We start from the raw sequence: 144,179 nt of genomic DNA, 5'->3' as shown, positions 1-144,179 counted from the left end.
AAGCTGGTTGTAATTTTAGGAAACAGTTTTATGGGGCTGGAGAAATGGCTCAGCAGCTAAGAGCAGATACAAGTTAGCCGCTCGTCCAGCTGACCTGGGTTTATTCCCAGCACCCACATGACCGTTCACAACCATCTGGGATCCCAGTTCCAAAGGCTCTCACACCCTCTTCTGAAACTTCCTCAGGCACTAGGTACACAGTCAGTGCACAGACATAGGGGAAAAAAATATTAAGTAATACAAATTTTTAAATATTTTCATTAAAAAGAAATAATCGTTTTACCTCCTCAAAAGAAAAGTGCAGCTAGAAAAATAAGCAATGTATGTCAATGCCTATATATTCTAACTGAATTGTTTTGGTAAGAATTCGTCACCAATTTATGAAGAGAGAAAAAAAACTAGAAAGAGCAATAGGAAAGGTCTTCGGAGAAAATTAAAGTCATTTCTAATCCAAAAGTCACACCGCGTTTGGCTCAGTTGGACCAGATGAATGTTTCGCTGCTAGTCAGTTCCCACATTCCTATTCACTCTGAAACACCGTTACCGCTCACGCAGAAGAGCAGTGAGCTTGCGGGTGAAAATGCAGGGAGTGAAAGGTTATTTTAAATATGTCCTACTGCCTGACAGTGATGACATAATGAATAATGTGTGTGTGTGTGTGTGTGTGTGTGTGTGTGTGTGTGTGTGTGTGTGTGTGTGTGAGCTCTCAGTCTTTGGGTAAGACTTGATTTTACATCCAGTATTTGTTGGGGTTTTGTTGTGGTGGTGGTAGTTCCTTTTTTATTTATTCTCCACTCATACCTTACATCCCTATGGAGGTTTCTCCTCCCTCCTCTCCTCCCAGTCCCTCCCTTTCATGTTCCCTCTACCCCAAATTCACTCCTCCTCCGATTCTCTTCAGGAAAAGAGCAGGCCTCCCAGGGATATCAACCAAACATAGCATTACGATACGACTAGGCAGAGACCCTCACATTAAGGCTGAACAAGGCAACCCAGTATGAGGTTGGGGGTCCCAAAAGCAGGCAAAAGAGTCAAAGACAGCCCCTGCTCCCACCGTTAGTAGTTCCAAAAGAACACCAAGCCACACAACCTTAACATATACGCAGAGGACCTAAGTCAGACCTATCCAAGCTCCCTGATTGTCAGGTCAGTCTCTGTGGGTCCCTATGACCCCCGGTTAGTTGACTCTGTGGGTTTTCTTGTGATGTCCCTGACCCCTCTGACTCCTACAGTCCTTTCTTGCCTTCTTCTGCAGGATTCCCAGAGCTCCGCCTAATGTTTGGTTGTGGGTCTTGGCATTTCTCTAACACCCAGTATTTGTAATTTAGGAATTAACATTGGGGGGGGGGTTGGGAATACGGCTCGGACAGTAGAATGCTTGCCTACCATGCTCAAATCCCTTAGTTCCATCTCCAACACCACATTTATCCAGGGTACATGGCAGCACTCACCTGTAATCCTAGACTCAGGATATAGAGGCAAAAGGATCAGAAGTTCAAGGTAATCTTCAACTACAAGAGGTAGGGACCAGCCTACTGGTTACCCCACTTAAAAAACGAAAATAAAAATGAGAATTAACAGGTTAGTGGTAAATTTGAGACAGAGTACTTTTTCATGAAGAGGTATCACCAGAGCACTTATAAAGTGGCAGAAGCGACTAGTCTCTATAGAAAAAGAAATGGGCAATAGATGTTGGACATCCAGATAAAGTGGAAGTTTCCTGGTGTAATAACAGAAATAACAGACGTTTTCCTAGATGTAATTTCCAGTACACAGGCACTGGTGAAACTTAAGAAATGCTTTCATTTCTGCAATCTATCTCGAGGCAGCAGGAAAGTACAGAACAGTCCCCTGTGTCCCCAAAGTTTAACTCATGTCACTAGTTATTAAGACTGTAACAAACCTGCCCAGGCAGCACCAGATGCACCTGACCAGGGAGTTAACAGTATCGTTCTTCAACACTCCAGGATCTCTCCACTCGTCACAAAATTAATATCTCTAATCTAAAACCAAAAAAAAAAGCCTTCAAACTTTGTCAAGTAAAAATTCAAGGGAAATAGACAAGTAATAAAATATTCTCAAAGCCTGAGGAAATCAGTAACCTTTCCCTATAACATCGCCTGACCACGGCAAGTAATTTGCCTGGCGCTTTAGCTCCACCCAGTGGCAGTTAATGGTTGCGCAGCCCAGCGGACGCCCGAGAAGGAAAAACTACTCTGCACCAACTGGCATTGTTTCAGAGGACTCGAAAATTTTCAGAGGTGCGAACCTGCTTAAGAATAGGAGGGGTTGGGGATTTAGCTCAGTGGTAGAGCGCTTACCTAGGAAGCGCAAGGCCCTGGGTTCGGTCCCCAGCTCCAAAAAAAAAAAAAAAAAGAACCAAAAGAATAGGAAAGGAGAAACGGCGGCAGTTAAGAGATTGACTGCTCTTCCAGAGGTTCTGAGTTCAATTCCCAGCAACCACACGGTAGCTCACAACCACCTGTTAATAGGATCTGATACCCGCTCCTGGTGTGTCTCAGACAGCTGCAGTAAAATCACATAAATAAAATAAATCTTAAAAGAAAAGGAGGGAGAGGTGGAGGACGGGAGGGAGGGGGAGGAGGAGGAAACTAAATCGCTTCTACAGTTACAGCTATGCGTATGTAGTGAAAACCTGGATCCTCACTACATCAAGTAGACCTTGGTACTGGCAGGTCCACTGTACAGATCCACGCTGGTGAGTAAATGCAAGCATTGACCTCTTATTCAGATGTTCAATCTTTTTCCTAAACCATGGCAATTAGACAGAGAGGCTGAGTCTAAGGGTCCTGGTGGCCTCGGCTACATCATGTATCCCAACATTTCCATGCAATCACCTACAAATCAGGGGTCCCAGTTCAATGTCACCTTCCTGCCATTTGTTGGTCTACACCGGGTCTGAGAATTGGGACACATTTTCTTCACACAAAACTCTTCTGTTTCACTTGACTGAAGTAGCAAGACTGAACTCACGCTTGATTCTGCAATGATGACCCAACACCACACCGCGTTTGACTTCTTCCACCTCTGTCCTTTCCTTCCAAAAGACTCACGCACTGGATAACTCTGCAGACAAGGACAACATATCGACACTCTGCTTCAAGGCAAAATGAAAGTCATTTATAAAAATAGAAAAAAGTGTCAGTCTAGGTACTGCAGCATATAAACCCTTCTCCCCCTCTTCCTGTGTTGTTGGTTCTATTTAATTAATTTATTTATTTCATATATATTTATATAGAATATATTTATAGTATTTATATCTAATATATAATAAATATTTATTTATTTGATGTAATGCTCCATTGTGCGTAGGGATATTTTCATGGCTAGTATAGCTCTTCACGGGTGTCCCAGAATATCTCTGTGACTTTTGACATGGGATCTATGTCCCAACAGCCACCCCCAGCTCTGGCCAGAAGAGGAAGAAGGTAAGTTGGCCTTTCCCACAACTCCATTGCCCCCACATTCCAGCCGGTGGCTAATAAGCACCCAAAACCTAGCATGTTATGCTCAGCTCCATTCAGCACCTGGATAGGTGGCCAGTCTCTCTCCTGTTCACTCACCTGACAAGCATATCACGGACTCACCAGCTTAGATCAGAAACAGCTAGCACCTCGTTCTATTCTGGGATATTATGGGTCCCACGTAAACCCTATATATTCTGTTTTTGTGGACTGACCCATAATGGGGACAATGGACTAGAGCAGGATCTGCCTATATTCCCTGCCCCATTGCAGCTTCCTCCCCGCCAATGCAACCTGACTACCTACAGAAAGTAGCAACAGCTGCGGGTGTTTGTGAGTAGGGGAAGGTAAGCAACCATGGCCAGGGCAAAAGAAGTGAGGGCAGGCAACCAGTCTGAAGACGTAGAAAGAAAAGGAGAGGGACCAGAAGTGAGCTGACGCTGCAAACCCTCTGCAGCTGCCACCCTCGCTAGCAGACCTCACCAATAGGTAACAAATTATGAGATTGCAGGACCTTAGGCCTAAGCTGCTCATCCTCCTGATTAGAGGATTCTGCATGACTGCACTGGCCCTGCAACTGCAAAGCCAGTCTGTCAAGCAGAGTGTGAGTGCAAAGGCAAGAATCTTTTGAAGCCACAAATTATTTGACACATTCTCCCTCCAGAACCATGATGCCTATCCACCTTGTGTTTCAAAAACTAGCCAGTCACTGAAGTGATTTTCTGCTGCATTACATTGTCCACCTAGGCACAGGGGTTTCCATAAACTTCCTATTGAGAAGAGAGAAACAAATTCTGAATCACCAAACACATTGTAAGAAAAGCAAAGCTAAGCAAAGCAGTGGTGTCATACACTTTAATCCCAGCATTCGGGAGACAGAGGTAGGCAGATCTCTAAGTTCTAGGCCAGCCTGGTCTACAGAGTGAATTCAACCAGAGCTTCATGGAGAAACTTTCTCTTGAAGACAAAAAAAGGAAGGAAGGAAGGAAAGAAGGGAAGAAGGGAAGAAGGAAAGAAGGAAGGGGAAGGAGAAGGAGAAAGAGAAGAAAATCTAACAAGTACAAACAAGGTCTTATTCTGGACCCTTAAACTCATTCCGTAGCTCAGGCTAGCTTCAGACTCACAGTAATCCACTTACCTCAGACTGATGACTGCTGGGATTATAAACCACCATATACCACTTTGAAATTCAAACTTTTTCAAAGAAAGTAGATAAAAAAACTTAGGAGAATAAAATTACTTTTCTTTTCTTTTTTTTTTTTTTTTTTTTTTTTTTTTGGTTCTTTTTTTTCGGAGCTGGGGACCGAAAAAATTACTTTTCTTAAAGCATGGACTTCTCCACTACTGTCTCAGCTGACAGTTACTACGCTCTGCTTTAAACTGGATCTATCGGAACCCATAAACACATTTTAATGGCTTTCAATGTGAGAAGAAGAATGAGGGGTAAGCACGGTATCAAGGAACACCATGAAATGTATAGGCCATGTTTTCCGAACATCGTCAGGAAACAATATGAAAATGCTCAGCAGATGGCTTAACAAAGAGCTGCTCGTTTGCTCCGCATTCCAGCTGACAAGGAGTCCCCATGGCTGCATCGCTTCCTTCATGACCTCTGCAGATGTTACATTGTGAATGTCCCATCAGTCCAACCACACTCAGCTTTGTCGCATCTGTAATATTATTTTAACATACTTATATTAGGCATATTTGGCCATATTTCTGACTTATGATGGTACCACTTCAACACTGTCTTACAGTCTCTACTCTTGTAATAAAACACTGTGACAAAAAGTAACTGAGGGAAGAAATGATTTGTTTCATCATCAGGACATGCATGTCCTGATCGTAGTCCGCATTGGGAAAGTCAGGAGAGGAAGCTGGAGACAGGAATGCAGCAGAAGCCATGAAGGAGTGGAGGGTGGCCTACTGGCTTGTTCTTCTTGGCTTGCTCAGCTTGCTTTCCTGTCATGCCCAGGACCACCTACCCAGGTCTGGAACAACCAACAGAAAGGTGAGCCCTCCCTCATCGCTCCTCAATGAAGAAAATGCATCACAAGCTTCCAGCCCAATCTGTTGGGTGCGTTTTCTTACTTGAGGATCCCTCTCCCCAGGCGACTCTAGCTTGTGTCAAGTTGACGTAAGACTGGCCAGCACAAACTTAAAGCCTTATTGATGTCAATGTTGATACGATTGTGGTTTATTAAGCATATTTCATGCTGTAATGCATGCTGCCTCAGGCTATTGCAAAGAAAAAAAAAGGATGCTAGAAAAACCTAATTAGTTTTATCCCACATAACCCTCTGTACAAACATTCAACTTTATTTCATGGCATGTTGGTTGTAACACTATTCACTTCTATAATGTTAATAGTTTTAATTCTTTTTTTTTTTTTTTTTTTTGGTTCTTTTTTTCGGAGCTGGGGACCGAACCCAGGGCCTTGCGCTTCCTAGGTAAGCGCTCTACCACTGAGCTAAATCCTCAGCCCCAATAGTTTTAATTCTAATATATTGAAAGACCCCAGCTTAGCAGCAGTAACGCCATTTTGCAAGGCTATATTTAAGATGACTGGTTCAGAGAAAGGTTAGAACACTGAGTACACAGCGGCTGCCAAACAAGATGTGTTTGGTTGAAGGCCTGGCAACAGGAGGACTGCCGTTGAGCACCTGACAATGAGAAAAGCCCCGGGAGAGGTCCCACACCCTGGTGGGGGGCCGAGTCAGCCGTTATGTTCCAAGAAGGTAGCTAAGAAACTTGCCCCCAGGCTGAACCCTTGGGGGGCCGAGTCAGTCCTTATGTTTCAGGAAGGTAGCTAGGAAACTTGCCCCCGGGCTAAACCCTTGCCATATTAGAATCCACCAATTATATCCCTGTAACCATGCATCTGCTTCTGTATGCTTGCTTCTGCTCCCCAAAATCCTATAAAAGCCCATCCTTGGTTCCATGGGGCGCGCCAGTCCCCCGAGTGACTGAAGCGCCCGCAGGTGCCTGTGCCTGTGTATCCCGACAATAAACCAAATCCTCTTGCTGATTGCATCCTGTGGTGTCTCGGTCTGGTCTTTGGAGTTGGAGGGTCTCCATCCTGAGGGAAAGTTCTCCCTGAGAGCTTTTCAATATGAATGCATTATACAACCCACAGATTTCTTTTTGTGACAGCTTTCATAGCAAAAAAATTGAAATTTAATGAAAGTAAAATGGAAATGTACGTCATCTTCCAACTTGAAGGCATGTTTTATGTAATTAGGGCCAGCCCAGTTATATAGCATTTACTCTCTGGATTTATGCCCCAGAACATCAGTATACTTCAATAGCAATGAACTTCTCAATTCTGACAGATTTAATAAATTAATAAACTCCTCCCAAGCCTCCCTTTGAACTTCATTTTATACCCTAACAGTTGATCACAAATGAACCCTGTCTAAAACTCTAACAGTTGACCCAAAATTAGAGCTCTCAGGCCACGGGTTCCTATCTGATACCTCACTTTTGCTCCTCTAACTTCAAACTTGAACTCTACATGGCGACTCCTTCCAACCCATGGTCTCAAGTTCTTCCTTGGCCAAGTTGAACTCATGACTTAGATTCGTATGTCATGACTGTTTAGCATGTTGAACTGCCTAAAGCGTGCGTCCAATTTTGTAGAAACTTAATAGACCTTGTTGCCCTGCTAATTAGGGTCAAAGTCTACCATTGTCATGTGCAATATGGAGGACTCCCTTCATTGGCAGAGCTGCCCTCTTTCTGACCTTGTCTGGGGAGTTCAACCCCTCCTCCCCATCTCTACCTTCAGAATGCCTTGTAGCTTTGGTTAAGACTTCAGGTTCAACTTCCCTTCTCCCTGATAAGAATGGATTCAGCTTGCACTGAGCTTCCTGGAATGCTTTCCCATGCTAAAGAGGCATTTTGGTACCCTAACTTGTTCCTACCCCAGTTCCCAGAATTATATAAGCTTTGAATCACCCCATGCAAAGTTGATCTGCCTCCCTACAGCTGGTCCTGGTGTCTTCCTCACCATATGTATACACAGGACTTCTGAATTCACACACACACACACACACACACACACACACAGAGCCCACACTCCACTCATACCCACACCACACACATGCACGCACAAACACTCTCGCGCACACACACTCCATTGTATCTGCTCCGTTTACCCTCAAGGATTATTCACCAATGATGCCCAAGGGCAGGGAGGGTCACAATCCTGACAACTTTTTATTAAGGTTAGCCCATCTCCCTTGTGTGCTCACATAGCATTCCCCATGTAGCCCTCACCTGAGTGGGTGGTCCTCACAGGAGTTCTCACCTTGGATTTCTCTGCATAAACTCTCCACCCAAAGTCTGCTTTCTCTCTTTGGTAATTTCTCCTGTTTCTCCATCTCTCCTATATGTTCCATTCCACCCACCCCCACCCCACCCCCACCCCCACCCCACCCCCAGCTAGTTCCTTCTTCTCAGACCACAAGCATCCCCACCTTGCACTCACCCTCACCGTTTCAAATAGCAAAGATCCCTTCTGGTCCCACCACAGCCGACTTTTTTTTTTTTTTTTTTTTTTTTTTGGTTCTTTTTTTCGGAGCTGGGGACCGAACCCAGGGCCTTGTGCTTCCTAGGTAAGAGCTCTACCACTGAGCTAAATCCCCAGCCCTCACAGCCGACTTCTTAATTCGAGGGCTTAAGAGAAAGAACTGGAAGAGCTTGAAGGGCTCGAGACCCCATATGTACAACAATGCCAAGCAACCAGAGCTTCCAGGGACTAAGCCACTACCTAAAGACTATACATGGACTGACCCTGGACTCTGACCCCATAGGTAGCAATGAATATCCTAGTAAGAGCACCAGTGGAAGGGGAAGCCCTGGGTCCTGCTAAGACTGAACCCCCAGTGAACTAGACTGTTGGGGGGAGGGCGGCAATGGGGGGAGGGTGGGGAGGGGAACACCCATAAAGAAGGGGAGGGGGAGGGGGATGTTTGCCCGGAAACCGGGAAAGGGAATAACACTCGAAATGTATATAAGAAATACTCAAGTTAATTAAAAAAAAAAAAAAAAAGAGGCCATGCCTTTTTTCTGCCACCTCTCCTGCATCACACCTCTTTCCGCCTAATTAAATCCACCTCAGTCCGTGCATTGTGGGCCAGAGATCGTTTCCTTGATCACAATCCTGATCAAGTTCCTTTAATTCCCTTCCTTCACAGAACTAATCCGAGCTGTGATTATTCACAGTGATTATTCACAGCATGACTCCGTCACCAGTTCTTTCTCCCTCTTATTCTTAAGGCTTCAGGAAAGCAGATGCCCTGATGCTTGTGACCAGCGTTATACCCTGAATGGATTACACAGATCCTAGAATGTATTTGAAATTCAATAAATAATTGTAAATATTTTAATGAACTTGCTCGCTGATTATATCCTTAAATATTTCTTTCAAAACAACATCGTAACTTCTCCTCTCCGTGGCAGTCTGAAAGGTGGCTCCTCTCAAAATGCCTGTTGGATCTTAATCTCCAGTGTGACAGTATTAACAGATGGGCCATTAAGGAGGTAATTAAATCATGGAGGCTCTGTCCTCCTGCATAGGATTAGCACCACTGTGGGAGAGATTGAAGGCAGCTGCCTTGCTCTCACACCACAGACAACAGAACAAGGTGCCACTTACAGAAACCGAATTAATCATGTCTTCACCTTGGACTTTCCAACCTCCTTAGCAGTGACTGATGAACTTCAAATCATATAAAATATTCATCCTAGGACGTTTCGTTACAGCAATAGAACACAGTAAGATGTATTCAAGGGAAAAATGGAGAGATAAGGGTGTTTCAGAAAAAAATGTAACTTTAATTTTTCTTCACAATAAAACGATGCAAGAAGAAGAAGGAGAAGGAGAAGGAGAAGGAGAAGGAGGAGGAGGAGGAGGAGGAGGAGGAGGAGGAGGAGGAGGAGGAAGAAGAAGAAGAAGAAGAAGAAGAAGAAGAAGAAGAAGAAGAAGAAGAAGAAGAAGAAGAAGAAGAAGAAGAAGAAGAAGAAGAAGAAGAAGAAGAAGAAGAAGAAGAAGAAGAAGCAGCAAACGGAAGGAGAGGGGAAAGGAACTGTGACTTTAAGAGCTGAGGGGCCAATTCCTCACCATCTCTCTGCCCTGACTCACCTCCTCTCTGCAATGAAAACTGGACCTAAACTTCCTGAAGGTTCCTTCCTTGTCTAACATCATTTAGTTTTCAAGTCGATGTCCATGGAGGGGATTAGGGGACTGTTTCAGAGGGAAGTCTGCTGTGTATTGTGACAGATATTCTAAGCGCTTTCTACTCTTTGAGCACCTAGTTACCAAAAACTAGTCTGGTCCATTGGCGTCCTCTGAACCACGCAATGGAGTACAGTGGTCACCATATTGGATAACTAACTGCTTTAGCATCCCTCCAAAAAAGTTTGCTTTATCAGAACGAAGCGGGGTCGTCCCCACGCCACTGGCATACGGAAATGCTGGTTAACACGGTTTCATTTCTCTGGTGAAAAGACAGTCTATGTAGCAGAAAATATGGCAGCCAAATGTAATTTTCTAATAGGGACTTTGATTCTCTATTCATAATCAATTTCCCGGGGGGAGGCGGTAAGGGGTGGTGGATGGGGAGGGGAACGCCCTTATAGAAGAAGGGAAGGGGGAGGGGATAGGGGCTTATGGACAGGAAAGGGAATAACATTTGAAATGTAAATAAAGAAAGATCCACTTCCGGTGGCAGATCGGTGGTTTATCCTGTGCGGGGCAAAATGGAGCTCGAGGTCATGGGTACGCATACCAGCCCAGTGAACCCGGCTGTCTTCCCTCACCTGACTGCGGTACTTCTGGCCATCGGCATGTTCTTCACCTCCTGGTTCTTCGTTTACGAGGTCACCTCTACCAAGTACACGCGCGATATTTACAAAGAGCTCCTCATCTCCTTGGTGGCCTCACTCTTCATGGGCTTCGGAGTCCTCTTCCTCCCGCTCTGGGTTAGCGTCTGCGTATGAGTCTCCAAGGCACCCACCAGGCGGCTCACCAAGTCTCTGCTTTTGTAAATTAATTTTTTACCATTGCTACATGTCCCACCTGCTGTTTACAATAACGGCAGATGTGTGAAGAAAGAGAGAGAGAGAGAGAGAGAGAGAGAGAGAGAGAGAGAGAGAGAGAGAGAGAGAGAGACCCAATTAAAAAAAAAGAAAAAATAACCAATTTCCCACGGATTCTCCATTCATCTTCTTCCCAGGAGATGCAGCCATGGCTTTTGCCACAGAGGTTTATATCTTGTCATCCCCAGTCGCCGCCTAACGCTATGGTGTATCTTCCATACATACAACTGACTACCTCGACTTTATCTAAAATAAAGGGTGAGAAAAATAAATCGCCACATATTTAGTTTTTAGTAGAGTTGACCAAGAGGAATAATCTCCCTCTCCTGGTTTCATCTCTCCATTTTTACAAATACTGAGTGGCAAGCTCAGCTTCTCCTTCATCAGGAAAAATGTCACCTATACTTCTGGGGTGGGTTTCCACTGATAACCCCAGGGATTCCTCTCCATGTACAAATGTCCTAAACTGATAACTGATGTTGTAAACCAAAGGAAAACATTTGGCCGAGGATTATGTGACTCTAGTTAGAGCAAGTGCTTAGTTGTATTTTGTGACCGACATCACTAAGCCAAGCAGAAGGCGTTCTTGAATGTCTCAAAAGTTAACACAGCTCATATTTCAGGGACTGCTACTTATCATGGCTCCCTAATGACTCTTTGCTGTGTACGATGCAGACCAGAAAAACGAAGGTGACCTTCAGAGAAACATGAAGGTGTCAAATGCTTCAAGGTTTAAAGAGATTGCAAACAGTTACCAAAAGAAGATACAACACTCGACACTCAGGATAGAGAGTAGGAGTGCCTCAAGGTTTTCACAGTGAGCATAGAAGCCAAAGAATGCAGTTGATGACTATCCTGTTTGTGTGGGTGTGTCTTTGAAGGTAGACTGTAGTGACCATTCAGTGAGCTCTGTCTGCATGTTGGAGCAAACCCAGCCTAGTGGGTGTCACACACAACCAACCTAACAGCAGTACTCGGGATGACCTGTCTTGGGACTCAGTCCACATCACACAAGATTCATTCAAGCGTAAAACTAGACAGAGTTCATCCAGTTCAACAGATGCTTCAAACAAACATCAAATATACTGACTCCTAAAAAAAGTTAAATATTGGAAGCAGGATAGCTCAGTGGGTAAAAGGTCTTGTCTCTCTGCTATGCCTGACAACCTGAGCTTGATCTCCAGAACATATGGTGGAAGAAAAAGACCTGACTCCTACAGGTTGTCCTCTGTCCTCCACATGTACTCAGTAGTGCATGTGTGCGCACACACACACACACGCACACGCACATGCACACACATGCACAATCACACACACACACATACATGCACACTCATACACACACATACATACCCACAGACACACACACACACACACACACACACACACACACACACGGAACAAATAACAAAATAAACATTAAATCGGAATTATCTCATTATCAAACCAGAGAACTGAAGACAAATATTTGTACACCTGTGCCATGGTAGCATTAGCTACATGGTGAAAAGTTGAACTGTTCATTGCCAGGCGAATGATCATAAAAATAAGATATATATGCATATCTATAAATATCTTGTATTCTAAGCATACAGCGGAATATTATTTAGCCTTAAGAGGAAATAAAATTCTGGCACACGCTACAGCATGAATAGGCTTTAAAGACATCATGCCAGTGCAACTGAGCCAGTCACAAAAGGGAGAATGTTGTATGAATACATGTGTAAGATCAGAATCAATAATTGCCGCGATAATTGTCGAAATCAGACATAGGAAGCAGAACTGTAGTTTGCAAAGGCTGAAAGAGAGGAGATGAGGAGCTCATAGCCACTGGGTGTGGAGTCTCTGTTCATAAAGGAAATGGCACTCGGGAGCACAGCCGTTCACCACAATGACTTGCTACTGCGATCGGTGAGCTTTACATAGTTAAAAGGATGCATTTGGCGCTGTGCACTTTTAACCGAGTTCGTAAAATTCCTGTAAATTAAATATATGTAAGTCATATAAAACTTGCAAAATCCAGAGAATCAAGGTGTTTTCATGATTTTCAAATCCCAGTAGGACTATTATTAACATGAGAAGGAAAATACCTCAGTCAAGCACTTCATAAGGCATGTGTGAGTCTAACGTCCTCAGGAAAGAAACAGGGAGTGGAGGTTGCAACAAAATCAGATTAGAAGGGAATCTTAAAATTCCTACCTTTTACATAGAAAAAAAGGCAGAAGCACAATTCCAGAGGAGGAATAAAACAACTTCCAACTTCCCAAAACACACCTTGACCCTTAGCTTGCACTCATTGGTTTTCTAAACATCTCATCGTCCCTAAGGAAAACCTAACTGAGTCCTAAATTTAGACCTATTTACTAAAGCCAATGAAGGTCGCATTTGATGCCCTCTGAAGAGCTAGAAATAGCACAAAGGTCATAGCATGTTAACAGTTGGCACACAGAACAGAGCAGAGAATGTCGAGATGACCTGGGACCTCTATCTATTGAAAGATGCGGAGCTGCAGCAAACACGATTGTCACTGGTTTGTGCTTTGATTTCTTTCCTCCTCATACACATAAGTTATTTACTTCATCGTGGGTTTTTTGTGTATATGTGCGCACACAACATTTGTATGTGTGCCGGTATGTAAGTGTGTAGCATGTGCATGTGGAGGCCTGATGTTATTCCTCTGATCTGATTTATCTTTTTTCTTGGACATGACCTGTTGCTGGCCTGTAGATCCAGAATGGGCTCTGCTAGGTGAATAGGGACCCTAAGAGATCTGCTTTCTTCTCCTCCCCAAGTGCTGAGAGCACAAGTCATCGCTACCACACTCAGAAGTTTACATAGGTTTAGGAATTAAACCCATGCTTGCTTAGCAAGCTCTCTACTGACAGTGAGCTTTCCCACCCTCGATCAAAAACTTAGCCGCTGGAAATTCAACCCGACTTAATGTTACTCATGTGCACGTTTTCTCTGTGTACTGCTCAAAGGCAATGTTCATTAAGAGAGTTTCCATGGTGCACATGATGAGCATAGGATGTCTTCAGTGTATGAATATCAACACTGGTTCCTTTGCAAGCATCCCCAGCCTGTTTGTATCCATGTGGATGGTCTCTTTCACATTTTACATTCCACAGTAAGGTTAACTCCTTGGTTACTCCAAAAACAATAAATAAACAAATAAATAAAAAAGCTCACGGCACTCCATGAAATGGACCCAACTTCATTGATGTGTGAGAAGGACTATAATCACGTAACTAACAAAAGAGAATGTTTTCTTCTCAGGGACCCTTGACTTCATTTCTGTGGGTGTTTCCTCCTTCCCCAAACGGTTATTATCCCCATGATCCTAACAGAGGGGATGAATCATCTGCTCGAAGGCATGCTTTTGGAACATGCATTTGAAATCTGGTGACTCCCGTCTGTTGCTTTTCCTTTGGCTTTTAGTTGACTAAAAGTCTCCTGAGTATGCTCTCCATGCCCCTGACCTGGCCATGCGCTACCTTTGAGGGAAATGCCTTTCCTCAAACACTGCTCTTCTCATAAACAACTATTTGTCTTAAAAGTTCGAACTACTATGTTACCTCCCCAGAAATGCCTCTGGGAACCCCATCTGTCAGTGCTAACCACCCACCCCTGTGTGACAAGTGGGTTTTGACACAGACATTTATGGTTCCTTTTCCACCACATGACAGTTATCCCATACACAGAGAAAATGGAAACATAATCTCCACTGCCTGCCGGTCCTCCTCCCAAGAAGAAGGTGTGTGTGTGTGTGTGTGTGTGTGTTCTATTTCTGTATTGTTGGTTCCTAAATCAGGGCTAGGTGTTAACCTTTTGTCAAGATTCTCCCATTTATTTCTTATCTTTTGCCTACATTCAGAAGATCCAACAGGGCCCCTAACTGAAAAGACCTGGATACCTGAGTCTCCCAGTGGAGAAGATGGAGACACTCGGGTGAAACACTACATAATCGAGAATTGTTTTGTATCGGTGTCAAGCTGCTGAAACTTTAGAACTTTTTTACTCAATAGTCAAGTCTGATAAACACAGTACCCAAGACATAATTTTCACACCATTTTTATGATTCTTAAAAAGTTACATATACAGTGCAGATAATTTAGAAGTAGAAAAGAGAAACTAATCTTTCTTACTGAGAGTTAAAGAGTTGTCATTTGCTGCTGGTTTCCATTACACCGATGGGAGAATGCAGGAGGAATAAACCCATAGCAGAGAGAACAAAGAAATGTTGCCCGAAAGATAAAATAATGAGTTTTCTTGTGGGAGAGGAGTCTTTTGTTCTTAGTGAACTATTTCACTCTAAAGTAGTTGTCCCAGGATAAGCCATGAGCAGCAGAAGAATGACAAGACTGATGCTTACATGTCCCGTGATCAATGTGGTATCATTTGCAGTAGGGTCTTACCATCAAGTTTTGCTGCTCACCAAGACAGTTGCAATACCCTGTATCATGGCAGGAGGTGGGGGCAGAATCTTCATCTCCTGGATAACTCTTACCCACAACTCATGAGGAGGTACCCCACACATAGCACTTGGGTTTTATTTGGCAACCTATGGCTTTTGAGGCAAGCATTATCCCTACATAGGGTAACTCGAATTAAACTCTTTTATATGAAGATAGATAGATGATAGATAGATAGATAGATAGATAGATAGATAGATAGATAGATAGGCAGACAGACAAATAAATCTAAGAAGCCCATACAATAATAGTTTTAGATGTGGATTTTCCAAACATTTTTAGTGTTAGTTATCCCTCCTCCCTACTCCTATGCCTTACCCTCCCATCTCTCTTCCCCTTACACACCCACCCCTCTTCATATCATCTGTGTTATTCAATGATCCTCACTTAAGATCTTTCTTCCCACTCAACCCCCACATGTGGTCCCTTTCTAGTTGCCAACTCTACAAGTACTCCAAATTCAGCATACAAATCTAAAGTTTCGGTGATAAAATTCCTAAGTGACATTTACCTGGGTTACCTCACTCAGTACATTGCTTTCTAGCTCCATCTACTTTCCTGTAAATTTCATGATTTAATATTTTTTACAGCTAAATACATTCCATTATATAGAGATACCACATTTCCAGTACCCATTTATCACCCAATAGATATCTAGGCAAGTCCCATGCTTTAGCTGTTGGGAATAGAGCAACTATGAATATGGATGAACATGTGTCTCTGTAGCAAGAAATAGAGTCCTTGGGAATATGCCCAGGAGTGGTATTGCTTGATTACATGGTAGGTCTATTTCTAGTTTTCCTGAGGAACTATCACACCGATTTCCACAGTGGTTGTACCAATTTGCATTGCCACCAACAGTGTGTGAGGGTTTCCGGTTCCCTTCATTCTCGCCAGCATTTGTTTTCTTATTTTTAGTCATTCTGACTGGGATAAGATAACATTTCAAAATAAGTTTAATTTTCACAGAAATTACAATTTTACAGGAAGATTGCTGGGAATACACATTGTCTCATTGAATATTCTCATTGTCTCATTGTCTCATTGTCTCATTGTCAAAGCATTTGAGTAGATGTGAGGAAATCTTGAACCTTACCTTGTAATGGTAACTAATACAAACTGTCCAGAGGAAATTTGAGATTTCTGCAGTCAGAATCAACTTTTCCCCATCTGCAATGTTGGGCTTTTGAATTTTGTTCTGGCCCAATTCATTCTTGTCATTCTGTGATCTACTGAGAATCATGACTTCAATTATCCTTAGGAGTACACAGTTTCCTCTAATATTAAAATACCCCATCCACAGGAGGCTCCTTAAACAGGAAAGTAAACAAAATGGTTTCAGTAAGTCCCTGAAACTGAACAGATTACTAGACTTCCCTACAGGTCAGAATAAGCAATAAAAGCTGAAAGTCTCCCTCAGATGTATCAAAGCCAAGTTGCAAAAAAGACTCCCAGGCAAGCTTAGCTGCAAAGAATACTCTTGAGACCAGACCAGCTGCCTGGAATAAGCAGAAACCATCTGAGACGCCTGGAAGTGGTTAGACCAACTTAGATAGCTGGAAATGACAGTCTCCAACCTCATGAGCTGCCTGCAAGCTGTGAAGTGTGCTCCAGGTTATTAGCCTTATGATGTCACCCATGCTGGCCTGGGCTTTGGTGGTACAGCTGCCTTTGAGTCATCTTTGCCCCTCTAAGTAACCCCACGCCCACGTTCCTGTAAGTAATTTCAATAAAACTCATTGGTTCACCAAATTTGTACTTTGAGGTTATCTGTACTTTGGTCTGTCATGAGTTTCCGCTCTGTGGCGATTATACATGTATGTTACATATCCCCAAAAGTTTTGTCACAAAACATACAGATGTTATCTGGAGGTGGCCAATTTATCTTCTAATCACAGAGAATGGTTTTGGAGTAGATAATATTTCAGAGGAATAATTCCTTCCTCTCATTTCCTTTATATGTTCATGACCATCCAATGTTATAACTGCCATTCTTTTTTCATTCATCCCAAGAGGAAGTGGGGCTATTTATCTGATTGCTACAATTAAAAAGAAACTACTGAGCACGCTGACCCTATAATAAATGGTGGAATAAAACTGAAGCAGTATTCCTATCAATGATTGAGGAAAAAATAATAATCTAGTAATTCACGAAATGATTTGGATGGCAAACTAACAGAAAACTATTTATTATTCTAGCTGAGCAGCAAAGGGTACTAGTGAGAGGAGGGAAGATTCGAACTTGAGAAGGTCAGAAACAGTCTAGGGATGAATAGAAGAAGAGAAGCTAAACATTCATATTTGTTTCAGGAAGGCATTATAATGGCTTCAACGTAAGTTCCACAAAAAAGTCTTTCCACCTCTTAGAAAAGTGAATATTGTCAATGTGACGTGATATAGAATCACGGAGGAGGCAGGTCTTTGGACATACCTGTAGAGCCTGTCTAGATTCAGTTCACTGAGATGGGAAGAGCAAGCCTAACATTCAGGTCTTGGTCCTGAAATGTTAAAAAGGAGAAAACTAGCTGAGTACCCGTAACCATCATTCTCCACTTCCCAATGGTGGAAGCAACTTTACCAGCCGCCTCAAGCTCCTGCTGCCTGAGCATCCCTACCATGGTGGTCTGGGCCTTCAGACTGTGGACTATCATTCAAGCTTTTCCCTTTTGCTGCATTTGTTAGGTGATTTATCACAGCAACAGAAAAGCAGCTCAGATCCCTCTGCTGCCTGCTTGTGTGTGACTATATTTTCATGAAGACTTTGTAAGTTTCTCTGGGGCAGGCATTATGAGTTCCTGCATCACACACTAGGTATTTAATCATTGGTTCGGACTATAAAACAATTCTTGTCATTTTTTTGCTAATATCGTGTCTTCCAATATGTACCTCTGCTTTCTTGACAGAATTACATTGTTGGCATTGTTATAAGAACCAAAAGGAAGTTGAGTTCGACATGGACCTGGTCTAGGATGAAGAATACATAGTATTTCTGTTACTGTCTACTACAAAACTATAAGAAAATACTTAACACACTTTCCTGCTAATGTTTCTTAAGGAGATAAGTGGAGTACCTTTTATCAAAAGGTCTCCAGACTATCTGGGGAAGAAGGAGGAGGAGGAGGAGGAGGAGGAGGAGGAGGAGGAGGAGGAGGAGGAGGAGGAGGAGGAGGAGGAGAAGGAGAAGGAGAAGAAGAAGAAGAAGAAGAAGAAGAAGAAGAAGAAGAAGAAGAAGAAGAAGAAGAAGAAAGAAGAAGAAGAAGAAGAAGAAAGAAGAAGAAGAAGAAAAGAAGAAGAAGAAGAAGAAGAAGAAAAGAAGAAGAAGAAAAGAAGAAGAAGAAGAAGAAGAAAAGAAGAAGAAGAAGAAGAAGAAGAAGAAGAAGAAGAAGAAGAAGAAGAAGAAGAAGAAGAAGAAGAAGAAAAAGAAGAAGAAGAAACACGAAGACTCAATGAACCAGTGCTTATGTCATTTTGCCGATCCTTCAAATTGTTTGGGAGCAAAATCCACAAGAAAGAAATGGAAGACTATGCTATAACTCATCCTTTTACTCTTCAGAGGCTGGTATAGTCTATGGCCAAAAAATTTAAAGGAGAAGATTATGGTCTAATAAAAGGTTTAATAAGTAAAAGAGTTGCTACTCTCAAGTATATACTTTTACATTTCGGGGCGTGGCCCCAATTGAAAAAAAATTACTGTGCGAAATAGAAATAACTGGCAAGGCCATTAGGGAAGTACTGAATGACACTGACCAACACCCTGGACTCACTTCCCATAAAGGTCTGAGTGCGCAGGGCCAGCATATGTCTTGTCAACCAATGCACTGGATGCAGCCTTCCCCCTTCCACTGGCATCTTGAATATCTACAGCTGGAAAACAGCGGCTCTGAAGAGCTAATGGACAGAAGGCTCACTAAACTCTTAGCTTCATTGATTGCAGGCCGCTCTCCCCCTCCCTTCCCCCTCCCTTCCCCCTCCCTCTCCCCCTCCCCCAAAGATTCTGACTAAAGTGTTTAGTCATACCACAGAACATACTCCATCTCATCTGATGTTGGAGACTAAAGAGGTCGGGGCTTAGTTGGATGGGAGAGATTCTCATCCAGTAGATCTGGGATGGGACTCTTTCAGGGATCGTATGTTCTACATGATTCTGATGCAAAAGGTCCATGGACTAACCATGCTGGGGAAACCACTCTACAGTTCCAAGGTCTCCAAGGACAAAAATAACTAGACCCAAGATAGGAAATTGAGGCTAGAATGTGGACTCTAACTGGGGATGAATGTCTCGGATTAACCTCCCTTCTCGAGGGGAACTTGAGATGAGAGTGAATAAAATGGTCGCCGAAGAGAAGATGGTATTTGGTCTGGGATTTGAAAGATAAGAAGGCATTTTCCAGCTAAAGGGGCATGAAAAGAGCAGAATGTGCTTGGAGTAGAAAGGCAGGTACAGAGTGCAGAGGACAAAGCTCTAGGGACCACCCTTAGCCACCCACTGTAGTGACGACCCAGAACAGGTACACTCAAACTAACAGAAGTAAAAGCGGGGAAGAGCCTCGAACACATGGGCACTGGGGAGAATTTCCTGAACAGAACACCAATGGCTTATGCTCTAAGATCAAGAATCAACAAACGGGATCTCATAAAACTGCAAAGCTTCTGTAAGGCAAAGGACATTGTTGTTAGGACAAAACAGCAACCAACAGATTGGGAAAAGACCTTTACCAATCCTACATCCGATAGAGGGCTAATATCTAATATATACAAAGAACTCAGAAAGTTAGACTCCAGAGAGCCAAATAACCCTATTAAAAAATGGGCTACAGAGCTAAACAAAGAACTCACAGCTGAGGAATATCGAATGTTGGAGAAGCACCTAAAGAAATGTTCAACATTCTTAGTCATCGGGGAAATACAAATCAAATAACCTTGAGATTCCACCTCACAACAGTCAGAATGGCTAAGATAAAAAAATAAAAACTCAGGCAACAGCAGATGCTGGTGAGGATGTGGAGAAAGAAGAACACTCCTCCATTGTTCCATTGTTGGTGGGATTGCAAGCTGGTATAGTCTCTCTGGAAATCAGTCTGGAGGTTCCTCAGAAAATTGGACATTGCACTACCTGAGGACCCATCTATACCTCTCCTGGGCATATACACAAAAGATGCCCCAACATATAACAAAGACACATGCTCCACTATGTTCATAGCAGCCTTATTTATAATAGCCAGAAGTTGGAAAGATCCCAGATGCCCTTCAACAGAGGAATGGATACAGAAAATGTGGTACATCTACACAATGGAATCAGAAAATGTGGTATACCTTTATACAATGGAGTACTAGTCAGCTACCAAAAACAATGACTTCATGAAATCCACAGGCAAATGGAATGAACTAGAAAATATCATCCTGAGTGAGGTAACCCCTCACAGAAAAACTCGTACACATGGTATGCACTCACTGATAAGTGAATATTAGTACAAAAGCTTGAATTACCCAAGATGCAATCCATGAACCACATGAAACTCAAGAAGAAGAATGACCAAAATGAGGATTCTCTTTCCTTAAAAGGAGAACAAAAATATCCATAGGAGGGGATAGGGAGGCAAAGTTTAGAGCAAAGACTGGAAGAATGGCCATTCAGAGCCTGCCCCACATGTGGCCCATATATATATTTTTTTCACCAAAACTAGATAAGATGGATGAAGCTAAGAAGTGCATACTGACAGGAACCAGATATAGATTTCTCCTGAGAGACACAGCCAGAGCATGTCAAATACAGAGGCGAATGCTAGCAGCAAACCACTGAACTGAGAATGTGGTCCCCATTGGAGGAATTAGAGAAAAGATAGAAAGAGCTGAAGGGGCTTGCAACCCCATAAGAACAACAAAGCCAACCAACCAGAGCTCCCATGGACTAAACCACTACCCAGAGACTATACATGGACTGATCCATGGTTCCAACTGCATATGTAGCAAAGGATGGCCTTGCTGGGCACCATTGGAAGAAGAAGCCCTTGGTCCTGCCAAGGCTGGACCTCCCAGTGTAGGGGATTGTGGGGGGTTAGGGGTGGGAAGAGGGGGGTGGATGGGGAGGGCAACACCCTTCTAGAAGAAGGGGAGTGGGAGGGACTAGGGGGCTTGTGGACAGGAAACCAGGAAAGGGAATAACATTTGAAATATAAATAAGAAATACCCAATTGAGAGAGAGGGGTGGGGTGGGGACACTTACCCGTAGACTGGACTTCTCAGATGCAGGATCTGTACCATACCCCCAAGGCTCATACTAATTTGAAGCTATCTGGGCCTCAAGACCCCCTGCTAAGTCAAATTCTTTTAAGGGAAAGGCCCAGTATAGGGGGATGTCAGGGCAGGGAGGTGGGAGGGGGTGGGTGGATGAGTGGGGGAACACCCTCATACAAAAAGGGAGAGGAGGAATGGGATAAGGGTTTTATGGACAGGAAACGGAAAGGGGATAACATTTGAAATGTAAATAAAAATATCTAATAAAGATAGAGAGAGAAAGGTGAATATCTGGATACTTAACACAGGCCTGTAGGTTTTAGGCAAGAAAGTGACTGTGGAACCCACTGAGAGCTCAGACAGTTCAGTGAATCCTTTCCCGGAGTTGATGTCATGAAAGGTCCATCCAGGGAAAAAAACTGCAGTCAAGACAAAGAGTTGTGTTCAAAAATATGTCAATGCCATTAAGATTTCCATGAAGATGTGAGGAGTTACAGGACTGAATTGTGCAACTAAAAGGAACTGAAAAATCAGAAGCTAGGTCTTCAGAAGGCAGTGGCTGGCTGGACATAAAGACAAAATACACAGGAAGGTTCCTCCATGCTATCAGGCAGAGGTGGCCTCTGAGAGGGTCCCCTGTGAGATCAGGCAGGGGTGGCTTCTGAGATCTGAGAGGCTTAGGAACCTGGATCAGCAAAGAATGAGCAAGTATCCGGTTCAAGTCACAAGAGAAAAGACAAACTGAGCAATAAACCGAGAAACATTTAGTTTGAGTTGAAGCTTGACTTGTCAGCAGGAGCTACAAGAGCAGATGCCATTGCTTGAGGGGACAGAGCTGAGAAGTACCAAGACAGAGAGAGTGTTATTCTCTCTGCTCATTTTATCTCACATACAGTTCTTTAACAGGCCAGTAGGTGGTGCTATGGCTTTGAAAATAATAAAACAATGGTTCAAATGGCCCTACTGACCCTAAGGCCTCTCCAGCAGCCTACGCGGATCTGAACAACGGATGATGTGCTAACGCGAATGGGGGAAAGGTCACCAGGCCTCAACCCTACACAACAAACAAGTGACTATGGAACGTTGAGAGCAGAAAGAAATGGTCTTCCCCTGGGAAGAGCACACTAATTGGTTATCTAATACCAAATGATCAGCCCTAAAAACATACATACAGGTAACATAGACTGAGCGGGTTGTATTTTTGTATTTTGGAACATATATATATATATATATTTAACATATATATATATTTAACATATATATATTTAACATATATATATTTAACATATATATATATGTATATATATATACATATATATATATATATATATATATATATATATATATATGTTAACAATGAATGAAAAGATAGGCCACGGATTTGAAAGACAGCAAAGGGAGACTTTGAGGGAGGGAAAGGGGAGGGGGAAATGATGTAATCTCAATACATCAATATTTTTAAAATAAGCTTGTGATAAGAAACAAATAAAGTGATAGCACCCAAGTGGAGGACCGGAGCAGTGTCTGCATGCTTCCTTACTGTGTGAGGCTCACGTCACTGGGAACGGCACAGTTTAGTTTTACCATACCCACGTATTGCACAATCGAACAGGAAAGGTTGCAAGAGAGAGGTCACGAGGCCGTCAGACTCGCAGAGAAGGAACTCAGGCTCACAGTTGGCATGCTTAGCGACTAGGAAACACTCGGATCTATAAGCCCTCTGGCCTCCTGGCATTTGCCTGAACCTGCTGGCTTCTAAACATGAGGGTATACAAGGGATGCTCGTCTCTCTAAGTCAGAAGCTGCACAATCAGAGAAGGTATCAGAATCAGAAGACAGGAAGAGGAGGTGATGAATGGGTGGGCAGCATGATGGATGGTCACTATTCGTGTGGATGAAAACTCGCGGTTCAACCTGGTTTGTTTTTTGTTTTTTTATCATCAACGTATACTGATTTTAAGGTAAGAGGAGAAATGTAAGAAAAAATAATAATTCTTACCTGATTCATCAGCTGATGGTGGATAAGGTTGATGCACAGTCCATTTGTTTCTGAGGATTTTTATTCAGAACCCCCACCCCCGACCTTGTGTAGGCGGGTAGAAACAGAAGAACTGGCCCCTCGAAGGAACACTCCGGTTTCCAGAGTTTCCATCTCAGAGAGGGGACAGATGGGCCAGGAGAGCTGCCACCAGCTTTCTTCAGATCCAATTCGGAAACAGGAAGTACATGTTTGCAATGCTTGGGAGTCTGGGGTTTTAAGGGTCTGTGTGGTACAAAAATCACAACTTTAGGTTAATCCCTAAAAGGACTGAGAGAGCTTGAGATTCTTGGGGGGGGGGTTCCTGGAAAATTAAGGAGAACTAGTTTAGATCATTCTAAGAGCCATACTGCAGGATAAAACAACTCTGGATGTCTGGCAGCTGGAGTTAAGTTTGGAGATCACGTTTAGGAATCAGGAGTTGTAGCCTCTCTTCCATGGAACGATGCCTTTAAACTTCATCTCTATTCAAAGCCACTCAAGTCTATCCCCGGGGTGTGTTGGTTTGTTCATTCCCTACACTTACTGCAAGCTCTTAATGGGAATTTTTTTTACTAAATTTTCCATTACTATTTCACATACGAAAATAATAATTCAATAAAAATGCTCCACTGTCAAACAAAAACGTCTCCCAATACAAACTGAAATGACAGCATTTGCTTCTTTTGCATAATTTGTCCATTATAAGCCCAGTTCTCTTTCAAGCTACGGAGAGTTCTAAGGAGTGGAAACAGTGCATTGGAGTTCCTTGTTGTGAAAGCCATGAGTTAATTATGTTGAGATGTTCACAAAGTCTAAACTGAGTGCTGTTTATACCCAAAGACCTTTGGCGAGGAACTGTCTACAGGAAAACTTCCCAGAACGCTTGATTAATCAATCCTTCAGTGAAGAAGAGAAGACTTGAAACAATGTTTATTCTACCACTATTGCTTGAGGATGGTTTTGAGAGCATTTATGTTAGCTTAGGGAGTTGTGGAAAAGGAATTTGGAAACTGTGACCCAGTTCTTATACTTCCAATTGCCTGAGAGAAAAATGCCTCAAATTTGCCTTTATGGTTGCCCTCTGCCATAACCAGCTTTGGGGTGTGGAATGCAGTTCTTTGCACAGGGAGAAAAGGTGGCAAAAGATTTTTTATGCAGCGCCACATGACCCTGATCTCAGCATCAGCCTCTCTTGAGCAGGTTGCACGGCACATAGACGCCTTCTTTCCTTTCCTCTGTCACACCTTTCAGCGGGACTCTTGATGAATCCTCATCCAGAGAAGTCCAAAGCCTCTGTGCTCAGATCAGGCAAGACTCTTACTTCCTTAGCCCTCCGTTTTATTATCTATAAAACAGAGATCATGACAGTTATTCCTACATTAGGAATATCTAACATGGATTAAATAAGAGATCCATACACAAGCTATTCGTTCACAGCACTTGGTGCAGAGTAAGGTTAAGTTTAAAGTTATGTTTAAAGTTAAGTTTAAAGTTATGTACTAGCCATATTACTTACAATCCCAGGAAATGGCACTTTAGGAAGTAGCCTGTTAAGCAGTGTAGACGCTTTGTGTGTACACTTCTTCAGCCTGTGCACGTACAAGTGTACACACACACACACACACACACACACACACACACACACACACACACTCTACATAGAATGACCTGAGGCCAGGAAGCAGTCATGTATGGTTATGCCAACAAAAGTTTATGAATTGTCACCGTTCTATGTCAAATGAGCATGAATTGGAGATGAGCAGCCATTTCCTGTGGAATCTGGGGAATGGTTCAAGGTGCAGATAGAAACAATCAAATAAAAATAATGGATAAGCCAGCAAATCTTCCTGGTTGCAACCTTACCAATCTACCTACTTTGTTCTATTGTCTCCATGCCAAATCCCGGCTCCCTCAACCAGGTAAGATATTTACTCTGTGAACTGGCCTTTCCCAGCCATGGTCCTAACAAGCGGCCTTGTGAAAACTGGCATTTTTTTAACTCCTGGTCCTAAACAGCAAGGTACCTCATTCTACCAATGCTGAACATGTCTACTTCCCCTCAGAATTCTGTGACAATCAGGAAAGAAGACACTCTCTCCATCCCTCTATTTTGATGTGCGTGCTTCCTTCCCTCCGCAGAGCATTTCTTAGTCCACAGTGTGTTACTCTACTGTTGTTTAATGTATTCTTGTCAGCATTTCCCTGATTCAGAATCCTTGTGAAAAACAGATGTAAGCGTGGTGTCTCAGGTATCCTCCTGTATGTAAGCTGTTTCCAATAAAATCAAAGAACCCCATCCCCACGACCTCCTGTCTGCTTTTCTAGTAGCAGAGAATGGTTTGTTTCACAAGAGCCCTTTCAGAAGCTCAGGACAAAGAATGGAGGTGCATAACAGAATGGAGCCCACTCTACAATTGCCCTGCAGTGCACACTGAGAGATTCTCACAAACCCCTTACCCCGAGCCCCTGCTTGTGCCTGTTTATCTATGCTGCACATCGCCTACTCTGAAGTCGCCTAGGTATTCCTTCTCTAAATTATTCATCCTCTCAACATCAGTACCCAGATGATACCAACCACAGACAACAGCCGAAAAAAAACCTTCAGAAATGCCCCCGAACATTTCAGTATAATCAAACAAATGGTTTACTTTGTTTGTGATTCAAAAATATCAATTTATCGAAGCTGCATGTGCTCCCAGTCTTTGAGAGGCTGAAGCAAAGGGATGGTAAATTCAAGGACAGCCTGGGCAAGCCAGTGAAACCCCACGAAGGGTGTGAGTGTGCAGGGGCACTGAATACCTCTAAGTCTCCAGCCTTCACCTTGGATTTGCTTATATGTTGCCTTCCCTGGTGAACCCGGGTTTAATGGAAGGACTCAGATAAGAGGGACTTAAACATGCAATCCCAAATTACAGTGAGCAAGAAATAGAAGCAAAGGCAGCCTCTATCAGACCGGATATATAATTTGATGAGTAAAGACTTCATAAGGGTCAGCAAGGTGAAGGGGGGAATGGAATTATTCTAAGCAGAACAGCATTCAGGGGGGCTGAAAGAGAGCTTGTCTCGTAAGGAACTGAGACTATCCAATACAGTGGCACTGGGAGAACAAAGGGGAAAGCGTGTAAGACAAACCCGATATCATATGTACTGTGCTCGATTGTCTGTTTGTTTGTTTGCCTGTTGAGTCAAGGTCTCTCTATATAGCTCTTGCTGTCCTGGAGCTCACTAGACCACACAGAGATCCACCTGCCTCTGCTTCCTAAGGGCTGAGACTAAAGGCATTCGCCACCATATCTGGTCTGTATTTAACTTTTTAAAGCCAGGATATCTACTTTTAAAAGTGTATGGCTATGCAAGAGCTGGAGAAAGGGCCCCTACACATTTTCGGCAAATGTGCACCCTGGTCTTCATGTAGGGCTCCTAACAATCCGAGCAGGGTCTGTCTCTAACTCTGTTGCCTGCCACTGGATCCCCCTTCCCCTACCTGGACTGCCTGGTTAGGCCTTAGCAGAAGAGAATGTACCTGTATCTGCTGGGACTCGATGTCTCAGGGTGAAGTGGCACCCAAGGTGGGCTTCCCCTTCTGGGGGGGGGGGTGGGACAGGGGGTGGGGTTGTAAGGGCGGGACTGGGAGGAGAGGAAGAAGGAGGGCTGTGATGGAGGCTGTAAAGATAATAAAAACTAACTATTGAAAATAAAAGTGTATTGCTAGATAACTGACAAGTGAATTTAAGTTTCCTCCTCTTGGTGTCCACCCTTCTCCTACACTTCCACACACGGCTTTACCTACTCTGTTCAATAGTCTGCATCTTCTATCCCAGTGTATCCCGTGTCTAAATGTAGGAGAGGGCAAACAGGACTAGATTTCCTCCTCCTTTTAAATATGGTGTATAAAATCTTCTTTTCCTGTAATTTTGACATCTCAAACAGATTATATAAGCTGGTGATTACCACACTTATTGATGGATAGCTTGGTCCAATGCACGGATTGCAGTCTTTATTCAGTTGGGGATCGGTTTCTTTCTCTTGGCTAACAGCAAACCACACCCAGCCTGAATAATGTGGAAAGTGGCTGGCAACATTCCGCTCCTTCATGCTCCTCTAATGGACGGTCCACCCCAAAAGCTGCCACTGTCAGATCGTAAGGTGCCTTCTATTTCAAAAGGATCTTGGGCTTTGTCCTTTAAAGGACACAGAGAAAGTTAAACAAGCAGGCTTTCGCTTCAGAAATGGCACCTTGGGCCACCCTGTGGCAAGTGGAGGGGGTAGACAGAGAGGGAGGGAGGGAGAGAGAGAGAGAGAGAGAGAGAGAGAGAGAGAGAGAGAGAGAAGGCAAGGCTTTGGACAACAAGAGCATGCCCTCTCAAGTGCTCACCAACTTGCTCTCCTTACGAAGTTCAAATGTCCCCTACACGCCGAGCAACCTTGTTGATTATGAAAGCTCTTCTCTAACCTGCGCCAACTCTGACTATAATTGGGGAGGACTTTCAAAACCCCACCATGGGGAAACCGCACTTCTACTCAATCTGGATTAGTGGTAGGCAAACATTTCCTTCAGAGTTGGCTCCAAAGTCTAAGAGTGATGAAGCTGAGACACTGGATGCTGAAGCAACCCTGTTGTGAGAACAATGGCTGTGAGACCGATTCCGCTAACGGGGTTCAACTTTGCGCCTCCAAATCAGTCAAAGATCTAATGGAGCCCACACAGAGAATTGTTCTGGGAGGAGTTCAGTCAAGAGAATAGGGCAGGGGAAGGGAGGAGAAAATATCCCTCTGAATCTCTCTCAGACTGACAAACAAACCTAGACCTGCAGACACGGAGGGAGGCTCAGAGATGGACTCTGCCTCCACAGATACAAATCTAACGCTGTAGGGTGGGAGGGGAGTCGTCTGATGGTGAAAGGCGAGAGAGGGAAAGATCCGTGGTCTCAGGGAAAGTGGAAAAGGGACGTTTGTCTCTCAGGACTCAGGTGGATCCTGGAACCAAAGGCCGCCTGGGATAGTAAAGGTCAACACAGAGAGATTCATACAAAGCACTGGGCTGCTCAGAGGTTAGGGCTAGGGTGCCGTGATGGAGGAACTCCAGCTCCCCTCCAGTGAGGACTCCCAGGACCATACAGTTCAGGAGAAAAAGAGTCAACATTGTGTCCCTATAGTCTCTGACAAGATCTGATCTCAACTCCCTGCTCTTGACTCTGGGTGATCATTCTTGTTTATGCTGGTTTGTCTGGTTTGCTTGTTTCCCAGTACTGAGAATTGATCACCAGGGCTTCCTATGTGTTAGGCAGAAACTCTATCACTGAAGAAGCTATCACAGAAGCTCTTTTGTATTATTTGCTGCTGCTGCTGCTGCTGCTGATGATGATGATGATGATGATGATGATGGTGATGATGACGACGACGACGACGACGACGATGATGATGTTTTAAGATGTGGTCTCGAAAAGTCAAATTTGTAGTGACCCTCCCTCATCTTCCCAAGTTGTTGTGATTGAGTGTGTAACTCCATACCAGAATTGTGACTCACTGTTAGCCACTCACCAGACTTGGTAAGAAAAGGCAACCCAGCTTTCACTTTGTTGAGGCTGTAATTTTGGAATTCCCGACTACTAAGATTGCCCACTTTGAAAAGTGCAGCCAGTAAGTAAAGAGAGAGGCCAGGGGCCTTTCCATTTGAGCTGTTGCTGCCATTATGGGGAACCAATTGACAGATACTATCTGCTACCAGACAAGTGAAGGAAGACACATCAAGAGATCCGACCCCTAATTCCTGAATTACCCTTATCCATAAGCTCTTCTCAAGTGAACCCCAGACAATAACCCAGAGAAGCCACTGTCTTCAATCCAGAGACATTCCGAATTAACACAATCTTTCATCACAATAAAATGCTTCCATTATCCCCCTAATCATGGGCAAGAAGACATCTTGATGGTGATCGTGATGTTTTATAGCAGTCTGCCCCTGTGGTGGCTTGAATATGCTTGGCCCAGAGAAGTGTCACTATTAGGAGCTGTGGCCTTGTTCTGGACATGGGCTTTAAGACCCTCATCCTAGCTGCCTAGAGGCCAGTCTTCCACTAGCAGCTTTCAGATGAAGATGTAGAACTCAGCTCCTCCTGCACCATGCCTGCCTGGAAACTGCCCTGCTCCCACCTTGATGATAATGGACTGAACCTCTGAACCTGTAGGACAGCCCCAATATTAAATGTTGTCCTTTATAAGAGTTGCTTTGGTCACAGTGTCTGTTCACAGCAGTAAAACCCTCAGACAGTGACGAAAGCTGTTTTATGTCTAGCACACATAAAAATCAAATCAAATTCAGATAGTGCAGCACAGAAGAAGGAAAACCTGTGGTCTACCATGCTACCCACAAAACTTCCCTCCAGTGCCCGGCACAGGTGGACCATGGACATGCTTGCCAGTGCACTAGGCATGGTGGATGAAGGATGTACTCCAGGAGTTCATCAGCCACGTGGTTAGCCCGCAGCTGGAGCCACCACAACGTGTGAGTATGTCGTAATCAAATGGAAGAGAAAGAGAAGTGGAACAGCTTGAGCACTGGTGAAGGAAGACAGAACGGGAGACTCTGTGGAGAGGTATAGCCTTCTGTGAGTGGTTAGCCCTGCCACCTGGGACCATGGTGCTGATGGCCGTTTCTGAGTCCATAGCTACATAGTGGCAAAGGTCAGTGTCCATGACCGTGACTAATATTACCACTAGAGAACAAGGGGATATCCCTGATTGGGGGCAGCTACCAGGGACCACCTGAATGTTCAGGAGCTGTGTAGAACTGGCTCTGCTTCTCACTGGGAACGGCACTCTGGAGAGCTGGTCCCATCTCTCACCGGGAGATAACCCTCTGGAGAGGGAGCCCCACCCCTTGCCCAGGCAGCGCAATGGTGCTGGACCTGATGGTGAAGGTGTGGATGATCCAAGGGTGTGAGTGTGAGAGAGTTGGCCTTGCCATTCATCTGCCACGGGGTGGCACAGACACAGAGGCGATACCTTCTTTACCCTTTGCTACCTCCGATAGGGAGGAAGCTACCCACAGGGGCCCGAGCTTGAGACTCCTAGCCCTGCTCCTTACCAACTGCAGCACTCACTGGAGTGAGCCTGGAACCTCACCTGGACAGCACAGCAGAGTGGACCCTGGTAGTAGGGGCATAGGGCGAGAGCATGGGAGAGCTGGCCCTACCATTCATCTGCCATGAGGTGGCGTGGTTGCAGGGCTTTTACCGCCAACCCCCCCTGCCCCTGAGCTGGCCCAAGGTCATGAGAGTGGGGGAGCTGGTCTTGCACCTCACTGGCTACAGCGCTTAGGAGAGCAGGCCACACATCTCACTGGTCAGCATAGTAGGGCTGGCCCCAGTCAAGGGCTGCAAGCGAGACAGCCCTGAGGGCAAGAGAGCAGGAAAGGTGGCCCTGCCACACTCATCTGCCAAGAGGTGGCATGAGTACAGAGGTAATGTCCCCTGACCCCTCACCACCTGCAGCAGTTGGGAGAGCTGGCCTGGGATCATGAGAAGAGTAGGTCATCAACTCCCTTTCACTGGCTATAGCTCTCAGGAGAGTGGTCACTGCACCTTACCTGGGCAACAGTGGAGCTGACTCTGAGAGCAATGACATGGGTGAGCCAGCCCCGAGGGTGACAGAGCAAGAGAACTGGCCCAGCCACACAGGCTACACCACTTGGGAGAGTAGGCCCTGAACCTTGACTGGGCAGTACAGTGGTGCTCTGGAGGCATCGATGCAGGGGAACTGGCCCTCGAACATGAGAACAGCACAGCTGACCCTGCCCCCTGTTGAGGGGTAGCCTGAGCTCGCCCTGGTGTTGTGGTGTGGGTAAGGGGGAGCTGGTGAGCTGACCAGCTTTGCTACTACCTAAGCCCAGATCCAGAGCTAACCCACTCCAAAATCCATATCTGCTAACGATTGGGATGAGGAAAGGAGACAATCCTGCTGTTTCAAAACTGCCGGATCTCCATGACACAGGGCGATAACAGGATAACCAGCAGAGTCCTAGTGAGAATCCAATATTGATGGTGTCACAGAAGCCAGTGATCAATGGCTCATTGCAATGAACATTTGCAAGTGAAGCTGTGTGGACAGAGAGATCCACTGTGGGACACACTGACACACTGCAGGTGGCACAATAAGATATTTTCTATGCTTTGTTTTGTTGTTGTTTGTATATTTTTATTTGGGGGAGGTTGTAAGGTTGAAGGGCAGATATGAGGGGATGGGGAATTGAGCAAGACTGGGGTGCGTGATGTGAAACTCACAAAGAATCAATATAAAGTCTTCTTTGTTTTTTTTTTTAAGATTTATTTAATATATATAAGTATACACTTTCTTCATACACACCAGAAGACGGCATCAGATCTCATTACAGATGGTTGTGAGCCACCATGTGGTCTCTGGGATTTGAACTCAGGACCTCTGGAAGAGCAGTTGAAGCTCTAACCACTGAGCCATCTCTCCTGCACTAACGTTTTTTAAAATGCTTGTTTTAAGCTGTTAATTGGGGAATGATTTCTTACATAGCAAGAATAAACATAACAACAGAAATCTGGCAAACGTTGACTAGTGTGGCTAACTTCTAAAATTCACAAGCTCCAACCGTCCCTTATCTTATAGGCCATCTTCCCTTATTTGTCTATTGTGATTTAAGTTAGTTCTCCCCACCAAATTCATTCGAGCCCAAGACTCCGGCCCTCAGAACGGCCTTCTTTGGTAATAAGTTCTTCATGGAGGTCAAGTGAAAACTTGGGGGGAAGACTTTTCCATGTGTTTAGCCGAGTGACATTTTCATTCAAACCTGTGCTTAGGTCAGCCTCTGAAACACAGTTGTTTTCAGTACAGTAAATCTGAATTAAGCGCTTGTTCTTAAATAGATAATAGAAAGGTTAACGGAAGTTCCCGGAGCCGGACCCAAAGCAAAACTAGATTATAGTTATTTCAGTCATCCAGCTTCCTGAGAGCCTCCTTAACAATGCAGTTTAGGAATTCCTGAGAGGCTACACTTGGACATTCTGACCGTGTAACAGTAATAATTAAAACAGAAGAGGTCTTGAATTAGAGAAGGGGGTGGACATGGGAGGGGTTGAAGGGGGGACAGGGAGGGGTGGGAGTTGTGTGAATGTAGTACTTAAGTGTTAAATTACCAAAAAACTGAAAATAAAATAGAAAACATTTTCTAAGATCTTATGTGCCAGGCGAAAGCTTTACTCAGCTCCCGATAAGCTTCCACTGGAGCTCCACTTGCCACTGAGCTCGAGCACCAGAGCCCCGCCTTAGAGTGTGTATACAACCCTGGGTTAGATTCCCATGGGGAAACATGAAGCAGAAAGCCAGCGAGTTACAGTTATGAGGTAGCAATGAAAACAATTTCGGTTGGGGGTCATCACAACGTGAGGATCATGTTAAAGGATCACAGCATTACAAATATTGAGAACCACTGCTATGGAGTTTATGCTTTTTAATGACACTGCACAAAGAATGAAGAAAACAAAGCCATTAGCCATTCACTAAATGAATATAATCTAAAAACAAACAAATGCTCTGCTTACAGTTTAACGGTAAAAAGGGAAGTCAAAAGGGCAAAAAGTCTCAAACCAACTTCTCCATGAAGGGACAGCCTGGGGTTATGAGGTTACACTATTAGTTTTTCCCAGTAGTTGCACAAGGTCTCAGATGTCAAAATACCTGGTGCCTCAACTGCAGTAAATACAGACATTTGAAAAGAAATTGTGACCAAGTCGCTAAAAGTCTCAGAGCTCAAAATGTCCTGTGTGTTAACTCTGAGAAATACGGTTCTCCATAAGCAAGCCCAAGCTTCCAAGGGTGTGTAGCACTGTGGTAAGGGATGGCATTGGACAAGTGAGTGCAGGTCCAGAAGGACATGCAAGGTAATCTTTTACCATCAAGAAGAGGCATTGGGGCCCTAGCTCAAGGTTCAGTAGCCCTTTCAGGAGTATCACAAAGTTACTTTTTTAAAAAACGGATCTAAAAAGAGTATAGCTCAAAAAAAAAAAAAAAAAAAAGAGTATAGTTCATTGACTAACAAAGCAACAAGTCGAAACCAGCGGATCCCTGCCCACAACAGCTCTCTGCTCCCAAACCCCGTGGGAGAGAGACCTTACCGCCTGGACAGGTGGGCACTCCTGAGGCTGCAGAGCAGAAGAGACCACCAACACTGCCCACCCCTGCCCATATCCCTGGCCCAAGAGGAAACTGTATACGGCCTCTGGGTTCCCGTAGAAGAGGGCCCAAGAGCAGCAGGTCGGCTGCATCTGAGACACCGCCTGAACCTGAAGGGACAGACCGGATAAACAGTTCTCTGCACCCAAATCCCGTGGGAGGGAGAGCTAAACCTTCAGAGAGGCAGACAAGCCTGGGAAACCAGAAGAGACTGCACGTTGCACACATTACTGATTCCAGAGGAAAACACCAAACGCCATCTGGAACCCTGGTGCACTGAAGCTCCCGGAAAGGGCGGCTCAGAACTTCCTGGTGGCTGCCACCACGGAGAGCTCATAAGTGACACCCCACAAGCAAACTTGAGCCTCGGGACCACAGGTAAGACCAACTTTTCTGCTGCAAGCGACCTGCCTGGTAAACTCAAGACACAGGCCCACAGGAACAGCTGAAGACCTGTAGATAGGAAAAACTACACGCCCAAAAGCAGAACACTCTGTCCCCATAACAGGCTGAAAGAAAACAGGAAAACAGGTCTACAGCACTCCTGACACACAGGCTTATAGGACAGTCTAGCCACTGTCAGAAAAAGCAGAACAAAGTAACACTAGAGATAATCTGATGGCGAGAGGCAAGCACAGGAACCCAAGCAACAGAAACCAAGACTACGTGGCACCATCGGAGCCCAATTCTCCCACCAAAGCAAACACGGAATATCCAAACACACCAGAAAAGCAAGATCTAGTTTCAAAATCATATTTGATCATGATGCTGGAGGACTTCAAGAAAGACGTGAAGAACTCCCTTAGAGAACAAGTAGAAGCCTACAGAGAGGAATCACAAAAATCCCTGAAAGAATTCCAGGAAAACATAAATAAATAAGTAGAAGCCCATAGAGAGGAGTCACAAAAATCCCTGAAAGAATTCCAGGAAAACACAATCAAACAGTTGAAGGAATTAAAAATGGAAATAGAAGCAATCAAGAAAGAACACATGGAAACAATCCTAGATATAGAAAACCAAAAGAAGAGACAAGGAGCTGTAGATACAAGCTTCACCAACAGAATACAAGAGATGGAAGAGAGAATCTCAGGAGCAGGAGATTCCATAGAAATCATCGACTCAACTGTCAAAGATAATGTAAAGCGGAAAAAGCTACTGGTCCAAAACATACAGGAAATCCAGGACTCAATGAGAAGATCAAACCTAAGGATAATAGGTATAGAAGAGAGTGAAGACTCCCAGCTCAAAGGACCAGTAAATATCTTCAACAAAATCATAGAAGAAAACTTCCCTAACCTAAAGCATACAAGAAGCCTACAGAACTCCAAATAGAGTGGACCAGAAAAGAAACTCCTCCCGTCACATAATAGTCAAAACACCAAACGCACAAAATAAAGAAAGAATATTAAAAGCAGTAAGGGGAAAAGGTCAAGTAACATATAAAGGCAGACCTATCAGAATCACACCAGACTTTTCGCCAGAGACTATGAAAGCCAGTAGATCCTGGACAGATGTCATACAGACCCTAAGAGAACACAAATGCCAGCCCAGGTTACTGTATCCTGCAAAACTCTCAATTAACATAGATGGAGAAACCAAGATATTCCATGACAAAACCAAATTTACACAATATCTTTCTACAAATCCAGCACTACAAAGGATAATAAATGGTAAAGCCCAACATAAGGAGGCAAGCTATACCCTAGAAGAAGCAAGAAACTAATCGTCTTGGCAACAAAACAAAGAGAAGAAAAGCACACAAACATAACCTCATATCCAAATATGAATATAACGGGAAGCAATAATCACTATTCCTTAATATCTCTCAACATCAATGGCCTCAACTCCCCAATAAAAAGACATAGATTAACAAACTGGATACGCAACGAGGACCCTGCATTCTGCTGCCTACAGGAAACACACCTCAGAGACAAAGACAGACACTACCTCAGAGTGAAAGGCTGAAAAACAACTTTCCAAGCAAATGGTCAGAAGAAGCAAGCTGGAGTAGCCATTCTAATATGAAATAAAATCAATTTTCAACTAAAAGTCATCAAAAAAGATAAGGAAGGACACTTCATATTCATCAAAGGAAAAATTCACCAAGATGAACTCTCAATCCTAAATATCTATGCCCCAAATACAAGGGCACCTACATACGTAAAAGAAACTTTACTAAAGCTCAAAACACACATTGCACCTCACAAAATAATAGTAGGAGATTTCAACACCCCACTCTCATCAATGGACAGATCATGGAAACAGAAATTAAACAGAGACGTAGACAGACTAAGAGAAGTCATGAGCCGAATGGACTTAACAGATATTTATAGAACATTCTATCCTAAAGCAAAAGGATATACCTTCTTCTCAGCTCCTCATGGTACTTTCTCCAAAACTGACCACATAATTGGTCAAAAAACAGAAAGATAGAAATAATCCCATGCATGCTACCAGACCACCACGGCCTAAAGCTGGTCTTCAATAACAATAAGGGAAGAATGCCCACATATACGTGGAAATTGAACAATGCTCTACTCAATGATAACCTGGTCAAGGAAGAAATAAAGAAAGAAATTAAAGACTTTCTGGAATTTAATGAAAATGAAGGTACAACATACCCAAACTTATGGGACACAATGAAAGCTGTGCTAAGAGGAAAACTCATAGCGCTGAGTGCCTGCAGAAAGAAACAGGAAAGAGCATATGTCAGCAGCTTGACAGCACACCTAAAAGCTCTAGAACAAAAAGAAGCAAATACACCTAGGAGGAGTAGAAGGCAGGAAATAATCAAACTCAGAGCTGAAATCAACCAAGTAGAAACAAAAAGGACCATAGAAAGAATCAACAGAACCAAAAGTTGGTTCTTTGAGAAAATCAACAAAATAGATAAACCCTTAGCCAGACTAATGAGAGGACACAGAGAGTGTGTCCAAATTAACAAAATCAGTAATGAAAAGGGAGACATAACTACAGATTCAGAGGAAATTCAAAAAACCATCAGATCTTACTATAAAAGCCTATATTTAACAAAACTTGAAAATCTGCAGGAAATGGACAATTTCCTAGACAGATACCAGGTACCGAAGTTAAATCAGGAACAGATAAACTAGTTAAACAACCCCATAACTCCTAAGGAAATAGAAGCAGTCATTAAAGGTCTCCCAACCAAAAAGAGCCCCCCAGGTCCAGACGGGTTTAGTGCAGAATTCTATCAGACCTTCATAGAAGACCTCATACCAATATTATCCAAACTATTCCACAAAATTGAAACAGATGGAGCACTACCGAATTCCTTCTATGAAGCCACAATTACTCTTATACCTAAACCACACAAAGACACAACAAAGAAAGGGAACTTCAGACCAATTTCCCTTATGAATATCGACGCAAAAATACTCAATAAAATTCTGGCAAACCGAATCCAAGAGCACATCAAAATAATCATCCACCATGATCAAGTAGGCTTCATCCCAGGCATGCAGGGATGGTTTAATATACGGAAAACCATCAAGGTGATCCATTATATAAACAAACTGAAAGAACAAAACCACATGATCATTTCATTAGATGCTGAGAAAGCATTTGACAAAATTCAACACCCCTTCATGATAAAAGTCCTGGAAAGAATAGGAATTCAAGGCCCATACCTAAACATAGTAAAAGCCATATACAGCAAACCAGTTGCTAACATTAAACTAAATGGAGAGAAACTTGAAGCAATCCCACTAAAATCAGGGACTAGACAAGGCTGCCCACTCTCTCCCTACTTATTCAATATAGTTCTTGAAGTTCTAGCCAGAGCAATCAGACAACAAAAGGAGATCAAGGGGATACAAATTGGAAAAGAAGAAGTCAAAATATCACTATTTGCAGATGATATGATAGTATATTTAAGTGATCCCAAAAGTTCCACCAGAGAACTACTAAAGCTGATAAACAACTTCAGCAAAGTGGCTGGGTATAAAATTAACTCAAATAAATCAGTAACCTTCCTCTACACAAAAGAGAAACAAGCCGAGAAAGAAATTAGGGAAACGACACCCTTCATAATAGACCCAAATAATATAAAGTACCTCGGTATGACTTTAACCAAGCAAGTAAAAGATCTGTACAATAAGAACTTCAAGACTCTGAAGAAAGAAATTGAAGAAGACCTCAGAAGATGGAAAGATCTCCCATGCTCATGGATTGGCAGGATTAATATAGTAAAAATGGCCATTTTACCAAAAGCAATCTACAGATTCAATGCAATCCCCATCAAAATACCAATCCAATTCTTCAAAGAGTTAGACAGAACAATTTGCAAATTCATCTGGAATAACAAAAAACCCAGGATAGCTAAAGCTATCCTCAACAATAAAAGGACTTCAGGGGGAATCACTATCCCTGAACTCAAGCAGTATTACAGAGCAATAGTGATAAAAACTGCATGGTATTGGTACAGAGACAGACAGATAGACCAGTGGAACAGAATTGAAGACCCAGAAATGAACCCACACACCTATGGGCACTTGATTTTTGACAAAGGAGCCAAAACCATCAAATGGAAAAAAGATAGCATTTTCCGCAATTGGTGCTGGTTCAACTGGAGGTCAACATGTAGAAGAATGCAGATTGATCCATGCTTATCACCCTGTACAAAGCTTAAGTCCAAGTGGATCAAGGACCTCCACATCAAACCAGATACACTCAAACTAATAGAAGAAAAACTAGGGAAGCATCTGGAACACATGGGCACTGGAAAAAATTTCCTGAACAAAACACCAATGGCTTATGCTCTAAAATCAAGAATCGACAAATGGGATCTCATAAAACTGCAAAGCTTCTGTAAGGCAAAGGACACTGTGGTTGGGACAAAACGGCAACCAACAGATTGGGAAAAGATCTTTACCAATCCTATAACAGATAGAGGCCTTATATCCAAAATATACAAAGAACTCAAGAAGTTAGACCGCAGGAAGACAAATAACCCTATTAAAAAATGGGGTTCAGAGTTAAACAAAGAATTCACAGCTGAGTAATGCCAAATAGCTGAGAAACACCTAAAGAAATGTTCAACATCTTTAGTCATAAGGGAAATGCAAATCAAAACAACCCTGAGATTTCACCTCACACCAGTGAGAATGGCTAAGATCAAAAACTCAGGTGACAGCAGATGCTGGCGAGGATGTGGAGAAAGAGGAACACTCCTCCATTGTTGGTGGGATTTCAGACTGGTACAACCATTCTGGAAATCAGTCTGGAGGTTCCTCAGAAAATTGGACATTGAACTGCCTGAGGATCCAGCTATACCTCTCTTGGGCATATACCCAAAAGATGCCCCAACATATAAAAAAGACACGTGCTCCACTATGTTCATAGCAGCCTTATTTATAATAGCCAGAAGCTGGAAAGAACCCAGATGCCCTTCAACAGAGGAATGGATACAGAAAGTGTGGTACATCTACACAATGGAATATTACTCAGCTATCAAAAACAATGCCTTTATGAAATTCATAGGCAAATGGTTGGAACTGGAAAATATCATCCTGAGTGAGCTAACCAAATCACAGAAAAACACACATGGTATGCACTCATTGATAAGTGGCTATTAGCCCAAATGCTTGAATTACCCTAGATGCCTAGAACAAATGAAACTCAAGACGGATGATCAAAATGTGAATGCTTCACTCCTTCTTTAAAAGGGGAACAAGAATACCCTTGGCAGGGAAGAGAGAGGCAAAGATTAAAACAGACACAGAAGGAACACCCATTCAGAGCCTGCCCCACATGTGGCCCATACATATACAGCCATCCAATTAGACAAGATGGATGAAGCAAAGAAGGGCAGGCTGACAGGAACAGGATGTAGATCTCTCCTGAGAGACACAGCCAGAATACAGCAAATACAGAGGCGAATGCCAGCAGCAAACCACTGAACTGAGAATAGGACCCCCGTTGAAGGAATCAGAGAAAGAACTGGAAGAGCTCGAAGGGGCTCGAGACCCCTTATGAACAACAATGCCAAGCAACCAGAGCTTCCAGGGACTAAGCCACTACCTAAAGACTATACATGAACTGACCTTGGACTCTGACCTCATAGGAAGCAATGAATATCCTAGTAAGAGCACCAGTGGAAGGGGAAGCCCTGGGTCATGCTAAGACTGAACCCCCAGTGAACTAGATTGTTGGGGGGAGGGTGGCAATGGGGGGAGGATCGGGAGGGGAACACCCATAAAGAATGGGAGGGGGAGGGATTGGGGGATGTTTGCCCGGAAACCGGGAAAGGGAATAACACTCGAAATGTAAATAAGAAATACTCAAGTTAATAAAAAAAAAAAAAAAAAAGAAAGCAACAAGTCTCAAATAATTTTACATTGGTGTGGATTATTATACAATGATAGAAATTTAAGTTTATTTTGCTACGAACTAAGAAATATATGTTTCAACTCTTGCTTAATGTTTTTACATACGTGACTTATTTAAAGATGTAGTGCAGGGGTTGGGGATTTAGCTCAGCGGTAGAGCGCTTGCCTAGCGAGCACAAGGCCCTGGGTTCAGTCCCCAGCTCCGAAAAAAAGAAAAGAAAAAAAAAATAAAGATGTAGTGTAAGATTCCAGTCTTATGAAAGCCAGTCTCGCAAACTATTTGGGATAATTAGAAGTGCAAGTCAGTAGATAGTCACCTATAAATAATCTGATTCGTAGACTTATTAGGTGCTAGGTTAGTGAATTACAGAAATAAGCTTTATTTAGCCTTTTGTATATGTTTTCAAAGTTGAGTGGATAGTAAGTAGCTAGAAATGAGCGACATCCATCTATTCAAATAAATGATAGATAGATAGATAGATAGATAGATAGATAGATAGATAGATAGAGATGGATGGATAGATAGATAGATAGATAGATAGATAGATAGATAGATAGATAGATAGACAGGCAAACAGACAGACAGACAGATAGTGAGTAATCTTCAGAATGTGGTATTTAAAGATGTTTTAATAATAAAAGGCTTTTCTGACAGACACATCAGTTCTTGACTGCACCCCCCAATCTACTTCACAGAACATAATGGGCGTTGGTGAACCTCCACATGGAGTTTCCTTTAATGTGGCAAAACTAGTCACTAGTCAAAAAAACTACCCTTGCCTTTACCAAGGACAGCAGGCTGTCCAAACTGTGAACAAACAGGACATTGGAAAGTCAACTGCCCAGTTTGCGGAGACAAGGTACGTCAGTCCTTCAAAATGCTTCACAAGTAAAACTGTCAGATATTCTTGGCTATTTTGGTTGGGGCCAAAGATTGGATGCCCCAACGACACAGAGAAACTTCGGGTGGCTGTTGAGGCCACAGTTTTGGAAGCTGCTCGCTCCCTGTTTACTCAGGCAATATTTATTCTTCTCAGATCTCTGATGGGGATGAAGACGAGATAGTTATGGTCTCCCAGTTTTGCTTATTAAAGATTAAAGACATAAAAGGTTAAGCTGTTTAGGATCTAAGGAAAATGCTTTAGGGTTTAAAAGAATGTTTTAAAAGTGGTAAATGCAAGTTGTGATAAGAAAGTGTATTGGAGTACAAAACTTTGGACTTGCCAGGAGAGGAGGGGAGGGGAGGGGAGGGGAGGGGAGGGGAGGGGAGGGGAGGGGAGGGGAGGGGAGGGGAGGGGAGATAGTAGAGTACTTTCTCAAAGGTTGCCAATACATATGGACTGACATTCTAAATATAATTTTTACTTGATAGTTCTCATAATTGCTATTTCTATATAGTTTATTAATGTTAAAGAAAAGGCTATTTTTGGACTAAAAGGAGGAAATGTAATGAGAATTTTGGTTTCTTTAAAAACGCAGTTAGGTTTTGTGACTATGTTTTTGTTTTAATCCCAGGTGTGGGATATGGGGCTGCTTCAGTCAGTGGCCATTAACTATGATTGTCTCAGGCTCTAGGGGTGGGGGCATGGTCTGTCAGTCAGCTGCAGATGGTTTAATTCTGTGGACTCTGGAGAGGGAATAAATGCCATCGCCCCCAAGAGGAGAACTTGGGGATGGGGCGTCTCCAAAGAAGAAAAGAAAGACTGCTCAGCCCTCTGCTGCCTCTGGTTGCTGGTGTTGCAGTGTGTTCCTCGAAAGGAGAGAGGGTGAATTTCCTGATGACAAAGATTAGACTGGCCCCAAGGAACGCTACATCTGTAATCAGCAGGAAGTAGGTCCTTTCCCTCCTAACCATCTTCCTCTCCTACCTTGTGTTAGGGGTTGGAATTAGGGTAGAGTCAGGATGGGAAGGGAGGTAGAGATGTAAGAACACAGTAAATTAGTTTAAAAAAAATATGCCAACAAAAAAGCCCACAGTCATCTTATTTATTAGCGCTTCTTTTAAACATTTGATAGAACACCACGTTGATAGGAGCTGAGAAAAAAAAATGGGCCTTTTATTCAAAGTTAATGAAACATCGTTCCACATTTAAAAAAAAAAAAGTATCAAGACTAATAGTTTATGCCAAAATCAAAAGAAATTCCAGAGGTCTTTCAGTTTAATATGAAAGAGGGTTTTTTTTTTAAAGAAAAAAAATGGGAGAATATCTTTGTAAATTAAAATATCACCAAAAAAATCTTTAAGACTCAAAACCCAGCATCTCCAACAGGAACGCTTTAGATTGTGAAGCCGAGTTAAAGCACACAATCACTCTTCATCGAAAGGCTGCAGCAAGGAAGCAGATAGGCTGTGGTGGGGCGAGGGGGGCAAGCATCTGTGGTGGTCACCCACCACCTCTGGACACAGCTGGGCATCTGCACTCGTGAACATACAGCAGTTGGGAGGACACCTACAAAAGCTGTCCAAGGCCAAGAAAGACCAAATCCCAGAAGAGAAAGAGAAGTTGGGTACACACTCCCACCCAAGCCACGGAGCTGTTGGCAACTGTTAGAGGCTAAGAGGAGAGAGATTCTCTATGCAGCTCACCTCTCCAGTAGAAGAACATCAGAGAACAGTTGGGTAGGACAAAATTGGGCCAACCCGTGTAGTCCAGTTGGACATTGTCAATTCCTTTCTTTACATATATCATAAAAGTGAGTATATACACCGATGGTATAGGAATCATGAGTAACTTATAAAATTAAAATCTTCAAATAGCAATATTCAATAAAGAATGCATGCAGTGGTTTCTCCCAACAGTCATTCAGTTTAAGGAGTCAGATTACCGCTTACACTCTCGTCTCATTTCTTGTATAAACCATGGGATACCAACTGGACCATCAGCCATCTGTGCTCAAGCTCTGTTTATCACAAGACTCTTATGAAGACCCAAGGATCCTGGAGATGAGCTCAGAAGTGAGTCAGGAGTTTATTCTTGGAAATTTGGCAATGCTCGCACGTCTCCTAACTTCCTCCTCAGGTACACACACTAATGTCTACAGACAATCTGCAGCCTCCTTTCTGTGTTCAGTGGGTGGCTCTTCTTCTGCATCCTGCCCGATCGTACATGCTCCATCCCCGGGCTCTCAGACACAAGCCACGATACTGGTCCTGGGCTCCGTGTTTTCTTCCACAGTGTCTTCTAGATGCAAGATCTCATTGCAGACTGGATTTCCCCATAACATTTCTGGACGAGTCACCCACTCCGTATCTTTCCCAACCCTTTTCCAAGATCTGCCCATTCACCAAAAGAACCCAAAAACAGAATTTTCAGAGAGTGAATGCATTTGTGAAACAAGAGCCCAGATCATCTGAAGCCTATCACCAGCGCACCTCATGGGGAAGTTCACTTGAGACCTGGATTTCATCCTGTCAGAACCTTTTCTTCATAATTTGGTATTTTCAGTTTATCTCCAGGGCCACAGCAGCTGTCATTCTTACAGGAGGTAAAGCCACAGTGTAAATCTATGAGAGAAGCCTGCAGCCCCTGATCCCGTGACTCACTGCTTGATCTTGGATACTTTAGTTATCCCTATATTCTTTTCTTCATGGATGGATGGATGGATGGATGGATGGATGGATAGATGGATGAATGGACAGATAGACAGACAGATGATAAAGAGATATAGACACAAATTCAGAGACAGATATAGAACTGTAGGCTGACACAGAACTAGCTCCCTGGCTATTTTGCAATATCCGTGTCTCTGCTTCTGGAGTACTAAGATTGTAGACATGGACCCCCATGCCTGGCCATACTTACTTAATGTCTCTGCTTCCTGAGTATTAGGATTATAGGCTTGGGCCTTCATACCTGTCTGTACTTACTTAATCCTTCTGAATTTCACTTACTTTATATGCAAAAGCATATTAAGACTTTTTTTAATTTTCAGGAAAAATAAGCCAAGCCTTGCTGAGAAAATGCAAGCTAAAAGGGGAGGAGCATAGGCTCCCATCGGGTATCACAGTTGACAAGCTTCAACTTCCGTCTCCTCAAATCCCACAGCAATGGGGTGGGGCAGGAAGAATGAAAAGAAAAGATATATAAGAAGAACAGATAAGATTTGATATGTAAATTTGCATATGTTTGAGTATATACAATGGGGTTTTCCCCCCAGAGGTTAAAAAAAAGAAAAAGAAAACATGACATTTGCAGAAAAGCCAACGGATCTGGAAATCACTATGTTAAGCAAAATAAGCCATAAGGATGAATATCACATGCTTTTCCCTCTTACCTAGGAAGCCAAGATTTAAACTTATCTGTGTGTCATGTGTGACGGATGGACCATGGAACTAGAAAGGGGGTCAGGAGAGGGAAAGAAGGGATGTTAGCAAAAAGAGACGGCAACAGAGTGCGTGTGGCATGAAGCCAAAGTGGGGCTACCTAGGGGAAGGGAAGGAATCTGCTAGAGGGATAAAGGGGTGGGTGTGTGTGTGTGTGTGTGTGTGTGTGTGTGTGTGTGTGTGAGAGAGAGAGAGAGAGAGAGAGAGAGAGACGAGAGGGAGAGGGAGAGAGGGAGGGAGGGAGTGAGGGAGAGGATAATTAGAGCATAAATTTAATGACACATGCATATCAACATACCATAATTAACACCCATCACCTCATAAGCTTACTTAGAAATTTAATTTTTATGGAGAAAAATGACAACAGCCAAAGAGAGATGTCTAAATAAATTTAGTAGGAAAGAAGCTGAAGTAGGAATACTTAGGCTAGCAACATGGCGTTGCTGTCCACTGAGAGATATATACGGAACCAATTTGCTGTCTAGAGGGCCCAGGCCAGGTTACACCCACAGGAGTGTCCACAGTAAGGTGAGGTGAAGCTCAGGTTGAAATCAGGCCCAGGACCATGCTATGGAGCAGTCAGAAACCCAGGGTCCCTCCTCCCCTTACCTCACCCATCAAGGACCAGAAATGGACTCAGAGAATCACCAGTCTTCCGAAGCCTCAGCAGAGGGTGGGGCATACGGTGGGGATATAAGGAAGTCTGATGTGCTGAAAGCCCTAACTCGGAACTGTGTTTTTGAAGAAATAAGTTTCATAGATGCAAGAAACCAAGCTATAAGAACGAAGTTTTGGGAATACAGGAGCAAGGTCTTGGTGGTCAGAGTGACCAGGCTTAATGGAAACTAGCCAAAACAATAACAACTGTTCTCCCTACCCTTCGCTGAGGTAGATTCCAAGAATGACCACAAGATGACATCCTGACCCTGCCTGATCACCCAGTTCCTTCCCCCTTCTAAAGGACGTGCCAACTTAGCCCTTTCCCAGTGATTCTCCAAGGCCAGGTGTAGGGCTGGATGAGGAAACGGACTGACTAAGCCAAGAACAGCCCCTTGGGCAGGCCAGCCAATACCTGACCAGATCCTTTTCCTGTGTTCCACCAATGAGAATGGGCCAGCTAACCCTGTTGCTGAAGTCTGCCCTCTGTAATGAATAAATGTTGTGTGCTTTTGGGGTTCGGGGTTGCCTCTCCCTGCGTGGATGAGCAATCCCCACGTACTTGGATTAAAAATCTTATACCCTCTTGCTATTGCAGGGGTCACTTTATCAATCTGTGCTCTGTGGGTGGCTCTCCTGATGTAGGGCCACTTTGGGGTCTTATGACATTTTCTATCCTGCCCTTGATAGAACAACCTGACAGAGATGTTGTTAACCTCTAGAAGCATCAGCAAGAAGATCTGAGCAAACGTGACATCTGACAGATATGACAGAACTACTAAGTACAAAAGAAATTCTCTCCTGAGAGGGGGCATGGAGATCCATGACGCTCCACAGAGCCAAATGGTCTCTGCATAGTCACAGCAAGGCACGCCCTGACGGTTGACTTGGCCAGAAATGAGCCTGCCTATGTTCTGAAGTGAGGAAAGTGCAAGCACACAAACATTCCATGTGCAGTCAATCATTTGCCCTTGTAAGTCCCCATCCCTTTAATGTGGATAGGAAACTATCTCAGACTGCATTCTCCCAAACTCTTGCTTCTACAGGTTTTTTATTGGGGCAGGGGGTGTCTTAAGTTCTGTCCCAACATTCATTCAGGATTTAGAAGACAGGAGTGAGAAAAAGGTTTGCAGTTCTGACTCTGGCTGTGGCCATGGCTGCTGGCAATCAGGGTGTTAGGTTGGTAAGAATGTTCGCAGAAAGTGGAGTAATACCAATGCCTATTGTGAACTCCTGGGCTGGGCGTGGAGCGCTGTAGAGAGCTAAGAGCAGCACTGTGACCTCTGGTTCACATTACTGTGGAGTCAATGAGTTCTGAAGTGTCTTCGCCCTTGTTCAAATATTGGTCCCCTACACTACCCACAACCACTTGCTCTCCACCCACTTCTCCACGTTTAGTCCCTAGAATGGATATAATCCCATAGATTGAACACAAACAAACAAACAAGCCTAATTCTCAACTGACATTGAGAAATAAAAGAATGAGCTCATTGTTTAGAAACCTAGACTGACTCATGTTAGCAAAGAGGAGTAGGCAACCTTAGAAATCAGCCCCAGTGAGTATAGCTCGTGATGGGTTATTTCCCTACCAGTGAAATGAACCAATTCAAACCAGATTAGATCATATTAAATGCAGGTTCATTGGGAAGCTGCTCTCAAGTGGGCAAGTTCACTGGCCCCGAGGAAGGGAACCAGGGAAGTCGCCATGGGGAAGGGAGGGGCAGGAAAAGGGGGTGCATGCATGCACAGAGTTGAGGGACCAAAATGTCTGGACTATATAGGAAAGAGTCTCTGGGGGAAGAGCAGCCCAGCCCTGGGACTGGAGAGTTCAGGATTGGGGGCAAGGTATGCCAGGTAGGGACTGAGAGGTGCTGGGAGAACTAGGAGGCCGGGTCTGCTTTGATATATAAAATATGCACCCCAGTCCCTTGTCCCGGGTCGGAAACCAAACAGCTACCAAACTTCTACTCAGGCTGTTCCAAGCAGACTGTGGATCTGCTTTCTTCATTTAATAGTACTTTGAGAATAGTGATACCATACCACAGGCTTGCTTTCAATGTGGGCCTACACATCAGTTTTCTTCCTGAAAGGTTTCCTGTGCGAAGCTTATAATCTTGCCAGTGCCAACAGAAGCAGTGTATCAGAGGTGTCCCAGGGTGTCTGAGCCTAAATGTGTTCTTTCATTGAGCTCTAAAAACAATTGTGTTGACACAGACAGAATGTTTTCATGCTTCCCCATGCTTGCCCGTAAAATTCCAGCCATTTTAGGACACTCCGTGATCACTTTTGGTTCTGCTTCTATCGAATGAGACTCACGTGCGGCTCTCAGCCCACAGAGATTCACCCCAGGAGCTCAGCTCTTGTCTTGCCTTCCTCATTTCCACTCTCCAAGTCTCACACCAAAAATGCCAATACGTTTATTTCAGAACTCTTGGGTTCAGCAGCTCTACAGTCGATCCCTTCTATCTCACAAACCTCCGTTGTATGTATACTAACGTAATAGAAACATCTTTTAAAAGTGTGGTTTTTAAATTCCTGCTCTTAGCAATCCCTGACATCTTTCCCACAACGTGACTTCTTGTCATGATGCTCAGACCTCTAGATCATCCCTCTCCTAGGCTCCACTCCTCACAGGAAGAGGGCACAGAAGGGACACATAGGAATGCTTTCATGTTACAAAGACAGACTTACAGTCCATACTGAAGAAAAGAATCCAAAAAGACATGTTAGTGTGTTAGTGTACACATGCGGCTAATGGGTTTGGAGTCAACTCCCCGTCCTCCAGTCCAGAGGACCTCAGAAGAGTACAAGGCAGATACAAACTTGACTCAGAACTAATGATGTAAGGAATGATAATGAGAAAGACTCGACAGGGCTAGGGAGATGGTTCCATGGGTAACATGCTTACCATGCAAACCCAAGGACCCAAATTCAGATCCCCAGACAGTTGTAAAGCTGGATGCAGTAGCATGCATTTGTAATCGCAGCATTCTTCTGCAAAATAGGAGACAGAGACAGGCTCAAAAGCGTGTGAGCCTGGTGTACAAGAGGTGCTGTCACAAATGGGGAGGAAGGCAAGGCCTGACACTTGATGTTGTTCTCTGACCTACACATGTTTATAATGGCGTGTGTATACACACACACACACACACACACACACACACACACAGAATAAGTAAGAGTACAGACAACACACCCATAGAGAGAGACAGAGACAGAGACAGAATAAGTAAAAGTACAGACAACACACATCTTAAAGACATGGCTGACCACCTGACCAGAAGAGCAAGCCTGAACTACAGACCCGGTTCCCCTGCCCTGCCGCCTTCTACCTGTGTAATCCACTGGCTGGAGATGGGAGGTAGAACAGATTTTTAGGATGTTAATTCACTGACTTCTCGTATCTCTGGCTCTCCGAAAAAAAGCAGCTTTAACATTCAATTCCTACCTCTTCTTATAACCTTCTAATGGAACAAGGCAGTTCTGGTAACAATGTGTCTGTATGAGAGGAAAGATACAAGTCATTTTCTTAGAGAGAAACATGGCAGTCACTCCACAGGTCTTATTCTGATTCATCTGTGGCCTTCCAGCTTCCGGGGGGGGGGGGGGGACTTCGATAAGGGCACTAGTCAGCAACAGCACACTTGCAGAATAGAATTGTCCTTTGAGCATGGACTGTCCACTATGGATCTGCATGAACAGCTGGTGATGCTGTCTTAGAAGGCTGTGGAATGTTTGGGCGTCGGTGCCTTGGTGCAGGGAGTGGGAGTGGATCTGTGGGCATGGACTCTGTGGGTTTTACAGCCCAGCTCCACTTCGAATGCTCTCTGCTTTCTGTTCCGCCAGGGTGTGAGCAGATGAGGCCAGCTGGGCTCCTGCCAGCTTTAAGACACCTGTCATCATGCTGTCACCTGAGGTAGACCCTGTCTCCTCGGACTGTGCGGAGGAACCCTTCCTCCCTCAACTTTTTGACAGATATTCAGTTACAGCCACAAGCCAAATGCTGATTCTCAGATAAGCTGTGGGAAGAGAGGCCTGAGGTCAAATTGCATGAAGAATGACTTCCTGGTTCTGAGAACAGTTGAAAAAGTGAAGGTAATGCCAGGAGGAAACTATAACGTGCCACGTTTTTTTTGGGGGGGGGGGGAGTAGTCAAGCCTTTGGATAGAGTGAGTGTGTAAGATTAGGTAAAGAAACTCCAAACTACCATGGAAATAAAATCCTTACTGTGTGCATGGTCGGGGAGGGGTGGATCAGGAGCAGAAGGTGCAGCCTGGAGCAGACTCTCCCAGCTTTGTCCTTCTCAGACCCACTTCTATAAAGAGGTGTTCCTGGGCCCTCCAGAAGAATGACTCCAACCAGGAGTCCGATGCAGGGTTAAGGAGAAGAGACACCCCAACCATCTGACTTCTCCCCTGGAGGCCAAGTTGAGGATCCCCACAGTGGCCTTTAAATAAGTCACTGTTCTTGGTGGCTTTCCAGGGACAAGGCAAAGTCAGAGTTTGCAAACATGCTACTTTCTGTCAGCACCAGTCCAGCACGTGATACAGGGTGTGGCTGTGGGCTCTGCAGTTTCCCACAGCTCCTAACACGGCTTGCTGCTTTATAACTGCTCAGGATGTGTTTGTCCTCAACTCTTTCCTTAAATGCTCAACCACAAACGATACAGTTTCTATGAAACACAGGCAAAATTCTGAAGGTAGAATAAACTGTATTCTAGACAAAAAGCTTTTATGATAACATTTTTATTTTTTTAAGATTTTATTTTACATTGTGTCTATAGAGAGAAGATACGTGAGGACAGTTGTCCATGGATGTCAGAAGAGGGTGTTGTAGCCCTGGAGTTACAGGTCATTGTGAGTCGCCCAACATAACAGCTAGGAACCAAACTTGGTTGCACACAATACCAGTGCCCACCTGTAGCCTACGAGCCATCTCTCCAACCCCAGGAACATCCTGTAATACGAGAGTAGTGATTTCAAGGCCAAAGCTATCCTTTAATTTCAATAACCCTATTATAAACAGCTAGATCTTAACTCGTGACAGTCTAGGGGAAGCCACTCTCATTCTTCAAAAAGGTTTAGCATCAAGCTCCCAGTCCAGGAAAAACAACACATTATGGAATTTGCCCTCCTCCATCCTCCCTGTAACCCTACCAATGTCATCATGGAGACTGGACAGTTCATACAGTTCTATGCTAACATGTGGCATCCTGCTTCATATGCAGTTACATTTCGGTCTTTTCCCCTTTCGGACAGACTCTAGCTTTGACCTTGCTGACTAGGTAGTTAATCTCAGCTATCACATTGATTGCACCTGGAATTGGTCAAGAGACACATTGCTGGCTCGTCTGTAAGAGGTTTCCTAGGATTACCTGAGGGGTTGAGACTCCCCGGGAGCCTTCTGGCAATGGCCGAGGTGTAAATGGGGAAACAGAGTTGCTCTTTGCCTGCTTGCCTTTGCACCTCGCTGGTGAGTACCTCAACTTTACCATTGGTACAACTACCATCCTTCGCAGGCCATGTAGTGCAGCTTCCAACCCAGACTAACGACCAGTGTCTCCTGGGATCCCCTAAACCTTCAGCACCATACTGGAACTGTAAGTAGGTACCAGGTTCTCTGTCGCTAATGTACAGACAGCCACTGCTGGATACTCAAGCCATGTGTGTCCAATAATGAGTACATTTTCTTTGTTATATGTATCCATTTGTTTGGTTCTATTCTGTAGAGAGAGCCCCGAGGAAGACACCGTCTAAAGATCAATGCGACCTGTCTTAAAAAAGCCCCTGCCTCTGTCTCGAGAAATTCAAGTTACTGTAACAAAATGCTAAATATAGGGCAACTCTTCGACAACAGAAAGCTGTTCCACAGTCCTGGGGAAGTGGGTAATCAAGGCTGTGACAGATGTAGTAACTAACCATCAAGGGACTGCTTCCTGTTTCACAAGCCACTCTTCTCTCTCGGCATCCTCATCTGGGTGACGGATGTGTCTGGGGTCTTTGGAAAGATACTAATCTCATTCATGAAGTCACTACCTACCAAAATCTATTGTGACTACCTCCCAATGTCCCTGCTTACACGTCTCTACATAACCTTCTAGATTCTTTATATTTCTAAAAGTTATGTTTAGATCTTGTATTATTTTGAGTTCATTTCATTTATAAATTTTATATATATATAAATTCTTGCTTAAAGTACAAGTCCAACTTCATATATACACATGTATATATGTACACATATGTGTATATATATGAAAAGAATATCTGTGTGTGTGTGTGTGCACACTCAGTAGTGAGATCCTTATTCATACAGTTTCTAGTCCCCTTGTGAATACTCCCCCATGGACAAATTTAAAGAAATGATGACTTCACAACCAGCTGAGCATTAGTCTACAAACTTTAGACTGTATCAGCCCAACTGATAGCGCTACTATGAATGTCCTAAGCACCCATGTGTGAACTGGTGATAAGTTTTCAACAGAAGTTTATTGTAAAAATTAAAAAAAAAATAAAAAACTACTTAGGAGGAATTTGCAAATTAGCAATAAGGGGGTTGCTGATCCTTCACATAAAAGTAAGAGAGAGACACGGTTTTAAAAACCTAACCCAATGGATTACAAAACTGCGTTAAGTAAAAAGCCGGTCAAAGGATGAATAATGCTAAAAGGACATCATCTGAGAGCAGAAGGCAGCAGCCACCCCTACCCAGACCCCAGTAGGCCAGGCAATCGCGCTATGATGAAGATGGGAAGTCCTGTCCATGTGGACCAAGTGGCATGGCTCTTCCCATCCCCAGAAGCAACAGAACTGTGGTCTCCACAGCCTGTTAACTGTACAGCTTACTTCTTTGTTCCTCTCAGTTTGGAAAGAGTAAATGCACCTCTCTTTTCAGAAACATCTCAGGTCGTGCGCTGGCAGGAACAAGGCAAGAGCGTTTCTCACGCCTGAAGAGGAAGTGAGCTGGAAATCACAGTTTTCTCAACTCTCGACAAATCTCACCCTACTTCCACCTAAGGCATTTGAGAAGGGTTTAAAATATCAACTATCTTGATCATCCTGCCTGCTCTGACCATGAAGATGCCCTCCCCAGCTGCAGTGAAGTACTCCAGTCAACAGGATGCTCAAGGCTTTCGATGGGCAGCTGCAGAAGTAAACACTCACTTCCCAATGAGGGGACCCATTAGTTCCTGGGTGACCAAGAGAAAAGTCAGCCTGAGGCTAAATCTAGCATGAAGAGAATGGCAAAGCCTGAGTATCCCGGGAAAGATCCAGAACTCTGAGGAAGCCACTCTTGAAGTAAGTCCTACTTCTTTACTTTTTAAAAATATAAGAAAACACCTTTCCTCGAACCAACTTAAGTTTAGCATTTTACTTCAGGGCATCATACTGCGTTTAATGTATAATTGTACTTTTGGTGGGTGTGGCCTTTGTTTTAACTTTCTTTCTCTTTTTAAAGATTGATTGGTTGACATGTGTGAGCCTGAGTGAGTTTAAGCGCAGGACAGGTGTGCAAATACCCAGATTTAATGTTTCCAACCCCTTGATTTAATTTTTCCTTGTTATTTGACACCATCAAACTTTTGTGTTCCTGGGCTTTAACCCACTCATTCTTCTTCTGCCCTTTGAAAGCTACCGAGTGTATCTGTGGAACAATAGCCAGTTGCTATAAATCCAAGCTCCCCTCTCCCTTTTCACTAGCAAGTGTCCTCGCAGAGCTGTGTGACCCAGATTTGGACTGCTTGTCCTCACTCTAACCTTGCGCTCAGCTGGGCTTGCTTGCAGAACACTGCCTCTGACGCTTGCACACTGACTCCCTTGGGGAAGCTCTGACACCTGGGGTAGGAGACACCTGCCTTGGAGTCCAGCCCAGGCTAGAGCGAGCTGCCTGAGGACTCATCTGACAAGAAGGGGTATCGGATAGCAAAGGAAGTGCTTTCTACTGCTTCTTTTGTCCTGTTCTCTGACAATTCCAGTCCCTCCCCATCCCCCACCCCCTTTTTTTTTCCAAAACTGATAGTGGCTGTGCTCGCTCCATAAACACTAGCAATTCCTCCGGTTTAAGAGCCACACAGAACCCCACTGTTAAGAGCAGAGAAACTGGGTTTTCTTCCCAAATCCAGAGTGGCAAAACCAAGCTAGGAGACAAATGCCACGAAGTCTAAGCATGTCTGGTTATTTTGAGGACCAAATTGAGCAGTCCCATGACAGCACCCATGGGACCATCCATGGGTCACTTCACCATTGACTGTAGAGGTCACATTTTAAACAGAACCTTAATGACAAAATACCTGATAGACTGGTGGATCTAAAGGGCAATTTCAGGTGGAAAAAGTCAAAGGACTTTGTAAAGAAAATTGTTAGACATTTTTGATACTGCTATAAACTATGAGGACTTTGGAAGTTGGACTAAATGTACTTTTTGTTATTATGCCATGTTTAGGTATGGCCCTCATAAACTCATGTGTTTGAACAAGCCTATGGGGGCCAGGGAGTGGAATGTTATGGTTTGTATATGCTTGGCCTAGGGAGTGGCAATCTCAGGGCGGCACACACCAGGGATTCAGAAACAGCCAGTTCAAGGCAAGGGCTAAGCATTTGCTTTTCTAATAAGGTCCCAAGTGATGCCTGCTACTCCACAGGCCATGCTTTGAATAGCTCCATAAATCAGAATTATTTATTAGGTTATCTGTGAAAAGATGGTGGAAAGTTAACAGGCTTTGGCAAGGAAAGTGGAAAATAAAAAGTAATGTGTACTTGGTATTCTTATAGGAAAATAAATAAACCAGTGTGGTTGCTACCTCAAAGAGAAGGAATCCTTCTGGAGCAGCCCACATCTATTCTACTCAGCAGGCTGAAAACATTTGGAAGGCCTCAAACTCATAACCCTCCTGCCTCTGCAACCCTCAGCAAATCCTACTGGTGTGAGTCACCACAACCAGCTTGATGGCAGAAGGAGCTTCTGACTGGAGGAGCTGAAGGGGTTTTGCAACCCCATAGGAAGAACAACAATACCACCTAATCAGACTGCCCAGAGCTCCCAGGGACTAAACCACCAACCAAAGAGTACACATGGAGTGACCCATGGCTCCAGCCGCCTATGTAGCAGAGGATGACTTTTTTTGGGCATCAATGGGAGGAAAGGCCCTTGGTCCTGTGGTGATTCAATGCCTAGAATAGGGGGATGACAGAGCAGTGAGGCAGGAGTGGGTTAGTGGGTGGGGGAGCACCCTCATAGACACAGGTGTTCATTTCTAGCCTCTAAGCTGTTCTTTTAGGCGGTTGGGTTATGGAATTCTGAGGAGATAACAATTTTAAAATCTTAGGTCTGGGGGGATCAGGGACCTACTCATATTTGAATATCTCTCCTTCTATCTTCAGTGCCTTCTTCGTCAACTCCAACCAGCTTAGTAACAGAACACGAGGCAAGATTATTTTATTTTCCATTACACATAAAGCGACATCTGTTTGGCACCAAGAGGTCAGTGTGGTTTGTAAATGTCTTTACCCTGAAAGTGCAGCAAAGGCCATTGTCTGTGTGACACTTCACAGGCAGTCCTTTCCAGTCCTCCAATGTTCCAACGTTCATATCAAATTGCTCACTGAATTATTCCTCACCCTGTCAATAAATAGATTGTGAGCCCCACCTCTTCACCTTACTCTCGGCTTTCTTAACACATTACCTACTACTGTCCTATGCCTTATAAATACTATTTCTTGGGTTATCTTAGTTCCAATTGCAAAGTAGGTGAAACAAGAGAAGTGTATAAAGAATCAGTAAACTCTTACAGAAAGTAACCACTAACAACTATGAGACAGCTAGACCTGAGAGAGATGGCCAAGGACAAACAAGGCTGGAAGAACAGTGGCAGTCCCTCAGACGGGAATGGAGAGGGTATAGTGTAGTTTCATTATGTAAATGGAAATGCTCAGAAGTTTGTCCTGGTTAGGACTGATCTGGGGTCATTGGGCAAGCAGAGGGCTTCTCTACAGAGGGCAAGGGACGCTGTTGTGCAGTATCCACCAGAGAAGACTGCTCAGGCATGGGTTTAAGCAATAGAAAGTCTTGGTTAGCCAGCCAGTGACTATCCTGGGTGTTTGGGATCCTAGTGGAGCATCTAGCTTTTCTTGGAATACCAAGTGAACTTTTAAGCACAGAAACCACATTCTGGGCTGACATACTTCAGTTAGCAAGAACAGTTGCCCAGAAGCTGAATGACGACGGAAGTCATAAAGGAAAGTTAGTCCATTTAGAGACATCTCCAGAGCCATGGACTTTGATGGATTACGTCTTTGTCTCATTTTGGCAGGCGGTACTGTCTCATGCTGCTGAGTTTTATGGCCTGAAGGGTACATCCATCATGAGTCAGCTGTACTAAAGTCTAAGGACCCTGTCACAGTGCCAGCTGATCAACTACCAGGCAGGCAGGCAGGCAAGCACTGCCTGTGGAAGCCTGGGGAACAGGCAAGCCACAGAGCCTGGAAAGCCATTAATGTTTCAATGGAGCCCTGCACTGGAAAACCTCATGCAAATGCAAACGTATGTGGGCAAGAAGCCTTTGAATCTCAATCTCTATGATAGGAAGTCTATGAAAGCTTTTTACCAGGCTGGGTTTGGACTGGAAGATCACCCAGTGGCCACATATTCTAGGTAGGTGGCGGAAGCAGTTTCCCAAGATGTCCTCCAACCTGTGCTTTTAACTTACCATGCAGCAGCTGTCAGAAGCAGCAGTAGACACTCTTTAACAGATTTGCCTGGGAAAACTTCACATTGAGAGCACTGCAAAAGGAGATAGTTATAAGAACCCTATTCATCGCCCAAGAGCAAACTCAACAGTGAATCTGGAGTTGAGAAGCAATAAATTGATAACTGACATATTTGTAGAATTTTTTTTCTTAAGATTAAAGATGGTGGGGCAAAATGTATTGTCATGTGCCTTTAATCTCAGTGCTTGGGAGATCTCTGTGAGTTCGAAGGTTTGTATGATCCACGTAGAGAGTATCAAGACAGCCAGGGCTACCTAGCAAAACCCTGTCTCAAAAAAAAAAAAAAATGGAGTTTCCTTTTAAGTCTCTGCAGTTCTTAGTTATTGGAATAAACTATTCCTCTGTGAACACTGAGAATTCTCAAGCTATTTTTTATATATTATTTAAGAAATCAACAAGCTGTCCTAAAATTCATATGAAAAATGGCTCAGAGTAGCCAAGCCAATGTTTTAAAATGACACTTTAAAGGCTGACACCTCCTGATTTTAAAACTTACTATGAATGCCACTCTATAGTAATCAGATCCAGTGACACAGGTTAGGTATGCAAGTGTGTTGGTTAATTTCCTGTTTCTGTAATAAAACACTGTCACTAGAACTGATTTATGGAAGAAAGGTTTATTCCAGAGGGATAAGAGTCCATCTCGGTGGACAGGCATGGTAGTAGGCAGAGGGATGACATCCAGAGCAGGAAGCTAAGACCTCAATCCTCACCCACAAATACAAGCAGAGGGGACAACGGGAAGTGGAGCAAGACTTTAAACACTTAAAACCCACCCCCTCTGACGCACTTCCTCCAGTACCAGTGACACACTTCCTCCCAAACGGTCATGCCTCCTAAACCTCTTGAAGTAGTACTACTAACTTGGAACCAAGTGTTCAAATACCCACGGCTCTGAAGGATAGTTCTTATTTAAACCATCACAGTGGGCCAGTGGTACAGCACATGCCTAATATAATGATACCAGCATAAAGAACTAAATACAGATAACTAGAAGACTACAAAAATTATTAAATTTATGACAAATTGGTTTCTAGCATATGTGCCAAGGTTGTTCAGTGGGGAAAGGAGCATCTCTTCTCCGTAGCTGAGACAACACAAGACACACATGCAAAAGAATGACTCTAGACTCACACCTCACACCATACACAAAGAACTCTCTAATGGATAATAGATTGTAGCATAAGAATGAAAAAAAACTACAGAGTTCTTAGAAGGGATATACATAACTCTTTGTGGCTTTGGATTAGGAAGGGGTTTCTTAAATATCACATTAAAAAGTACAAGTGACAAAAATAGGTAAATTCAAAACTGTGCTTTAAATGCTTTTTTATCTGGCTTTCAAAAACTCTTTAAAGTGCTATATTATATAAGCTAAATAAAGAACATGTAAATTAAACAGAAAAAGAATGTAAAAGGACAGCTAACAAATAAGAGAAAATACTTACGTCTGATAAAGTTTGTGTATCCAGAAAATACATGGAACTTTCTCAAGTGACCAATCAAAACTCCAGACTTAAGACTTGGCAGGGCCTGGGTGTGGCTCAGAGACAGAACACTTTTGAAGTGTTGTGCCTCCTTACGGGAGACTGGAGAAAACGTAAAATGGTAAGTTACTTTGGAAAAGAACCTGGCAACTTTCCCAAACCTTAACATATAACCCATCGATCCCATTCCTAAGTTTATGCAACGAGAAAATTAAAAATATGTGTATGCAAAGAAACTACTTAAATGCAGGTTCATTAGGGACATTATTCACTACAGCCGAAAAGCAAAATTGACTCAAATGTCCACTAATCTAAGAAACTAGACCAAACATTATATATTCATGCTGTGAAATATGGCTCTGCATTCATGGCCTCAAGCAACTGGAGATCAAAAATATTTGAAAGAAAGAATTTATTCTATGCATAACAGCTTTTATTGTCACTACTCCCTAAATAGTACCACTATTAACATATTACTTACATTGCATTGGATATTGCAAGGAACAGAGTAATCATTTAAAGAGTAGGTGCCTCATTTATACATAAGCAAATGTTGAGGCATTTCTACTTATGTATTCATTTGGTTAGGTTTTTGCTCATTGTTTTGGTTTTTTGAGACAGTCTTACTATATAGTCCAGGCTGGTCCCAAACTTGCCACCTCCTTGCCTTAGCCTCCTGAGAGTTAGGATTATAGGAGCTCACCACCACACCCAGCTCTCTCCATGTGTTTGATACAAGAAACTTAAGTATTTGAGGATTTGGGCATCCAAGGGGTCCCCTGAAATCAATCACTCATACTTAACAAGGAACAATTAGACATATAAGACTATTAAAAACTAAAGTACTGTTGCTAAAAATCCCTTTCCCGTGCTAACAGAAACAACCTCTATCCCTCCTCCTAAGGTCCAACAGCAAACTATAGTATGGTTTCGCAAACGTTCACCCAGGAGAAGCAGGGAGTTTATTAAACCTATGTACAGAGCAATGGGTAAGGAGCTACGGGCTGAAGCACCCACACTGGAAGGCCAGCAGGGTTGATGGTTGTATGGATGAAGCCCCTCCCCCTCCACCTTCCACACCTGTACATCCCAGGAGACCATGTACAATCAGGGAAAAATTCTCCACAACTGGTAGGGATAAGTGAGTATTCAGGTGAGGATCCTATGACTCTCCTCATCTTCCCTTGTCCTATAGGAGGGAAGGAAAATAGCCAACAAGCCCAGCTGTGGTAATCTTTGTGAGCAAGACAAGCAGAGCGCTCAAAGACGGTGGCAGTTTGACTGGAAGGAAAGCCTTGAACTAAAAGTACTGATACATGCTAAACCATGAATAAACTTTACCGTAAGTGAAATAAGGTATACAACGAAGTCTGACTATTGTATGATTCCATTCCTATAAATTCCCCAAACAAGCAAATCCATAAAGTCCAAAGAAATGACTGGTTGTCAGGGTCTTAGGAGGGGAAGTAGAAATGATGGGTGTGGGTGTGAGGAGAGGAGAAATGAAGCTGCCATTGGAGGGTAAGAATAGTGCACAGACCACATATTAAAAGTCATCAAGCTGCATGCGTTCAAGGAGGCCATGGTAGCAGCTAAAGGATGGCCATATAAAGCTGTTGGTGGGAAATTTGATCCAAGATTTTGACATTTACTGCCATTTCCCACTTCCTTTCCAGGGCATAACATACAAAAAAAAATCAGAAAAATGAATGTAATAATCTCTGACCTCAAGTCTGACGTGTTCTTATTGAAATTTCTAATTATAGTTATTGGTTGTCATGAACCTTGACAGATCATGAAAACAGTGAAATAATGGAGAAGCTCAAGGGTGAAATAAATGCCAGTGGGGCAGAGAATGCTTAGTCTGCCTCTACTAGAGATTCCGGTGTATGAGACAGGAGGGTTGGTAAGGAAGATCAACACCGCCATGCTTTAATTATTTGTCCATTCCCAAATTAGCTTCCAAACAAAGTTCCCAAAGGCCAATCAGGATTAAAGAAAGAATAATTTGAGTGGTTATCTTAATTATCTAATAAATTATCTATATTAAATGAGGGGAAACCATACCATGTGCGTTTCTCTCCCTTCTGAGGGAGCGTGTACCTCCTTTTCACTAAGTTAAAGAACACAATTCCAATCTTGCAGGTATAAATTAGCCTTCCATTTGGGTGTCTGACATTGTTAGAATGAACTCTTTACCTATTTAACCCCTCAAAAAGTCTAACACTGTGTCTACTTGTACTTTACATAGATTTCATTTTTCCCTGTACATAGTTAAAATACTGGCAGCTAAAAAAAAAAGCATAAGCTATTTCTGTCAGCCCTCTCCCGGGACTCTGCTCCCTAGTTAGGCAATTACTTAAAATTGAGCAATTGTGGTGTCTTTTCTCCTACTGGTTATTATTTCAAAAAAAAAACTCACGCCATTTCTCTTTAAAGAAACAGCACAGAATAACGCAAACGCTTCCCTTGGCTGGTCAGTGTGCTGCCTTTAAACACAGTGGGAACTCTGTGGTCTGTATTTAGATTGTAGTCTATATTTAGACTATCCAAGGGAGCCCGCAGACAGTAGGCGAACCATGTGTTCCTCTGTTAGTCATTTTAAGAAATCTTTTTCTCCTTGCCACTTAGGGGGGGAAAACCCAAGGGATCACAGAGGAGAAATAAGTTGTTGATTAAAAGCAGGAAGGAAAGATCATGAGTAAGAAAAATTCTAAGTAAATCAAGTCCCTGTGTTCCCCGAGGCGCCCCCCCACAAGGGCAAAGCCTGTTGTGCCTTTCTTCTGTGGGTACAAGTTCCCCCAAACCTGTTGTATATTGATTGGTTACTTAAATATCTGTCTCCTGCTCTCTAATTTCTCCAGAACTTAGAGTAAAGTTTTTTATTTGAACCGCACTTTATACAGTGATTTCCAAAACTCACCAAAGTGGTAGTTCCCATAACTCCCTGAAGTGGTGGTTTCCTCAGGTGAGAGAAACACTGGCAAGATTTCTAATTTCCCGGTTTCAAGGAGTTGGGGAAGCTCAGCTCTTACAGCTTCCTTCCTATCCTGTAAGGGGCGTCTCCTCTCAAGCACCTTGACTTCGAGAGATTTTGTAAATATTTCTTATTGTTCAACAAAGTCATTTTCTCTTAACACGCTTCTATTAAGGCAATCTCTTGATTACAAGAGTTTTTATTCTATCACAGATTTACTAAGCATCATGGGGCACCAGGGGCCATGAGCTGTGTCAATCACTTCTTGTATCTTATGATGTCATTAAGACCTAGGGAGTCTGTACGAAAATATGGATTTATGGAGCAGTAGAGTATTTGCCTAGCATGCACAGGGCCCTGGGTTCAATCCTTAGCACCGGAAAAAGAAACGGACCTTTTCTCAAAACAAACAAACAAATCACCAGAAACAAACAAACAAACAAACAGAAAGAAAGGAAAATATGGATATATTTCCCAGATAACATGCCTGTTATTTTAGCAAGTTAGCAGGTCTTCCCATTTACAGCCTATTACACCAAAAGATAGGCATCCAATAAGTCTTGCTAGCCACAGGTTGTTTTGTTTGTTTTGTTTTGTTTTGTTTATTTTGTTTTGTTTTGTTTTGTTTTACTACAGGAAAAGTTCACAATCCACCAGACAGTTGTTACTCTTGTCCTACATGAACACAATTAAGTAAGAGAGGCATGCAGTATATCATCCCGAGATGATTTTGAAAGGGAAAGGCATGGTAGCAACTGAGTCAAGCAAGACAGCACAGAAAGAAAATACTATTCTGAGAGCTCATTAAATTTTTAAAGATTTTACTTATTTTGTACATGTGCTTACATGCATGTGCCATGCCCCATTCTCATTCTCTCTCTCTCTCTCTCTCTCTCTCTCCCCCCCCCCCCGTGTGTGTGTGTGTGTGTGTGTGTGTGTGTGTGTGTGTAGCCCAGCGGACTACTTGAAGGAGCCAGTTCTCTCCTATCATGTGTATCCCTTGCAATCAAGCAGCTTTTACCCACTGGGCCATCTTAGGAGCCCCTCACCCCACACCCCACCCCACCCCACCCCTAACCCCAAACCCCACTTTGTTAACTTTTACAAGACATCGAGTCTTTTTAGTCCAAAACTATCCCATTTCTCCCTGCTCTTTCAAACAGGTCTGACGCCTGCCACCGTAGAAATGACATTACAATATTTGTCTCTTGTATAGACTTCAATTTATAGTAAGGTCTATTCTGCAGGGCTCAGCATCCCACTGGGGAAGAGATGCTTTCTTAAGGTATATTTCAAGCTCCAGAATCCTGTAAGTCTGACCTGAAAGATAAAGATTTTAGCACAAGCATCTCTAAGTAAAATACTTTCCAATCCTCTACTATGGAGAGGCAGGAAGACTAATAATTACAGTATTTTTGTCAAAGTAAATAAACTTAATCGATCAAAATTTCTTATACCGTATAACCAAACTCAGGATCTGCAGTATAAACCGTTGGTCTGTGATTTTAAGGCATAGGTTTAGCAATGACGTGCTCATCGGATCGTCTCCCACAGTTACCTCCGTGAAGCAGGGACCTGAGTCCCATTATCCAGATGAGGAACTAGAGTTTGACAGAGGTTACACTGCAGCGAGTGACAGACCTGGAGCTAAAACCCCCTCTGTCTGCAGAGGTTGAGCTCTTCCTCCCCAGAGCCTGTGCGTTTGCCACATAATTTTCCTACTTTGAACTTTGCTGTCCCTCCACCTGTAATGCTGGCACAGCCCCAAACACCATGCTCCCTAGACAGCACAGCAAATATCTCTGGCAAATCAATTAGTTCCATCATAGCTCACTGGATGATAGTAACCAATATGATTCAGACAAGCAAACGGTATTTTTAGTCCTTATTCATAAAATTAAAAACCTCGAGTCTTCCGAGACCATTTTTTAAAAAGAAACGGTTCACAAAGGACCATGTCTATGAGTATGAGATAGTCGTAAATGTGAAGGTAGAAAGGCAGCTAGGAGAATTTTTTCATAACCTAAAAACTATGCTGTGCATTTTCAAAACCCGTTGCTACTGAGGTTTTCAAAATAAAACTTCAATTTGTATGTGTGTGTATGTATTGCTGTGCATGTGTGTGTGTGGGTGTGTGTGCATGTGTGGTTAGATGCACAAGAGGCCAGAGGCTGATGTCAAGTTCTTTTCCATTCTCTTTTCACCCCATGTTTTTTGAGACATGGTCTCTCACTGATCTGGAAATGGGACAATATGACTAAGACAGTCAGGCAGCCCCAGGGATCATCTCATCTGTATCTCAGCCCTGGGACTACTGGGTCATGCTTCTGGAGTGGATGGATGCTAGGAATTAAACGTAGGTCCTTGGGTTTCTACGGCAGGCACATTACCAACTGAGCCGTCTCCCTAGCCCTTAAAATAAATCTAAGAATATAGACAAAAAGTACACTGTTAAATCATCAACTGTTTCAGCACTGAGAAATGGCTACTAATTTTAATACTTTAAAAGACACCACTTTGGCTCTGTGGCACAATGGTAGCAGCATACTGGATTTCCACCACCTTTTATTACAAAACGCTACTTTTTCTTGGTGCTAGGACTTGAACTCAGGGACTTGCTAGGCAGTTCTCTAACTCTGAGCTACACTCTCAGCCCTAAATACTACCTGGAGAATGACACAGAAGCCTTCATGGCTAAAGCCTTTAAACCTAAATAATAAAAAGTTTGTATGTTTTATAACTTTAAAAACTTATAAAGGGGGCTGGGGATTTAGCTCAGTGGTAGAGCGCTTACCTAGGAAGCGCAAGGCCCTGGGTTCGGTCCCCAGCTCCGAAAAAAAGAACCAAAAAAAAAAAAAAAAAACTTATAAAGGTTTTAACTTTGAAACCTAACATTGTAAGCCAGCATCCAAGATTATAACACAGATTTTTCTGAAGATGTATATTTGCAAACATCAGACAAATGTGATGTAAGATATTTCATTAAATAGCCATTGTGCACCACTTCAGTGACCATTATAAAATTGGTCGGAGCCTATGTCAATGTGCATTCTCAAGACCATAGAGTACTTAGTTAACAAATATAGATAAATCATAGGGCATCCATTTGTATTGTCCTCTATTCTAATATGAATCAGCAAATATAAGCCTGGGTCAAAACAGAATGAAAATTCTCTTTCAGAATAGGGATCATGTTTCCTTAACTCATCTTGAAATTGTCTCAACTCCAAAACATGTGTTCTGAATTGGGCAGATTTTTTTGCTAGATCTTGAGCACTTAGAAACAACAAATGAATCTGAAATCAATATGTATTGCTAGCTACCAAAACAAACAAATAATTTAACAGTAATATGACTATGGTGGTGGTGGTGGTGGTAGTGGTGATGGTGATGGTGGTGATGGTGATGGTGGTGGTGGTGGTGATGATGATGATGATGATAATGTGCAGAAGATATAAGCACTAAATAGTTCATGGTAGCTAATTAGCCTATTTTTGGTGACTTGAAAACAACAAATCTCATGAAAAAACTTAGAAAAAAAACATGTCTTTTTTTGTTTATCTAGAGTCTAACGAAAGCACTAACATGAATTACATATTCATATTCTCCCTACAAGCAGGATGAAAATAGCATAAACATCCATTGGGACATCATTAGAGCTGAATCAAATAGCAAACTCAAAACTAAAAATCAACTGTCACATAAAACGTATCTAACTGAAACCAAAGCGGCCCATGAATTGTTTTGCAAACATATGAAGTTTAATCCTGCTCAATTGGGGGACCCCGGGAGGGGGGGTGTGTGTGTGACAAAACTCGGAGGCTGTCTGGGCACTGGGACCTGGAAACTTAAAACCAGCTGGGAACAGGAAAGCCAGAAGGAGATTTCTTCAAAACCACCTACACAGGGACTGTCTTCCTGCTCCAGGACGGCCTGTGGAAACGGGCTTCCTGCCCAAGCCCGAGCAGCAGCACGTGATGTCCACGGAAAACTGTGAAGCCAGCCAAATTCCCACCCACAGCAGCATCTGTCCTCAGAACCCTAACAAGCCACAGAAAGCAACAGAGTCGCCTGTGATGGCAGAAGAAACGCTGACCATCTTGTTTGTAAAAGGCAACCTTCAGCTACTTTGCAGAGATGCGACCAGGCAGTCTAGGAGAATCACGGGTGCAAGAGAGCCAGCGCGGCGAATTTCATCTGGAAAGGAGACGTGAGGTCGAAAACACTGAGCGCTTCTTAAGTATACATGGGAAGACGAGCATAGCATGTTAAGAAACGATTGCAAAGAGAAGAAATAATGTGACAAATAAAACCTATTTCAGAGCAAGTGGAGAAGTAAAACGTAAATAATTGAGCAGTTACCAACTAAAATTGAACCTTATCTGTCCATGATCATTAATGAATGTTATTATAATGTACTATTCTCCAGAGAGAGAGTTTAACCATCTTGAATGCAAATCTTTCTAAAGTCTATTGCACATTGCTTTGACCTCTTCAACGTGATTCTTAGAAGCATGTGAAAGAAAGCACTAGCCGGGCAGTGCTGGCACTGAACTTTACTCCCAGCACTGAGGAGGCAGAGGCAGAGAGATCTCTGAATTCGAGGCCAACCTGGTCTACAGAGTAAGTTCCAGGTCAGCCTGGGCTACACAGAGAAATCTTGTATTGAAAAACCAAACAAATGATAACAAAACAACAACAATAACAACACACACACACACACACACAGAGAGACAGACAGAGAGACACTCTGGACACTGGACACACTGGACACTGATTTACAAATGCCAATTGAGAACTCATGCTCAATTCACTCATTAGAATCAAGTGAGAAACATCAAATGCAGAGAAGAAACCTGATATTTGTAAAAAAAAAAAAAAAGGGGGGGGGTAAGGCCTACAATTTTAAGCAAAACAAAACAAAATAAAAAAAAAACAAAAAAAACCTTCTCAGGTGATTGATCCACAGTTCATTTCAGGAAGCAAGGGTATAGCAGAAGTCTTGCCTGGTCAGCTATGCTCAGCTTCTGTCTTTTCAGACACCTATGCATGCATTCAGTGCTTGCTTACTGAGAATCTAGCATGTCCTAACTCGAGCATGCGGTCTTAGTCCATTCGGGCTGTCTTAACCAAATGTCGTACACTAAGTAGCTTGACACAATAGAAATTTGGGCTTGGAGAGGCAGCTCAGAGGTTTAGGAGCAATGCCTGCTCTTCCAGAGGACCTGGATTCAGTTCCCAGCACCCACATGGTAGCTTACAACCATCTGTGACTCCAGTTAAAGTCGGCGTTCTGGAATCTGTGGGCACCACATGCACACATGCATATGGTCCACAGAGATGTAGGCAAAACCCATTCATACAAAATAAAAACGTAAGTAATTGCCGTCTCGGAGGCTTACTGCTTCCAACTGCTAACCTAGACCTAATCCTGGCAGCATCCAGCCTCTGCACAATCTAATCCAGGCCTAGAATGTGTTCATCCTCTGAGACTTGCTGCTGAATAAGCTCGCCCTTTCTAGTTCTTTCTGAACTCTGGCTTCTCTCGGCTTCTCCCTGAATTTCTCTGCTTGGCCTCAAACTAACTCTGGCAGTTTGTTCTGATCTTCTGGTTCCTTCTTATTCCCTGGCTTCAACAGCCTCTGCTGCACCAACTGCACAGAGCTGAACTCAATTCCAGTGCCTCCTGGTCTGGCTGACTGACTGACTGACTGACTGACTGACTGACTGACTGACTGGCTGGCTGGCTGGCTGGCTGGCTGGCTGGCTGGCTGACTGGCTGACTGGCTGACTGACTGACTGACTGACTGACTGACTGACTGACTGACTGACTGACTGGCTAGCTGGCTGGCTGGCTGGCTGGCTGACTGACTGACTGACTGACTGACTGACTGACTGACTGGCTAGCTGGCTGGCTGGCTGGCTGGCTGGCTGGCTGACTGATTGTCTGGCTGGCTGGCTGGCTGGCTGGCTGACTGACTGACTGACTGACTGACTGTCTGTCTGTCTGACTGACTGGCTGGCTGACTGACTGACTGACTGACTGGCTGGCTGGCTGGCTGGCTGGCTGACTGACTGACTGACTGGCTGGCTGGCTGGCTGGCTGGCTGGCTGGCTGGCTGGCTGGCTGGCTGACTGACTGACTGACGGCTGCCTGGTTGGCTGGCTGGCTGGCTGGCTGGCTGACTGACTGACTGGCTGACTGACTGGCTGACTCCTGAATTACAGTGTATACCACCACTCCCGGATCTGAGGTTTTCTGTACCAACAAACTGCTCTGTACTAGGCTGGCTTTGAACTCTACTTGAACTTTGAACTGGCTTTGAGATCTACTTGGCCCTCTCTACTAGGATTAAAGGTGTATTTGTTTTCCAGTCAAAGTGGCCATGGTGCTGGACTAAAATTCTTCTACAATCCCATGTTTTAACTCAGAGACGGACATCTTTCTGTTCCTTCAATATGGCAGAAGGAGCAAAGGAATTCTCTGCTGTCTCTCTTCTAAGGATAATTCTTTGGTGCTTCTGCAGTAAAAGACACATTACATATTATAGTACATTTATATGTAATTACGTATTACAGATACATACATTTCAACATAGGAATTTGGGGTACGGACATGTGAACATGTGAAGTAACACCTAATATGCATGCTGTAACAAACGAAGATGGAGAAAACATAATTATCACAGAATTCCCGTTGAACAAGAGGGGAGATATAAGTACACAATTAGAATATGAAGAGGTCACCTTAACAGGAGCAGCAGGGAAAGAGCGTCTTACTTAACCTGGGGTTCTCGATGACCTATTGGTCAAGTGAAGTTGGAGGGAGAATGATGGGCAGGGAATTAGGACCCGAAGGTAGAGGTGAGGAAAAGATAATCATATTTCAAGGTTTATCGTTCAGCCAGGGGAAAAGTGTGGGAATACACGGTTATCACTGTCATATTTGCAAAATGATTCTCTGGTAAGTGGCATGTGGTTTGATAGCAGCGGCGGCGGCGGCATCGGTGTTGTTGTTGTGGCTGGTGGTGGTTTTCTTTGTTTCTTCTTTAAGGCAGGCTCTCACTATAGACCCCAAGCTTGCCTGAATTTGAAATACACACCATGCTCTCCCAAGTGCTGGGATTGCAGACATACAAGACCACACCCATCCTGGAATGGAGATTTAAGAAATAGATGGAAAAGTATGAGCTACGAATCCATGGAAGAGCTGAGATGAGGTCCCCAACACATATACAGCAGAGGACTCTGGGGTCTGGGTTCAGACAGAGAAGATGCATCTAACCCTCAAGGGACTGGAGGCCCCGGGGACTTTAGGTGTCTGGCGGGGTGGGTGGGGTGGGGACATCCTCGTAGAGATGGGGTTGGGGAGGAGGTATGGGATGTGGAACGATAGGAGGGTGGACTGGGAGGGGAATAAAATCTTGAGCGTAAAAATAGATAGATAGATAGATAGATAGATAGATAGATAGATAGACAGACAGATAGACAGATAGACAGATAGATGACAGATAGATTTTTTTCCTTTTTTCTTTTTTTTTGGGGGGGGGGGGGCTGGGGACCGAACCCAGGGCCTTGCGCTTCCTAGGCAAGCGCTCTACCACTGAGCCAAATCCCCAACCCCCGACAGATAGATTTTTTTTAAAAAAAAAATTCAAAAAAGAAAGAATTCATGGAAGGACTCTAGGCAAGGCCAGGGAGAGTAGTTACAGTGAGAAGCAAGAAGCGTGGGTTGGGTAAGGAAAATAGGTGTGTCAGGGATGGCACACTCCCTCTCATCTGGAGTTAGTCGTTTATCCTTTCCAAGTGTCCTTTATGCAATTTAAAGCCCAGATGGCCTCCAAGGGAACGTCTAACTGCAAAAGCTATGAAACATTAGAGCACCAGTTGCTGTTGTTGTTGTCGTTATTGTTGTATTATTCAGTGATGGCCTGAAAGTCTTTCGAAGTTTGTCCCTATTGTAAGTGGCTCCTAGACAATGCAATTCACATACTATCCTAAAGCACCTTTAAATTTCCACTTTGTGCTAACTTGAGAAACACAACTGCAGCCTCGGACAGGACAATATCCTGCCTACAGCAACACCGCCCACCCCCAACCCCTTCCAGCCTTGCCATTTCAGCCCTGGGCTGTAGGGGTGAGTAATCCCCCTGCTTTTGAACTGCATAGCAGTCCATTTGCAAGACCCAGTGAGACTCGAGTTGGGATTTACCCTCCGAGGCCCAAATGCTTTATGAGCTCCGTTAGAATTTTTAAAATGAGAACAAAGGCTCCTTAATAGTCTTTGTGTCCCTTCACATAAATCACCCCCTACAGTGCCATACAGTCCAAACATCACCTGCCATCTTTGTGCATCCTGAGAGACTGCATTTACAGTGTATAAGTAGACTCCCTCTGAGAACCTAGGAAGCACTTATTTCTAAGTGGTTGAACTAATTAATACTCAGGAGATTCTAGAGTCACTTAGAAGGCCTTAGTGTAGTCCCTTGTTCTTAACTGTGTTCTAGGTTATTAAGATTTGGAGCTATGGAAGAGCAAGATGAGAAGGAAGAACAGAAAATACCTCAAGTATAATTTGATAAAAGGGGCAGCTATACAAGAAAATACACGTCGAATGTGCCTCTTCTCAGAGGACTTAAAACCTGTAAGATTCTGCAGATAATCCTATAGGAATGTTTTTATTCTTTTTTAGATTTTTTTTCTTTTATTCTATGTGTATGAGTGTTTTGCCTGCCTGTATGTCTGTGTACCATGTGTGTGCTGTGCTTGGTGCCCGTGGAGGTCAGAATGGAGTGTCAGGTCCTCTGGAATTAGGGTTGCAGATGTTTGGAAGCCACCTTGTGGGGCTGGGATCTTACCCCAGGTCCTACATTTCTCCAGTTATAGGAATAATGTTGAGAAATATGTCTGCTCTTCAATTATATTGCCTTCCCTGATGATTATATCACACAAAGAAACAAGTTAAAGCTAAATAGTATATTGTAGGTGACAGATTGTGCCATTTGGGACATCCTGAGTGATTTTGACCTTGCTTAGCTGTCAATGTTTGAGGGCTATAGCTCATCCACACATTTCAAGGCCATCCATGGGGGCGCTGTCCTCATCCCTTACAGGCCGTATCATGTGATGGCACTACATTGCCCATCACGTTTCAACAGGTCAGTTGTGGGGAGCATCTGAGACCATAGCAGCAATGGACCAATGCTCATGTGTCTCCTGCCATCAAGTCTTCTTTCCCCAGTTCTCACAGACATCTTATGCAGCATGCCATGTGCTATCAATAATCAGTACCCAATATGAAATCCATTCATCTCCCTGGATCCAGACTTAACCTCCACAGAACCACATTGTCACATGCCATTTGCAGTCTGCTTTCTTGCCCAGTTAGAATACAACTTCCATAAATCCCTTTGCTTTTCTTTTTCTGGAGCTGGGGACCGAACCCAGGGCCTTGCGCTTGCTAGGCAAGCACTCTACCACTGAGCTAAATCCCCAACCCCATAAATCCCTTTTCAGTGTCTCAAGTTCCTTTATAACTCAACCGAAGTCCAACCCCATTTTATATAACTTAAGATTTCCCTTTTACAATTAAAAAAAAAACCCAAGTTTTCCTTCATGCTTTTGGTTCCACTGCTATAATACTAATGCCGACTGATGTGGTTTGGGTATAAACTTAGATGTCAATAATGCTCTAAGCATTGCAAATAAGAAGATAGAAGCCTAGTGGGTCAAAAATTCAGACACAGCCAAGACTTAAAATCTCTAGCCCCTAATACTATACTACCTCCACTCTCCTAGATCCTTCGACAGTGTTCCCTGGAAACGGCAGCGCTCTTCTTAGAAGTCTACGGGTTTGTTTTTTTTTCATGTGTACGTACACTTAGAGCAGCAGACTTACTCAGGGAGCTCACACCCAGGAAAGCAAGCACATAAAAACATTAACTAGACCATGTGGTCTAGCGCTACGGTTATTCAGCTACTCTTACGACGCTCCTGAAGGCAGAGTTGGTTTGTTTTAATATAGGAGTAAAAGAGCATGAGGCCTACTATTGGCTGGACAAAAATGACAGCCTTAAAATTATGTGTCTTCTAATTATAATAGGACAAATTATATATGCACTAAGGTATTTTAAAGACTATTTTTTTTTTTGCAGTGGAGGAGGATGGAAAAACGCAACTTTAGATGGCTTAATTACTAGAGACAAAGGAAGAAGGATCATGAGGAAATTGCTTCTATTCTCTGACTTTTTAAGAACTAAGCTCTCTAATGAGAACAATTTAATTCTAATTATAATAAGCGTGGTGAACAGTAGCCAAAACAGGCCTGGATCTAGAAGCACAGAAAGTACAAAAGTCAAGAAAGTATGAGAGCAAGAAGATGCTTTTTGAAACATCTACTGCTCGTTTCTTTCTGATGATGAAAGCCAGAAGCAGACATTCTAAATGAGCTATCCAAACTTCCCCACAGGCCAATCATCAAAGAGCTATTCTTTCTCCTATACCCCAGAGTTTCTCATTCTGACTCTTTCAGTACTTGATGAAAAGCCAATCAACCCAACCTGGCTCATGAGGGAGCCCAGGAGGTGACACTATGCCAACAGATTTGCCGGCTAACATCACTGATAGGAAGTACACAGCGATAACTCTAACTTACAGAGCAGCTAGCTTGGCTTACAAAGCGCACTGGTCAGCTGTCAGTTCCGTTGGGTTGACTCCAATCTTGGATGCTATATGGTTCTCCTGCCATCCTATTGCTCATCAGTCACCTGCACAAGAAATCGTCCTTCTGGTTACACAAACCAAAGGTCCAGAGTTGAATTTCACTGGTCCTAACTGGCCTGGGTTGGGTTATGTGCCAATTTTCAACCCAGCCACAGCACAGCCACTGAAGATGAGGAACAGTGAAATATATTTGAATATTTAGTCAATATCATATTCTTCCCTGCTGGGTCCAGGAGTTAGTTCCCTGACACTGAAATCATAGATCAAGTATTGGCAAATAAAATTTTAACAGTTGGAACATTCTTAATAAAGCATGTGCATCCCGCTGCTTCCTGGTCGTGATAAATATGTTTTGCCTTAAAAGAAAGCAAAATAAGAGGTAGATAGCGATGGCAAAATACCAGTATCTACCTTTGAGCAGCAACTGGGAGACTAGAGATTAAGAGAAAATAAAAGCTATGTAAATTAAAATGATTATTTTGTGTATAATTAATTAATGCTGGCAATTAATATGGTGGCAATTATTCCTTAGCCAGCTTTTTCCCAAATAACAGCACAGAGACGTTTTAATATTTCAAAGCCTTAAGCCTTAGCTGGGCAGACTCTGAACCAGCTCATCTGGGTTAACCTGACCACCTAGCCCCATCCAGCCACACGGCTAGCTACACCTTTCAGGGCCACACTTCTGTCTTCTCTCATGTCTCTTGAAGAAAAAGCTTTCTCTTTCTTTTCTTCCTCCTTCCCCTCCCCCTCTGCCTCTGCCTCCATGGCCTCCTCCTCCTTCTTCCAAGATCTCCCTCCCAGGAAGTCCCATCTTCCACTTCCTGCCTAGTTAATTGGCCATTAGATTTTTTATTAGAGCTAATCAGAGAATGCCTTAGGTAGGGAAGGAAGGATGGAGACACAATTTCACGCAGCGTATCGCAACAAAACTACTTTTGAAAGAACCCCCCAAAGGGGCAGCAAGATGGTTCCAGGAAGCCTGATAGCCTGAGTTCAATCCTTGGAACCTATATTAAGAAAAAAAAAAAAAACCAGGGTTGGGGATTTAGCTCAGTGGTAGAGCGCTTGCCTAGGAAGCCCAAGGCCCTGGGTTCGGTCCCCAGCTCCGGAAAAAAAAAAAAAAAAAAAAAAGAGAGAAAGTGCAAACATAAAGCCTTTAAAAAAAAAAGAAAAAAAAAAACCCACAAATTTCACTTAGACTCGCACATACATGCATGCAGAATGCATGCTCTCACATACACACCTGCACACATGCACACACGTGAACGTGTGCTAAAAAAATTAATAACTAAGTGTTTTTAAATTTTCAAGCTACTGTCTTGAGGGGAGAAAAAACGTTTCGTTTGATCTCTTGTACATCAGGAATTAACTTGGCTCAGTGGGCAGAGGAGATACAAATCAGAGTTAGAAGGTAGGCGCTGCTGGCAAGTGCCTCGGCAAGCCGCGAAGCATGTCCTCACACCTGAAGGCCTGCGTTTATCCCCGAGAACCCACGTGGTGGAAGGAGAGAAGCAACTCCCACAAACTGTTCTCTGACCCCTGCGACTGGATTTAGGAACCTGCCCCCATAAACAAGCAAATAAATAAATGTAAATTAAAGTTCTAAAGTCAATGGGTGGAAACAACTTGCTAGCAGTTTGAGTTATCCAGTAATTAAGCAGAGGGCGTGAGGTAATAGTGGGTTCGCCATAGCAGGCCGCTGTCCTACCTTGCCATCTATTGCTGTGATAAGACACAGACCAAAACCAACATAGAGGAAGAAAGAGTTTATTTCGCCTTACAATTCCTAGATCACAACCCATCATGGAGGGAATTCAGGGCAGGAGTTTAAGGTAGGAACCTGGAGGCAGGAACCGAAGAAGAGTCCATGGAGGAACACCGCTTACTGTCTTGCTCTCTATGGCTTCCTCGACTGACTTTCTTATACAGATCAGGACCACCTGTCTCCCACAGTGGGCGTGGCCTGCCCACATCAATCCCTAAGTGAAAAAAAATGCCCCAGAAAAATGCACACAGATCAATGTGATGATGCCAGTTTTTCAAGTAAGGTTCCCTCTTCCCAGTCAATCTAGTTTATGTTAGGATGACAAAAAAAAAAAAAAAAAAAAAAATCTAACTAGCACAGAAGTCTTCAAGTAGAGTAAGGGTGACCACCTGTTAGGAGTGTCACAGAAGGACTCCAACATTGTGTGTGGAGATGTGTTCAAAGCTGCCTCTTAAATTCCTTTCCAGCTCTGATTCTAAATTATTGAGACTAGCATGAATAAAAGATCCAAGCCCACTCACGAACTAAATTATTCAACAAACGGCCATAGAGCTTTCAGCAGCGACGTTGAGTCTACTTGACTTTGGGTGACAGCAATTCTGCTTTACAAGGAAAGCAGATACGGATCTTTGACAACACTCAAATCAAAACATTAAAATTAATTTTATAAGAAAGCACCATCCATAGTCACATTCTCTGAGGGGGAAAAAAAAAAACACAGCACACTTTAAAATTCTGTTTGGAATTTGATCTATTTGTCCTCAGAATTTCATATCTGAAATTTTTAATACCTAAACTGAGCAGAGCTGAAAGTCCTTTACTACTGTTTTCTGCCTCGATCCTGGGGTGCAAGACACCAGAGTCGCTCTACTACTCTCAGTCCGAAGTGACTTCTCTTGTTCCTTTGCTTTAGATTCCCTTTGTTGGTTTTGAAAATGTTCTCAATATCTATGGTAGCCAAGACAGGCCTGAAACTCACTGTCTAGGCTCAGCTGGCCTTCAGCCCTCCATCTTCCTGCCTTATGTTATACTTTAAAATGTTCACCATAAAACTTCACCTTAGACTGAATGTAGTTCTACTTGGACATCTTTAAACAAACAACGTTTAAAATATTATCCAACTTTTATTTTTAACAAACAATACTTACATGCAACTCAAGAGGCAATGATATATCACAGATGTGGTAACATAGAATACTATGTCAAGTTAATCGACATATCCAGAGCCTCAATGGCTTACTGCTTTTTAGAACTAGAACATTTTCAATGTCTGCATTCAGCAACTTTGAAGTACATAATGGAGTGTTATTAACTATGGGACTATAGTGACCACAGGGCACAAGTGGAAAGTTTATTCTCCCTATCTAATGGCAACTTTGTTCCCTTTGAATAGCTTCCCCTTTGTCCAGGGCACACCCTTTTGAATTGGTTCCTATCCGGCCTTAGCGATACAGATACCTTTATAGCTGAGTGTGTACCGTCCTAAGAATGCTCTTAGTTTGCCAAGCTATCTCCCTAAAGCATTATCTATGTTTTAAGGACACAGACAGATGCTGAGTGGTAGTTTGTAATTGGTTCCTTTCCTTTTTCCTTTTCCTTCTCTCTTTTTTCTCTCTCTTCCTCCCCCTTTTCTCCCTCTCCCCCTGCCCCTTTCTCTTCCGTTCCCCCTCCCTCCTGCTCCCTTCATGAGTTTGATAGCTTTCTCATGCTTGCCCCTCCTCCACCCCCCCCCCATGACAACATTTCTACTTCGAGGAAACAAATCCACAGGCTGCTGAGCAAACACACCAGAGGAAAGAAAGAGAAGAGAGGGTGTGAATGAATTCCAAGAGCAGGACAAATTGTCTTCCGCAGTGGACTAACTGGGACGGTTAATCTGCACCGTGTACTGCTCTTCTGATTTGCTTGCTGTTGCTATGGTAGACAGTATGACTAAGGGCAACTTGTGGAGGAAAGGGTTTATTTGACATTCAGGTCACAGTAGACCTTTGAAGGAAATTGAGGCAGGAGTTCGAGGCAGGAACTGAAGCAGAGACCTGAGGATTGCCGCTTTCTGGTTTTCTTATACTGGCTTGCAGCCGTTTTCTTACACAGCCCAGACCCACCTGCCCAGAGATGACACCCACCACACACAGTGGACTGGATCCTCCATCAAGCAGAAATTGAGAAATGCCTCATAGAGTTGCCGCGCACACAGACCAATCTGATGCAAGAAATTCAATGGTAATTTTCTCTTCTCAAGATTGTGTAGGTTGTGTCAAGTTGACAACAGCTGGAAAGATGGGCGAATGAATCTGGTGGAGAAGCATTAAAAGAAAGGTATAAAGGGGTGACAGTGTGATATAAAGTCACTGTTAGAGCAACTGCACAGGCCATGCTGTGCTACCCAGGACACTCTGTAGACAAGTGCACTGTGCCACTTAATTCCTGGGGAACAGGCAAGTATACTAGAAAAAAAAATTGCAGTTTGACATGTTGTAGTTGCCTAGGTAATAACAATCTTAGATTTCCCACAGGCAAATGGCTGATAGCTTTCTTTAGATGTTACTCATATGGCTCAGAGAGTAAAAATAGCCCACTTTTCCCATAAAATGCACTTGAAAGTGTATGATCTTGGATTTAATCTGAATAATGTCTTTAATGTCTTGTGTAGATACTATTATTAGATTTGTAGCAATTCGACAAATTCTCTGGGTCTCTAAGAAAAACAATTTCTTGGGAACAAAAGCATATCGTTTGCAAAATAAAAAAAAAAAAAACCAAAAACAAAGTAAACAAGTGTGAACCATAGAAAAAGACTACTGACATAGAACTCTGACCAGGCCTTGGTAAAAGTTTTAATTTTATTTTACTTTGCCCAAGAGAAGGATGTGAGAATGTGGTATTAAAAGGCAAAGTTTCCTGAGAGTAGGGCTACCTGTCTTAGCTCAATATCTCCTAGGCTTCAGTAATGACCTACTGAAACACTAAATGACAACACTTCTCAAAGAATTAAGGAGCCTCTGTCAGCCTCCATAGCATATACAGGCTCAGGCCTCTAGAGGTAGATGCAGGAGAGACTTGAGTGCAGGCCAGCTGGTGTTTCTGAAGCAGGACCTTGCCTTGGAAAAGGAGGAGGAAGAGAAGCAATGACCATTAAGAGAAAACCAGACAGCAAGTTCTAAAGGACTCGGGCGCTGAACGGGCTAAGCTCTGGATGCCGTTTGAGCTCTCACAGATGCAAGCAGCTTCCCTTCATTCTGCCTAGTGGACCAATGAGTAGCTGTTGGACTCTCTGCACTAATGCAAGCATTCTAAGGAGGGACACAAATGTCTTAAGTTCAGAGAACTGGCAGAAAAGGCTAATGTTCCCTGCTCCTAGAGTTGGTTTTTCTTAAAGATCGTTTATAGGGAACGATAGTCAAAAGGAAATTTCAAAACTGAAATGAAATGTTGCCATTAGACAAAAAGAATGAGAATGTATATAATCAGAAGCCAACATCACCCTGTTTGGAAAGAAGAACGTGTCTAGTGAGAAAAGCTGGGAGAACAAGAGAGAGTACTTGCTCATATTCACACACACACACACACACACACACACACACACACACACACACATACACACAGACACACAGACACATACACATAGACACATACACACAGACACACACATACAAACATATACAGATACAAGCACACACACACACAGACACACACACACACACACACACACACACACACACACACCATTACTCTCTTGTCCTCTCAGCCTTTCCCACAGATGCTTTCCTCTTTCTGTTTATAAACATAGAACATGGAGCTGGAGAGATGGCTCAGTGGTTAAGAGCACTGACTGCTCTTCCAGAGTTCCTGAGTTCAATTCCCAGCAACCACATGGTGGCTCACAACCATCTGTAATGGGACCTGATGCCCTCTTCTGGTGTGTCTGAAGACAATGACAGTTTACAGTGTACTTATAAACATAGAACATTTATTACTGTCATCTAAGATTTTAAAGACAGACATTAAGCCAGATTCTTTTTTCTAATTTGTGATGTCCAAAAGCATATCTTTCTAGTCCCCGGGGAGAGCACATGTTTGGCAGAGACCATTAAAGAGGATTTGTGAGACGCCGGGTAAGATAGAAACTGGGTTACACCACAAACTGTAACAGTTAGACCGTGTGTAAGAAATGATGTTTGCATGTAGTACTGAGTACACAAGAGGGAGCGTGTGAGGTGTGAGCAAAGTATAGACAAGCTCCTGACGACCTCAAACAAAACCGCTGTTTAAAATAAGCCTGTGAATTCCTGCCAATTAAGTCTTTAGCTAGGCCTGAAGAAATTTTAGGTACCAGTCTTTTCTTTTTTTAAAAGGTTTATGTATTTATTTTACATAAATGAGTACTCTGATGTACACCTGCATAACCAGGAGAGGGCATCAGATGCCACCATCTGATTGTGAGTCACCATCTGATTACTGGGATTTGAACTCAGGACCTCTGGAAGAACAGACAATGCTCTTAACTGCTGGGCCATCTCTCCAGCCCCTGAAGATATTTTAGGAGAGGATTTCCCAAATGACATACTCGTCTCTGGATCTATATGTTAAATATGAAATAACTTCCATTCAGAGTCTGATATACTGCCTACACCATAATCTTTTTCTCAATGCACAGATAAAAGGAAAGCACGAAAATTTGGTATTTTACTTTATGCGCCTCGGTTTACTCTTATAGCAAGAAAAAGAAAAACTGGATTTGTCTTTGTTATCAGTCACTGAGAGTTTTTTTAAAACCATTTCTAGAAATATACACTATGGCAGATAGACCACTAAATGACCCCAGGGCTCCAACAAGCAAGACACACTAGAAAGGAGAGAGAAGTAGGCACAGTCACTCTGAGATGCTTAGGGAGAAGAGGTAAAAGGAGAGAAGCAAGTGACAGAGATCCTGCATTCCCAGCTCAGTACGAGCAGCCAACAACACAGCCAGGCACCGATGAGTGACTGCTGCAGCCTGCGTGGAGGTATACTGTGCGTTTCGGTTGTCTCTCACTCTCCTAAAACCTCACAGACGTGTTCACACCTTCACGTGCACAGCTCTCTCTCACATGGAGTTTCTCATTCTCAGTTGTCCTCTTTATACCGATAGCCTCACACAGACTTTCAGCACCTATGATCTCCCATACTACCCTGTCACAATAGACTCTGGGATACACAGTCTTCCACAATCTGTTGTGTCCAGTTGAGAGTCTCTCACAGGGCACACAATTAGACGCAGGCTTTTATACTAGTCTGTCAGACACAGTCTCATGCATCTAATAGTCTCCTTCACATAATCTCCTGCATGCACTTGGTTATAGTCTGTTGCAATGTTTCTCACACACACTTTCTCACAACACATACCTCTCTGTCTCTCTGTCTTCTGTCTGTCTGTCTCTCTCTCTCTCTCTCACGCACACGCGCGCACACACACACACCACAATATCTAAGTGTGTTGTGTACAGTTACAGACACACAATCACAAACAGGTTCTCACATACATAAATAACCTGTCAGATACAATCTCCCTCATGCACCTATGGTTGTTTTCATATATAATTTCCCTCAAGCAGTCTGTTACAATGTTCCTCACCTCTGACACACTCTCTTCTCTCTCTTTTACACACATACACACACACACACACACACACATCACAGGATACCTGTGTGTTGTGTACAGATAGTTACAGATACACAATTTCACAGAAGATGCCATATACTTTAAAAGCTGTCAGACACATACAACCTCCCTTAGGAACCTATGGCCTCATTCATAGTCTCGGGCACTCACTGCGATAAAGCTACACCTTCCATTGTTTCCACCCCTCCATGGCCCCGCCCCTCCCACCAGATCCCGCCTCCATTGGACCGCGGTCCGCCTGGCCCGGCCCTGACCCGCCCCTCCTCGTAGACCCCGCCCCGGGCCCGCCCCCGAGCTGGGGGTGGGGCGAGCGGCTGACAGGAGGGGCGGGCGGCTCCTGCACTTCTGGCGCCCAGGCCGGCGGGCGCACTTCTAGGGTTCCCGTCTGCGTCGGGAGTCCCGGTGTGGCCAGCGGCAGCCGTGCGGACGGCCAGAGTCGGCGGTGGGATGTGCTCGGCCAGGAAGCTGCTGCGGGGCGGCACCGGCGGCGGGGAGTGCGACGAGGACGGAGCGGCGCCGGCAGGGCGGGCTGAGGAGCGGGAGCCCGGGGCGAGCCCGCTGCGCGGGCGGCCGCAGGACGAGGGCGAGCAGGTGAGCACGGGCCACAGGGTGGCGGCTGGGCACGCGGCGAGCGGTTGACGGGCGGGGCCGGGCTCTGTGGAAATGCCCTCCGGAGCCTCACCTCAAAACACCCGGCAACTTGTGCTACGTGGGCCCTGCTCTCGGATTCTGAGCGCTGCACGCGCCCTGGACGGTGTGGGCTGCCGGCCGGCACTGAGTGTCGGGAAGCCTGGGTCGGTGTCTGGGTAACACCGGGACTCTCCCAGAGCAAGTTTCACAGCACCACTGAGCAGACCTGAACTTCATTTTAGAAGTGAAAAAAAAAAAAAAAAGAAAAAGAAAAAGAAAATTGCTTTCTGTGGGCACCAAAGCGAAGGAAACTTCAGTAACAGAAACTGGGTTTAAAGTTCTCTGAATTTAATATCATCGAGAATACTAAGGGAAAATTATAACATCAGATACCTGCAAGATTAGACTAGCAGTTGAATGTTAAAATTGAATTCTACGTGGGACGATTTTTTTTTTTTTACAGGCAGTAATTTAGCTACTCAAAAATCCCCCAGATAAGGAGACCTTTAGAAACCACATAAGGAAACCTAGACTTCTGGAATAATCAGTTAGTAATAATACCCGTAACTTGTTCTATAATATCACTAAGTACATTAATAAAACATCTCAACACATTACTTAAGAAACAAAAATAATGGTAATGTGGCCTTGGGGCTTGATCACCATGTGGACCGTAATTGTTCATCTGTGTGACAATATAGGAGCTAGTGACTGGAGCAAATAATTAGTAGCTAGGAGATCTTGCTAATTCCTTTCCGGGTGGAGTTCTTACTTAACTGTACCATGCATGACTCAATAGATAATGTCTTGATTTCCTCTTACTCTTTCTCAACTGGAAAACACAACCATCAACTAAAACTCCCTTTCCAAAAGTAAGTGTATAAGTGGTTGTAATGGCATATGTGAAATCCTTCCTCTAAGCATCTTTGGACCTTACCAACATACAATTGACAATGGACAAGCACCAGGAACTCTAGTCCTACTGACATTGTTAACAGAACTAAGAAAAGGGATGAAACAAAAATTAAATATACATTCTAGAGAGTAGATACCCTATCGCATACCTGCTTCCTCCACTGTACTATGAAATCTCATTTTCCTGTATTCCTTAGACACGTTGTTTGTGTCATCGTATTTTTGCTATATGATTTACCTGTATACTCTTAAGTTCTCACAATCCTGGAAAAAACACTACTGAGATCATATTCACGTGGGAACTTCTTATCAGGAACCTGTCAATGAAATTTAAAAATCCATGCAGTGCCACACAGATAGACCTGTTTCCATACATACAGTATCTGAAAGAGAATTAGAGTTAACTATGAAACATTCTATCTAAGCAGTCATTTTAATTTTTCATCACGGAGCTATTCTCTTGTTCATCGTTTTTGGGTTGGATTTAAGGATACCAGGAGTCCAAAATTAGAAACGCAACAATTCTGGAAAATTGCTTTCTAAGCTATTTAAAATGTATACAGAATTTCCCCATAAAAATCAATGATAGAAACCAGAATGGAAGCAAAACTAGTTAGGTTGATATGAGGCAGTGGCTTTCTGCTTAGTGTGTTGCTTAGTTGCTTTTCCAGAGCCTCAGCCTTCTAGACACTGGGAGGGAACTGAAGGCCACAGCCCTTTGAAATGCCTTCTTCTCTTGGGTGGGGCCAGTGTGGTATGTTCCAGTATCAGCTTTTTGTCAGTTCCTAATCTTACGTGTTCTATCCTGTTCTGTTTCTGTTTCCTTTTCTGATAAGAAGCAGACTGGGTTACATCCCAGCCTACACTCTCCTCATACATCTCTCCGCCACTGCCTTTCTTCTGTGTGGAAGGCCCATTCCCTCAACCTGGAAGACTTGTATAAGCATCTCTACAAAACTTCTCTTTGGCTTGTTGTTGCTAACACACCTGATCAGAACGCACCTTCGTTTTACTTCCTCCTTTGAAACACTGCTGTGGATACAGGTGGAGTATTAATAACTAATATATTTTCAGCACCATACTGTACAGTTTGTCCTTAGCTGAGACTCCAGTGGAGGAAAAGCTGTTAGCATTTCAGCCTGAATCTTTCTCCAGGCAGGAGGATTGACAAAAGCAGTCTTGTTAAAATCAAGAATCCTTAAAAAGGAAGCCTTGAGAAAAAGAAACTGTCCGATTAGAAGTACAAGGCGGGCCTCTACGAGAGCTGAGCAAGAGAGGGAGTAATGTGTGCTGCTGTCCAGGGAGCTGGGGAGTCTAGACGTAGGTATTGATAATTTTGTTCAGGAGAGATAGTCCAAGTACTTGGTTGACAGTGACTGCCTGGTGGTTTTATGGAAGATAATGCCCTGCTGGATAACTGGAAGGCTAAACCTCTGGGTTATTCCATGTCTGTAATGTCAGCGGCATTTGCTTATACAACCTAGATTACAATTCACGATAACATGAGATGTGTTTACAGAAAGCATGGGGCAATCCCATGACCCCCAAACTGACTTTAGAATTATTAATATTAATTTTAAGGTCTTTATGATTATATAAGTAGTATGTACTTCAGAAAATACAAGTGAAGAAAATGAATAGTTGTAAGGAATTATTCCTTGAACTCAGCACTTGGGTTTACTGTATCTCTGTTTTGGCTTCAGTATCCATGCATATATCATGGATACGCTTCAGCAGCGTTTTCTGTCCGATTTATCCTTGGGGGACATACTCTTTTTTAGAAGGGAAAGGAGGAGGAGTGGATCTGGGGAGCAGGGAGGAACTGGGAAGAGAGGAGGGAGAGGAAACTGCAGGATGTAATAGATGAGAGGAGAATAAATAAAAAAGAAAAAGGAAGTTAGCATTATTTCCCCATATTAGAAAAATCCCATGAAAGAATGACTTTCAGAGCTTCCTAATAATAGTCCATTCTCCTAGTAGTGCACACACTTCGGTGGCTTCAAGCTTTCTTTCATAAATAATACCATATAAAAATATGTGCAGTAATCATCACAGTTCTGTGTGAAATAGATTCCTAGAAGTGGGAAAAGTAGAGCCAAGCTCCTGGAAGTGACTTGAAGCATCTCAAAGGGTGCATTCAACAAGTGTCCCACTTTTTGTTGTTTTGCCTTTTCAGACAGTCTCACTGTGCAGCTCTGGCTGGCATGGAACTCAGTATGTGAAACAGGCTATCCTGGAATTCACAGAGATCCCCCTGCTCCCTTTAAAATAACGATGCTTCATTTCTGGTTTTCACCTGTAGCAATGCCTAGAATTTTACAAAGAATGATACTGGCTTAGAAATATAAGTAAAGAAGAAGATGGACTTCCTTGACAATGTGTAACAAAGCTTTTCAAAGGTGACTCAGAAAAAAAATGGGGTAACATATATGTCCTTTCTGAGCAATCATTAGAGATAGGATTTGTGCTGCCATGGGTTTATACTTATAACTGAAGCTTTAGGTGAGTTAATTAACCCTCCTCCATGGGCTTCAGTTTCTTCATTTGTATAATGAGAATGGTAATTATGTCAGCTTCATAGGATGGTGGGCCACACGAATTAATAATGTATGGAAAGTATTCTTAGAGAGGTCCCTAGTGCATTAGCTAGGGCTATGCAAGTGTTAACTGTGGGAGCCAACTGTCAAACCAGAACTGAAAAGAAATGTGACAAGTAGATTTTAAGATTATTTCATACCCACAGTTAAGAGAGACCAGGCGGAGGGCACCCTGTGGCAGCACTCTCAGCTAAGTAGAATCTTTTGCCAACAAAGATTTTGTTGCAAATTTTCAGTAAGAGTCTGACACTTGGCATCTCTTAACAGAACCTCAGGTGGTACAGTACCCCGACCACAGACCACAGTTTGGAAAGGAAGTCGAGGAAATATAAGCACCCTGACCCATAACACTCACTGTGATTGCCTTCGGGGTAGTAGCAGTAATAGATGTTTATAAGGAAGTCATTTCTCGGTTTTTTTCCCCTGGAGTGTATATTTGAATGCTTGGTAAGGAAGAGTTCAAAGGCAGCACAAGCAGACAAGGTAAGGAATACTAGAGCAGAGGAGAACCCAGGTATGTAAACTCTAAAGCCAGTCCTCTTATCTTACATACAGAGTCAGCATCTTGGCGACCAGTCTCTGATAGCTCTGCTGCTTTCCCTTAGATCAAGACTAGGTCTCTGTCTGTGCCCACCTTGCTTAACATCTTTTAAAAGCAGCTTGCAGACAAGGCTGTGTCAATGCTGAGGTTAGATGATCAGTAAGTCTTCTCAGCTGAAGACACTCGTGTTAGGATCTATGTGACACTGTGTTGACACTTTTGGTTGTTGATACATGGGGTAGTTGGCGCTCTCCCGTATCCAGTGCAAGTGTCCAGGACGACTGCTAAACAGTCTGTGATGTAGAACACAGTCCCCTTGGGATGCTTAGTTATGACTGGCAACAGTACTGGATTAAGAAAGAGAATAAACTAGGTTCTGTGCTGCACATTTGTCATGCTAGCCTGGGCTACACAGTGAGTTCAAGGTCAGTGTAGACTGTGCACTGGGTGAGACTGTTTACAGAAGAATGCCTAGAAGATTAGTAAAACCCACATCTGGGTAATCTGCAAGGTCACAAAAGGTTAGAGGTCAATCATAAAGCTCTCCCCTAGATGGATTCATACTGTGATAACATTGGGAGGTGAGGAAAACCCCTTCCTGGATGCCTCTTTTCCACCTCTGGCTGCCTGATGTAAACTGCTCTCTCCCCATGCCCTCTGCACCCCAAGACTGAATCAATGAGCCTAAATGAACCCTTCTCCTGTACGTCAAGGACTTCGGTCAGAGTGATAGAAAGGAACCCATACCACAGCAACGTATCATCTGCCTTAAAATGTCAGCCATGTCAAGATCTACCCAAAAATTCACAGGGAAGGAAGGAGTCAGTGCGGGGAGTAATTACCCTGCTAGTCTGTGTGCCCCACAAAAGAGGCAGAAATAGTTTGCTTCTTGTCTTGAAGAGTTTATTTCCATCAGATAATCCCAATTAAGCCCTTATCTCTGTGTCTCTTCCAGTGAGGCTAACTTACTTTTTTTGATCCTCCACATTCTTTTCTGCCTTTTTCCTACTGGGCTCATTCTTCCATGGCACTTCTCTTCCTTTCTGTTCACCTCTACTATACTCTTTTTTCCATGTTGTCTTTGTTGACATTATTAGGAAACAGCACAGGATTTCTAGTGTGATCATTCTAAGTTTGAAGCCTGGAGTTACTGCTTGATCATCCTGAACCTGATGACCGGTTTCCTCATTTGTAATAGATGTAGTGCTGTCCACCTCTTAAGTGAGACAAAATGTCCACTTCTTACTTTACACAAAATGCCTAGCACACAGTAGGCCTGCAGTACGTATCAGCTCCCTATTTCTACTTCATGCTTTCCCTCTGGCTCAATTTTACTCACCTCAATTAGTCACATTATAGAATTTCATTTTAGTAAATATTATTCTGCAAGATAAATTGTTTTGTAATTCTTCAATGAAATAAACCTTACCAACTTCAATTTGGTTTGTTGGTTTGTTGTTGTTCTTTGAGACAAGGTTTCTCTAAGGAACCTTGGCTGTCCTGGAACTCACTTTGTAGACCAGGCTGGCCTTGAACTCATATATCCACCTGCCTCTGCCTCCGGAGTGCTGAAACTAAAGGCCTTCACCACCACTGCCCAGCTTGTGGGTGTTTTGTTTTGCTTTCCTTTTTAATGAGGATCTTAAGTTGATTTTCCCCTCTTTGTGTGTCACTAATTTTTGACAGGAGCAAAAATAATCCCATATGACATTTTCTCAGTTTCCTACTTAGGAGAAATGATAAAGCAAGATTAAAGGACCGACTAAGACACCACGTCAGGCCGGCTCAGGAGCCTAAGTAGAAACTTTATCTTTGTTTGCGCCGTCCTTGCACCTTAGCCGCCTCTCTTTAGTTTTTGGCCACTCTGGGCTCACAGGCTTCATTCAGTGGCAACCATTTTTCTGTGATGCCCATTAGCCATGGGTGTGCGCGTAAGAGAATTGATAAGACCTTTGAAAACTAGCCTAATTTGAACACAGAAATGGGATTTTCAATGAACTTGATAGAAAATGTATTTTCTACTCTATAATCTAATTTTCTCTTGTATCTAAAGGGCTTTCCTTTTTCCATTTAACATTATTGAGATCTGTGCTTAATCTTGGCACAGGAAGAGGAAATGACCTGCCTTGTTTGTGCCTGTTTTCCTACAGCAGCAACTGCAGCTTATCAGAATTCTGATCAAAAGGAAAACATAACACAAGTATTTTGAACTTAGGAAGAATGGAAAACAAAATCATTAATATCTACTATTGAAACATTCGTAAGAAAATTAAATTCTTGTTATATTTCCTTTGATATTATTTCTCTGCAATACCAGAAGGAATTTCAGGAATTCCCTGTAGAGAAAAATAGGGAATATTATTCATTCTTCTAATTAGTAAAAATTATTTTTAATACCTTTGTTCATATTTTTACCTAAATATATACAGACTTCTCTACAGACGTAGAGAATTTAAATCTGAGGTCTTGCATATTGCCAGACCTGATTCAGAATTTCTCATTCCATAGTTTCCAGAGGTAACTGTTTATATACCAGAAAGTACTCTCACAGTGCTGTGAAGTGAGATACACTGGTGCATCACAGGAAGGTTGCAGGAAACACTGATGTGCATACCAGGCTGAATGTCTCTCAGCTGAACACCTCAAGTCCTCCAAAACTCACATCTATAGTCACAACAGAAAACACAGAAAACCGTGCATTTGTTTACCCTGAGGCAAAGCTTATAAGGTATATTATAAAATGAATACATTTTATATTTAATTCCATCCCCTTTATTTATTGTATCGATTAGTTATATTACAGTGCATTTTACAACATAATGAATATGGCACAGTAATTGTGATGTTTCTGCATGTTTCTGCAATCTCGTAGGGTCAAAGTCTTTAGGCACTCTATGTTTGATTACTGTTGTTAACACTTTGGTTGCTCTCTATCAACCAGGCCATAACCTTGTAGCGGGCTTGTCCTATCCATTTATGTCATACCGAACATGTAATGTTTAGGAAGTTATTACCTGATTGTATTATAGAAAGTTTTCTGCTTTGCTTGTTGTTTCTGTATTTGCTTGCATTCGTTTCCTTGATAGCTTTTTATCCGTTCAGTCAAAGAGTTGGGTGGAGTCACCTGGTCTAGACAGGCATACAAATAAAAATATGTGCAAATTTCTCCTCTAATTAACCTGGTACAATGCATGGGATGAGGGGAGACCATGCATAAAGGAACTAACTAGTCACTCAGGAAATTGGTGGTGCTGTGAGAAAAAGCACAGAAGCTGGCTAGTGGTGGGGGTGGGAGGGATTGCTGTTTAGAATGGGTCAGCACACACAGAAGGGTCCACTGAGGTGATGGTCCACTCAGCTGTGCTTTGCTTTGATTCGGTGGGAGGGGAGAGCCAAATACGAGGTCACCTCTTAGTAAAAGCCAGCGCAGCTCGCCAGTCCAGGTTCTCACACATCCGTTTGCCTCTCTGTGTTACATTACTGTTTTACTCACTTATTTATACTATAGCAAGTTGAAATCCTTCTGAAAAGAACAAAGGATAAGTAAATCATGAATGTTTTAAATTATTATGATCATTGCTGTGTATTTGCGGGGTACACATGATAATGGAGATTAGACAACTATGTGGAGTCAGTATTATCTGTACAGCTTTGTGTAGGTTCTGAGATTGGGCACATATTGCTGGTTTGTGTGGCAAGCATGTTTACTTACATTTCGAGTCATCTCCCTGGCCCCTGGACTTGTATTAATCAGTTTCTCCCCCTTCTTCCTTCCTTCCTTCCTTCCTTCCTTCCTTCCTTCCTTCCTTCCCTTTCTTTCTTTCTTTCTTTCTTTCTTTCTTTCTTTCTTTCTTTCTTTCTTTCTTTCTTACTGCATTTCTTGAGGAGTTGGGGAGATTGCTCAGTGAGTTGTTAAGGGAGTTTGCTGCTGAATTTGGTTTGGTTCGTTCCCACCAGCATACAACATGGGTGACTCACAACTACCTGTGGCCTCAGTGGGCACCTGCAACCATGTGGCATATGTACACACATTTAGGTGTAAATAAGTACACATAAAAGAATAAATCTACTCTAAATACATGTCTTGAATTATACTCATACCTCATAATGCATTTGTTAAAATTTTGTTTTGACAATGCCAACCAACCAGAGCTTCCAGGGACTAAACCACTACCGAAAGTCTATACATGGACTGACCCAGGGCTCCAACTGCATATGTAGCAGAGAATAGCCTTGTTGGGGCATGAGGGGAAGGGGAAGCCCTTGGTCCTGCCAAGGTTGGGACCCCCAGTGCAGGGGAACATAGGGGGGTGGGCGATAAGGGGGATGTATAGGGGGAATACCCATATAGGGGAAGGGGAGGGGAGGGAATGGGGACTTATGGACAGGAAACAGGGAAGGGGAATAACCTTTGAAATGTAAGTAAAGAAATATATCTAACAAAAATTTAAAAAAATTTTTCTGTTTTTAATGCCTGGTTATAACTTTGGCAGTAAAAGTTTTAGAGGTCTGATTCCTTGTTGAGAACAGATATGGATGAGAAAGAAGATATGCTATTTTGAGTAAAGCACATTAACACACACAGCATTTTAAAAAATACTTTGGTACTTTTTGTTGGAATGAGTTCAGAATTTGTTGTCAAAATATCTCTGCCTTCAATCCTGACTGGCTGATTCTTGGGAAGTCCTACAGTGTGTGCTTTAAACTTCAAGAGACTAATAGCACACCAGTTAATTATAGCATCTTTGTGAAGAACAAGTGTCTGACATAAAAACACTGAACAAATAACTAATAAGCAAAGGAAGACAGTAAAAATCAAGTGACATGGATCAAACTTAAATTATAAGAACTTTTTTTCTGAAGAGATGAAAATTTTAAGTAATAATTTTCTCTTGGCCATAATCTGGGTTAAAAATTGAAGCATTCTAAGTGAGTGTGGTGGTGTATGCCTGTAATCTCAGTACCTGGGAGGTGGTGGAGCAGAAGGATTAGGAGGAGTTCAAGGTCGTCCTCGTCTATATAGCAAACTCCCTGGGCTAAACAAGACCCAGTCTCCAAAGTGCATCTTCAATGAGTGAACTGTATAAGCATTAATAATACTGTTAAAGTAAATGGAATCTCTATCAAGAGAAAGTATAAAGAAGTAAGATCACAAGCCAGTAAATTACGTGAGTTGCAATGGATGATCTCAGAAGGAAATGACTAGGCAAATGTGAGGGAAGGATGAAAGGGGAAGATGTCTAGAAAGACCAGCAGAGTTTTCAGTTACACTTCAGATAGTGCCAGCCACTAAGGCACGGTGTGCTGTAGAAAACAACAAATGACAGAGCTTGGCACCGTGCGTGTTGCATTTGGGATTTCAGGGTATCTGCAGGGATGTTGGACTGCAGTTGAAATCTGGAAATCTGAAGAGGTGCATGAGCTTAGAAACAGTTCTCAGAGCTGCAACTCTTATGATTAGGGAGAGAGAGAGGAGCAGTGTTTAAATACGAGGGTCTCTCCCTACCTTTCTTTTCTTTATATGCTAAGCTTGGTGGCAGGGAATTACTGTGGGGACCTCACAGCACTTGCCTTGCTTGTGAAATGCAGTCAATCATTTGTTAAGATGGACCAAATTGACTAAAAAGTCTGTTTATTTTGCAAACTTTCATGATCATCAAATCAAGGATGATGAATCATCAAAGTTAGAGGTTAACAATCAAAGTCACATGGTACTTAGGTACACCAAGAGCCAAGTGTGGGCTAATAAATTGGCAAGTTTATGTAGGCTTGTTTGCCACCAGCAGGGCATAACACAACGTGCATAAAAATGCAGGTGCAAAACTTGCCATGGGGAAATGTTTTAGTTTGGAATATAACTATAAACTGTGATTCTAAGCAGAAAACTTCTTTTTCACAGCACCATCATTCACCTAAAACAGTCAATAGATGCTGATAAAGCCAGCTGATTTTATGTATATGTGCTATTTTTCAAAATGTTTTCCCATAAGAAATGTGGTAAATCTATACTCTTTTTAATTATTCTATTAATCGCTAAGATTAACATACGTAAAGAGTTTCCTATGGCCTACTCACACGCACATATCACTGCACTTGGTTCTTATTTGTTCCTCTCTGACTCCCACTGTCCTCTACCCCTGCAGCTAGCATCTTCTACCTCCTTGAAGATTTCTTCCTCTCCCCTCATGTTCTGTTTTCTACTCTTGAGGCCTACATATATGCATACATGAACACACAAAGTTTTAAATCTAGGTTCCACATATAAGACAGAACAATGTCTTTTTTTTTAGTCTGACTTATTTCTCTTAACATAATGTTTTTTTCCAGTTCCAGCTATTTCCTGTAAATGTCAGTTTTACTTTTCATTTTTCTAATTGCTAAGGATGCTAAACACTTTTTCAAGTTTGTTTTGCCATATACTTTTCCTTTTTTTTTTTAAGTGTATTGTCCCATGTATTGACTGATGGTTGGGGTAGGTTTTAAGTTTATTGTCCCATGTATTGACTGATGGTTGGGGTAGGTATTTTAAGTGTGTTGTCCCATGTACTGACTGATGGTTGGGGTAGGTATTTAAGTGTATTGTCCCATGTACTGACTGATGGTTGGGGTAGGTATTTAAGTGTGTTGTCCCATGTACTGACTGATGGTTGGGGTAGGTATTTAAGTGTGTTGTCCCATGTACTGACTGATGGTTGGGGTAGGTATTTAAGTGTATTGTCCCATGTACTGACTGATAGTTGGGGTAGGTATTTAAGTGTGTTGTCCCATGTACTGACTGATGGTTGGGGTAGGTATTTAAGTGTGTTGTCCCATGTATTGACTGATGGTTGGGGTAGGTATTTAACTATTTCAGCTCTTTATATGTCATTGCTGTTGATCCCATCTCGTGTGTAATCAGCAAAGACTTTCCCCTCATCAGATTTCATTTAGAGTCAGCATAGCAGAAACAGCCTGGTACTGGCTATTAAACTTCCTCTTGGAATTATCTTTATTTCATTATTAAAGTTCTGGTAAGTTGTGCTTTTATTTTCAGTTGATTCTATGAAATTTTAAATTGCCTTCTTCATTTCTTCAGTGACCCTTTGGTCATTCAAGAGTGCTTTGTTTGTGTCTCTGGCTTTATATAGTTTCTGTGTTTGTGTGTGTGTGTGTGTGTGTGTGTGTGTGTGTGTGTGTGTGTGTGTGTGTTTATTTGTAATATATGGGGTATGCACTCACATGTGTGGAAACCAGAGGTCCACTTTGGGTGTTAGTGGACCTTAGGACAGTGATCCACCTTGTGTTTTGAGACCAGGTATCTCCTTTGGACCTGGCTTGCCAATCAGGCTAGGCTGGCTGGCCAGAGAGTCCCCAAGTCTCCAAGTCTCCAATGCTGTAGTTACAGGTCTGTCAACTGTACTTGGCTTTCTGGATGGGTGCAGGAGGCCAAACCTGAGTCTCCATGCTTGCACTGCAAGCCTTTACTGAATAGGCAGCTTCCCAGCCTGTCTGTGCTTTCTCTTCCTAAAGCTTTCTATTTTTGTTCCACTGTGACCTGATAAGGTGCAAGAAATTATTTTAATTGTCTTACATTTGTTAGAGCTTGGTTTTTGACCTAGACTTCATTCTGTTTTGAAGGGTCAATCTGTGGCTACTGAGAAAAATGTGTATTCTCTATCTGTTGGGTGGAGTATTCTAAAAATATCTGTTAGTTGTTTGACTTGCTGTAATCCAGCTGACACTTCCTTGTTGTTTTTTTAGTTTTAGTGACCTGACTGGAGGTGAGAATGGCATATGGGACTCACCCGTGTTTTTATATCTAGATCCATTTGACTTTGTTTTTTATCCCTTGTTTGTTTTATGAAATTGGAAACCCCAACATGAGGAGTATACTTTTTATAATTATTATATATTCCTGAGGAGGCTTCCTTTAGCTTTTCTTAGGACTTTTGGGTTAATAATCAAATATCAAAAGGCGTATCAATGCCAGCATGTTTGGGGTTTCCATTCACTTCACAGTTTGTTTCTCAATCTTTAACGTTCTTATGAGAGAGTGTCTCCCTTGTGTGCTGCTTCTTTAAGTATGTTTTTCAGTGCTGGCTTCTAATCAAGAGTTGTCTTTCCTTTGCTTACCTTAATATGTTTTTATTTGTCTGTCCATTTTCAAGGATAACTTTGCTAGAAATAGCAATCTTGGTTGGTAGTTATTTACTTTCTGGGCTTGAAATATAACAATTCCAGGCTTTTCTGGCTTTTAGAATTGCCAAGATATCTGATACTATTCAGATCTTTTTGCCTTTGTGTGTGACTTGTTTTGCTATTACAGGTTTTAAAATGTGTCCTGGATTTTTTAAAGATTCATTTTGTTGTTGTTGTTGTTGTTGTTGTTGTTGTTGTTGTTGTTGTTGTTGTTTGAGACAACATTTCACTATGTAGCTCTGGCTGTTCTGGAACTCAGAGATCTACCTGCTTCTGCCTCGGGAGTGCTGGGATTTAAAGGTGCCACCCTCACCCCCAGTAGATTCTTTTTAAATTTTATGTATATACGTATGTATTTGTGAGTGTCAGGGAGTGGGGAGATTGTCTTGTGGAAGCCAGAAAAGGGCATCAGATACCTTAGAGCTGGTGTTGGGGGGCCACTTAAACCCAACATAAATGAACATAGCCCAAGCACCAGGCCAATCCAGCTGACAACATTTTATTGCAATCAAGCTGATAATGATTTATCAGGGCTGCAGAACAGACTTAGACTTGGGAGCTAAGCTATGACCCTGAAGAGAAATTGCACACCAGATTTAAAGGATGAGCCTACAAAGTGGGAGGGCAGTTAAAGCATTGTCTAACCTTATTTTGCCACAAGGAGTTGAGCAAGGGAGTTTTCACCAATCAGATTAAGGTAGGTTCCTGGGCCTAGGAAGATGAATGTAGCTTGTCCTTGCCAGCAAGATGGAGAAGTTGTCCTTGAGATGTCTAGACTCAGATCTGTTCCCTTACAAGTTGTCCCTGAGAAGTCTCGGACTCAAACAACTGTTTCCTTGTAGTAGAAGCTGTTCAGATATTGAGAAGTCCCCAGCTTTCCTAGGGCCTGGGACCTTGAACTTAGTTTCTCCCTAAGATTAAATGGAGTTTGAAAATTAAATAGTAGTACTTAAAATAAGTCTCTTTTGCTTGTCTCACCACTGGGTAACAAGCAATTGGGTACCACCTTTATATGGGTGCTGGGAACTGAACGGGTATCCCCCGGAAAAACAGCGAGTACTTTTAACCACTGAACCATCTCTCCAGCCCTAGACTTTTATTTTTGATACCTTAAACTATAACATGGTGTGGAGAAATTCTAACTTGGTTATAACTCTTTGGGATTCTACATGATTCTTGTATTTGAATGTTGTATCTTTCTCTAAATTTGGGAGGTTTTCTGCGGAATGGATTAACTGTATCTTAAGTGTTTATCTTCCTTCTGAGGTATGCTTAAGTTTGATCATGTCCCAGAATTTTTAATTACTGAGGTCAGGCTTATTTTTTTCCCTACTGATGTTTTCATGCACTATTCCTTCAACCTTGTCCTGCATTCCTGAGTCTCTCCTCTATCTGTTCCTTCCTGTGCTTGGCCAAGTGTGTTCCGTGTGTTTTTATTTGATTCACTTGTTTCTATTTGGTAGTTTTGGTTTGCTTTATTTCTGGGAGAATAGGTTTGTTGTTGTTTTCTTTCAAAGATCTCAGTTTCTATGCTGAATTCTTTCATTTTGGTAACTTTTTCATCCATACTGCTTATTTTTTCCTTTGTTGCATTTTCCTTCGGTGTTGCTAGCTTTCCTCTCCAGGTGTTGAGCTAAATATGTTTGCTTCTTGTGCCCTCCTCAGATCATTGAGCATTTTACCAGGAAACTACTGAGATTTTCACCAAGCAGTTTGCTTATTGCAGTACCTTTGAGTTAGTACTTGAGGTGTATGATCTTCTGGGAGAATCTTTTTTTCATATTTCTTGAATTCCTGTGTTTCCATGTGAACACTTCCTTGTCTGGCTATCCCTTCTGGGGTTCTGGTGTGGGACCTTGCTGAGTGGATGACTGAGCAGTCTTGGTCCCCAGGACTGCCCACAAGGAGATGATAGTAAACTGCTGTGTCAGCTACACCTGCCCATACAAGGGGAAGAAACACTTAAAATACATCACCCGTGACTGTACAATGCTTGGAAGTGAATGAATGAGAGAAAGGAGGATGACATGGAAAAGGAAGAAGCAGAGAAGCAATGCTAATTAACTGAGAGGAAGAAAGAGTAGTGTGCCATTGGCGGGAAGAAAAAAGAACAAGAGATTGGGGCAGAAAGGAGGAAAATCAAAACCAAGGCATCTCAATGATGAAAATGCCAACACTGCAAATTACATAAATGTAAAAAGGAGTAAAAAGCCCCAAAGCACTGTTACTTGTTGAGGAAGATATAGGGGAATCATGGGTACAAAGACTGAAAACAGCAAGGGGGCTAAGGAAAAGCGATAAAGTGTAAATAATGTTAGACAAATGTATGAAGAGAAATAACAAAAAAAATCAAAACTGTAATATATAATGTTAGAATCCTGTTAAACATTGAGTAAAAATAGGGATAGCAATCATAGGAGTCAGAAAAAGAGAGCCACAAGGTAGTGGAGTTTAAAGCCCAGCGTTGGGAGGCAGGGGCAGCAATTGAACTTGTAGATTCTTTCTGTGACTGGACAAGTGTTGGATATCCACCAGAGCTTTCTTCCTAAAGTAGTTCGCTCACACCTCACCCCTTTCTTTCCATACCAGGGACTGTTACAGCTAATGTTTTGGCTAGAGGGTGTCTTTCAAGTGCATCAGGAATGTGGAAGGCTATCACAGCAGTGAGGTTGGCACAGACATGGGACTATCTTCATCCTTTCGAGCGTTCAGCACTCCATTGGAGTGATGCAGCCTTTGGTATCAAGTACACTCTAGGGAATTCTGAGCACCTAAGTTCTTCAGCAGTGAATAAGAGATAAGTTGGCTCCAGGGTTTCATCGGCCCACAGGCCTTGAACTCAAGCTTTCAGACACCAGGGTTATTCTCAGCTGATGAAATCTGTGGTCCACCTGACAGTGAAGCTCTATTGTCCTGTGTACTTCCCTGCCGGAGCCAGCCTCCTCCCATCTATACCTTTGGCTTGTCAGCATCTGACTCTAGTCTTCTAACTCTCTTTTACCCAGGAGTTGCACCAAGCCAACTTAAGTCTCCCTTATTTGGTCAGCGGCTGTGCAGTCAGTTTTTAACAGTACTTCCTCTCTCAAGATAGTTCCAGGCCCTATGAGTCATAGAACATAACAAAATGGGATTTCTCTCCACTTCTGACCCATATGCCAGAGAAATCACTCTCACTGACACCCACAAGTGGGTTTGAGGATGGTAAAAGCCATGGACTTGTCCTGAGGGGGATACCCAGCTTTTATCCGGTTTACCCTTTGGAGGTTTCCCTTCCCACAATCAAGGAGCATGGCAGAAGCTGAGTTAAAGTACATGACATTGTCTAGCCTGTTTTTCTGATCTTTTCTGATGTTTTCATTCCCTCTGTGGGTTTCCCAAGCTCTTCCTTTATTCCTGTCTTTGGGATATGGTGTATTTTTTTCATTTCTGACTGCTTTATTGGCTCACACAGAGGCAAGTCTAACCTGCCATCACATCCAACGCACAAGTGTACACATTCATTGTACACTTTTCTTTATCTATAAGGGTAGATCCCTGCAGATCCCTTAGAGCTATAAAGAATGGAAAGCTATTAAAACCAGTTTCTCCCACTTAGTCGAATGATTCATAACTGAGACATTTTTCTTAATAAGAATTGCACATTGGTTATTTCAGGACAACAAAGAAAAGAATCAAACAAGTCACTAGACTTGGCAGAAAGATCAGTTCAAGAAGCCTTTATTATAAAGGATGTAATGAACAGTTCCAAACATCACTGTATATATAGTATTTGTGTAAGTTTTGAAAAATTGTCAGACTTATAAGTACTATTGACTTTGATTAAACAAATAATATTATAGGCCTTAGAAAAGAGATGAATTTTAAAGGAACTTAGTTCTAGCAATGACCATTTATACTTGAATGTTTCTTACAAATGTCCCAGCATATTCTAAACTGTGAGAAACAGAGCTTATAAATACCTGTAAACTGTATTTTTGTGGTCTAGGTACAAACTGGAAAACTCTATTCTAAACCTCAACAAAAAATTATTTACAAAACATAAATTTTAAAACATTTTTCACTATATTATGTTCAGACAGCAGCATCAGTACTTTTAGGAGTTAGTCTTTGTCTAGGTAAAATGTTCTGCCAATACTCTAAAGGAAAGTGTAACTTGTCTAATAGTCATCAAATCAAGATCTTCTATTTTTCTTTTTTACTATAGGAATAAAAAGTATATTTTATGGTATAAAATCTATGAATTAACTTAAAGAGATAGCTTAGTGGGCAAAGCACTTGGTGTACAAGTCTGATAACCTGTATTTGGCTACCCTAGAACTCGAATTCTAAAAAACTGCAGTAACATATATAGCTGTTATCTTAGCATGGCCCTCCTGGGAGATGGGCAGCTGAGACAGAAGAATGGCCAGACTGGGAACCAGCTAGCCTGGGGTATGCAGCAGTGAGTAACAACAGAGACTCTGTCTTAAACAAGGCCATGAGAGAAACTTGAAGCTATCCTCTGACCCCCATGTTCATGCCGTGCACACATGCACACTTACACATACAAATACATAGACAGACGTACAACAAAGCATAAATACATAATAGGAAGACAGGATAGTAAATTGAATCTTAAACAGAAATAGTATATTTAGGAAGGAGAATATAAGAGTGGAAAGATATGGGTCAATTCACATGAGAAATTGGATGCAGTTAATGAGAGGTTACTGAAAGGATTCAGGAATGTGGGGAAAGTACTAGGAACTATGAGACATGATCTTATAGCAAGGCACCTGGGCACAGTGTTTACCATCAACACAGAACAGGGAGATTGGGAGTCCTGGGAGAGGAATGAGGAAGAGCAGGGGCTAACCTCATAGTTGTAATGGTGGACTACGGTTCTAGTTTGCAAGGAGAAAATACAAGCCAAAAGAACCAAACATCCAAGTAATTCGGAGGCTTTCAAAATTCATAACTCCTTAGTAAGATAGTCAGGGGTCCCCTTATCTATAAAACCAAAAAATGAAGCAAGACATTTTTCAAAGCAACCTTTCTTTTGATAGGTTGAGTTGAATAATTGAGTGGATTGAGTGGAAAAAGAGAAGACCTAAGTACAAAAGTCCTTAGCAAGTAACTCCCAGGGTTTTTTTTTTTTTCCTCATTTTTCTTGCTCTTTTTTTTTTAATCTCTGTGTAATTTAATGGATTAAAAACAAAACAAAGCAAACCTATGATGTCTGTAGGCAGCCTCACCATGGTCCCTGGAGCTCACTCTGCAGTTCTTTGCTCTGAGCTATTATTCAGTGTATTACTACAAAGTCAAAAAAGTTTGGTAGGGAAGAGATGGTGGTTATTTCTGGTTGATTGAAATACATTTCTCTCTTTACTGTATATAGTTAGAAAGTGGAATATTATCAGCTTCTGATGTCTCTTCTGCATCTAGTCTTTTCTGTTGATTCTTATTTTGGTGGCAGTTGGGTTGAGCTTAGGGTACTTGCTTCTTGCTTTATTATTTTGAGACATGTCTCATTCAGTTGCCCTCAAAGACCTTAGAACTGGAGGTCCTCCTGAGTCGCCGGGATTTCAGACCTGGGCCCTCACTCCTATACATGCTTGGACTCTGCCAACTTCTCTTGCTTCTGATTTCTTCTGACAGACAAGGATAGGATTAAGGTTAGAGAATGGTTTGGATTTGGTTTTGGTTTTTTGTTGTTGTTGGTTTGTTTGCTTTTTAAGGAAAAATTAAATCCCAACAAGTCATAAGTATTACAGTTGAGTGTAGGTACAGTATGATAGGCAACCTCATATAAGACAAATTTAAATTTTTTTATTAAATCAAATGGGTGAAGATACATATAACTATTTAAACTGCTATAAAAACTAATATATTAAGGCCAGTAGAATATGAACAACCACACAGTTGGTTTTATAGTGATAAAGCAAATGCCAGTTAGCACAGGGCTTAGGAATGGTCATTACAGCCATGCTGCCAAATGCAGCGTCCCTCCACCAGCGATAAGGCGATTGTCACTAAGTTATGTAGTCTCTTCCCCTCTGCTCCTTTACTCTTTGAATATCAGTATCATTAAAACGTTGGCCCGCTAGCATGCGCTATTTAATACATATTAATTAATGATCATTTTATTAATGACCATTATAAAATCAGTTAAAACTTCATCTATTTGTTGGTTTTCAAGATTAGCACTGTATTTCATTTTTGAGATAAAGAAAAATAAAATCGAAGGAATTAATCCTTACAAGCAATTACATATTGAAGGAAAGGTTGTTATTTTGTCTGTTTGTCAAGGGTTGTTTCTTTATTTTCTTCTCCAAAAGAAAGATATGTTGTCCAACTAAATAAAGGAGCATGACCTTGGAGAATTTGATTTTTCTTTTTTTTTTATTTTGAATAAATAAAGATTTTATTTATTCATTTTATATATGATGAGTACATTGTCACTGTCTTCAGACACACCAGAAGAGGGCATCAGATCTTGTTACAGATGGTTGTGAGCCACCATGTGGTTGCTGGGATTTGAACTCATGACCTCTGGAAGAGCAGTCAGTGCTCTTAACCGCTGAGCCATCTCTCCAGCCCTTGATTTTTCTTAAACAGGATTACATGGTGGAGGTTTTCTGTTCCACAAATAAATTGATCAGCCCCGGAGAAGGAATAGATAAGATAATAGTCTCTTTTTGACAGGACAACATTGGCTTTTCAAAAGAAGTCTGTGTACCACACCATCTGGCAAGTTGAAATTGCAAGTTGTTCTAAAGTCCTTTCAGTTAGGGTTTGCTTGTTTGTTTGTTTGTTTGTGGTTTTTTCTTTTTTTTCAACCACAGTTTATGATATAATGTAAAGATAGTTAAACACCTCCCCTTTAACGATATAAACCTAAATATTTTAATATTAAGATTTTGCCGGCTCCTCTCAAAATTGATTTTTATTCAACTTAAGACAAAATACAAAAGCACTTTGTAACTTTTAAAATATCACATTTTGGTCAAAAAATATTCTTACTTAATATTAACTTCTATTGCTAGTCTCTTGAAGTTAAAAGTATAGTCATTTAATTAATACATTATTGACACCAGGAAAATCTTGTTGAATTGATTTTATTGGACAAACATCTTTTTGAAAGCGATGAGATGACAAAGATTGTGCTGAAGGTAACCTTGTTTTCACTTGTCTGTTTATATATTTGTTTTTGTCATGTAGGAACAGAAGAGATCATTTTGACACAGAACATTCTTAGTTTAATTCTGACACCTCTGAATTTTTAAAGAAACAAACTTTGTGTAAAATTTAACCTATTAAGCACAACTAAGAAAAAGTAGAATTGTTTGGAGATTTGATTCCTACTAACTTTCCTTAAACGTATGAAAGCTAAAGAACATGGTAAAACTGCAGAGCAGAAATGGTAATGTCGTCCATTTAATAGTATATGTGTGAGGGCTGGAGCGATGACTCAGCGATGAAGAGCACTGACTGCTCCTCCAGAGGTCCTGAGTTCAATTCAAGCTACCACTTGGTGACTCACCAGCATTTGTAATCGGATCTGATGCCCTCTCGCTATGTGCATGAAGACTGAGTACTCATATGCATAAAATAAACATTAAGAAAAATAGCATATGTGAGAAATAACAAGGAGAGAAGAGGAACCTTTGAGGACCATGTTTAAAGTGCTAATAGAAGAACTAAGAGCCATCTGACCACATGGGTTCTCAAAAGTCAAATATTTATCCCCAAAATTTGCTCATCCTCTGATATTAAAAATAACAAACATTCTCACATTGCTTAAAATTCAAGACTGATTTCAGAGCACTTAATTTTCAGCCATCTAAAATTCTCTGCCTCAGCCTTAGAAAACCTACCCTTCAATTACCCACAGATGTATCTAATACCCACCAATACCCAGTATCAGTCTTCTGGAATAAGGAATTCATCAAATTTCCCCCGCAAGGCAGTGGCTGACCGGTGAAACACTAAATACATCAGCTTAAAGTGTCTGGAGTCACTTTGAAGGGAGATAGCAAATGCAGAAACATTTATTCAGGAGAATCTCCTGTATCTTCATAAGAACAGTGATTTGGCATTTGAGTGACGCCACACTCCATCGCTGTTCCCCATCATGGTACTGCGTTAGAATCTCCATGCCAGTGTCTGATGGAGAGCTAGAATTTCACCTGGAAAAGTGTCCTCCACTGTCTCTCTTCCCCTTCACCCCCAGAACCCTTACAGAGCTCTTTTCTGTGTAGGCGTGGCCAGTGGGACCAGACCTGTATCTCTTCAGCCAGCCTCCACTGATAAAGGGAATATAATTCATAAAGGGGGCACAAAAAGGAAACAAACGTAGTTTTATGATATATTTTTTAAAACTACTTCAAACTGGACACACACCTCTAGCCCCAGCATTCGGGAAGTAAAGGCAGGCAAATCTCTTATGAGCTTGAGATAAGTCCCTGTCTCAAAAAAGAAAAAAAAAATTATTGAAGGAAATCACACTTAGAGAATGGAGAAGTGCTAATCAGGGAGCCTGTATGGTCTGAGCTAGAGCCTCTACATATACGTTGAGGTTGTGTTATTTGGTGTTCTTGTGGGACACCTAACAGTGGGGGCAGAGCCTGTCTCTGAGTCTTTGCCTGCTTTGGGGACTTTTTTCTGTCTAATGGGTTGCCTTGTCCAGCTTTAATATGAGAGGATGTTCCTAGTTTTATTGTTAACTTTGTTATGCCATATTTGATTGATATCCTGGGAGGTCTGTTCTTTTCTGAAGGGAAATGGAAGAGTGGATGTGGGGGAGAGGGGAAGTGTGGGGAGGGACTAGAAGAAGAGGAGGGAGAAAAAACTGAGATTAGGATGTAATACACAAAAAAAGAAGAGGAGGAGGAAGAAGACAGGCAGAAGAAGGAAGAGGAGGAGTAGAAGGGGAACAGGAAGAGGAAGAAAGCATGTAAAAAGCTTAATAGGCTTTATGAAAACTCTGGAGTTGAAAATACAGTAATCAAGGCAAGGGTAAAATAAAACTATAAAATCTCTAGATCAGTCGGGTAATTGTAGCATGAAATAAAAAGTACTACAGCTGGTAGGGCACACCAGCAGGCAGGCTGGCCGGCGGATCTGTTCTTAACCCCAGCAGACTCTGACTGGAGCTCTGAAATCTCTCCACCTGGCTAGCTAAGTTCCCATGGCCGGGCCCCATGCTCCCAAATTCCCACAGTTAGTTGGAATACACTTCTCGAAAACCCACACTTTGCCACCCTACACTTTGCCACCATACCTTTCTCTCTGGAACCCAGTGACACCACACAAACTTAGTTTAGAATCAATAGGCAACACAATCTCTGAGCGCAGCAGCCAGCATCCTAATTTGTAAGCTATTCTAGATACAAATCCTCCCATAGTGGATCCTGAAGGATCTGCCGCCTGAACTGGGGGCCTCTGCTACCTACATTTTGTCCTCCATCATCTCTCCTGTCCAAAAACTATCTTTTCTCCTGCTTCCCTTCTTCTCCTTCCCAACCTGGAAGTCCCGCCTACTCGCCCAGTGATTGGCTCCTCGAAATCTTTATTGAATAGGGGAAGGTTCTGCCGCAGGTAACTTCAGTCACATCAACAAACAGGTAATGGGGATATTGATATTGAGAAAGACAAGATAGTATGTAGGCGTAGATTTCTCAAAACCTACCTTTAATAAAGGTTCCTTTAGGCTATTTTCCAGCCCATCTCCCATCAGAGGTAGTGGAAAGGAAAGGTTAATAGAGCAAAGAAGGATGTGGGCCTGTTTAGAAATAGTTCTTTGGAGAAAACCCAATCCGTGTAACCAGGCTATCTATGACCAGTTCAGTTCATGTGAATCAGCAGCAGCAGCTCAATATACTGGCAAACACCATTCATGAGTCAGCAATGGCAGACCAATCCGGAAGAAACCACCAGGCTCTGCCAATTGCCCAATTGCCCTGAGTCTGTGGAAGCAGCAAGTAGCCACCAGAACACCGCCAGAAGGTTTTTTTTTTTTTTTCTTTTTTTTTTTTTTTTTTTTTTTTTTTTTGGTGCATTTTTCACTCCATGAAGTCACAGCAAACGTTGACCATCAAAGAACGGCAAGGCTTGTGTCATCAGTGAGGACCAGCGACGACCAGCAAAAGAGGGATAAGGTGAACCAATGCCACTGTCTGCTGGGTTATCCTTATACCCTTTCCAAACATCACCTGTTCTTTCAAGCATCTGCTCTAGCAAAACATTGAATGCCCTTTTTCCAGGCTGCTTCCAGAAAAACACGTGTCTGTTCTCAGGAAAACATCGTCTCATGTGTCTGCCTCAGCAAAAACATCCCCTCATAAGACAGTTTCCAGAACAGAACATCACATGACACAACTGAGTCTCCAAAGAATTAGAGACCAAAAATTTCCACTTCAGAAGACAAAATATTTAAAATAAAACTTCTACAACTCAATGAAAAAATTTAAGGTATATACATTATTAGGCAAATCTGCATACTCTTTTTTTTTTTTTTATTAACTTGAGTATTTCTTATATACATTTCAAGTGTTATTCCCTTTCCCGGTTTCCGGGCAAAATCCCCCTCCCCCCTCCCCTTCCTTATGGGTGTTCCCCTCCCAACCCTCCCCCCATTGCCGCCCTCCCCCCATAGTCTAGTTCACTGGGGGTTCAGTCTTAGCAGGACCCAGGGCTTCCCCTTCCACTGGTGCTCTTACTAGGATATTCATTGCTACCTATGGGGTCAGAGTCCAGGGTCAGTCCATATATAGTCTTTAGGTAGTGGCTTAGTCCCTGGAAGCTCTGGTTGCTTGACATTGTTGTACTTTTGGGGTCTCGAGCCCCTTCAAGCTCTTCCAGTTCTTTCTCTGATTCCTTCAACGGGGGACCTATTCTCAGTTCAGTGGTTTGCTGCTGGCATTCGCCTCTGTATTTGCTGTATTCTGGCTGTGTCTCTCAGGAGCGATCTACATCCGGCTCCTGTCGGTCTGCACTTCTTTGCTTCATCCATCTTGTCTAATTGGGTGGCTGTATATGTATGGGCCACATGTGGGGCAGGCTCTGATTGGGTGTTCCTTCAGTCTCTGTTTTAATTTTTGCCTCTCCCTTCCCTGCCAAGGGTATTCTTTTTCCTCATTTAAAGAAGGAGTGAAGCATTCACATTTTGATCATCCGTCTTGAGTTTCGTTTGTTCTAGGGATCTAGGGTAATTCAAGCATTTGGGCTAATAGCCACTTATCAATGAGTGCATACCATGTATGTCTTTCTGTGATTGGGTTAGCTCACTCAGGATGATATTTTCCAGTTCCAACCATTTGCCTACGAATTTCATAAACTCGTTGTTTTTGATAGCTGAGTAATATTCCATTGTGTAGATGTACCACATTTTCTGTATCCATTCCTCTGTTGAAGGGCATCTCGGTTCTTTCCATTTTCTGGCTATTATAAATAAGGCTGCGATGAACATAGTGGAGCACGTGTCTCTTTTATATGTTGAGGCATCTTTTGGGTATATGCCCAAGAGAGGTATAGCTGGATCCTCAGGCAGTTCAATGTCCAATTTTCTGAGGAACCTCCAGACTGATTTCCAGAATGGTTTTACCAGTCTGCAATCCCACCAACAATGGAGGAGTGTTCCTCTTTCTCCACATCCTCGCCAGCATCTGCTGTCACCTGAGTTTTTGATCTTAGCCATTCTCACTGGTGTGAGGTGAAATCTCAGGGTTGTTTTGATTTGCATTTCCCTTATGACTAAAGATGTTGAACATTTCTTTAGGTGTTTCTCAGCCATTCAGCATTCCTCAGCTGTGAATTCTTTGTTTAGCTCTGAACCCCATTTTTTAATAGGGTTATTTGTTTCCCTGCGGTCTAACTTCTTGAGTTCTTTGTATATTTTGGATATAAGGCCTCTATCTGTTGTAGGATTGGTAAAGATCTTTTCCCAATCTGTTGGTTGCCGTTTTGTCCTAACCACCGTGTCCTTTGCCTTACAGAAGCTTTGCAGTTTTATGAGATCCCATTTGTCGATTCTTGATCTTAGAGCATAAGCCATTGGTGTTTTGTTCAGGAAATTTTTTCCAGTGCCCATGTGTTCCAGATGCTTCCCTAGTTTTTCTTCTATTAGTTTGAGTGTGTCTGGTTTGATGTGGAGGTCCTTGATCCACTTGGACTTAAGCTTTGTACAGGGTGATAAGCATGGATCGATCTGCATTCTTCTACATGTTGCCCTCCAGTTGAACCAGCACCATTTGCTGAAAATGCTATCTTTTTTCCATTGGATGGTTTTTGCTCCTTTGTCAAAAATCAAGTGACCATAGGTGTGTGGGTTCATTTCTGGGTCTTCAATTCTATTCCATTGGTCTATCTGTCTGTCTCTGTACCAATACCATGCAGTTTTTATCACTATTGCTCTGTAATACTGCTTGAGTTCAGGGATAGTGATTCCCCCTGAAGTCCTTTTATTGTTGAGGATAGCTTTAGCTATCCTGGGTTTTTTGTTATTCCAGATGAATTTGCAAATTGTTCTGTCTAACTCTTTGAAGAATTGGATTGGTATTTTGATGGGGATTGCATTGAATCTGTAGATTGCTTTTGGTAAAATGGCCATTTTTACTATATTAATCCTGCCAATCCATGAGCATGGGAGATCTTTCCATCTTCTGAGGTCTTCTTCAATTTCTTTCCTCAGTGTCTTGAAGTTCTTATTGTACAGATCTTTTACTTGCTTGGTTAAAGTCATACCGAGGTACTTTATATTATTTGGGTCTATTATGAAGGGTGTCGTTTCCCTAATTTCTTTCTCGGCTTGTTTCTCTTTTGTATAGAGGAAGGCAACTGATTTATTTGAGTTAATTTTATACCCAGCCACTTTGCTGAAGTTGTTTATCAGCTTTAGTAGTTCTCTGGTGGAACTTTTGGGATCACTTAAATATACTATCATATCATCTGCAAATAGTGATATTTTGACCTCTTCTTTTCCGATCTGTATCCCCTTGATCTCCTTTTGTTGTCTGATTGCTCTGGCTAGAACTTCAAGAACTATATTGAATAAGTAGGGAGAGAGTGGGCAGCCTTGTCTAGTCCCTGATTTTAGTGGGATTGCTTCAAGTTTCTCTCCATTTAGTTTAATGTTAGCAACTGGTTTGCTGTATATGGCTTTTACTATTTTTAGGTATGGGCCTTGAATTCCTATTCTTTCCAGGACTTATCTGCATACTCTTTAAACATGAGGAGATAAAATGTGTTGAAAGTTAGAAATCCCTGAAAGCAACTGGAGAAAAACAACTGACCACATACAGAGGAGCTTAGTGGAAGTAACAGCTGATTGATAAGAGTCATCAGGTAAGTAAGAGGCTGGCTGAGAAGGATCAGAGGCCAGGAGACTAGCATGCCAGTGAAGCTGAAGCACTTCACCTTCAATTAGTAAAGCTCAATTCACAAGCTGTCGCACTGTTCAAAGGCATTTCTCTTTTATTTGGTGTACATCCTGGCGTGTGTACTTGAGTAAATTCACCTTCTTCATTATGACTTCCATGGGTTCATGTGACCAAAGATAAATCCAGTCTTAGTGTTTACTGCTGTAGCCATCTGTGTCCTCTGATATTACAGCCATGGTTTATCTGCATATTCGTATGCAGTATTTTAAAACGGTGTCTTCTTTTTATTAGTAGGCTTATGAAACCTGACCTTTTTATTCATGGTTTTTAAAGTATGAAAGTGATGTAATTAAGTTTACCCTTAATTTGTTATCATTAGGGATTTTGAGGGTAGCAAGATGGCTCAACCAGTAAATCTGCCTGCCTGTTACACAAGCCTGGTGGCATAAATTCAGTCCCCAGAACTGAAAAAGGTGAAAGGAGAGGACCAGCTACACAAAATCATTCTCTGACCACCACACATGTGGTGCTGTGTATTCCCTTACAAACATTACTCACACATCTACACCCTCTGCGCACACACACTCACACACTCCTATGTAACAAACGAAAAATTTTGAAAGGATTTTGAATCAGTTGGGTTACTCTTATATTTTTTCTGTGTATGTCTTCAATCATGAACAAACAAGGGCTGTCAGTGCCTCGCTGAGAACACTCTCTAAAAGTCCTGTGTAACTAAAAGGAGCCATTCGTTTGACAAATGGTCTTCATTGGAGTCTCACACACAAAGAACAAAGTCTGGCAGAAACACAGATGATGAATGTCAGAGCAAGGAAAGCTCCTTCTGATTTCTGCTTCAGTTTACTGTTTGTGTGTGAAGTAGATTTTCTTATTCCAGTCCTGACAGGTGGATTTTCTTCATGCTTGATGGAAGGCTTGGGGTCGGTCTGTCGGTCGGTCGGTCTGTCTGTCTGTCTTTCTTTCTTTCCTCTCTATGTTTTGACATTTTAATGTAGATTCCAACCACTATAAGCTATGAAACTGTACAAGTCTACAGATAGTTTTACCTCATTTAAATTTTTGCACAAGATTAAAAATAAATTTGAACAATTTTCCTGCTTGATAAACTTACTTTAAAACTGGGAGAAAAGATGTAAAGAATCATACTGATTCTGGAATAAATTCACCTGGAGAGAATTTGGCTGGAGAGATGACTCAGCCGTTAAAGGCTAGGCTCACAACCAAAAATATAAGACTCATACTGATGTTTAGTTTGCTTGGTTAACGAGTTAAATGTTCTTCTGTAAAACAAAATATTACCATAGCCTTTGTTTTTCAGAGATGAAATATATAAAAGGTATCTGAAAACTAAGGTATTCATCACTAATTAGAAAGCAGCTGTTTATGGGGATGAGGGTGTGGCCCTACACACCTGTGCTGAGTGTAAGTCAGCACTGGCAGCTTCCTGACCTCTAACTAGAGATAGTGATGGAAGTAATCAAGGTAGAGCTGTGACTGGTCCATGGTAGGTCCTCCGTGTCTCCACTTTGCTACATCATTAATAGTGCTACAGACATCATGGTTACCCTGGAGGTAACAACCTTAGAAATATACGAGGACCCCAAAACTTCTCTGTAGATAGAGAGCTCGCCCTGGGCCCTACTGGACCTTGCTAGTTTAGCAGCATGGCCCATTTCCTCCCCGTGCTTGCAAAGTGTCATCCTTGAGTTGTTTGAACCTCTGTTCAGTTCGTTGTAGGAATCTAATGTTTTCATAGAACTGTACTTGTGCCTACACATTTTTGGGGGGCATTTTCCTAGTAACCTTTTCTTAGTTGGCCACACTAGTGAGGTGGTAAAATTTAGTAATCATTAAATTTTGTCGATATGTATGTATTTGTTCATTGTACTTATTTTCTCTAATGTGTATATATTTGAAAAATATATACATTTATATTGGTTTGAAAATATTGAATTTTTAATATATTCTATTTATATATTTATGTATATATGTAATATTTATATCTAATATAATATAATGTAATATATGCTATATGAATAGATTCAGGCTGCAATAACTACAGCTTGCCCAAATTTACTTGTACTACCTTGCTATCTCAGTGACAGCTCAAGGCAGCTCCTACAGGATCCTTGCTGTCTGCTTGTCACTGCACCCAGACTTACAGTTAACTCACTCCCTGCTGGAGTTAAGAGCTGCAACAGCTCCCTCTGAAAACCCCAGGCACACGCATAGACTTAGTTCATTTTACAAGGACATTAAGATAAATACCTGTTCTATCTGATCTGGGCGCTTCGTTCATATTAAACCCACAAAGTACAGGGGGGGAAAAACAACAAAAAAAAAAAACTTAGAAACTTTCAAGAACTTCCCAAAACCCAAAGTACAATGAATACGTAGACAACAATAGATTCTAAAGGGTTTTTTTAAAAAATAACTTTAAAAATAAACCAAAACATTATCAACATTATTAAACAGTAAAGAAATCAAGACGTTGACACAGAACAATTGCAAACTAAATCAAAGATTCTTCAGATGCTGCTGTGGGAGGAAATGGCTTGCCATCAGACAAGCACAAACTTGTATGTTTTAATGTAGTATTAAGTATCATGGAACACATAAAGAATGAGGAACTAATAAGCATAAGATTAATCCAAGCAGATTACCTTCTCTTTTCATCTGTTTGGTGTCTCTCTGGTCTTTCTATTATTATAACCTAATAGGAACCAGAAATGTTTACAATATTCCACAGGATTATACTATTAGTCAGTTTTTCATTACTGTCATGAAATACCAGAGACAGGCTAAAAAGAAAACGTGTTTTATTTAGCGAATGGTTTTGGATCTTACAAATCCTAATGAACTGATACAGGCAGGTTAACGTTCCACCGCGGCTGCCTTACCTCAAGGTAGAATGCAGTCTCAGGAGCAACAGCTACATGGTGGGACAGGAATGCAAACAAAGCTTGGTCAAATCAAGGTCCATGCCTTTCCTAACAGTTCTCTTCAAGAAGTAATAATCGATTTTTAAAACAAATTCTCATTTGGCATAACCTCCCACTAAGTTCCACCTATTGAAGCTTTAACCTCCTGATATCATACTAAAGACCACACCCTCAACAAATAAACCTTTGAAGAAACCACAGAAGTGGGTTGGAAACATTAAGAACTAGCATAATGTTCTGAATTGTAGAAAGATTTGATAATAACAATACTCTTGGAATATACAGTTAGGTATATGTGGAAATTTTCTGGGGCTCTGACTTCTCTAGACTTTTGCTTGTTTATAAAATTAATCCTAATTCAAAACTTTGTTTCCCCTGATGAGATTAACAGGAAGCATTTACAGTCTTAGTGTTTTGACAGGAAGCTATGCAAGAGCCCCACATAAGCCTGCATAGCTAGCAGAGGCTTCAAATGAGAGATCAGAACAGCCATGGCTGAGAACAGTAACGAGTCAGCCCCCAGCCAGCTGAGCTTGATTTGTTAAAACTTGAGTCACAGACATGTGTTCACCAAGTTAGAGTGACCAGGAAGCCTGCTTTGTGAAACAGGAGAGGAGCAGAAAGAGGACTCTGCAACCAGGCTCTCAGAGGAGAGAGAGGAAAACATCATTCTTCATTTACATAGGTACCTTGGTGCAACTCCAGGAATCTGGAGAGTGAATGGAGGTGGAGGAGGGCCTACATCTTACAAACCAATGATCTAGTTGGGGATTTAGTCAGAGCTAAGTCTATAAGAAACTGATGAGTGCTTTTTCTGTTCCTGAAAGGAGTGGTAGACAATATGTCAATCCAAAGGAATATTCCCATTGTCTGAACAATGGGAATTTGTTCTGTGACACAAATGTATTATATTCTTGGAGATCAGGACTCTAGATCACAAGGATATGCTCCTTTCAGAGATACTAGATCTGGTCTTTTCCTTCTCCTGAGTCACTGACTGCCTGTAGTCACTGCTCGTGGCTCCTCCCTCCATCTTCCAACCAGGAACAAGCATCTTACCAGCTGTCTGTTATAAAGGTTCTTGGTTAGATCAGTCCATGGGGTATCGGGGTAGCCCCTTCTCAGAATCACCGCCTTACTTGTGTCTGCAAACTACCTCTGCCATGGGACGTTATGTACTCATGAATTGTGGACATCTTCATTAGTGATTACCAGAAGTGTGTGCCCAGCTATTTGGAGAAGATGTTGTGAGATCATTGTTATTGGAGGTATTTACATGTTTCTTATGTCCATATCTTGGTGTCTTTTTTTTTTTAAGGATGCTGAAGAACCACAAAACCACTCTGGCGAACCCATTGGAGATGACTACAAAAAGATGGGAACGCTTTTTGGTGAACTGAACAAAAACCTCCTCAACATGGGCTTCACAAGGATGTATTTTGGAGAACGGATTGTGGAACCAGTAGTGGTCATTTTCTTTTGGCTTATGCTATGGTTCCTGGGCCTGCAAGCCCTTGGACTGGTTGCTGTTCTTTGCCTTGTCATTATTTATGTACAGCAGTAAAACACTGGACATTTGGTAGCCATGTATGTAACCGATAGAGCTATCTACTTGGGCTTTTTGAAAGCCAAAGTAGTTTGACATATTTCATATTGTGTCCTGGCTATTTGTAATTTAAATTATAAATGAGTGTTCTTTAAAACTCAACTCTTTGTTATAACAAGGATGAATATATATTTTTGACTATATAGTAACGTACTCAAACTCTTTTTCACTCCTGTGATCTGTACCTACCTTTAGATACCCCTTCCCCATGTCACATCTGAACGCCAGGAGACAGCAGCGGGATTAGCAGGACATGAAGTTCACTGAAACGCTGTAGTTCTTGTGACGTTCCAGTGAAAACATGTGGAGAGAAAAAGGGGAAATGCGGCTAAGAATAAGTTTTAATTGGGAAACTGTTCCACTTGCAACTCCGTTGAGAAATCCCGTTTGGGGGATATGTTTGTCCGTGTTACCTCTGTGTAGTCTAAAACAAAGTGAGCGATAAGCGCACGCACTGCTGCGGTGCTGTGCGAGCGATGATGTTACTTCCTTCACACTGAGAATAATGTACTTGTTGTTGGTAATGCTTTTGGGTTAAATGTAAGTTTTTATATGTTATACTTAGGCCTCTACGAGATTGTAAAGTTGGAGATGATTCCGGTGCTAACTTCTTTTTGTGAGTTTCTACAGCTGGGTGCCTGGCAGTGCCTGCCATCTGGTCCCTAGCCTAGCCACGTGCATGTCTTTTCTAGACATTTTCAGTGCATTTTTTCCCTAAAAGTTCATAATTTTATAGTTCTTTTCTAACAATTACTCCAAGATGTAAAACAATTCATTTTCTGTCACAGCATGGAGTTTTCCTCCCAAAAAAGTGATTTCTATCTTATTTAAGAAAAAAATCAAATAACTTTTTTGATATCTGTATTGGAGAGTACGAAAGGACAGAATAAAATCACATGCTTAAATTTAGAACTCAGTAGCCAATTGTAATTTTGTAGGATTAAAGCAATTGGCTAGCCATGTTTCTAATGTATAGTATGGGGTTTTATTACACTAAACAAGCATCTCTTTAAATACAGTTTGAAAATGAAAAATGACTTGCTACTTTCCATTTTGTAAAAGAACCTAAAACCTTATACTTTTGTCTAAGAGTCATCTATTTGAACAAAGAAATTTAAAAACAAAAGTGTGGTGGTGAGGCTCTGTTGTTTGACAGGGCATTAACTAAAGCCCTGCTTAGTTAATTTAGTTAAAGTCTGTTTACTGGGCCACTTGGTAAAGTTCTCACTCCTGAAGTTTTAAATATTATTATGCAAGAAATTCTGAAGCAGAAAATTGTGAGAACATTTAACTTGACTTTCTGAAATCAGTAATAGTGCACAAAAGAATAAGAAGTCAGGAGCACAGACTATATTGTGCATCTCTATATTGTATGTAAACATAGTCTTTTAAATTTGGCTTTTGAAAAACCAAAGTTTGTACTATATCATTGGGGTTTTTTTTGTTTGTGTGTGTGTGTGTGTGTGTGTGTGTGTGTGTGTGTGTGTGTGTGTTTATTATATTTTTGCGATCACCTACCTTTCCAAACTGAATATCAGTGTCAGGTGTTTGGAAAACAGTCCCCTTTGTATACAGTAGGATTGCAAGGTTCCAACAGAATCTATGAGGGTTTGCCTATGTGCACAAAATGCTAATAAGTACATTCTTCCCTAGTGCTACCAGGACAGCCAGCTTCCTTTTGGAATGCAAAATAAGACAAGTGCACATAACAGCAGCTCTGGTTCTACCTGTGTTGCTTGTCATACGTGCTTTAAAAGAAGTCCTAGAATATATTATATAATACCCCATCAACACTATTCATGTGCACACTGGTGTCAATGGGTATATAATAAAAAATAGGCCTTTGATTTTTTTTTTACCTCCACATACATTACAGATTAATGTAGTATGCCATCAAAACTTATGCTTAAAATAGAAAAAACTTAATATGAAATATTTTCTCTTTATTTCACACATTAGAATGCAGATTATACTGTTATCTTGAAGTACAGCATAGTTTCTTTAGTTCGCAGTATAAAAATAGATTCAAAATAGTTCCCAATTATTTTAGTTTTAAATGTAAGTAAAAAGATTCCTTACAAGCTAGAAAATAGGAGTTACAATGCTAAGGTCATCAGACTGCTGGTGGGCACAGGATCGGTACTGTCAGCCTTGTGTTCAAAGACAAAGTCAGGAACTAAAACCAACTTGACCACACATAAGTGATCCGTTCTCTTTGAACTGAACAGTATTTCGTGCAGCTCATTTTCCTGTTAAGCTGCCATTCTTGTGAGAACAGAGTGCATTTGTCCACAGAAGCCACATGAACTGGCTCACAAGAGCCTACACTATGTTTTCCTGCCTTTGGTGACATCAAATTGGTAGATTAAATTGGCTGTGGTGAGAATATTTACGTCATAAAAACTGGCGTGCACTACAAAGAAGGGCTATTTTTTCTGAAGAGCCAGTTTGAAAAAGACCTCAGCGTATTCCCAATCAGCCACCCTGGAGGCCACATTTCCATGGCTACCACAGTCTTCAAAGCAAAGAAGACAACAAGAGAGGCACGTGCATGCAGCGTGCCCCCATGTTCCCACCCAGAACCACCTCTTTCCCATGTGGAGGCTGGACCACAGTTGTCTTTGAAGTATGTGTCTGACTGAACGTTTTCATGAGAGACCATCTTTCTGGGTTGCCAGTGAGCTGCAAATCCACAAAAGATGAGGCAGGAGATAAGGAAGAGAGAGCCACAACTTTTGGCTTAAGACCAGTTGAAATTTATAATCTTAAAAATAGTCAAATCTAGGCATTGAGAAATCCAGAGGTCTATGGCTTATAGCTTCTATTCAAGTTGTTTCACAAATGTCTGTTCATTCCAGATCATGAAAACTACTTTCATTATCAGCTTTGGGCTTTAAAAAGAAAACAAAAGAAAAGCATCAAATTATATTTGTAAACCTGTTAAAACTCTAGTAAATACTTGGCCAGGAAGAATATACAAATTAAAGAGGAATACTCAAGTTAAGGCATTATTGGTGGATTTAGTCTATGGTAACTACAACTGAAGTTACCTGCATCAGACCAGCATCCTGGTCCCAGGTCCCTCCACACCCCTACTCGTTGCTATTTGCATACTAACAACTCCATCTGCATCTCCAGTTGAGGGCACTGGGCAGGCTAAGGAGCCCTCAGCTTAACTGCTTGCTCACAAAATTCCTCAAAGATCTTATCTTTCTCTAAAGCCTTCTCTTTGCATTCCACTCCCTTCAGTCTGAGGTGTAGGAATCTTAAGGACAATCCTTAGTGCCTGTCTCTCCCACGCTGCCCATGGAAAACCAGTTACTGAGTCCTACCTGTTTTGTTTCTAATGACGTCTTTAATCTCTCTACTTGTCTTCTTTCACACACAGTCTGTGCAGCTGTCTTCTCACCTGGTAGGATTCTCCCCTGTGACAATCTCAATCAGCCTCCCCACCTTCATTGCTCACTCTGGAGTTAAGTGAAATCTCTAAAGTTTGACTTTGATCTCCTTGACTTTAATCTTTTGAATGACTTCTTGTTGCTATTCTGGCAAAGCCTACACTCTTATAATAGTCACGTCTCCTTTCATGATCCAGTCTTTCAGACCAATCTTTCTGTACCACTACCCTCTCCAGACTACACGGAATTCTTCTATCAGTGTCTTGAAAGAGACACACTTTCTTCAAGCACTTTGTATGTGCCTTACCTTCTTCAGTCCCAACGCCTGGCCCAACCAGATTGGCCAACTACATGGGGTACTCAACTTCAACATCATCAAACTTCCCTTTAAATTCAGTTTGGGCGCACGGTGTCCTTGGTTCCCTTTTTTTTTTTTTTTTTTTTTTTTTTTTTTTTCTTTTTTTTCGGAGCTGGGGACCGAACCCAGGGCCTTGCGCTTCCTAGGTAAGCGCTCTACCACTGAGCTAAATCCCCAGCCCCCTTGGTTCCCTTTTTGATAACATCCATCAACAGTGGATGGTCACATGGTCACCATGTAAGACTCGAGAAGCCCCTCCCTCCCCACCCCTAGCCCTACGTCCGGGATGTCTCACTCATAGAGACACAGAGACAGAGATCAATGCAATAAGCAAGAGGTTTAATGATCCAGTGCACTGGGGTGGCTCTGTAATCGAGACAGAGGCAACCCCAAATGACAAAAGCACACATTTTTTATACACTTGTGGTGGACAGCCTTGACCCTTACATTCATCAATGGTGAGATATTTTTGGCACTCGGATGGGGACTGCTAAGGGTCCTTCCCTTTTCGCAGTTAACTCATTCACAGGGATGGGGGACTGCTAAGGGTGGTGAGCTCATTTCCTAGAACAAGGTGTTATCCTAAATTCTTTGGACAACATGTTGGTCCCAGCCACCGGGTATTTCCCTAAGACAGCCTTTGTCCTTAAAGTTTGAGTTTTAGCCTTTGTCCTTAAAGTTTGAATCTTACAGCCACATGATCAGAGAACATTTCTATTGTGTCTATAGTTACATTGCCAGTGCCTACCAGGAGAGTTGGCATGTAATAGGTTCTCAAAATAATTGTCAGATGAGATCATCAACTTCACAAATTCTCATTCTCCTTATCCTCATTAGCAAAGAAGCACAGGGATGGTGGCTTGCGTCTCTGTGGTAGTGTTTGCAATGCATGGTCAAAGCCCCAGGTTCCTTCCCGGGCATTGAGAAGGAAAACAAAGAAGGACAAAGACCTACAGATATGCTTGCATATTGTTGTGTTTTATAAAAGAGAGAGAGAGAGAGAGAGAGAGAGAGAGAGAGAGAGAGAGAGAGAGACCAGGATATGTTTTGTAGACCCAGGTACGGTGAGGTGTGGGGGTGCCTCAGTGGGCCCATGCTGAGGTATCCCTTACCCCTGAGGTACCATCCATACGATGGGTATAGTGTAGAATAGAGTTTATTTAGGACATGGGAAGAGGAGATGAGAAGGGAGTAGAAACTGAGAAAGACGAGAGACAAGAGAGGAGAAGGAGGAAGAGGAAGAGGAGGAGGAGGAGGGGAGGCCTGGAACAGGTGGAGAGAGATAGGGGGAGGAGGAAGGGAAGAGAGGGAGAGAGGGGAAGGGGTCTGGGAGAGAAAAGACAGAGAGTAAGAGAGAGAGGAATGGCCAAGCAGCCCCTTTTATAGGAAGCCAGCCTACCTGGCTTGTTGCCAGGTTAACTGTTGGGAGGAGCCTAGAAGGAATGCTAACACACATCAGAAGTCTTTGGTTCCAAAAATAGTAATTGTTTGTAAAGAGAGGGGTTGCATGTGTACATTACAATAATATTTATTCACTTGACCCCTGTTGCTGTTAATGTACGTGTACGGCATTGCTACCACGCGTTCACGTTTTTAGAGACAGTGTATTTTTGATGCCATGTGTGGTTGAATAACTATCTCTCCCTTACTAAACTTTCACTCTACCAGCATTTTTCAATTGGGCTTTGTCTGCTAAATTTTAATTTTTTTTTTCAAAAACAACTTTAAAGCAAGAATTTTCAAATATCTGCTCTTGATATTTTAAACTATTTAAAAAAAACAAGTTGTTTTTCCCACTTAGCCCAGTAGCCCAAATGTTGTATATTAAGTAGCAAGCATTCTTTTCAGACCGCCTCCCATGTGCTCCTCCTTAGGTAATTGGTGCGCATCGGTTTGAAAATTGCCGCAGCCACAGCATCCCTGAGGCAGAGTAGAATTTGTCTACTCCTCCCTGTAGCTGGAACAGGAAACCAGAGCCCACCATCTACGTATGTGGCCTTTAAGTTGAGAAGTAGGAAAACCAAGGTGAAGCTAACCCTTTACCTCCAAGTTGACTGGACTGTTTCTGTTGCTTTGGCTGTTGCATAAATGAAGATTCTAGAATGATCTCAGATCCAGAACAGGCATTAATGTGCTTAGCAAATCTGAGCTGTCTATCACTACTTATAAAATGTCTTTCAAATTTCCCAGAATATTAGAGTAGAGTGACTTAACGTGAGTGTGAGTCCTGCCACATTATGCAGGAATTATTATTACATATTATGTATATTATTATATTTTGATGTGATTTTTTGATGAGGAGATGAAAAGTCTATATAAATGAATTTATAACACCATAAGTTGACTTAAAAAAATCTAAATTATTCTTCTATAGAGTAATATGTAAAAATGCTACCCTTACTTGAGAATATACATCATCTACTGAAAGCCCTTCTCTGACTTGTTAGTCACTTTTACTAATGAGCATTCTCGGTTTTAGGTATGTAACATTAAAAATAGTCATGACGCATTCTATTAGCTAATATATTTTCTGCTCTAAGGCATAAGAGTCTGCATATAAATGCAACATAAAAATGAAGGCTAAGAAGAAAAAAGGAACAACACTCCCTTGATGTCAGCTTGAAAGATGAACCATAAATTAGTCTTGCATATAAAACCAAAGTGATCATTTTCCTTACTGGGTAAAGCATTTAAGTGTGAAACCAGTTTGATTTGCTTTCAATAAAATCCTACATGAGTTTTCCATATATAAGAGGCCTCTAAACTGTGGTTATGTTCTGATGATTCCAGTATGCATTATTGGAATATGAATATCTTCCACACGTCAGAAATACATTTTGTACTCTCAATATGTAGGAATATTATAGTTTAGCAAGTTGGCACAGGAGAGTGTTGATAATTTATGCTTATGATCCTATGAATGATTTGAGAGCTGTGGCTCATCAGCATATTTCATGAGACTGCCTTCCTACACATCACTAACCTGGGAACTGATCAAAATCAAAGTTTGAAGTGTAGTCTTATACTAAATGGTGTTGTTTTCACACCATTATAAAGTTAAAAACTAGTAAATCAAACCATATTTGTCAGGGATACTCTGTGCAAATAAACAGTAAGAGTGGGGCTGCTATGGTACTTACTCTAGGTCAAGTTCCCTGGGAAGTTGGCTCAGAAGCAGTTAGCACTCGGGAACATCAGGGAGGCCCCTGGGATCTGGGATCAGCACCTGAGAGCTGTAAAGGAAGCAAGCAGAGAGCCAAGCATACAGTCAGAACAGGCCTAGGTAGTCCTACTGAGTGCTCCAAAACCATCAGGGCTCTTCAGCACTCCACACACTGGCAGAAGGCAGTGCTTTTTGGCCAAAACCAAATCTTCAGACATGTCTGAGGACTGGAGGTTGTCAGCTAGCAGATATAGATGTAGCGTCTTTAGTCTCAAGCAGAAGATTAGAGCCACACAATACTGCAGCTATTCCGGATCCCATTCTTTTCTTACTTCACCTCCCGTAGTACCTGAGTCCTTCCTAGTTCTGTTCTCGGCTGGGTATAGCAGTGCTCCTCTTTAACCCCTGCACTCAGGAGACCAAAGCAGGCAGATCTCTGCGTTTGAGGCCACCTGTTCTTCTCAGTGCTGTGCAAACCATCACATTGTACGTTCATTTGTCAGGTGGCTACCGGGGATTTGGTTGTGTTACCTAGTTTTTCTAATAAGTCAGATATTGAATGCAGTAAAGCTTTCATGGACTATAAACAGTATGTTCAACAAAGACCTCCTAACAGTACTAGGAATGGGTGAAAATGTAAATGCCATTATTTAAGGTAATAGGAAATCCATTTTGTGCACATAAACTGCTTAGATCAATATCTCAGTCACCCAATCCTCCAGGTGGGGCCAATTGTCTTCAAAGCTTCTCTTCTAGCTGGAAGTTTCCAGAGTAGTTATAGATGTTTCTAAAACTCTGGTTTGAGCTTTCTGGCTCTGTTCCAATTCTCAAAGGAGTCTGAGTAAAAAGAAGATTTTCAGAGCATGTTTGAAACACCATGTTCAGTGGCAGAGAAGAACTCATCCGTGAGGAAACCATGCCGCGTGCAGCACCGCCACCCTAGCATGCAGTAGCAACTGATTTGTGACTTGGCTTTAATCATGATTGTCCTCCTTATTCTTAGCACAAGGGATCGTTGCATCCAGATTTGGTAATTCAGCAGGCACACACAAAACAGCTTTCTCCAGTCTTAGTCCGGAATATTGTAGGGCACTTACAAGGACTTTTAGCTTCTATTTTTACCCCTGGAATCTCAGTCATAGACCAAGACCAAGTAAAGACAATGACCCAAAGCCAGTTATATACCAGTAACAGCGTTTAGCCATAACTTTTCCCTTTGCTTACAGGAAAGTATTAGAACTATGTTCAAACAAACTTTCAGATCAAAAGATTTCTTTATGGCAGATTTGAATTTAAGAGTAGGCTCTGCTATTTACTGAATGTAGGGTTTGCAAAAACAAACAAACAAACAACAACAACAAAACTACATCTTTTTAAACTTCAAATCCCTACCTGTGAGGTGGCAAAATTAATATAAATTAAGCGATTTAATATAGCAAATGTTCAATGTTACCATTACTAAGTGCAACTGTTAGTGTGGGAGAGATGGCCATTGAAGCTCATTCTGTTGCTGGAGGAAAAGTAAATATAATTCTACAAAAGAAAACTTATTTTCAGGTCTAAATAATTTAAATCCTTGTGAACCATTACTGCTTCACAAAGTAAAATGAGGGCCCCACAGAGCTGATGAGCAGAATGCAGTGTCTTCTTTAGCTGTGCTTGCTTGAAACATTTAACCACAGTCCCACACCGTCTCTGTTGCTCCCTTTCTTAACAGCCAAATGGAAAACCACACCCAGCGGTGTACCCACAATTCTGCTGTGAAGTTGAACATTTACAGAATAAAAGTGATCCTGAAAACACTTCTAGCTTCTACTGTGTGACATATGCCAAAAATATTATGGTATGTTTACAGGATCACAGAGAACCTGTAACACTTTGTCATCAAAGTAAAAGTGACAAACCTAATCCATCGGTGTATGTGATACTTTAACTGGCCAACTGAGATGCTCCACCAGCTAAACATCGTTACACTGGGTGTCCTCCCCTCTCAAGAAAGTATTCTCACATTAAAAAAAAATCCCTCCCATACCAATGTCCACGGATACAGTCTGTAGACAAGTAGAAGCCAAGCAGTGTGATAAACCGTTGGTTTTATTTTCATAATTCTTAATTTTTTACAAAATTATTAATTAATTTTCTACAAAAGCATGTCACGTATGCGATGTGATATTTCTTTGACTTGTCTGTTTAATCAAGCCTACTCTGACATTAAGTGTTCTATCTGGACCCACCCATCAGTATTTTCCGTCTGGCCCACCCTTCCTATTTTCTTCCTGCGCTGATGCAAGCGCGCGTACACACACACACACACACACACACACACACACACACACACACACACACACGTCTGTGCTCCAGAACAGTAGTTTCTTGCATTGGATGCTCAGGCTTGTGAACTCTGGTGAACAGCCGAGCCTGAGCTTTACTTTACTCCATCTCACTGCATTGCAGAACTGGTTCTCCTACATTTTCTTTGCTGTCAGGCTATGCTTGTGGGACATTTATGAGATGTTCAGATAGAGCTAGGCTTGGCCAAGCTCCTCAGTGCTCCTCAGGCATTTCATTTTCAAGCTGTAAAAGTCATTTCTTGGGAGCTTTGTGCCTCGCCATTTGGTCGGAATTGTTTCTGCAATGGAAACACTGCATTTTTTTCCTCCCATACCACATTGCTGACGCAATGTGTCATAGTGGGTCTGTGACATAGGCTTTATCCTCCCATCAACCTGGCCTGCAAAAGCCTTTGGGTTATAAAAGACAGCTTTTAAAAACGACCGAAATACCTAGAGGGGGGAGGCAATAGAGGAGGAAGAAGAGGAGGAAGAGGAAGGGGGGCAGGGAGGGAGGGAGAGACCTAGACTTTAAGTCTTGTTTACAATTACAGGGGCTTTCCTAGCACCATTTCCTGATAGTGACAGTGTTCTATGATCTCTGGAAGTTGAGTAAAACAACTCCTGAAACCACTATCCTTCAAATGAGTCATGTCTCTGTCTGTGACTGCCAGAATGCTCAAACCAGAAACACAGGACTGCTAAGTCCTCAGTGTATAGGCCTGTCCTAAGGCCTGTCACCTTTGCTAGTCAGAGAGCAACATGAATATACTTCATGACCAGCTTGCTTGTTTCATAATATCTATGCAGGGTCCTGCTCCCAGAACTATGGTTTTACTATAATCTAATTCTTAGAGGTAGCCTAAAGAAAAAATTTAAGAAGTTGCCTTTTGAGTAATTTGAACATTCAGTCATAGCGAAACCGAAATAGAATTTACTGTGAGACACCATCTGCTGCCATTGTTGCCTTTGAATCAAGCAAAGGACATCGATATCAATTGACCTATAGTTTAATGTAGTTACAGATAAATGAATATAGAAATAAGTTCAGAAATGAGTAAATATCCTGAGGTTATTGTAGCTAAAATGTGAAATACCACCTATACAATTCAGGGTTCACATATATGTGGTTTAGGCTAGTCCAACATTGCCCATATTCTAACGGAAAGTCCAAAAATCTAGCAGTGTTCTGTCTACAAGGCTGGATGTCTCAGCTGGTCTTCAATATACACAGGAATCCTGAAGAAGTAGGCGCTAATGCCAGTGAAGGATTAGAGTTGCCAGTAAGAGGGAGGGCAAGCAGGCAAAGGACAGAAGCTTCCTCCTTCAATGCCCTTTTTATGGCTGCCACGAAAAGGTGTGACACATATTTAAAGTGGATGTACCTACCTCAAATGATCTGGATTGGAGATAGGTCTTCCCACTTCAAATGATTTAATTAGGAAAAAACCCTCACGGGTGTACACAACTGCTTGGATTTCAGTTAATTCCAGGTGTAGTCAAGTTGACAGCCAAGAATATCAATCACAACCCCACCCCTTGTCTACTTGATGCATACTTATATCTCCTTAAGTCATGCTTAGCTTCCAAATGAAAACAATTACCAAGTCATAATTATGCCTAAATTGATATAGCTATCTCCTGTACTATAGCAAACACATGTCATATTTTAGAATAAGTGGTACTGTTCCTTAAGGAAAGTTCTTTTAGAATTTCAATCATAAATATAATAATCATTAGTATTCTCTCACTGATGTTATATTGTATGATAAATCAAGAAAATAACAGAAATATCTACACAAACACATCTTAGCAAAATATAACCAAAAGACTCCCGTCAATTATAATCCTTGTTTTTTGCAACAGGTTATATGACAAACTGGTATTTATAACTATCTTCTACTACTACTATTTCTGTATTTCCTCCACCCTCAGCAAGCACCTTGACATATCTTGGTTCTTTTCCTGGAGGAGGGACCCATACCTTAATTCCTGAAGGATCTGTGCTGCTTGTCATCCTGCCAGGATTGGATTGCTGTAGTTTCCCATTGACTTCTGTCTTAGTTCTTATCCAATTGCTGTGAAGAAACATCATGATCAAGGAAATTCTTATAATCTAAAGCATTTAAGTTGGGGACTTGCTGGCACTTTAGAATGTTAGTCCATGGTTATCATGGCGGGAAACAGACAGGCATAGTGCTGGAGATAGCTGAGCAAGAGCTTTACATCTGCATCTCCAGCACCAGACACAGAGGAGACTGGGCTCACTACCTGACACACCTCTTCCACACCTACTTCAACAAGGTCACACCTCCTAATCCTTCCCAAACAGTTCCACTAACTGATGACTAAGCATTCAAATATATGAGCCTCTGGAGGCCACTCTCATTCAAACCATGCCCCCAACCCTCATAGGTTCTTCACATGGCTGAACATTTGATTCTCAGCTGGTGATACTTTAAGGGAAGGTTGTGAAACTTTTTGGAGGTGGAGCCTTCCTAGAGAAAGTGGCTCACAGGCCATGAGGTTTTATAATTGGGCCCATTATTTGTTTACTCTCTACCTCCTGAGTGTTAGATGCTGCCAGCCTTCTGCTCCTCTCAAGCACGCTTTCTTACCTTGCTGCCATGTCTTCCTCACCATGGTAAACTATATCTTTCTGAATTGTAAGACAAAATATACCCTTTCTACCATAAGTTGTATTTTATCACAGCAAGAGGAAATAATCTAAGACAAGAAGTCAGTATATCCTCTTTCTTTTCCAGGACTAGAGTGCTTGGAAGCAGCACCATAACAATAGCAACCAACATACCAGAAGAAGTCTTTGTTTCTAAGACTGTTCTCCAATAAAAGGAGCCCAGATTCCCTGGAGAAATGGCTGATTTCATTGCTAGGCAGGGAGCATACAACAGGAGCCTGAAATAACTTCCACTGCCCATGTAGAGAAGGGCTGAGTCGCATGAAACTCTCTTCTCTCCCATACTCCCTATTCTCCCTCTCCCTTTCTCCTCTCCCCTATTCTCCCCCTCTTTCTCCTTCTCCCCCTCTTCCTCTCCTTTTACCCTCCCTCTCTCTCTCCCTATCGCACCCCATCCCCACACACACTGGAGGGGGAGTAGATTGAAGAGACCATTGAAAGACCTCTCAATAATCAACTAGCTGTATGATCTGAACAGCAAAGCCTTAAGGGTCCTGGAAAGGAAGGCTGTGAGCATGGCAGCAGCCTGGCAATCTCCCTTTAATTCCTGCTAGCCGCAGAGTATCTTCAGAACTTCAGCATATCACCCAGAGTCCCTCCTTGGAGGAAATAGCAGGTGCTGAGTCCCCTCTGGAGTATAAGGTTTTCCATGGCCTGACAAGCTCTTCTGACAGCACCACCTGTTTTCCTCTCATTAGGAGATCCTCCAGCTCCCAAGAACTTAAAAGCAGTTCTGCCTGAGGATCTCTACTCTCTTGGTTGTTGGTCAGCTGCCTGGGTCTCCAGTGATGATTGACAAACATGTGAAGGAACAAAGCAAGAGGAACAGCACATCTAGAAGTTGCTTGTGTCTTAGTTTCCCTACTTGTAACTACCAACAAACAGCTCTACAAGAGGCAAAATATTGCTGGATATGTTTAGAATGTTTTTATGTGTGATCATTTATGCACATAGATGTTCTACTCTACCTTTTGTCTCTTATTTATCTGCCCAAACAAATGGTTTTCTTTCTCTTTCTTTTAAAAAAAAAAAGGTCTATATTGTCTTTTTAAGTACCACAAAAATACATTGAGTTTTCTTTCAGTAAATAAAATTCTTCTCAAAGTTTTCCGCAAAGGGGTGGCCTTCAAGACGGAAATTTCCAAAGTATTTTTATTCTCCACAGTAACAACTACATGCATGGTCAAGCCTGATCAAAGGGTGGAAGCCGGTGATGCCTGGATGGTGGCAGAGCATTACAGTCTCAGAGGCCAAGCTGGTTCTTGCTCTTGGTCTGTTGGGGTTCAAAGGCTATGTCACCACTGTCTGTGGGGAAGGCAAGTTTAAAGGCATAGAAATATCAGGCACGATGCTGAAGCTCTTGAAGGTGGGAATTCACCACTTCCCATCCCCTTAACTTAATTTTTAAACAGTTATTCACATAGCTGTTTGCCATCAGGGGTCAGTGAAAAAAAATCGGAGGACAGTAATGAAAGCGTAATTCTGGAATCCCTGAACATATATTCAGAAAGTTCCCTGCCTTTGCTTCTCTTCCATCACCATAGCAGAGTGCCAGGAAACGGAAAACAGACCTAAGTGGGGGCCAAGAGAAGCCCCTTGTGGTGTATGCTCAGCACTCTTGTGTTTTTCCTTCAAGTTCTTAATAGTGCCTGTCTTAATTTGACCAGATAAACATCTGGCCAAAACTCATTTATTACATTTAATACCTCCTTCTATAATACTTCAAAATGCTTGGCTCTCCTGCTCAGATGATCCTTGCTGTGTCCTGGGTAATTTGAGAGTTGAATGTAATAGCTTAAATTAAAGAACCACAGTAAAGAAGTTTAATGGAGCCAGTCCATGGGGGTGTACACCTTTAATTCCAGCACTCAGGAGGCAGAAGCAGGCAGGTCTCTGAGTTTGGGGCCAGCTTGGTCTACAGAGTGAGTTCCAAGACATCAGGGAGACACAGAGAAGCCATGTCCCAATAAAACAAAGCAAACAGAAAGAATAGGAGGAGGAAAAAAGAAGTAGTACTAGTTGTTGTTGTTGTTGTTGTTGTCATTGTTGCCATCCTCTTCAACATGGCCATTGTCATGGTGGTCGTCGTCATCATCATCATCGTTCAGTGGAAGCCATTCTGACTATACTCACCCTGTCACTTCCACAGCTGTCTCTAAAGCTCCCACACCTCCCTGTGGCAATGAATCGTTGAAACTGTGATTCCCTCCCAGAATTCAAGGCAAGAAGGAGAGCACTAGAAATGCTGGGTTTCCACCTCCATTTGGAGAAAATGATTGCCAAGGTCTTTCAGGTGAGACTCAGAGGAAAGCTTAGCCACAGATAATGGCCTCAGGTAGACTGGCGCTTCGCACAAAGGCACCTCTTGCCTAAGTGCCTCTGTGACCGATCTTACAGAGACAAGTGAATCTCTATTCAGAGCCTACTGTTCCCATTGCAACACCAGCAGCACAGCACAGCCATCTCTGTTCCCTGGGCTGTGCAGGACAGAGACTTTGAAGAGAGGAGGAAATTGATAGGGGCTCCCACTAGAAGTTATCCTTCTTGGAATTTATATAATACAAGCATACATATATGTATTACATATATACATACATACATGCATGCATGCATACATACATACATACATACAGAAACTGGCTTCCTAGAATATATATAGATATATATTTACATAAATAATACTTTCATTGCAATGGCATTGTGAGTCTGTTATGTAAACGTTTTTAATCACTGAATTTGAGTTACCATAGAGTGAAAACTGACAATATGGCCCAAATACCAAGTTAGAATCCTTATAGCAGCATACTTTTTGTTTTACACATAGGTGTACATTTTATATTTTAATTACTATGAAGCAAGCACTATTGGGACCAAGACAAGGCCATGTAGCTGTTGACAGTTATGAGCTGGGACAGGGAGAGACAGTTTTCTCCAAGTTTAGCCCCTGGTACATCAACTGTGCTTCAGTAGGAGACCACACAGCCAATAGACAGGTCATCAGACAAAAGCTAAACAGAAATGGTGGAGCCAAATGATGCTGTAAATCAAATGGATCTGGAAGATATTTACAGAGCATTTCATTCAAATATCAAAGACTATAACTTCTCAGCATGTCATGGAATCTTCTCCAGATTGACCATATACTTGGACACAAAACAAGTCTCAAGAGATACAAGAAAATTGAAACAACGTCCTGTGTCCTATCTGACCATCATGAATTAAAGCTGCCTATCAATAACAACAGAAACAAAAGGAAGCTTACAAATTCATGGAAACTGAACAACTGACCACTGAATGAAAAATGTCAGGAAATCGAGAAAGAAATTTTAGTGTTTAGAATTGAATGAAAATGAAAACCCAGCATACTCTCCCTCACCTGTGGAAAACAATGAAGGATGTTCTAAGAGGCTAGTTCATAGCACTGAGTGCTTATAGGAAAATATCAGAGAGATCTCATGCTAACTTAGCAGCATGCCTGAAAGCTCTAGAACAAAAAGAAGTCACATCCAAAAGGAGTAGACAGCAGGAAATAAACTCAGGGCTGAAATCAATAAAGTAGAGATGATTGATGAAACAAATGTTGGTTCGTTGAGAAAAATCAGTAAGTTTGATAAACCTTTTAGTCAAATGAAATAAAGACGGCAAGAGAAGAACCAGATTAATAAAATTAGAGACCAAAGTGGGGGACCATAACAACAGAAAGAAAATATTGGGCCAGTTGGAACCCAGCTGGTGCCCAACAAATTTGGGCTTTGGAATGCAGGACACTCCAGGATTCTGAGGAGGAGGAGAAGGGAAAGGAGGAGGAGGAGGAGGAGGAGAAAGAGATCAGTGCCTTTAGGACTCCAGGGACTGACTCACCAGAGACTCAGGTCCCTGTGCACAAAGCTACTGCCTCTGGCAAGGGAAGGGATCTTACTAAACTACTGCTCAGAGGGAACTCAACCCTGCCTACGTCTCCAAGATGCTACACATTGCAGTCAGCAACTGCCATGGCAGTTTCCAGCCTGCAGACCAAGTCCGTACAGAACACCTCAGAGACCTGCTGCTCCGGAGGTCATTGCGTGGTAATCCTTCTCTGACCTGGGGACTCACTCTGCTGGGAACAGCTCTTGGTTGGCATTCTGAGGCCTTCTAGAACTCTGAGCAGGTAATACTTCTTAGAACTGTAGCTAGCTTACTCTCTTTGCCTAGAGTTCAAATGTATTTCCTTTAAATCAAAGAGGCAAAAGAGCCTCGGCAGGAGTGGAAAAGAACCAGGTTGGGAAAAGCAGTCCACTAGCTGCCTCACAACAGCTGCCTAATCTTTAACAGAGGTGTCAAACCACGGGGAAAAAAGACAGTATCCTCACAAACACTTCTGATAACTCTGCATGGAGTTCCAGTGCCTGTAACGGAACTAAGTACCATCCCTCTCTCGCCTTGCACAAAAATCAATTCACAATATATCTAAGACCTGCAACTGTGAATTTCTGGGGGGAAACACAGGCAAGAGATGGGGAGCCCAGGGGACCCTGTGCAGCCAGAGCAGGTATCCTGCCCTCAGGTACACTTCTAGCCCACGCTTTCCTGGTGTAACGGTCACCGCAGCCTCAGCAGTACTGCTACGCCTCATTTGCAACCTTCTAATACAAGAAGCCTTTCTTCTTGGGAAGAATCTATTTCTGGCTAACTGCCAAACTAGACTCTGGTCCTCTGAGGCAACATGGCTCCCCCTTTTGGCTGAACAGAGCGCTGCTAGTATTAACTCTACCGTACCTCAGCCTTAGCCTGTGTGTAAGGCTTCAATTGGTCTGAACTAATGATGTACTCTAGTTTTTAATATAAACCTAGAGTTTTAGTCTTCATTTAAAAGACAAATAATTTGGGCTTGCCTGAAGTACTTAGAGGGTTTTTAGTAAAACATTAAAACAATTGTATGTATTATTATAAATTATTAGCATTAGTCTGGGGTGGGACGTCTCTGTGCCATGTCGTGTTGTGGGGGATGGGGGGGGGTTGTGTCATTGTGTGAGGCTGAAGCTTTTGTCATGGCATACATGTGAAAATCAGAGGATAAGTTTGAGAAGTCAGTTTTCTCCTTCCACGTTTATGGATGTCCCCGGGTCACACAATAAACTGCTTACACAATAAACAGCTTACCAGCCGAGCCATCTCACTGTTCCCAACACACTTTTTATAAAATGTAAAATGTTAATACAGATTTTAAGACAACTTGATTGATGTCTTATCAAAACACTTGACAGAATTCATATCAGGGGAGAAGACAGATGGCGACTGTTTTCTGTAACAGCTGCCACTTTCTGTCTTCCTTATTGATGAAGTTGCTTAGAAAGCGAGCAGCCTGTGCTGACTCAGCAGTAAACACATGGGCGTGAGGCGCATCTCTAGAGGGCCAGACAGTTAACATCTCCATAGGCCATGCGACTTCTGGTGCAGTTTTTAAAATCTTGGGGGAAAAAACCAATATGGAAGAGATGACCATTGTTCCACTGCAGCAACACTGCTTTTGAACATTGAAATTCAGATCTGTTGCATTTCACTGAATCTTAGATATTAGTATATTATATATTTCTTTCTTCTCCTCCTCCTCCTCTTTCTTTTTCCAAAAGTGAACCTTGGTTTTTGAGCTATGCAAAGTGGATGGTGAGCTGGACAGCAGGGACCAGAGCTGGCCAGGCTGACTGAGTCTGCGTCGCCCACTCGGCCATCCATCCTGAGCTCCAGCCACATTCTCAGTGGTCTCCAGTCCATCATGCAGTGAACATCCCAAAGCACCTCAAACCAAAGCCATTTAAGCTGAACTCACAACACGTCTCATCCAGCTGTCAGCCTGCCTGTCGAAAGCCACTATTTCTGTTCGTTGCACATCATCTCCCAGTCTCCAGGCTTGACAGTTAGAACTCCTGGTACTCTAACTCAGGACCCTTGGCGAGTTCTGTCTTATCTGAGGAATGTCTTTGCTTTCTGTTCTCATCTCCAGCACCAGGAGTTCTCTGTCCTAATGTCTGCTGTGGCTCTGACATGTATCCCCCCACCCCACCCCAATGTGTCCAGCATGGTTATTAACTAATAGCACAGGTCCTAAAGTGCTCCTCCAATTGTGTCATTGTAGAATTGAAAAGCTTTGTCTTGCTCTATTATTTACCAAATGTAATACAAATGTTTTCAATTGGTAGTTGTCTTAGAGTTTGGTAGACAGACACCAAGACCAAGGTGACTCTTATAAGGACAACATTTAATTGGGGCTGGCTTATAGGTTCAGAAGTTCAGTCCAGTATCATCGAGGCAGGAGGACGGCAGCATCCAAGAAGGCTTGGTGCAGGAGGAGCTGAGAGTTCTACATCTTCATCTGAAGGCTGCTAGGAGACTGGCTTCCAGGCAGCTAGGATGAGGGTCTTAAAGTGCAGGCCCACAGTGACGCACTTACTCCAATAAGGCCACACCTCCCTGGGCCAAGCATACACAAACCATCACAGTAGTGAAGGCCATTAAGACATCTCAAATGTTTCTAGCCTTGCCTCATTCTAAATGAAATCAGCTTTAATAAGCAAGTGTTGGGCACTAACACACTGTTAGGATAATAAGCAAGAATAGCATGGTTTACATTGTTTACAGTCTCGCCGTGGGAAGGGGATTAATCAAGTTGTCCTGTAAAGATAGAAGACAAAACTGGCGAAGTGTCATCAAGTAATCCTTCCGAAGAACAGACAGAACCTTCCTTGTAAAGTTTTATATATCAGGAAACTATCAGCTAAGGCTTGTTTCCACTACAGGGAAAGATGTTACTAATAGACTTTGTAAAACACTGGCTTGGGTGGCAATAGGAGAGCAGCCTTCCACACTCGGAGCAATATGTATCGTTTTCATGGTATGAAGAGACTCTGCTTCGAAGCCATATATTCCTTCTTGCTGGTTATATTTTATATGCAGTATGTGACAGGAATAAAGATACCCCCCAAAGTATGCAGGATATCACACCACCACCACACCACACACACACACACACACACACACACACACACACACACACACACACACACACCCTTGAAAGCATGCTTGGAAGAAATACTCCAACAAGAGGAAAAAAATACTCCTAGAGGCTTTGAGATCTGTAGAAAATGAGTTTTATATAAAGTTTTACTTTATTGTGGAGATATTTCTGCTCATGCCTATCATGCCTACATATGTCAAAGCTTATAAAATTTTGTGCTTTAAACACGAGTAGTTACTCAGAGTAGGGCTGGTCTCAGCCTTGGCCAGAGAATCTTCTTTTCACCAGGTACAAAGCAGAGATTCCTAACTGGTCAAAGCGCTGAGAATGAGTTCCTGGTGAATGCTCAGCTTTAAATAAGACATCTATACTCCCCCTCCAGGGCCCAGTGAGCATTGCAGAAGAGAGAAGAGCTAAGGCTGAGGTGCTAGGAAGTGGATATGACATGATCGTTGCCATTGTGAGCACATAGGAGCTGTGGATACCCACCCAAGATTGGGCTCATGGGAACTTCATGGTGGATAAGGGAGGGGCTCATGAAGCCACACCTCTTCCTGAGGAACTTTATGGTTGCCAGGGGAGAGGATATCATTTTTGTTTAGTGATACAACTAGTAAGTTGTCCGTGCTCCAGTAAATAACCCCTCACCCATGCACATGTGAGGAACCCTCGTTAAACTCGTGAGTCAAATAGAAAATGACACAAACGCAGGAGGAGCATTGGTGAGGAAAGGAAAGTGGTCACCAGGAACGAGAGAGTGGTGGAGATCAGGGCTCCATCTCACACATGTAGCGTTGATTATATTCACTGTGTGTTTGTTTGGTTTGGTACTGGAGGCACACGTACCACAGCACTGCATGGAAGTCAGAGCACAGCCTTGTGGGAGGCAGCTGTCTCCTTCCACCCTGTGGGATCTAGGGTCAAACTCAGGTCACCAGGCTAGGTAACAAGCTCACTTGCCCTCTGAGTCATCTTGCTAGCCCTGTTTTTTTGTTTTTGCAGTGGTGGGATTTGAACCTACAGCCATATGTGCTGTGTTTCTAGCCCAAAATGTTTGCTCCTTTGAAGTAAAACAATGGAATGAACATGTGTGTAATTAAGATCTAGTTTAGAGAAAAATTAAATGACTAGATATAAAACCATGTAACTAGTGGTTTGAAAGGAAGACAGAAGTGAGACTAGAAGTGGGGCATTTGATGGGGGGAGTTAGGAAACCATTCCCTTAAAACCAGTGGCTGATCTAAAATTCAATAACAAGAAATAAAAGCCATGGCATGCACGAACTGGCTACTGTTTGGCATGTGTTACACATACTAGCCAAATTCATCTCATGTTGATCTAGGTTGGGTCTTTGATTGTTCCCATTTTACATGTGGAAAACTGAAACAGAATTGCTCTGTGCCTATAGTCCCATAAGCAGCAAATGGTAACTCATTAATGGAGAAATTGGACATGGGAAAAGAAAACAGGTATATACCCAGAATTTTGGGTTGCAAACAACAGAACCTGACTTCAGTTACCCGAATTACTCTAGACTGAGATAAAGATTTAAGTATTTGGGCACTAAAGCAGAATTGGTGGAGGATGGAGAGTGTGCTGGGGAAAGGGAAAAGCCAATTTAAAGGTGCGTTACCAGGGCAGGGATGTAGCCCAGTGGTAGAGCACCTGCTCTGCATAGGGAAACTTGGGGCCCTGGATTTCCATCCCCACAACCAACGCCACCCAGTTTGTGTGCAGCCATGCCAGCGGATGACCGAGGAGAGAGAGAGAGAGAGAGAGAGAGAGAGAGAGAGAGAGAGAGAGAGAGAGAAGAGAGAGAGAGAGAGCGCATATAGCATACAATCAGTTCACTGTTCACTACTGTGGATGAAGCTTGTATCTGTACATTTTACATTCATAGAAACTCACAGAGCTCTGTGCCTGATGATTAGGAAAAAAGCACGTTTATCTGTCTGCTGTTTCTCCATTGTTGTTACCCCAGAAAGCCTAACTCCACACTCTGGACGTTGTTTTGGGTATGGAATCAGGTTCCAGTAACACCGGAGAACCCTTAAACAGAAAGTTATAAAATAGGGTGAAGAGATGGCCTTCCATCAGTAAACTGCCTGCCGTGTAAGCAGGGACCTATGTTTGGATCCCCAGAACCTTGTTCAAAGCTAATGGTAACAGTACAAGCCTGTTAGCCCAGCCCTGAGGAGATGAGTCAGGAGGGTCCCTTGAGCTTGCTGCAGTGAGGTCAGTGAAGTGGTGAGTCCAGGGTCTGGAGAGAACCTGTATGGTGGAGAGCGATTGAAGAAGATAACTAAGATTGACCTCTGGCCTCCATGCACGGGCAGAAAGAACAGAGAGAGAGACAGAGAGAGAGAGAGACAGAGAGAGAGACAGAGACAGAGACAGAGAGAGACAGAGAGACAGAGACAGAGAGAGACAGAGACAGAGAGAGACAGAGACAGACAGAGACAGACAGAGACAGAGACAGACAGAGAGAGACAGAGACAGACAGAGAGAGACAGAGGGAGACAGACAGAGACAGAGACAGACAGAGAGACTGCTGATTGAGGTTGTCTTAAGAAGACTAAGACTGAGAAGACGTAGCACAGTGATACTCCTATACTTAAGAGAACTAACCATCAGGAAAACAGTCCCCTTCACAACCACATCGAAAGGTCCCAGTAGGCTCAGTAGTTGAGAGCACTTACTGCTCCCAGAGGACCAGGATCAATTTCCAGCACCCATGTGACAGTTCATGACATCTACAACTCCAGTCTCGACAGACCCAACATGCTCTTCCAGCCTCCTCAGGCACTGCACAAAAGTGCACATACACACATGCAGACGAAACTCTCATGCACATAAAGTTTTTTAAATAAAATGAAAATTTAAATAACAAAGAAAAACACCAAAAAAAGTTAAAAACATACTTTGAAACTTCAGAACTGAAGAAATCAAAGAAGATAAAGTGAACGAAAAGACATCCCATTTTCCCGGATTAGAAACTGAAAACAGTTGACGTTTCTATTTTTCATAATTTACAAACTTAATTCAATTCTTTTAAGATTCCAATGATTTTATTTGCAGAAATAGAAAAACAATTCTAAAATTTGTTTATAACCATAAAGTACTGGAAACAGCAACACAGTCTTTAACAGAAGAAGCCTGCAAGCATCTACATTTATTTCTAAATTGTTACAAGGCTCCAAGTCCGCCCGGCCACACGGGTGTTCTCCCAGCTGTCCAGAGGCTGTGGCAGGGTGCAGACCTACCTCAAGGCCAACCTTGGAAACTTAGTAGAACTCTGTTTCAAGTTTTTAAAAAGGAGAAAGGCATTTATGAGTTCAAGACCAATCTGGTCTATAAAGCAAGTTCCAGGCCAGCCAAGGCTACATACACTATGAGATTTTTCTTTCAAAGTAAAATAAGTAGAAAAAGTAGGTCTAGAAGTATAGTTCACTGGCACAGCACTTACTCAGTAAGCATGATACCAAAAATAAAAATGGAAACCCTAAGCAAACTAAAACAGTACTGCATTGTTATAAAGACAGATGTGTAAACCAACGGAACATAATAGAGAACCCGGAAATAAATTGCGGTCTTCAAAGAGGTACAAAGGAAACAGGGAGAGAAAGGAGCATCTCTTCTATGGGTGGTCCTGGGGAAAGTGGATATCCGTGAGCAAAGGAATAAAATTCAACTCTCGTCTTCCATCACACATACTTTCCAAGTCTAGACAGATTAAAGACTACACTGATGCCATAAAATGGTATGGATTCTGTAAGAAAACAAATGGGAAAAACTTCATGACGCTAGCTATGGCTTTATGGGTGAAGCAGCAGAAAATATACAACAGGAGCTGGGAGCCAAGGTCAGTGGGTCAACATTTGCTGCACAGGTATAAAGATCTGAACGCAGATACCCAGACCTGCATAAAATCCAGTGGGACAGTGTGCATCTGTAGTCCCACCATTCCGATGATGAGAAAGGAGATGGAGATAGAGTTCCTGGAAGCCAAGTAGTAGACCAAGCCACCTCCGGACATCACAGAAACCTCATCTTGATCTGTGGTTTCCCAAGTGTAATTTGATGCCAGCTGCCTCAATTAGGATTTCTATTTTCTATTGTGGTAATGAAACACCATGACTGAAAAAGCAAGTTGGGAGGAAAGGGTTTACGTGACTCACGTTTCCCCATCATAGTCCATCATTAGAGGAATCAGGACAGGGACTTAAGCAGGCCCAGAACCTAGAGACAGGAACTGATGCAGAAGCTATGAAGAGGTGCTGCTTACTGGCCTGATTCACATGGCTTGCTCAGTCTGCTTTCTTATAGAGCCCAGGACCACCAGCCCGGGGATATCACCACCCACAATGGGCTGGGCCCTCTCCCATCAACCATTAGGAAAATGACTTAGAGCTGGATCTTACAGAGGCATGTTCTTAATTGAGGTCCCCTCCTCTCAAGTGAGTTTACCTTGTGTCACGATGGCATAAAACTATCCAGCACAGGAACCTATTAGAACTCTAGCAAAAATAGGATTTGGGATTCAAATGGGCCCAAAATACTTTGCCACAGGCTCTTTTTTAAGCCCCCGTGGCAGTGGCATGGCAGTTGACTCTCTTTACTTCACCTTTCTCATCTGTAAATCACAACTGAGAAAGAAAAAGTTAATGCCTAACACGAAGCCACCCTGGAGTGTACCGGATTCTTTACTGTTTAAGGTGGAGATGGCACTGATGGTCGTGGTTACTGTGCTGTGTGATTCATAATCATTTCAGCCACGATAGATGGAAAAGGAACAATGGTATATCAAAGGAGGCTTCCTGGGCACACACGCTCCACACATGTGCACACATGCAACACACACACACACACACACACACACACACACACACACAAATGGACTACATACACATACCAGGCATGGGGGCGCTAATAGAGTGCACTTTTATTGTATTTTATGTCTATCCACAGGAAGTACACTAGATGGCATGTCAACAGTGGGATGGATTACCAGGTTACTCACCTTCTAGGCAGTCATCCATATTGCCAGTGAACGCAACCATTCTCAGACTTTTAATGTATAAAGCATGTCAGTATACAATGAGTTAAGCTGTCTACTCGTTGTGGCATTTACCAAATAGCAAAAAAAAGTAAAATTATCAATTTGGTATATAAAAGATTGTTTCTGATCGTTACAGAAAATGCTAAACATGAGTCCATCTCTTCTCTCCTTGCTAGCAGTTCTCCTCAAAGTCATTATTTAAATATACAGTACATAGCAGAAAGCTAACTTAAGATTATCAGGAATCATACTGGGCCAGATGCCAATATGAGTCTGCATGTCATCTCTGAGGCTTCTACAAGTCACAGATATTATTCGTTGACTGTTTATCCACTGGGTATTTCTTGATTCTATACTAAGTGCCAGGTGCTAAAACTGCGAGCTAAGGATTCAGTTATAAACTAACATGGAGACAGTTCCTATTCTGGAAGAACTAACATTGAAAACCACCTTAATGTATTATTGTGAGACGCCCACAAGTCAATGGAATGGTATTTTGCTAAAATGTACTAGAGGTAGAATCCAAAAGGGTTCAACAAGCACTACTTTTAATCACTCAGTTTTGAGACTGTTAGAAAAGTGTGGATCATAGCATACTTGGACGGAACTGTTTCTCTCAACTCTAGCCAGTCTTTCTCCTTTATGTTTAGACTTAACCCTTTCACTTCTCCCCAAGCATTTTCTGTATTCCTAGAACATATACCTGAATGTGGTATCTGTCTTTTAAGTGTAGTATGTGTGTGTAGTCTTATGTGTGTAGTATGTGTTTTAACATTTAGTACCTAAATTTGTACTAGTATGAGGATTGCAAATGATAGAATTCCATATAAAGAATATTGTTCTGTACACAGTATTGCCATCATTACCTGTCATGGTAATACTTGTGTCATGCCAGTCCAGGAATGTTCATGTTGTTAACATGATGTAGCTCGCAGAGGGAAGGAGGTTTCTGTTAAGGGTGTAATGACTGTAGGCCAGACTTTGGGAGGCAAGTATCATACATCATTCACTGCCCGATTCTTTTTACTGAATCCAATGTTAGTTACAAAATAGGAAGCTGTGGCTGTAGTTTGTCAACCTCTATCCTGAAACAGTGATTTTTTTTTTCAATCACCGAGCACATTAAAAGTTCCTGGGAAACATGTAAAACTCCCCATGGAGACCAGACCAGACTAATCAAAACTGGAAAGGTAGATTGAGAACTGACTAGACTTTTAAAATTCCTTTTTCTCCCAAACTTCCAAGGTGCTACTAAAACATTGATGACCTAGTCTAAGTTAATATAGAAATAAGTGTACAGATTTAAAGATTTAATTTGTGTTGTGCTCTGAGTAAGTTGATCCATGTTATAAAACTATTTGCTAGACAAGCAAGCTGTACCATGCACCAGTCATTAAAACTCCAGTAGTTTCCAGTCCTTGGCAGACCTTGATACCTTGCCGCTGCGATCTTGGGACACAGATGTCCCTACTCTAATCATCCCCCTGTTTCAGTTATGATTTCATAAAGGAAGAGGTTAATAAATTCCCCACCAACTCCACAGTTCTTAGGTGACTTGTGGTCTCGACACCACAGAGTTTTTCTTACTAAAATTTGACTGTTAAAAATGTTAAACGCATGACCAAACCTGGTGGCATAGGCATACAATCTCAGCTATGAGGAAGCTGAGACAAGAAGGTTGCAGTTTCAACACCATCCTGGGAAATTTAGTGAGAGCCTATCCAAACTTTAAAAAAAAAAAAGTACTTACAGGGCTATGAATATATTTATCTTAGTGGTAGAGGACTTGCCTTGCATATGCGAGCTGTAAACATCACTTTTATTTCTTCAGATTAAGGAATGAAATAAGAGTCTTACCCAAGCTTTATGAATACACAGCTTGGACTGAGCCCAGAGTGTTTCTTTCTCTGTTTTAAGTATCCCTAGGCCAAGGCCTGCAAGCTTCTAGCCTCTGCAATGTCTTCTTCCAAGCTGACTGACTCTATCTGGCTTCTCTCAGCTTATCACTTAATTGCTCTGCCTGGCCTCATACTGACTTTGGCAATGTTTTAATTTTCTGCCTTCTTCTAGCTTGTTCTGTGTTTATCAGTGTCTCACTTGTTCTCTCTGCCACCTGTCTTTGTAAAACTGTCCTATTAACACTGCCACACTCTCTGTCCCTCCACTGTTCTCTTGAGAGTTGGGCGTATCCTATCTCTGACTCATTCTGTCAATTCTTTCTCTGATTTGTCAGTCTGTCTGCCCCTTAATTAGATGTCATTTTCAAACCTGGCTGCTTTCTTCTACAAACTAACCTTTCCTTCATTGTTAGGGATTAAAAGTGTGTGCTAAGGGTGTGTCTGTATTCTAGGCAGATCATTTTGTAATCCAGGGTGTGTCTATATCTGTCCAGATCATATCCTTGGATATGATCCCTCACTGAAGCAGCCTTGTTGCTGGATTAAAATTCTTCCACAGCAAGTCTCTGGTTTATACCTCAGTTCTATAAAATACAGAGAAAATAAATAAATTGACCTTGTTAAAGTTTTTCAGTCCTCAAATTATTGTCGAATTAATTAATAGCATCTTTTACATATCATATTTGCTTAAGTTGAACCCATTCCTAGGAATATTTGCAAGAGGGTGATCATGCACTTCCTTTGCTGTATGTTTTTGGTAATTCTCAACAAGAGACAACATCTGTCTCCAGGGGACATACGTCAACCATCTGAAGAAAGCAAGGTTGTGACTGGGAAAGGTATGTGTAACTGCTAACTCTTGAGTAGAGACCAAGGAAGCAGCTAAACACTCCTCAGTGCACAGGACACCTCTGTGACAAAGAATCATCTGGTCCCAATGCTAATAATGCTGAGATTAAGAAGCCCTGTGCTAGGGGATAGTATATCCATCCTAGACTACACCGAAATCACATTAACCAGATATTTACTAATAGAGGAAAGCACACAGTATAAATTGCAGGGTTCCAATCAATGCTTCCTTTATCGATCTACTTTTCTCATCTACAATTTCAAAATGATGCTGGGTGTTTTGTTTTGTTTTGTTTTGTTTTGTTTTTACTGAATAAAACCAACTTTCCTCATGGGTTAAAAAAACACTTAGTGTTGGGGCTGGAGAGACGGCTCAGCGGTTAAGAGCGCCCGACCGCTCTTCCAGAGGTCATGAGTTCAATTCCCAGCAACCACATGGTGGCTCACAACCATCTGTAAAGAGATCTGATGCCCTCTTCTGGTGTGTCTGAAGACAGCTACAGTGTACTTATATATAATAAATAAATAAATCTTTAAAAAAAAAAAAACACTTAGTGTCTTCTTCTTATCCACTTCCCGTGTTCTTCATTCATTCATTTCTATAAATATGGGTGCCTGGCTGCTATTGTAGGTGGTCTGTTCACTTTAGATTTTTTTTTTTTGGGGGGTGGGGGGTTGTTGTTTGGTTTGATTTGGGTTTGGGTTTTTTGTAGTAAAATCCTGTGGCTTTGAATTCTCCCACCAGCTGTGTTTACCGGAAAATGTTTTTCTTTGCCTTCATTGTTTTTGGAAGCTCTGTGGGCGCCGCCCCCCCCGCGCGCCCCCCCCCCCCCCCCCCCCCCGCCTCCTCTCCTTGCCCTTTCCATGACTGTGGCCCTTTAGAGATTGCTGTGCTTGCTTTGTTTAGGAGTGCGTTTTGTTTTTCTGGGTCAGGCTCTGGCCAGGAAGCCCGTCAGACAAGTGCTCGGCGCTGAGGTGGACCTGCGGCCCCTCCCTCAGGTGGTGTTCTTACTGCTGGTTCTCCTGAGATTGATCTTCCCCCATGTTGTGGGCCTTTCTTTGTCTCCCTTCGTGGTCTTGTCACTGTCTTGGTTTTGTTATTGTTACCTTTTTTCTTTCTCTTTGGTCTCCTCAGCTTCACTGTTACCTGCCCTGCCCAGGTGCAGATTCTCTGGATTGATCCTCAGAGACCACTGAGTATTCTTAAATCTGTGGCTTGGTGCTTAATCAGATATCGATCATTCTCTTACACTGAATCGGTGGTCGAACCTTAATCCCTGCACTTGGGAGGAGAGGCAGGAGAACCAGGAGTTCAAAGGCAGCTTCTTCTACAGACAGACAGACAGAGTTCAAGACCAGCCTGCTTACTCGAGTTCTTACTGGGGAAAAAGTCAAAACTAAAGGTAAAACAAAGTCCCAATTTTTTGCCATTATTCTCGTTTTTTTCCCTATCCAATTGTCTCTTCCTCTTCCGGAACTCAAGTACAACTTCCCAGCCATCTGACACGGCCTCCCGCTGCTTCCACACATTATTTCCCTAGTCTGTTTGCTCACTTTATTTGCAGTGAACTGCGGTCAAGTTAATTACTCCTTTACGTTTTCACTCTGCAATCACCTGGGACGCTCAACTGATGGTCCTTGGAGTTTTAGAAGAAAAATCATACTCAGCTCTTGCTCCCCACTTGCTTGCTTTGTGGTATTTCTACTTCTCCCTCAGACATCATGGATCTTAACCTACCGTGCCCATGTTGGTTCACAGGGCTGTAAAAGCTCTGTCAAACTTCTCATTCAGAGTCTAGGAGCTCGGTCGATGTCTCAAGAGCCACTTTCACTGTCTGCGTTTTCTCTTACATGAGGGTCTCCTTTCTACTTATTTAAAATTTTTAATTTATGACACTGCCTAAAAAGCAACATTAAAGATAAAGTGTAATTTTCTTTGTTTCCTCTAGTTATTCCTAAAGAGTACTGCTCTTTTCTTTCCTTTAAAGTGATGGCAATTACTCCAATTCTCCCTGCATTAGAGATAAGCCGCATTTCTTTACGCATTAACTCACTGAGAATTCGCTAATATTCAAATGATAGCTGTGTGCGTGGGGCGTTTGGTGTTTTCATTCCGATTTACCCTTCAGAGGAGAGTGTTACAGTTTCCGATGGCGCTGACTCACTGCCCTGTTCTGCCAGGGGTGTCCCAGTGCTATGAAGTTATTAAAGAGCGTGTGTCTCCTCTGCTTCCAACCCTGTCTTGCACGCTTGTTTTCCTGGCCACGCTGTGTGGGAAAGTGCTTTATTTTCGAATCAGCAGAGTAGTCTGCTTACTTAATGCATCATCGCACAGGGCTCCTCCACACTCAGTAGGTCTAAAATCGACAATGAAAACTTTGAGCTGAAATAAAACAGTAATATCTGAAATGAGAACAAATGTTTGCCTACGCTCCGGGATTTAATCAATCGCACTGGCTATGACCCTATGGCCGGGACCAGGGATCTTCTCGGGCAACTCTGATCACTAGTGTGCTGATTCGTGCCATTGGCAGAAGTGACCAAAACACTGTCCTAAGACCACTCCTCGAACTGTGGCCTTGAATCGGCTTTGCAAAGTTATGCCTACCAGCTAGGTGGCAATGAGTGGAGCACCGGCAGGAGACAGCCCCACACTGCTACCTACCTCCTGCAACCCGAAGATCTCTCTTAGAGACAGGGTGGAACTCTTGGGGTTTGCCATAGAAAAGAACGTCAAGGTGAGTCCATGTACAGCAGAGTTGGAGTTGATTCAGACAGAGTCTAAGATGGACTTAACGCTCCAGGGCTAAAAAGAAAAAGTGCCACACCCAAATATGGGCGGAGCTTCTCAGAGAGCGGTGCTTAACTATCTTTCTAGCAATCTGATATATGGCTTTGGGGGCTTCTTTTTTTTTTTTCAGAGTTTAATTAGTTTATTATCTATCTTTGTGATACAGCTGGGAATAAGCAAGAACAAAACAAAAACAAGAACCAACAAATGACACCAATAGCAAAACAGTGTATTTTTAGAATACCAAAATACTCTAGGACTGATTGTAATGGACAATGGAAGACAGAACCATAAGAATTGTGAGAAATGTATCCTTAAAAACATAATGAGAAAATACTATCTGGGTTGCTTAATGAAAAATATAAGAAATTTCCACAGTAGACAAGGAGAAATGAGGGGAAGTCTGCTTAATCTTCGCTTTGGGGGCTTCTTAACTTACATCTCAAAGAGTTACTGAGAAATTTAAATGAAATGACAGGATGCCCTGGAGGTATTCGGGATAGGATTACAGCTGATAGGTAAAATCCCTAAATCACAAGTTGTGCAAGGCAGCTATGATCTATTATTATCACTGTAGATAAAGTTTATAGTCCTGTTCGTGAGATTCCCAGAAAATAGCTACGGAGGGAGGAACAAGACCACACTTGAAGGTCCTATACACTCAGCCCTAAGGCATGGTTAATTGCAATTTGACATTCTTATTTGGAATATTTCTGTATGAAAGAAATATTGTCTTTAGGTAGGCAACCTCCAGAACAAATGTTAATTGTGCTGAATTCCTTACTTCTCAGCTGGCAAGAGGCTTCAACCTTCCACTTCGGAGTGAAGGGTTCTTTTCCTTTCAAATTCCCATAAGCCCCCATCTTTCTCTCCTGCCTCAAGACTAGACAGAAGCTGTAACATCTTTTTTAGTTAGCCTCGGAACTAACATGATTTCTGCAACTGTCAGGAGCTTGGTTCAATGGAGGGATGGGTCATGGAAAGTTCCATTCAATGGGAAAACTATTAATACTGCATTGTAGGGCAGGACACTGACAGTGGAGGTGCTGGAATCATGTGACTCCTCTGCCTTTACCGTGTTTGGTCTCATCTGCTCCCCTTGGGTGGTCAAGGTGCTCTTCTTTTCAGGAGGATGGGGAAAACTGCTCTTTCTTTCCCTTCTCTGCTGTGATACTTGATGTCAGACCTGGACCCTGCAGACTCTGTCTGAATAGTTCGAGATTTCCCAATGGAAGGCATTGCAGGGATGTTCTTGGTTAGAGTCCGTGTCCTCCTTTCCACTGTCCTGACCACATGACAGCAGGTGGATAAACAGGAAGGGGTCCTGCCATGTTTCCCACATTGGTGAGCACGCCCCTGCACAGAGAGTGGGTTCGATGGACACACCTTCAACCCTTGTCCTTCTCTGTCACAATGGCAGGTAGCATGTTTCCACAGCACCTATGAACCCTCTCAGATACCCATATCTACCTTCACAGATTTCTGAATTCCTTCCTTATTCAGTGTCTAGGGTTTTCAGGTGTGGTAGCTATTCCCTCTGTGTGACCTTAGGATTTCCCTCTAGCATTAAACACCACTCACTGCCCTAGTGACTCTCTGTGCTAAATTCTCCCTCTTCTAATTAGTAAGGTGGTTTCTGGCTTGGCATGAAGAAATTTGAGACAAACTCTGCCCAACAAATGCAATTTGCCAATTGTATAATCGTTTGTGTGAACGCCTCTTCTGTGAAAATGGAAATGTTTGGCAAGCGAAGAGGGAAGCAAATCACTCAGTGTCTTGTACTGAGTGATGTTGAGCAACTGAGCCAATTTACCACACGCCCATAAGACAGACAACAAGCCGCTAGTGATTCAGTTAAACAATTACCGTTTGTGTCTTTACACGCACTTCCGCGCACTCGCTCTCCTTGAAAAGCATCTGTACAGTTCAATTCTCCAACTGTACCAAGGCAGAATAGAAGATATCATGAAAAATAAGGGATGTCGTCCCACTCTGCTTCACAGGTCTTCCTGTGTGCTTGTGTTCCCTTACCCCCAGTAAAAGCCTTTCTTCATCTGTAGAGAATTTATAAGGAGCTGGAATACTTTGTGTATTGGTATACAAAAGGAGTTAAGCAATTCAGGTTAACTTAAATCCACACTGGAAAATTGCACTTTCACAGAAGAGGGTTCAAAACTGACAGAAGGCGGCACTGGGATCATTCGCCAGATTCTTCCATTTAAGATTGTTTTCTTTAGGTTTTAAAGTAAGATACTGCTACTGGGTAGCAGTCACTGGATGTTTTAACTTTCAGTCACCATGAAAGAGGTAGAGAACTGGAGAATTTTCCTTTTACACAGGATATATTTCATCTTCTTTTCTCCTTCCCTCACCCCCAACAGGATCTCACTATGTAGCTCTGGCTGCCCTAGACCTATGTAGACCAGGCTATCCTTGAACTCTTGAGGCTCCATCTGTCTCTGCCTCCCAAATGCTAGTTAAAGGCATGTGCCACTAATCTGCTACAGGGCATACTTTCTTAACTCCTGCCTTCAAGTCGTACTGTGAAGGTGCTTGAGAGCAAGTCTTTAGAAGAGGAAGCATGTTTCCACAGGATGCTTCTACAACTACCAGGTCCACTTGGTGATCAGAAACATTCCCAATTGGATAGAAAAAGTCCACATAATACAGTATAGGGATTAATATACTAAGCAGTTGAAAGTGAGTTTTTAAATAATTTTATTTTGTTGACAAGGTTTATTGTAATCTTTTTATATTGGTCATATGCCACACCCTGCATTTGGTAATCTAAACCATGATTACCACAAACAAGTTTGTGTCCCTGTTTGGTCATAAATAACAAAAAAATCTCCCAGGAACTGATATTGTATTAGAACATGATAGCACACAAAGAGATTACTAACCAATAAGAAATTCTGAGCAAAGAAGATCAAATTTGGAATCACATGATCAGAAAGCACTTGGAAAGTATAAAGTGCATCCTGACTGCGAAGCATCTATAGAGAAAATGACTCCATAATAAAATACTACTAAAGAGAATTTAGAAGAGGGTGAGGCAAGGGCAGGACTCTCCACAAAGCTGACACTAAAAGTCCTTTATTAGAGCTGGTCTGTGTGTGTTGATAAGGTGGATATTCTACTTGATCAACTTTCCTATCTCTTAATTTCATATAAATACATTCTCTAGCTATGATAAATTCCATACATGTATCTTGAGATATTCTTGGCTGTGGTTGTTACTAACTTCATCTTCTGCCCAAACTTAAAGGAAACAGATTATACCTTAGTAGGAACCCAAGCCCATGTCACATTCACCGGTTCCACAAATACCCCTTAAGGCTACAGGTTTTCTTCCTGTTGGTTCTTAACCAACAATAGATAACTGACTTCATGAAAAGCTTCAAAACTGCATCCAAATGTTTCTTCAGAAAGTTTTGCTCCTCAGCATGAAGGCATACACCTGTAACCGTACTACTCACTCAGCAGCAGTAGGGCAGAAACAATCTCCAGGCTGAGCTAAGCCTATGCTACATGGCCAGACCCTATCTCAAAAAACAAAACAGCAAACAACTAGCATTTTCCACACAGCGGTCAAAAAGTGTGTCCTCTTTACTAGCTTTCAAAAGTATTTCTGATGACTACATAGTATGAACGCACCAACAAACTTAACCCCCCCATGTTAATCATTGATTTGGCAATAACTGATAAATATTTTCAAATGATTTTCCATAATAAGTCTCACTCTCTGAGGTCACTGCACCCTTGCACATAATGGGGTATTTCATGTGCGAGCCTTATAAGTTGACAAGCGAATGACTTACTACTGTAAGTGGCTTAGATTTACTTAGTGAATTTTGTTGTTTAAAGGTTTATTCATCTGCATTGATTATACAGACCGTCCACATCCTAAGACCTGGTTAAATGATCCAATTGGTGAAGTTAGCCAATATTAGTATTAGCTTTTCAGAGGTTTCTAAGAGCGCCCACAAGATGTGCCCTGTCACGTCTGCAGCTCTAACTCCTTAAGCTTTGTTTTTGAGACAAGGCTTCACAATGTGACTCTGGATGGCTGGGAATTCCAATATATACATATGTATATACCAGGCGGACCTAAAAATTCACAGAGGTCTACCTGGTTCTGCCTCCTGACTGCTGGAGTTAAAGGTATGCACCACCATGTCCAGCCTATTGCTAAGCTTAAATTAGCAATTATCATGGTGGCACATGAAGTTTCAGGAAATACTACAGAGGGACTGGAGAGATGGGTTAGGGGATCTGACCTGGGCTCCTAGTACCTACACCTGGTGACTTATAACCACCTGCAATTCCGGCTCATGTTGATCCAATGCCTTTTTTTTCTGGCCTCCATGCATGGACATCTGTATGCATGTGGCATGAGAGCACACACACACACCTTTTAAAAGAAGTAATATAGAATATTATTATTATCACCATTATATCTTGTTACTTTCCCACAATAGCAGTGTCTGACAAACCACAGGACAGCACCACAAGCAAGGGTATGCTGATATCCATAGAGCCAACAGACAGACTTCCTATCCTGGATCCACTACTTAGCACCTGCCTCTGGGAACCCTTTGCTCTGCTCGACATTTGTACTTCTTTGCCTTTTTACAAAGGTCCTGTAAGTATAATAATGCAGTATGTGAGCTTTACGAACTGGCTTTTTAGGTTAGTGTAGCTTTCTGCAGACTCATTCACTCAAGGTATGTATATCCACTACGGGTAATATCTATAAGGTGCATGCACCCGCTTCCTTAAGCACTTACAGTTCCATTTCCAAGACTACATGATTAATATTGATTTCAGGTACTGGAAGAGAGAAGGAAAATGCAGTGACTATTTAGGAAATCATTAAGCCATTTCACTGGCACTCAAGGAGCTGTCAGTTTGTCTACTTGAATACCAAAGGGTCAAGTAGACCAGTTAAGTGCTAAGACCGAAATCGTGGTTGGCCTTGGTGGTTAAGAACCAGCACTATGAGTAGAATGCTTTATTAGTAGTACTATTTTTTTTCAATGTAACTATTCCACTCACATTAAAGTGGGTTAAAATAGTAATTTCAATGGTTATCAATGAAGCATGTTATCCACAGGACTAGGCATCTGTGAAACCATGCCTTATATCCAATCCGGGTAAGAGCAGGGTTTCGTTTCATAGACATGGCTGGCCAGGAACTGACTCTGTAGACCAGGCCGGCCTCCAACTCACAGACATACTTCTGCTTCTAAAGCTACCCAATGTCCGAGACTGGGTTTTAGGGTAGCATTTGAGGACATGGATCTTCACCCCAGCCTTGCTCTCAAGTTGGAGCCACATATTTGAATTAGAAATGGCTTGTTCTCCTGAAAATTCAAGACCTTTTGCTGATTTCCTGGTTCTCATCTTCTCCACCTAAAATTACTTTAACCTTTACAAAAAAAAAAAAAAGAAAGAAAAGAAAAAGAATGAAAGAAAGAAAGAAAAGAAAAGAAAAGAAAAGAAAAGAAAAGAAAAAGAAAAAAAGGACAGGGTCTCACGCAACCTCCAACTTTAAAGTGTATCTGAGGTTAACCTTGAATTTATGGCTCTGCTTTCATCTGTCAAATACTGCGACCGCAGATTTCCCAC

General features: G+C 42.3%; 2 protein-coding genes and 1 long non-coding RNA gene across 4 annotated transcripts; all 3 read left to right on the top strand.

Annotated features, from left to right (window-relative positions):
• The first annotated feature begins 10,150 nt into the window (after positions 1-10,150).
• Tmem258l1 (transmembrane protein 258 like 1) lies at positions 10,151-10,487 on the top strand. Its single transcript, XM_039104064.2, has one exon. The coding sequence runs from the start codon at positions 10,248-10,250 to the stop codon at positions 10,485-10,487; it is 240 nt and encodes a 79-aa protein (XP_038959992.1). The 5' UTR covers positions 10,151-10,247.
• A 41,104-nt stretch (positions 10,488-51,591) lies between these two features.
• On the top strand, positions 51,592-55,715 carry LOC120101099 (uncharacterized). Of its 2 annotated transcripts, XR_005501506.2 has the most exons (3): positions 51,599-52,138; positions 53,612-54,320; positions 55,150-55,715. It is a non-coding gene; the product is annotated as an uncharacterized LOC120101099 (long non-coding RNA). The 2 variants fall into 2 exon arrangements; XR_005501505.2 differs by having other exon boundaries at positions 51,592-52,138; positions 53,612-55,715.
• Positions 55,716-78,561: 22,846 nt separating this feature from the next.
• Fam241a (family with sequence similarity 241 member A) lies at positions 78,562-109,185 on the top strand. The gene is made up of 2 exons (NM_001109651.1): positions 78,562-78,813; positions 108,723-109,185. Exons 1-2 carry the CDS (start codon positions 78,670-78,672, stop codon positions 108,966-108,968), a joined length of 390 nt encoding a protein of 129 aa, NP_001103121.1. The 5' UTR covers positions 78,562-78,669; the 3' UTR covers positions 108,969-109,185.
• Positions 109,186-144,179: the final 34,994 nt, after the last annotated feature.

This window comes from Rattus norvegicus, chromosome 2 (genome assembly GCF_036323735.1).
Source record: "Rattus norvegicus strain BN/NHsdMcwi chromosome 2, GRCr8, whole genome shotgun sequence".
NCBI classification, from domain to species: domain Eukaryota; kingdom Metazoa; phylum Chordata; class Mammalia; order Rodentia; family Muridae; genus Rattus; species Rattus norvegicus.
This window is presented reverse-complemented; position numbering and strand designations above follow the sequence as displayed.

Excerpts from the sequence above, each read along its gene's own strand:
- Tmem258l1 (XM_039104064.2), top strand. The coding sequence starts at position 10,248 with ATGGAGCTCGAGGTCATGGGTACGCATACCAGCCCAGTGAACCCGGCT.
- Fam241a (NM_001109651.1), top strand. The coding sequence starts at position 78,670 with ATGTGCTCGGCCAGGAAGCTGCTGCGGGGCGGCACCGGCGGCGGGGAG. Across the intron at positions 78,814-108,722 it reads CGCAGGACGAGGGCGAGCAG|GATGCTGAAGAACCACAAAA; the intron begins GTGAGCACGGGC and ends TTTTTTTTTAAG.